Below are 144,179 nucleotides of genomic sequence, written 5' to 3'. Positions count from 1 at the left end.
CAAGTGTTTTCCTTTTGGCTTTCCTCGGAGCTAGGAGCTAGAAAGGACTCAGCCTCGCTCTCCTCTGTCTGTGTTGGAAGCCACAACTGCAGCTCAGGCCTTGCTGTGCCCTGGTGCACACAGCAGTGCACTGGCTTCCAGTATGCCAGGAGAGGCAGGAAGAATGAGAGGTCAGGAAGGTGACCAGGTGACCTCTCTGCCAACTCCTCCCCACTTCCCCCTCCATATCTCCTCCCTACTTCCCCTCCATATTGAAAGGGCCTGGAAGTCGTGTTCCTGTGGTAAGATGACTTTTGTCGAAGACACAGTCTTTGTCTTCATGAACAGGAGTGTTGTGGTTTAAACATAACTCCTCTCGTAAAGCATGTCAGAGTCGAATCCCTCCGCCCCTGCCCCGTGAGATGTCAAGGCAGAAACTTAATTGCTCTGTGGTGTTCAGAGGTTGCCTTTGGGAAGGATTAGGGTTAGAAAAGCTCATGGTGAAAAGGAACCATAACTGAGTACCCGGGGAATGGAGTGAGACCATGGGTGACACCTCCCTGCCTTCCACCATGAGGTACCATGAGATGTCCTTTGCTGCCTCAGAATCCCCCATCACCACCTCCAGCTCCTCAGGTTTGGACCTCCAGAAACCAAGCCCAAGAAAACCTCTTTTCTTTAAATATTTACCCAGACTGGGATGTTGTGTTATGTTGTGGTATAGCAACAGAAAACAGACTAAGAGGGGAGATTCTAGTTCTAGCCCCTCCCACTCCAAAGAACTGAATTTTCATACATGTATAATGTTGTGCTTCCTTCTGTCTGTCAATCAAGAAGTTTCACTGGGACTCGGGAGACGCACAGTGGTAGGAAACCCTTCTTAGTGTGCTCAAGGCGTTGGGGTCGATCCAGTACCACAAGCACAAAAATGAGGGGTAGGTGGGAGGAAAAGCAAGAGAGAGGGAAGGAACAAGAGAGAGGGGGAGAGAGAGAGCAAGAGAAAGAGAGAGCAAGAGAAAGCAAGAGGAGAGAACGAGAGAGAGAGAGAGAGAGAGAGAGAGAGAGAGAGAGAGAAATCTAAGGTCCGAGGACAATTTTCCAAAGTCTTTCTTCTGCCACCTTGGAACTAGAGCTCAAGTTGTTAGCCTCCCTGAGCCCTAATTTTTCTTCATTTTTAAATATACCTAGGAAGGCCGCTTTATTGCCACACATGTAATCATTACATGATAGGCAACAACAGAGAAAAACTCTAAAATCAGAGTCCACTGAGCACAGAGGGCCGGCAGGCTGCGGCGGAAACCCACTTCAAACCCTCAGCAGGCTTCCTGTTCTCTGGACCTGGGGCCAAGTGGAGCTATGGCAGAATCCTGAACATCATCTACAGAGGGTTCCTGATGTGGTGAGGCCCAGCATTAAACAATTTTGCCGGAAAGAAAAGGAGTCAGCAAGCAGCCTGCCCAGGCACCAGGAAGACGCCTGTCTTGCCTCAGTGCAGCTGCCATCAGACTCAGGGAAACAGTGCCTGCCTCACTTCCTCTGTGCCACTCTCTGGCTTATCCCTCCCTGGGCCATACCGTCTAGCCATCACACAGCAAGGCCTCCTTTCCAGAAAGCTTTTCCATGTCCTGCAAGCTGAGCTCACAAGCAGAAGAGAGGGGTCTCCACCTAACATAGGTTAGCCAAGCAGAAGCAAGGGGGTCTTTGAACATTTAAATTCAGGACTCCCAGGCACTTGGCCCTACAGGCTTCACAGGCAATCTGGAAGACACACAGAGTGTGTCAGGGGAGGGCAGGGGTTGGGACCTCCAAGAGGGCTCCTAGACTTGAAGTCTTCAGGGGATTAGGGAGGTGACAGGCATCTTCTGCAGGGATAGCTGCCAACCCTCTAGCCTTACCTCCCCCAAGTCCATTGCAGCCTTTGTCACTACCAAGCTGGGACCAGGCCCATAGCTCAGGTCACTGCTCCGGATATTTGGGAAGGGGGATATGGGTTTGGCAGGTCTGTTCCCCACCAACTGCCACCTTGCCGGGCATTAGCAGAGCAGCAGGTGCGTGCAGGAGAAAGGGCAGTTTGCCCACGCTGGCATCTGGCAGCATCACAGGGCAGCTTCCACGATATAAATACAGGGAGCTAATATAAATAGCTAATCCTACTTAACAGTGGTGTAATCGCCCAGAGCCTGCCCGGCATGGAATCCCAGGGAATTTGGAGGAAGCAGCTGCAGGGCTCCACCATCCATGGTTCACTGCCCCTGGGTGGCCTGGGCTGAGAATCTCAGCCAGAATAAAGCAGGAGAAAGAGCAACTGGAAGGAAGGGACCTGATGAAAAACACCTATAATCACCGCTCTGCCGGGAGAAAGATGGGTTTTCTAGAAGCCCCATAGAAACTCTGAGCTTCCATCGAGAACTGGGTCTTCCTACTACTCTTCGACATGACAAATGAGGATATAGCACAAATTGGTCCAAGTTTGGAGTTAGTTCTTTTTTTTTTTTTTTTTTAACTCTGTGTATAGAAACCAGAGGAAGTGTCTCCTTAGTCCCTTGAGATAGGTCTCTCACTGAACCCAGGGCTCATGGTTTTTGCCTAGCCAGCCACAACAATCCTCCTGTCTCTGAACTCCAATGCTAGGGTCACAGGCATCTGTGGCTTATCAGATAAATGCCGGAGATCCGACCACAGGTCCTCATGCTTGAGCAGCAAGCAGTCCTGCCCACTGAGTTTGCCTATGCCTCCTGCTTCTGGATATTAATAGTCACTTGGCATATTATTGACTTCTAGCTTTGGGACAACCAGGTCTCAGCGTGGCACTAAGGAAAGGGATACCCCATCTGTGGCTGCCAATACCAAGCGTTTGGAGTCAGTTTTAATGTCCTGTCCACTCAAAGTGCTAGCCCACGGCATTCCAAAGATGGCTTGTGGCCCTCTGGAAGAAGCCAATGGGCTTGGCTGTGCTCAGCCATCTTGTTCAAACTGACATCTAATGAGGGATCACAGGCTGACACAAATGGCTCAGAGCTTCTGCTCTGCATATGTGGCCTTCGTCTCTTTAGCTGTCAGGTGATGGGCAAACCATCCCCAGCTGAGGCTCATGTCTTTCCTCACACACTCTGAGCTTCATCCTAACTGCCCAGCTGTGCTCCCCAAAGCGCTCTGAGCACTCAAGTCCCTCCCGAGACACATGCTTCCAGACGAGAAGGGCAGACATCACGGCTGGCCGTGGATCAGCTTGGCCAGAGCTGCAAGTGTGAAGTTATCACGAGGCACACAACGGGAGCTGGGTCTCAGAATTATTTCCCCTGGGAACACCTTATGGGATCACCATTAGAAACCTCTGGGTGTCTGGGGAAAGTAAGAGAAACAGCCCAGTACAAACCAAAAGGAACACGATCAGGAAACGTTTGTTACCCTCATGCAGTCTAGGAGTGGCATAGAACAAGACTCCTGGTGTGTTTCTGACAAGCCACTTTCTATTTCTGAGGAGAGCATGGCTTGGGGTGCCCATGACATTTCGTATAATTTTACCAAACACGAGTTTCCTAATCACACACAGCGGAGAGCCACCGTGCCCTTCTCCCTCTAATGGGACTGTAAGTATTTGGTGCAAAGCAAACATCAGTTGCACAAAGCCCAGGGCCCCAAGCTGCAAATGGACAGACAGCTGGCCAGTCTCAGAGTCCCCATCAGCCCACTGAAGATAGAGGCTGTGTCCAAAGAGGGTCTGTGACATTTTGTGTCACCGTAGGTCACCAGAGCAAGCTCAACCCTCAATGTCAAGTTTGAAAAAAAACATTTAATGACATGGGACAAATGTTCATGACATTATATTTGAATTATTAAATTCTATTTTAAAACTCAGGACAAAAGTGCTTATATGACTCGATGATATAAAACAGACTTCAAGAAAGATTAGCGAAAGCAGTGGTCACCTCGCTCAGAGAAATACGACCTATGCTTTCTACTTATTGCTAAGATTATAGTCACTGGCACGAAGTCCCCATTACATGAGTTCCTGGGGGTGGGGGACTTGCCAGTCACTTCTGCCTCGACTATACCATCTCAGCTACAACCCTGTAGGTCAAGGCTGGAATAAAGTCTTCAGTAAAGGGCCAGGGAGATGGCTCAGCCACTACAACACACTATGCTACACTACATGCCCAAGGCTGACAACCCGAGTTCAGTTCCCGGATCCAACAGAAGATAGATGTGGTGGTGAGGAGCTATAATTCAATGATTTCGCCCCAACATGGAGGGAGTAAGAACCAGCCTCCAGAAGTTGTCCTCTGACCTCTGCACAAGCCATGGCAACACATCCACCCACACACCCACACACTCACACACTCACACACACACAGTGATACAGACAGACAAACAGACTTTTTTTTTTTTTTTGGTTGTTTTTCTTTTTAGGTGTTTTTATTTTGGTTTGTTTTTGTTTTTTTTTTTTTTTGTGTTTTGTCTTGTTGTTTTGTTGTGGTTGTTGTTGTTGTCTTTTTCAAGACAGGGTTTCTCTGTGTGGCCCTAGCTGTCCTAGAATTTGCTCTCGGAACTACCGTGGTCTCAAACTCAGAAATGTACCTGCCTCCGCCTTCTGAGTATAATATTTTTTTAAAAAATCAAATAAAAAAGGGAAGCCTGAACCTATTCAATTAACACACTAAAAAAAAAAAAAAAGTTAGATAAAAATAGACAGCCCAGGGTTAAGAAAAGCTACAGCAAGGTTTGGGGTTTTTCAACCAAATCTTCAGGGCTAAAGAGATGACTCCGTGTTGAAGAGCACTTGTGGCTCCTCCGGAGGACCCAGGTTCAAGTCTCAGAACCTACAGAGAGTCTTGGGACCATCTGGAAATCAAGTCTCGGGGGATCTGATGCCCTCTTCTGGTCCTGTGGGTGGGTGCTCAGACACATCTAAGCAAAGCACCATACACACACACACACACACACACACACACATATATATTTTAAATATCTTTTAAGGTGAATGTGGTGATACAGGCATGTAAACTCATCAGAAGATGAGGCTGAGTTTCTGGACAGCCTGGACTACATAGTGAAAACATTTTTAAAGTATAAAATGAATATAAAACTATAAAGCATAGAGTATATTTATATAAATAATATATATAATAACTACATATACAATTGCAGATAAAATATAATTTCATTATATAAAGTATATGTAGTTATATTTAATACATTTACATATTTATAAATGTATATTTAATATATTTATAAACAAATTTTATGCTATGTATTATAGATTTATATATGTGTTTATATATTTATAATTATTTTATGTATTATATAAATATATTTGTAAATAGAAATATGACGTTTATATAAAATATAAATAGAAAATAGAAAGTTAATTAAATATAAAAGGTTACATTAGGGTTGGAGAGATGGTTCAGCAGTTAAGAGCACTGACTGCTCTTCCAGAGGTTCAGCGTTTAATTCCTAACAACCACATGGTGGCTCACAACCATCTATAAAGAGATCAGATGCCCTCTTCTGGTGTTTCTGAAGACAGCTACAGTGTCTTAAATCTTTTTTTTAAGTTATGTTTAATATATATTCTGAGTTGGAAGAAGAAATGAAGTTCTATTCTTGAGATTGTTAGAGAGCCAAGTGTCTTACTGCACACTTTATCCCCAGCACTCAGGAGGCAGAGGCAAGCCCATTTCTGTGCGTTTGAGACCATAATTCTAGGACATCCAAGGTTATGTAGAGAGATCCTTCCTCAAACAAAAAAAAAAAAAAAAAAAAGCAAGCAAAAGAAAAGATTGTGAGAGCCATGTCTCAGAGGTTGAGCGTACCAGAAGACCCAAGTTCGGTTCCCGTCAGGCACCTGTAACTCCAGCTCCAGGAAAACCTATGCTTCTGTTCTCCAAGGGCACCTACACTCAAGTGCACATACATACACACACACACACACACACACACACACACACATGCACACGAACACGCTTAAGCGCACGCTCATACACACACACACAGTTTTTTTTAAAGGTGATTTTTATTTTTATTTTTATTTTTTTATTTATTTACTTTTTATTCCAAAGGGTCCTGAGCAGGAAATCTCAGAGCGCCAGCAGAGGAGAGCGGGCTTAGATGAAGCTTCTGCTTCCCCTGGTTAACTGGAGGGGGCTCCATCCAGATGCCCTTCCGGACCCTGCTTCCCTCCACCTCAGCAGCGAGCGCCCCGCTCACTCCAGCTCCTCAGCAACAGCCCCCAAAAGCCTGAGGTGAAAGGTTTAATTCCTTCTGCTGACTAGGCTTTCCCCAAACCAGTTACTGAGCAGAGCAATAGCTGAAGGGTCAGAAGAGACGAATAATACCCTGTGGATGTGCTCGAGGTACACCAACATTAGTCTAGAAATGTCAAGCATCCCCAAGTCTGAGGAGAAAAGCAGCCAAACACTAAATATGAGACTCAAGCTCTCCTAGCAAAACGTCAAGTGAAACCTGAGGTCCTTGCTCCAAACCCCACTGCCCTGGCTCAGAAGGACTGAGCTTCCCACAGAGGCCATAAGAAGGGAGCAGGAACCCGTGGGCCGGGTGACCAGCAGTCCTCACCAGACGGACTGGTATTCAGAAACACCCGAGTTCATCCAAAAAATAAAAATAAAAACAAACAAACAAAAACCAGGCTAGAGGAGCAAAAAAAGTCAAGCTTGTGGGGCCGCGGTGGCGCAGGACACTGTGGGTTCCACTGTAGATGGGGTGACAGAGCTGAGCTCCCACCTCATGGGCGCGCTTTGCTGTAATCTAATCACCTCTGGAAGTCCCAGCCAGCAATCTCTCCCTCACCCTGTCACGATGCCATCACATTGCAACACTGGCTCGCCTCACACGCAGCCCAGGCAGGGCGCTGCGACCTGTCTTGGCCACACATCCACAGATCAGTGGGGTCAGCCTTGGTCCTGCGCAGTTCACAAGAGGCCAAAATAAGCCTCTGTGAAGGGGCCCCAACTGCAGAGGCCAGGGTCGGGAAGTTTGCTCCGAGGCTAACCCAGTTTGCTTCAGATGCTAACCCGGTTTGCTCTAAGGCTAACCCGGTTTGCTCTAAGGCTAACCCGGTTTGCTTCCTGCTGTCCCCCCACCCCGCCCCCGAGAATATGCAGGGAAAGTCACAGACACAGAAGCTAAAGGAAAAGGAGTAACTAGAACCTTCCTGAAACAAGAGTGGGTGGAGACAAAGAAATAGGAAGAGTTCAGAGGCAACTGACTGAGGCTGGAGAGATGGTGAGAACGCTGATTTGCTCTTCCAGAGGATCTGGCTTCAATTCCCAGCACCCACAACTCCCCAGGGGATCCATCACTCTCTTCTGTCCTCCGTGGGCACCAGGCATGAATGTGTTTTGCAAAACACCTATACACATAAAATAAAATAAACAAGAGAACCCGGTATTGTTCATTGTGCCCTGGGTGCAGGAAACCTGGGTTTCATGCCAGCGCCGAAAAGCACACAAGTAGATAAAATAGTAGCACTAAACAATTAAGTCTGAGGATATAGATCAAGGGTCTAGTTTTGATCTCCAGAATTTGGGGGTGAGGTGGATCTGCCCAACACAATGAGCTCTGGACTCCTCAACAAGCTGTCGTGCAGACGGTGGAACAAGAAACCTCCAAGCCAGGAGTGGTGGCCAGCCTTTAATACCTGCACTCTGGCTCATCTATGTGAACTCTCAAGGCCAGCCTGGTCTATACAGTAAGCTCTGTATCAGCCAAGAATACATAGTGTGGACCTGTCTCAACCAATAAAAATAAAGTGGAGTCGGAGGGTGCGTGCTCGACGTTCTGAGCAGCTATTCTGGGCCCTGCACCCCCGGGGCTGTGTTTGGATGATGCTGAAAGTCCCGCAATGAGAATCAAGGGGAACCGGCTGCAGCACCTTGTGTTTCTGTTGGTCCCATGCTCCACACAGCCCCCACCTGTCTCTGTTATAATCCGGGGGGCAAGGAAGTCAGAATCTTATTCTCATTTGACAAATAAGAAAACGAAATCCATGGTCCTGCGTGTACTCTGCAGCAGTAGGCTTGGAAACCACAATTTGCAAGCTAGGTGGCTCAGAGCAACCTCACCCACCAGAGCGGAGGCCATGGGACCCACCAGAGCAAAAGCCATGGGTCATAAGAGCAGAGGCCACAGAGAAAATAGTTAAAGGAATTCCTTGGAGCATAAATAAAGAGATATCACGAAGAGGAGTTTTTGTTTGGTTTTTTTGTTTGTTTGTTTGTTTGTTTGATTTGGAGGGTTGGGGGATTTTTTTTTTTTTTTTTTTTTTTTTTTTTTTTTTTGCTTGCTTGCTTTCCTTTACATATCATGTAGGCTTCAAATTAATTCTATGCATTTTCAAATACAATGCTCAAACCACAGTGTAAAATAAAATGTCTCAAAAGACACAAATAAATCATTTAAGGAGAGAGACAAACAATCAGCAAGCAACAGAAACGGGCTCGGGGAGAATTTGATTATTGGAGAAAACAAATTCTTCAAAACTATTCTTGTGAAATCTAAGGAAATAACATAGAAGATGAGACAGGCAGCTTGGGAGATGGCTGGAAGCAAAGTTGCTAGCTCGGAAGAATAAGAACCTGGGTCCAGTCTCTTAACCCCAAGAAGGGAAAAGCCAATCTTGCTCCATAGTCCTGGGGGAAAGGCTAGCCAATTCAGTGAGCTCCAGTTTCAGCAAGAGAACCCATCTCAACAAATGAGGTAGATAGCAGAAGTCACTTAACATCAGTCTCTATCTGGGTGTGCATGTGTGTGTGAGTGTGACACACAGAGAGACAAAGAGACAGAAACAGAGAGACAGGAAGAAAAGGATGAGGAAGAAGAGGAAGTTGAAGAAAAAGAAGAAGAGGAAGAGGAGGATAAAGAAGGGATTTTGAAGGAGAATGGGTAACTATTTTTAAAAGAGCTGCTGCCAGACTTAGTGGCAAATGGCTAAGATCACACTGCCTTGGCTAGCAAAGGCAGGCTATGAGATGGCTGTGAGTTCAAGGCCCATCTGAAATATATATATATATATATATATATATATATATATATCCTGTTTCAAACAAAACTATAAGCCAAATGGAGGTGTTAGAATTGGAAAATACATGAACAAAAGTTAAGAACTCAAATGAGAATTTTTTGTGTTGTATGTGTGGAGAGCTAAGATTTTCTCTCTCTCTCTCTCTCTCTCTCTCTGTCTGTCTCTCTCTCTCTGTCTGTCTCTCTCTCTCTGTCTTTCTCTGTCTCTCTGTCTCTGTCTCTGTCTGTCTGTGTGTGTGTGTATGTGTGTTTGTGTGTGTGTGTATCCTAGTTTGCTTTCTATTTTTTGGTGAGGCTTTGGTAAAGACCATAATTGAGATCAACTTGTAGGGAAAGGGTTTATTTGGCTTAAACTTCCATAACTGAGGGAAAACAGGGCAGGAACCTGGAGGCAGGAGGATCTCTGTGAGTTCCAGAACAGCCTGGTCTATAGAGTGAGTTCCAGGACTGCAAGGACTAAAGAGAAAGACCCTGTCAAAAGATAGATAGATAGATAGATAGATAGATAGATAGATAGATAGATAGATAGATAGTAGATAGACAGATAGACAGTAGATAGATAGTGGATAAATAGATAGTAGATAGATAGGCAGACAGACAGACAGACAAATAAAAGACTAGGACTGAATGTTCAGCAGCAGCAATGAAAACAGAGGCAGGAGGATTAGGAGGATTGTGTGGCAATCTGTCTTTCTACTGCTCTAATTCCTCCCACCAAAAAAAAAAAAAAAAAAAAAGACTGATCCTGAGTGTGGCATCACTGTGAAGCTGCCGATGCCTCGATGTCTCTCCCCACACTTCTTCCTCCTCCTCTAGCACGAGAAGATCCACTTCTGTTTGAAGACTTACCACAACTATCACCTCCTCCATGGTTGTAGTGTTTAAAACACGGGCAAGGGGCTAGAGGCGGGGTTCAGTGGGTAACAGAAACCACACCAAGGAGGAAGGAGAGAACCGGCTCCATACAGCGGTCCTCTGACTTCCCCATACGCACCACAGTGTGTGCACACACACAGCAGCAGCAACGATAATTTTATAATTTTAAAGAATAAAAAAAAAGATAGGGCTGGAAAGATGGCTCAGTGGTTAAGAGCACTGGCTGTTTTCCCAAAGGACCCAGGTTCGATCCCCAGCACCTATAGGACAGCTCACAGCTGCCTGTAACTCAGCTTCCAGAGGATGTGGTATACTCACACAGACAGACATACAGGCAAAACACCAATGCACATAAAAGTAAATTTTAGAAATTTAGAAAATAAATAAATAAAAATTAAAACGGGGAAAAACTTAGAACAGATATAAAGGACCAGGTAGTTATTGATGCTGAATAAAACTGAATCCCTGATCCCTCTTTTTCTTTTTCCTTGCCGAGCCTCTGACTTCCCCTCAAATAACCATCACTGATGTGTTCACCCAGTTGCTTCTTCATGTCTTGAAAAAGCTCAAATTCTAAGGCTCAACCGACTGCCGTATTACACGTATTCAATTTTCTGTCAAAAGGTTCTGTTTGACTTGATCCCACTTTCTTAACTGGATCTCGAGTTGTAGGCTCACTAGTCCGGAATACAACACCCAAGAGCCAACAGCCCCATGGGGGCACCCAGTGGGCTGACAGCATGGACTCCATGATGACGATTCCTGACCTCCGGGCCGACAGCAGCTCCTCACTCAACTGTTTGATCCTGTGACACCAGCTACCACTTAGGACGCGGATCATAGCAACAGCCAACATTAGATGTGGATCTGCACCCAAGACACTCCCAGCCTTGCTGAGGAACATACCCTTTCAACAAGGGCAAAAAATAGAGCGTGGCAGAGTTAGGAGGGGAAAAATATAACTTGAGCCAAGATGGGACCATTTCTGGGCTGCCCCATTCCTCTCTACAACCTCCCTGCTTACTTTCCTAGGCACGCTTCTCCCCCCTACAGTCTTCCTGCCTAACTTCACCCACCCCTCTGGGCTTTAAACACATGCTGTACACTGGTTTTCAACTTCCTGTCTTCATTCCAGGCCCATCCACTAAGGTCCAGACTCAGGAGACAACTGCCCAGATGTTGGTGTCTGATTTGAGTCTGTCTGAGTGCAAAATCACAAATACAAGGTCCTGGATTTGGTCCCCAACACAAACAAAAGAGAAACTTAGATGTGTATAAAAACAACCTAACATTGAAACCCGCTGTAAGGCAGCCATTGCTTTCTTGCTTAGTGCCCACATAACGCCCACCCACCGGCTTTCTCTGTGTTCTCCCACCCCAGGAAGTCAGCCTACATGCCTGAGCCATATACTTAGATGCTGGGGATTTCCCCTCCTGCCTCTCTTTCCTTTGCCCCCTCAAAACAATCCATTAGCATAGCAGTAGACTCTCGAATTATCTTCTCTGTGTTTATTTTCTTCCATGGGAACGCCCTCTTTCCATGGGAACGCCCCCTTAAACTATTTTCTTCCATAGGAACGCCTCCTTTCCATGGGAACACCCACTTTCCATGGGAACGCCCCCTTTCCGTGGGAACGCAAGAACCCTGTTTTTCTTTCGGTCTTTTTGTTTGTTTTATTCTTCCTGGTGAGCCCTCAGACCCACGAAGCTGGACTTGTCAGTTGCGGTCCCTAGATAAATATTTGTTAAGTGGCTGAGAATGTCAAGGAAAGGTGGCATAGTGGAGGTGACAGTTGAGCTGGGGCCTGAAATAGAAAGGGGAGTTCCCTTCCCCTGCTGCCAAAGACCAAAGACGGCAGAGAACACACCGAACACGAACACACCGGGAGAAAATGATACAAAAGCAGTAGCCTCTGAAAAGCAGCGTGTCCGGGATGCTGGGACCTCAGGTTCAGTCACACTTACATTGAGTAACTGTAACTTGGACTCTAATTATAATCCATCTCAAAGACACACCTCCGTCTGCTTTCTAGAGCTGCAAGAGAATACGGGAGACTACTTTATAAAGAGTTATAATTTTATTCCTCTCACAGTTCCGATGGTGGGTGCCTAAAGCCTAGGAGCCACATCTGGTGAGGTCCTTCTTGCTGGCGGGAACTCTGCAGAGGTAGTACAGTCAGTCCCACACAGTAAGAGGTGACTAGGTAAGAAATAGAGCCAAATTGGCTTGCATGACAGACCTGCTCTCGAGATAACCCATTAGCCCAGTAATCCATTAATCCATAGTGGATTAACCCACTCATGGAGGCAGAGCTCTTGGGGCCTAGTTACTTCTCCAAGTCCCACCTCTTAGTATGGAAGAGTATTAAGCAGAGATTAAATTTCAAATTTCAGCATGAAATTTGGCGGGGATATGCAGACTCATCCCTGACCTGAACACAATGGACCTTCTTCAGAGAGTCCTTGAACTGATATGATATAAACTGCCCCACATCGCTTAGGGTTAGGGTGTCAACATGTGTCAGTCAGATGAAAGGTTGCTGAGCCAAACCTGGAAGGTTCGCTTCCAATATGGCCCACACAGTTGAAAAGACCAGGCTGGTTTATGACAGGAGGCCCTTCCCATGGGATTGCTTGGGTGTCCTCAAAGGGTGTTTCTCTCAGTGGGCCACCCAAAGAGGGCAAAGAGGAAGCCATTGCTCTGATGTCACTTTTCTATGGGTGTTCTACAGCAGCCATGGGTTAGCCCTGTGCATTGTTGAGAGCCCAGTTCCTCTCCAGTGGTTCTGAGCCTTCCGGAAAACCAGGAATGAAGCTAGTAGGGCACCATCTTGGAACTAGCTACCAATATAGGCCAAAGGCGGACCAAAATAACTATGAACGAAGTCAGGTAACTCTGCTGAAGAAAAGTACAAAACCCCAGGAGATGACTGAAGATGGAATAGGCAAACACACCTATGACAGGATGACTGACAGCTGTCATTCATCAAAGGCTTCCTTTGTCCAGGTTAGCTTATGTCAACTTTATATTTGCTAGAGTTATTTGGGATGAGGGACTTTCAGTTAAGAAAATGCCAGACCTGTAAGCAAGTCTGTAGTGCATTTTCTTAACTACTGATTAATGTGGGAGGGCCCAGCCCATTGTGGGCGGAGTCCACCCCTGGGCTGGTGGTTCCAGGTTCTATAAGAAATGAGGCTGAGCACCCCACAGGAAGCAATCCAGTAAGCAGCCCCCTGCCAAGGCCTCTGCATCTGCTCCTGCCTCCAGGTCCCTGCCCTGTTCGAGTTCCTGCCCTGACTTCCCTCAAAGGACTCTGATGTGGAACCATAATTTCTAATAATCCTTTTTTTCTCTCCAAGTTGCTTTAGGTCATGATGTTTTATCACAGTAATAGAAACTTTAGCAAAAACACTAGGCAATGGATTGGAGGGATGGCTCAGAGGTTAAGAGCACTGGTTGTTCTTAACAGAGGACCCGGGATCACTTCCCAGCACCACATGGCAGCTCACAGCAGTCTGTAACTCTAGTTCCAGAGGATCATAGTCTCATACAAACATGCAAGCAGAACGCCAATGCACATAAAAAAATATTTTTAAATCATCAAAGAAAAAAATTCTTCAAGTAGGAAATAGGCAAAACTTTCTCTTGCACCATATCTGGAATAGATCCTCTGCAGTCCCCCAATCAAGTCTTATTGAGTGACAGTCACTCTCCCTCAGATGGGAGTGGCTGCTCAGTGGTGGCATGAGGGTGCTGGAAGCCACACCCACTCCAGCGTTCTGTCTGTGGGTCCTTTTACTTTTGTCACATACAGAAGCCGTATGACCTGTGAAGCCTAAAATATCACCATCCACCCCTTCCCAGAAAGTAGATAAATGCCCAGCCACGCTCCGTGCCATTAAAGCCTTTTGTGAAGAAATCTCTTTGGGGCTGGAGAGATGGCTCACTGTAGGGAGCCGTTTGTGCCGCACCCAAACATGGTGCCGGCTTCCCGCCGAGAACTCAGCAAACAGAGCTGTTGCCCAGCCAAGAGACTTAATGCGCATGTGCCACATACGTCATAGCCCGCTCTCAGGGCATACTATTGAGTTACTGGAGGGCGCACCAATCAGGTAGCGACACGAGTCTCCTGGGCATATATAAGCAATGCTTTTCTCTCCCACGTGGAGAAGTCCCCTGCTCAAAGGAGGAGTCCCCTGCTCAGGGAGATCCCCTGCTCAAAGTATTGTACAATAAAGGTTGTTCGCAGAAGAATCTTGTTGTTGCACGCCTGTTTCTGCCGGCGGGAAGTGGGGCGCACGACAGCTCACCATTTAAGAACACTGGTCGTTTTTGCAGAGGACACAGGCTCAGCTCCCAGCACCTACTTTTATGGTTGTTCACACCCATCAGCAACTTCAGTTCTAGGGGACTGGATGCCCTCTTCTGGCCTTGGGGGGCACCAGGCACACGCATAAGGCACACACATACGTGTAGGCAAAACACTCCTACACATAAGTTTTTAAATGATGTAAACAAAATTCCCCTTTTAAAACATATTGCCTTCTGCTTCTCATAAATGAAGAAAATGAGGACCAGACAGGTTCTGATTTGCCGAGAAGCACATTGGTTGCAGGTAGCAGGACAAAAGTCTATCTGTAATAGACAAGAGCTGTAATAGACAAGAGATAAAGAAACTTGGTCTTTGTTTGGTCATTGTTGTTTGGGCTTTTGGTTGTGGTTGTTGTTGTTGTTGTTGTTGTTGTTGTTTTTATGCTGGATGAATAGATTTTAGAATAGCTTTCCAATGAGTGACTCAACGGTGAGGTCAAAGGGCAAAGGTGAACACAAAATAAAAGGCCACAAGCACCTCACACACGCAGCTAAGGTTAAATCCCCTTTGCTGGTAATTCTTGAGACCAGGTGTTTTTCAGATTTCAGGGGTAGGTGTGGGCTACTGTTGCTTTGTTTGTTATTGTTTGTTTGTTGTGGGATATCTGCACAGGTCTTATTTGATGAGCACTCCTAAGCCAGAAATCTGAGCATGGTACTCAAAACGGTTTTGGATTCCGGAACCTTTCAGAATTCAGCTTTTCAAAATCATCCTTTAGTACTCTTAACACATGAAAGGAAAGAAATCAGAGAAACTAATTAATGGCTCTCAGTTATCCCACACAGGGACTACCCCAAAACCTAGGGACCTAGAACAGTTTGAGGTTAGATGGCTCCATGGTTCCTCGGGTGGTTTCCAGGACCCACACACTCAGCTGCTGCGTTCGGCCGGAGCACTGGTTTTCAACCAGGGTGATCCCGGCCCAATGACCCAGGATGCTTGGAATGCCCAAAGACAGTGGTGACGGTTACTGCTGGTTTCTACTGGGGAGAAGCCATGGGTGGTACACAACGTGTAGCTCCCTTCCCTCATCACCACCACCCCTTGCAACAAAGAACCACCTGGTCAGTAGTACATCAGTTGGGAAACTTAAACTTGCTGATCAGTTGACTCAGGAAAGTTCAGGGTGTTGTCACTCAGTTCTCCACCTGGTCTCTTGTCCTCTAATAATTTTAAATGACTACAGCAAGGTCTCAGGTAAAAGGGGATAGGACTTGAAATCTAAGACCTCCGGAGAGCAGAATGCTGGGGTTTCCTCAGGGTTCCTAGAGTCACATTCTGTTTACTGAAGCAAGTGGTAAGGTACGCCTTTATTCCCAGCCCCTGAGAAACAGAAGCAGAAGATTTTCAAGTGCAAGGCCACCCTGGGCTACATAAGTTTCACGACAGCCTGGGATATAGAGCGCAAGACCCTCTTTCAGATTAAAAATGTTAACCATGGCTCAACAAAATCTCAGGTCCTACCAAAGCAACTGTCAAAGAAACATGGCAGGGAGCAGGCTTCCTGTGTTAGCATCCCTCCCGGTGGTTCTGATATGCACATAAGCTGGAGAACCACTGGCCTAGGGCAGGGAATTAGATCATACAAGCCCAGGTAGAAGGCAAATCATTCCTCCCCTCCCATTCTCTTCTTCTCCCTGGATCTCTGGCCATCACCTGAGGTCAGATATCCTTACATGCGGTAGAAATGGTTCAAGGGTTAACAAGTAGACCGGAGTTCAGCCACAGCTGCTGCATAGTGGGTGGGCAGGGGAGGAGAGTGGGAATCAGTACAAGCCAAGGAGGGCATCCAGGCCTCCCAGGAAGCTGGACAGGAGAAACCAGACAATAGTTTCAGCTTGTATTGTATTGCTATTATTGTATCGGCGTGTTAAAATAATATTAAGTTAAGATAAATGGGTTGGGGGACTGTGTATGTTTATGTGTGTTCAGATGTGTGTGTGTGTAAGTGTGTGTGTGTGTGTGTGTGTGTGTGTGCATGCAGAGACAAGGGGACAGCTTCAGCTGTCATTCCTCAGGTTCCAGCTACATTGCTTTAAAAAAAGAAAGATTTACTTAACACGTATGAGTGTTTTGCCTGCATGTATGTCTGCATATCTCATGCATGCTTGGTGCAGGCTAGAAGAGGGTGTCAGAGCCCCTAAAACTGGAGTTAAGTTGGTTGTGACCTGCCATGTAGATGCCAGGATTTGAACCTGGGTCCTTTGGAAGAGCCAAGCCATCTTTCCAGCCCTTATCTTGCTTTTTCTTATTTATCTATTTTTATTTTATGTGCACTGGTGTTTTGACTGCATGTGTGTCTGTGTGAGGGTGTCAGATCCCCTGGAATGGGAGTTACAGACAGTGAGACCTACCATGTGGGTGCTGGAAATTGAGCCCCAATCCTCTGGAAGAGCAGCCAGTGTTCCTACCTACTGAGCCATCTTTCCAGCCCCACCCTACCTTGCTTTTTGAGAAAGCTTTTCACTGGTGTGGAGCTTGCTAAGTAGACTAGGCTGTCTGGCCAGCAAGACCCAGGTCACCTGCCTCTGACTCACGATTGCCTGGATTCTGAGTATCTGCCACCATGCCCAACTTTTCTCCCTCCTCCCCAGAAGGGTGCTGAGGGGTTCAATTCAGATCCTTAGGCTTATATGAAAAATATGCTGCCAACTGAGCTGTCATAGTGTGTGTGTGTGTGTGTGTGTGTGTGTGTGCTCGAGCTCACATGTGTGGGTGTGTGTGCACACACACACATGTGAAAGATAGATAGATAGATAGAGAGAGAGAGAGAGAGAGAGAGAGAGAGAGAGAGACAGGGAGAGAATGTGCAGTTGTCTAAAGGAGGTTCTAGACACTCTTCCTTTTTATAAACCAAGTGATGTTCAGGCCCCTTCTATAAAACAGTGTAATGTTTGTACAACACCCATACACTGCCTTTCATATGGCCTAACTTGTCTCTGGGGGGTCTGCAATGCCTAGTATAGGTCAAATGTTATGTAAGTACTCGTAGTGTATTGTTTGGACAATTATAAAAAAAAGCCCTATACAAGTTCAGTCCAAATATTTTCAACCTGAGGTTGGTTGATTCTGTGGGTGCTGAGCTCTGGCTTGTAGAGAGACCAGCAGAGCCCGGCTGGGACATTTTCATCCTCATCCCAGAGCTTAAATTTACACCATAATCCAGAAGTATGATCCGGGTGACTGTCCTGTCTTCCGGACTGCCTTGCCCCAGGCTTCAGAGTATGAATGGGGTGGACGAACTCTTACTTCCTTGGTTGCCATGGTTTCCATGGTTAGGTTTTGTTGTTGATGTTGTTGTCATTGCTTTATGCAAATTACTGAGACAGCTTCCACCCTGGGCACGCTGCACAGTGGAGCCACCATCTTCCAGCTGGTGCTCCATAAAGGGGCCTGAAAGCCCCAGGCTGTCCCTGCGCATCATGGAGCCACCAGACTAAAGAATGTCACCTGGCCCTTAAGCCCCAAGGCAGAAGGAGCTCCAGCCCCCTCAGCGTGTATCATCCGTGCAAACAAAAGGATTTGATATTTGACAAGCTACACAGACCAACCAATGTGGCTCGGCACCTTTAAATATACGCCGTCCCCAGAGCAGCTACAGATCTGCCACACTGTTGGAATGTATGCTTCCCCAGGCAGGGTATGTGGACAGCAGCCAGTGTCAGGGATGCCCTGGCAGAGACACCAGACAGAGAGTTTAAACACAGGGTAGCAGAAGTCCAAGGGAGTCCAGAGACTTTCCTACCCTTGGTACTTCTTATTTAATGTATCGAGAGGCTGCATAAACATTTATGGTATGGGTTCTATTGTTTTAAGAACTGAATCTGAGTGTACTGGATGGTGGCTGGTAGTTCTTCTAACTTTGAGCTTCTTAGGCTCTGTCTATTAAATGCGGGAGAGTCCTGGGCCCTACTAGTGTGTAAATCGGTTACCATTGTCACACTTAAGCTGGTTTCCTCGCACACATAGTTTCTGCACAAACAGCCCAGCGCCTCCCGATGAAAACTTTCCATCTGTCTCCTCAGTCTTGGGCAGGGCTGAGGGAGTGACTGACCTTTTATTCCTTGTCGCCAGGAGAAAACGGTGATGACATCTTTTTGGCTGGATGGGACTGATGGAAGATTTATGGGGCAGCTGAGAGCTGTCAGAGCCAGACCCAGCAGATTCCCTAAGACGACGACCACGGCCTTTTCATCAGAGAGCTCACACAAGAGAGAAAGAGAGTCCTATCTACCCAGCCATCGGTGAGGTTATCCCTGCACCCCACAGCTGCTGCCATTCAGTCTGAAGGTTCCTGATTCTGCTCTTGAAGGATTGTATGTGACCACACAGAAGTCCTAGCTGTCACCCAGTCTGGGACCCGGAGCCCTCCAGGAGTGGGAAACTTCATCCTACACCTTCTCAGTCACAGGGATTTTAGAAATTAGTCACAGGAAGCGGCAAGGCCGAGAGTGGAGGTTTCCAAGAGGAACCAGTAACAGGATCTGGGGTCTTTCACCTCTGGTCACAGCAGCTTAGACTGTCCCCAAGGTAGGCATGAGTGGTCATGGGTGGGATCGGAATCCCCAAGGCCTCTGCCAGCAGCAAGAGCTTTTGGGAGGTGGAACCTATAGCCAGGGAGTTGTCCCTGTCACTGAGAGGTCTCTTCCTTATCTCAGAGGCCTATCCTGATGTTCCCAACTGTGAGACAGAGACAAAGGGTAGAATGGAGCCCAGAATCCAGCACGTGTCTGAAACGAAGTCCTGACCTGACTTCTGGCCCTCCCCTCACAAATGAACACTGAGACACACTAAAGCTCTGCTGCATCTCAGAGCACGGGACACTCCCAGATGTCCCAGAATTGTCACCAGCAGCCTGACTTTCACTCACAAACATCACATGGTAATCATTTTAGGGGGGTGGGAATGTTGTGGGGTGGTAGAGGTAGAAGACACTGGGTTCAATCCTCTATATGGAAAGATAGATTGTAGATAGATAGACAGACAGACAACAGACAGGCAGACAGACAGACAGACAGACAGACAGACAGACAGACAGATAGATAGATAGATAGATAGATAGATAGATAGATAGATAGATAGATAGACAGATATGGAATACTATGCATCTCTCTTTTAAAAATTGAGATATGCTCAAATCACCTTTACTGAATAAATGTAGCAACCATCCCTCATCAAAGAAGCTCTCTTTGTAGCAAATGGAAACCATCAGAAAACCACAACCGGACACTATGCAGAAATCAGCAGATCGTGGGAGCCAGGCCCCAGCAGATTCATCTACAGCACAGCTCCCAAGTCTGTGGCTTAGGGAGTATCATGGAAGAAGGGACGGAAAGGGTGTAAGAACCAGAACACTGAGAAACAGTCTGCCCTAGAAATGGCTGCATAAATAAGACCTGAGCAATGACAATGCCAGTGAAGCATGTTAACGTGGAAAGGGAAAATCCCACAGGGTCTTTTCCTTACACAAAGAACTATAGGCACCTACGGACTGCTAGGAGAAGCATTATCCCCTTCAAGAGATGAAACCCTCTATTGGCTGTCCAGTGTAAAGTGGCAGCCACTTGATTCAACGGAGGGTATCTGGGAGCAGATAGAGGTAGGAAATGGAGGGGAGAAAGTGATGTAATTCTATTTCAAGTAACAATAGGGGCTGGAGAGGTGGCTCGGTGGTTAAGAGCCCCGGCTGCTCTTCCAGAGGACCTGGGTTCAACTCCCACCAGCCACATAGCAGCTCACAACAATCCGCAAGCCCAGTTCCAAGGGATCCAACATCCTCACACAGACAAGCATGCAGTCAAAACACCAATGCACATAAAATAAAAATAAATACATCTTTAAAAGAATAAAAATGAACTTAAAATCAGAGAAAAGTATGAAATAATCATGGAAAATGGAACTGTAGAGATGGCTCAGTGGTTATGGACATTGGCTGCTCTTCCACAGAGTTTGACTCCCAGAAGCCACATGTCTGTAACTCCAGTTCCAGGAGATCTGATATCTATCCTCACTTAGACATACATGTCGGCAAAACACCAATGCACATAAAGTAAGTGAATAAATAAATAAATAAAAATGTTTAAATGAATTCATAGCTGGGCGTGGTGGCAGTGCCTTTTATGAGAACAGAGGCAGGTGGACAATGAGTTTGAGATCAGCCTGGTCTACTTAGTTCTAGGCCAGTCACACAATGGGGTGGGAAGAGTGAATATATTCAGGACATATGTAGTTTTAACATCATAGAAATCTTGGCTGTGTGGTGGTGCATGCCTTTAATCCTAGCACTTGGGAGGCAGAGGCAGGTGGATCTCTGAGGTCAAGGCCAGGTTGGTCTCCAGGATCGTCAGGGCTAGACAGAGAAACCCTGTCTCAAAAACAAAAACAAAAGAAAACCCCACAAACAAACAAAAAAGAAAAGAAAAGAATAGAAATCTTGAATGTTGAAAGTTAAGGAACACGAATAAGAGATAAGAAACTAAGTCTGTTTATTGTTTTCCTCATTCAAGAGGTTTTTACTTTTTATTTTTATTTATATAATGTATGTATTCATGTTCATGTGTATGTGTATATGCATATTTGTGTGTTTGTGTATATGCATGCTCATGTGTGTATGTGTATATGCATACTTGTGTGTATGTGTGTAGCTATGTGTTTGAGTGTAGCTGTGTGTTTTGTGAGTATGTATATGTGTGTGTGTTTGTGTGTATGTGTGTGGTTGTGTGTAGGTGTGTGTGTTTGTGAGTATGTATATGTGTATGTGTGTAGGTGTCTGTTTGTGAGTATGTATATGTGTGTGTGTGTGTTTGTGTGTGTGTGCAGGCCAAGAACTACCTCTGCTGTCATCCTTAGGAATCCTGATACTTCCACCAAGAAGACATTTCTCCTTGGCCTGGAGACCACCTATTAGGCTAGGCTGTCTACCCAGCTACACCAGGGATCCTCCTGACTGGACCTTCCCTGCCCTGTCCACCACAACCAAGGCATATTTCCAAGGGTCCTGAGCACAGGCCATCTCCCCAACCCTCAAGCATTTACTTTTCTTTCCCTTCCATTGATGTTCTTTGTGGGTGCTATAGATTGAATCCACAGCCCTGATGTGGTTTTTATACAATTTGAGCCCCACCAGTCTTGGGGACTGCAGGGGACTGCAGGGGACAGCAAGCTTTCTGAGGGCAGCCTCCTTGCCTGTCTAAAAACGAGGAGGCCTGGATGACCCCAGGAAGGGTCCCAGGAAGACTAAAGAGCAAGTGCTCAAGACTATACAGGCTGCAGCTTTATGGAAGCTTGGAACCCAGGAAGCACCTGCCCGCCCTGATTTTATTAACTACAGACTCACTTTCTGAGAGCAAGAATCTGCAGTGGCCTAGGATTCTAGGTGGTTCTTAAATGCAACAGGAACAGGAAGGGTCACGGTTCAGTTTCAGCCCACTTTCCAGTACCTGGCCAGTCAGAACCCAGCCCAAGCTGGCTGACTGAACAGGCTTTAAGGAGTAGGTAGGGCTGCATGCTGTGTGGTTTGGTGACAGGACACTCTCTTAGCTTAAGCAAGGTAGGACCCCCATCCCTGGCACCACCCCCTGGCACCACCGTGAAGTAAGGAAACAGTTAATTCAAAGGTGTGTTCTCAGCAGTGAGACATTTTTGTTTGGTTAGATGTTTTTTCTTTTGCATGCGTATATCATATTTCATGTGCACTGATTCCTCCAATGGTGGAAAGAAAAAGAAGATAAATTCACATTTACCCTGACCTGTGTGGTCATCCAGAGAGCATCACGGGTAATTTTTCCAGCCATTGACAGGGACATCTATACCTTTCTCATTTTCATTGTATTATCTTAATTGACATATCATAATTACTTATATGTATAAGGCAAACGGGTACCATGTGATGCTTTGATGTGTGCATCGTAGAATAATTAGATTAAGGTAATTAATATTTCCACTGGTTTGCCTAACTCTGATATCTTATATTGACACTTTTCAAATTGACTCTTACTTTGAAATGTCTAATACATTTTTCCTTAACTATAACATATTTGAGTTGCATAAAACACAAATTACTATGTAGCCCATAAAACACTACTGATTATTGTTATATAGTGTACCGCAGCAGATCTCAAAATGCACCCTTTTCTTCTCCCTTTCAAACACAGCCAACTAGACAGGCCCGGCTTTCTGTCTGCAACTGTACAGAGAAGCAGTTACTGCAGAGAGAAGTGGTTGGCTGTGTGTGCATAGGGCTCCTGGGACAGACTCCTTACCGGCTGCTCCAGGTGCTCCCTCCGCCCCCCCACCTGCAGACCTAAAGCATCAAGGACAGGGGCTGAGGTGGGGGCAGGGTCCTTACATCGCTTAGAAAAGTTTGGCTTCACTGAAGTTCCTCCTCCTGTCTCCACCTCTCCACTCTCTCTTCTGGCTCTCTCTCCTTTTTATGCTCTATTTTTCCTTTCCCCCTCCCTCCCTCCCTGGCTCCCCCTCACTCCTTGTGCTCTGGGACCTGCAATCCCAGGGAGTGGCTGAGCATGGGACCTTTGGTGGCCCTTCACCAGCCGGGCTAAGGCCAGGGTAAGAGCACTCAGGCTAGGACAAGGTCCTGCACTCAGGAGTCTGGAAGTCTGGGACCACCTAACAATCTGTCCATAAGTCACTTCGGCTGGGGAAATCTGTTGGTGCCGGGCTACCCTGCAGCAAGCCCTCCTGCTTTTCTCCTATTAAGGAGAATACACTGGAATGATCCTGCTATTGAGGTTGCTCTTATTGAGGTTAATGTCCACAGGTTGGTTTTGTTTGTTTATTTGTTTGTTGTTTTTTGGGTTTTGCCCACAGTCTTTTAAAGAAGCCTGACTATTGTCTCATTTTACCGATGAGAAGGTCAAGGTTCAAGATGGGCAAACATTGTCCAGAATTAGGATGTAGCCATAGTCCTAAGCCTGAGTCTGCCCAGAAGACTTTTCTGTATGTCATTCCCTGAGGTCTTCCCCATGTCTTCCCGGGCTCTTCCCCTCCCCAAGCCTGACATCCGGGGCTTTCCTCCCTCTGTTCTACTTGTTTTGCCAACTGGAAGTTTCTTTCTGACCTTGGAGAGTTCACAGACACTCCCTTATTCGTCCTCAGACTTGATGCCCAGGATGGAAATGCCAAGATTAGGCTAGTCTCTAAGGATAAGATCATGGGTTCCTGGTGCTCAAAGTGAAACAGCTTATGGCCTTTGTCCCGTGGACTTAACAGTGGGCTGCCCCCACCCTACCATGGGCCATGGTGAGTTCTAACTAGAAACCAAAGCCCTACCATGTATGAATATCCCTTTCATAAATTACCAAGCACCCTAAAACCTAAATAAAACTTTTAAGGAGACATCCAGGAAAATGATATAATAATAATAATAATAAATATCACATAAAGATGCATGACAAAGGGTCACTAGCTAATAGGAAAAGAGATTAGAAACATCAGTAAGAAAAGAAGTGAAAAGCCCAATAGTCAGAAGATGCAAAGAAAAATATCAGTGGCTTATAGACACTTTTAGATGATCAAACTAAGCCTCCTGTGGTGGTGGTGGATGTGTTAGTCCCAGAACTCAGGCATCTCTGTGAGTTCCAGGACAGCCCGATCCTCAGGGAGAGTTCTGGGATAGCCAAAGCTACACAGAGAAACGTTATCTCAATAAAAATCAATCAATCAACATAATTTTTAAAAAATCATATGCTATCTTCACCTAATATGTACAAATAAAAGTGCTTTAGAACTAGCAGACTGCAGAAGGGCTGTATTAAATGATGCTTTTTGTTTCCTCACATCCAGAGAGAAAGGTGTCGGGTTTCTGGGGATTTTTGCTTCTGACCTGCAATCACCTTGGTTTGCTCTTTTAGAAGCATGCGACAGTTGAGGGTTCACAGGGTAAAGGTCCTCACTACCAGCTGGTAACCTGTATTTCATTCCTGGTCCACACAAACTGAGAGAGAAAGGATTCCTGAAACTTGTCCTCTGAGGCCCTTGGGTGGGCTGTCATGGCACGTACACAGAAAATGAATTTTTAATTTTTTTAAATGTAAGAACATGTGGAATTTAGAATTGAGACATGGCTCAGGTGGACTGTTGCCAAGGGAACCTTAGATCCTGGTCTCACCACCAAGCACAAGACCCAAACAACAGCCGTGGGATGAACTGCTTGGTGGGAATCTAACCCATCACTGTGCACCGGAGAGAAGGACAAAAGTAACAAATGTAGCAGGTGGTTCTGTGGGTACCACTGGATCATTAGGACAGGTGATATCTGATGTTTTAGCAACTTAAGAAAAGCAAACAGAACTGGTCCAGGGTTCTGTCTTCAAGACTTTCCTTGGTTGAGGGTCATGTTGCTCAGAGACCAGATTACTCAGCTGCCAGACAGTACCACAACCTCAAGGCCAGAATAACCACAGTCACTGGTCCAGCGGGTTGCCCCCTCGAGGATCATCCAACATTCTTAGGGGAGTTAAAAAACAAGGCAGGAGCCAGGCCAGGGTGGGGGCACACACCTATAAGTTTGAGGCAAGCTTGGTCTGCACTGAGAGTTCCCTGGCAGTCAGGGCAGAGTGAGCCCTGTGTCAAATACAAATGATAAAAGGCAGCTAAGCGATAAAAGGCAGCTAAGCGGGTAGGAGGGCTGTAAAGGAAGGCTAAATCTCAGCAGGGACCAAGCAACTGTGTAGTAAGACGCTGGGTCAGAGTGGAAAAGTTTATGCACAATAGCAACCCAGGGTACAGAAAGCCAGGAAGAATAGTATTTGAGGAAATAATCTATGTTTAACTTGACTTAAGCACTCGACAAACTATATATTTATCAAAGCATTACTTAATATTCCCAACGGTTGTAAGTACTGCGCCAGAAAAATAAAATAAAAACAACCCCTTGAAGAATTAAATAAAAGTATATTAATGAGAATAAAAGACCAGAAAAGGTAGGCAGACAGACATTTCGGCAAATGTATTCAAAAGGCCAATAAGCCTTTGAAAATATCTCAGTTCTCTAGTCTGTCCAGATAATGCAGCCCTGCCAGACTGCTTAAACTTTAAAACGCAGCATAGCATTGACTGGCTGCTGAAAAGCCAGTGCCGTTCAGCGGTGGGGAAAACTGTTGAGAACCAACTAAAACTGAGTCTGGGACTATCCTGTGTCTGAGCACTGCTACTCAGGAGTGTTTACACACGAGAAAAGTGTGTGGGAAAGGCAGGCACTAGAGTGCTCAGAACAAACAAAAACAAAAACAAAACTAAACAAAACAAAAAACGAACAAACAGAAAACAGGAAATGTGACATGCAAGAGACGCAGGCAGAACAGACCTGGGAACAGCATACGGGGTACACTTTATTTGAAGCACTACCCACCAGAGTGATGTGGGGTTCGATCCCTTCAGATTTTGATTTTGGGAGAGTTGCCTACATATTTGTTTATGGTGAGAGGGAGGCATCTCAGGGACAGGACTCCATGGTGAACGCAGAATTCAGTTGCTTAATATACACACAGCCTGAGAGTCGTTTTTTTGCACAGTGTTACTGGCCTTTCCCTTTGAGGGGCACATGGAGCTCCAGTGTGGGTACAGGGGCTGTTTCAGACTGTGGGCATTTTGGGCTTTTAGTCGGGACTGTTCAACCTGGAATATATTGATACAATGAGAGAGCACAGAGTTGACAGCTCCAACCTGGCAGGACCTCTGAACCCACACTGCTTAAGTATTGTCAGGCACAAAGTCCCCTTCCCTCAAGCTTGGGTATACAGGGGAGCTCAAAAGTAGGTGAAGAGTCAGTGTCAGAGTGATGTGTGGTGACACACATCTGTAATTCAGCACATCCCTAAACCTTGGAGAGAGGGAGGGGGAGGGAGGGAGGGAAATGGGGGGGTGAGAGGAGAAGGGGGGAGAGAGAGAGAGAGAGAGAGAGAGAGAGAGAGAGAGAGAGAGAGAGAGAGAGTGAAAGAATGAATTGTGGTTACCTGAGGAAGCCCAGGCTCAAGGCAGCTGGGTGTTCTATTTCTTGTGTTCCGTTTGGGAAAATGCACAGGTCTCTTCACGTTTATTCTGCGCACCTCGGTGTTGGAATCAAAAGACACAAGAACAAGGAAGGCTCGGAGAGCAGAGGGAGGCAGAGCTGCTGCCCTGCGCCTGCCTGCGGGGTGGAAGGGTGGGTCACAGAAATAGAGCAGGACCAGCTCACCTCTCCTCCCACCACCTAGACCAACCAGGCAGTATAGCCTCCCTTCCAGAAAAGGTTTAACCACAGGGCAGGTGTTCCTGTCACTCTCTGGGTCTCCCACTTTTTGTTAGGAAAAACCCTTCAAGTGTCTCTTCACTGACTGAGCACTCTGCCTGACTAGGTCTGTCCAGAATAATGCAAGAGACCAGAGAGCCATGACTCGCAAACCATTGAGGTGTTCAGTTTGTAGTCTTTTGCTATTGCTAAGAATCAGCTTCAGTTAGGACTGGGATAATATGCACGGGGCCCACTGAGAGCAGGTGGACGGACCTAAGATTCAGAAATGCCTCTTCCTTGGCAGCAGGGAGAAGGGTGATGTTTGCCCCTACTTTGTTTCCATACAGAAACTGCTATCTTGGGTAAATAAACCCTGATAAATGACAAGGGAGATTTTCCCAAGGCCTAGCTTATCCTCGGGCTGTGTTTTGGTGGGTGGTCCTCTCTCCGCAGTTCCAGTAATCCTGAATGATCCTGGGCAATTGGAAAGGAGCAAGCCTGTACTGAAGCCAAGAAGTGATTTCCCCAGCCCTGTGTGTCAGTGTGACATAAAGGGTGTTGGATGTGCCTGAGACGGATGTGGCTAGTGGAAACCAGTACTGATGGGGACAGAGGGCATCTGAGTGGGTTTTATTTTCTTTGTTTAAAAAGGAAGATTCAGTTGGCCGGATATAGAAAAAGAAAAATGAAGGGTGGTCACATATCTGTGCCTAGACACACAAAGAGTATCTGTGCCTAGCTATCTGATCAGGGTGTCTTAGAACCACGAGGGTTTAGGCTGAAGAGGCCTGGCCCAAAGATTTTCCCAGGACTCACTCACTACTTTAAGAAAAAACTGCCCAAGTGGTCACCGCCGCTGCCTCAGCCTTCCTTTGTTGGCTAAGGTCTTAGAGCAGCCCCAAGGCAGATCTCTGCAGCCTTCTCTGCCTACAGGAAGTAAGCAGTTGAAGTAAAGGAGAATGGCCTGGATTCTGAGGTTGACCCTGTCCTCTCCGCCACCAAAGTCATCCTGGAGTTAGGGAAAGCTGGGACCAGGCTGGAGCTCTCTGAAATTTTCCTTCACAAAGCAATCAACGCGCTGTCGGGCTGTCCCCCGTGTTCGTGGTTAGAAAACAGTCCACACACACGTCCCGTTCTGAGTGACAGTGTGCCACAGTGACACCCCCCCCCATGTCCCAGAATCTTCACCCGGGCTGCAGCATCTCCTTCCCACCCTCCAGAATGCGGAGCCAAGGGGGCAGCGTGTGACCCCGAGCGGAAGGGCCCCAGTCTGGGTCCTAATGCGGGTGGCGTCTCTCTTGACAGGCAGCATTTGGGGACAACAGCGGGGAAGGGAGATAAGATGACATACCAGAGCAGATTTGGTGCGCGCGCTGATACTCCTGGCCCGACAGGAAACTCGGAGCTATTTAAAAAGACCCTATCGATTACTTTATCTTCCCCGAGGAAAGCTTCTTGCCGAGAGACAAAAGATGTCCCCTACCTAAAGATACAAGGCCACACAGCAGAGAGTTTGTACAGCAGACGTGCGAGTAGAGTCCTGGGAGCGCAAAGACGCCTGTACACCCGGCGGAGACTGAAGTTTGGACTGAGGCGGGGCGGAGCCAGCTCCCGTCCCTGTGCCCTACGGAATTGTGAGCTCTCCCGCCAAGTCCCCGAGCGTGTTGTTCACACTACCCGGTGTGCCTCCGAGTTCCATCCGTAACTCATCCCAAATTTAAATTCTCCCTTTAAGGGCTTGAATGTCTGCCGCCGTCACGTGCACCTTGAAAGGGTGGCGTGTGACACTGTGTTCCTTTAGCGTCTCCATCCCGCTTTTCGCCAATTCCTGCGCTGGCCGAATGCCGTAGGGGCTCCGGGGCTCCGAAGTCCCGAGCCACCCAGGGTGGCTCTGGGTAGACCCTGATTCCCAACAGTCCGTAGTCTGGGCGCTCCCCGTGCTACACTTGGCTGCCCACCGGTTCACAGTCCGCTCGGCCCGCGTGGGAGAACGCGGCATGTTCCACGGGACACCAGCTTATGTGCATAAAACATGAAGGGCTGCAAAGCTCGGCCTGAGAAGAAAAAGGTGGTGCGGAGGGAGAAAGGGCAGCGAGGATCCTAGGACGGTGCGGTAACCACTCCACAGCCTGATTCACGCCCACCGGAGACCCCAGCAGTCCTGGAGGGAGGCGGAGGCTCTCCGGCTGCCCGCTGGGTTTCAACCCCTCGGATCAGACAGTGACTCTTCGACTCTGACCACAGCCCGCGGCACACTCGGAGACCCGGTTCGTCGGTGAAGCTAGGAGCGAAACCCCACGCGTGGCCCGCCGCCGCGCGTCGCTCAGTTTGCGCTCTCACACCCAAAGCGTCAGAGCCACCTCCCAGAGCTCCACACCGCTTCGCTAGCGGAGCTCTCTGAAAGCACTATTTTCTCTTCGCTGCATCCTGAATCCTTGTCCCACTTCAATGTCACCTGATTTTTCAAATTATCACCTTCGGAGACGCGATCCGTAGGAACGGGCAGGACCCCCACCTTTGAGCGCTGTTTGTCCTGTATCAGTTTGCAGGGGACAGGGCAGGTGGAAGACCTTGTTACTGGCACGGCGGAACCCGGAGTTTGGGGGAAAGAAAACGAAGATAAGGAAACGGGCTGCAGAAGTCGGAATGCGGCTCCTGGTCGGATCCATCAAACCGACCACAGCCAGCAAGTAACCAAAGAGAAACGTCGCCTTTTGGAAACATCCCCTCATAACGCATTAGGAACCTGTGAGCAGCAAGAAACTAACGACAAATTTTAGGTGCAAAAACGTAAAGGAGCACGCAGAATTTCGGGAAAACGCCATCTGCTTTTTGAAGCTTTCTATAAACTTACAAATAAAATCCGCGGAAGATGTACTTCTCACCAAGTCTGTGACAGACCCTGGAAGGAGCTCATTTAAAATATCAGCGTTTCTTGTATTTCTTCGAACTTTGCATGAGCTTTTCCACGTGCCCAGGCTCACCGGACAGTATACTTATGAACCTGCTAATTGTAGTTCAGACTTACTATCTCTCAATAAAGTGAATTGTAGTCAGCATTTAACCAGCATATGAGGGACCCTGAGTCCAGTCCCCAGAAAGAAGTAGGATGTGAGTGTGTACATCATATGTTTATGTATATATGTGTGCGTATATATATGTATATATATACACACACACATGTATATATGTTTATATGTCTTGGGTAAGGTAAATTGAGGCTGAGGGGCTTGCTGTATAAATTCCCCCTTTCCATGTTTGTCCTTTGGTTTTGTGATTTGGTATCTATTTTTTTTTTTAATAAAAGTAGCCATTGCTCCAACTATTTTTATCTATTGCTAAGGAAACCGACCATTGCTGGACAGGGTACAGTCTTCCTAGGTAGGGACAGAAAGCAGTCCAGATTGATCAAACTCACAAAACTTTTTGGAAAGAGGGATATTGTTAACATTTGGCTCTGTTTTCTTTTTGTTTGTCTTGTTTTGCTTTTTTAATATATTTAACCCTGAGGGGAAAGAATGACCCAGGATGTTTGTGATGGTCACATGTGGTGAACACATCTCCAGTGCAATTGGACAGAAGGCTTGGGAATGCTGTTCAGCCCTGCTCTAGGCAAAGAGGGAACCGGTGGTCATTCTGGGGCAGGCTGCGGTGGCACACTTCTCCCTGGAAACTTGTCCTAGTAAGAGCGTAGAAGCTGAAAGTGGTGTCCCTATGAGGTCAAGAAGTCCTAAGTGGCCCCATGACAGGTGAAAAATTCTAGGTTCACGAAAGTTCCCACTAGATATTAGGGGGGCACCATGTAGGAAATATTTGTACCAATTCCTGTACCCCAAGATAGGAAAGCCACCTCAATTTGGTTAGTAAGACCCTAGATCTAGTTGTGATTCATCAGAGAGGTGCCCAGAGCTCCCCCATGCACCTGGGGAAGGATGGACAAACAGACCTAAGCTAGACTAGGCTGCCAACTCCTCCCCAAGCTGGGCCAGTATCCAGGCGTGGTGGTGCTGTGGTGGTGGTGGGGTGGTAGTGGTGGTGGTAGTGGTAGTGGTGGTGGTGGTGTGGTGATGATGGTGGTGGTAGTGGTGGTGGTGGTGGTGGTGGTGGTGGTAGTGGTGGTGGTGGTGTGGTGATGATGGTGGTGGTAGTGGTGATGGTGGTGGTGGTGGTGGTGGTGGTAGTGGTGGTGGTGGTAGTGGTGGTGGTGGTAGTGGTGGTGGTGGTGGTGGTGGTGTGGTGATGATGGTGGTGGTAGTGGTGGTGGTGGTGGTGGTGGTAGTGGTGGTGGTGGTGGTAGTGGTGGTGGTGGTAGTGGTGGTGGTGGTGGTGGTGGTGGTGGTGGTGTGGTGATGATGGTGGTGGTAGTGGTGATGGTGGTGGCAGCGGCAGTTGTAGTGTGGCAGTGGTGGTAGTAGTGGTAGAGTGTGCGACCTTTTGGCCGGCCTCCTTCCCACTCCCCCTTGGTACACTGAGAATGTGGGAGCTATCAGTGAGGTGCAGCGTGTGCCTTCAGGTGGGTGCTCTGAGACCAAAGCCCACTTCAAGGAAATGTTAGAGGGCAACTTTGCTCAATGGAGGCTAGGATCAGATCATTCTGGACAAAGTACACACACACACACACACACACACACATGCTGGGACCCTGGCCCGTCCTTTCTGACCCACTGTGGTGAGTTTACTACTGGACTGCCACTTGGGCTCTCTGTCACAAACTTCACCTTTGATTTTTTAAAATTTCAAAACTGAGAGGAAAGGCATATGAGTCTATCATTTTAACAGTTGCCCCAGAATTCCGGTCAGATACTTCCATAGCTCCAAAAGCCAAAGCAGAACAAAACAAGCAAAATCGTGCTCGCTCAGGATTACTACAATATACTATGATGTTTGATTCAGATCCCCCCACCCCCGTTCTTCCTTCAGAGCTTCCTTTAACATTTCTTAAATCCTTAATTAAAAAGAAAATGACATCCCTAGCTTCCCAATAAAGTAGAGACAAGCATAGTGGTTCATGCCTCTTATCTCAGCATTTAGGAGGCTGGGGCTGGAGAATTGCTGGAGGGTTGGAGTCTGAGGCCAGGCTTGGCTACGGAACACACCAAACAGCAACAAAAGTGGATACTGTTGACAAAGGACAATTCAGACTGTGGATAGACAGACAGACAGACAGATGCTGGTGATTGGTAAAGGGTGGTTGCTAACAAGCCTGAGGATCTGGATTCAGACAAGAAGAGAGCCAACTCCAGCAAGTTGTCCTCTGGCATATGAACTGTTAAACAAGTAAAACCCAAACTTTTTGTATAGCTCAGTGATAGTGAGCTTGCCTACAAAAGTACGCAGTGTGCCAGCAAGGAAGGAGCCTGTATCTTGGTTTTATATTAGTTAATATATTGTAAAAACATAGCCATAAATATAAGCAGAACTCTTTCCTAGATCTTCAGTTTCACTTGGTATAACGTGATTTTAACAAGTTCCCCCCCACACACACAAAATAAATACATTGGAGTGGTTTTTTTTTTTAATTTCATTCTTAAAAAATTATTTGCACATGCGTGTGTATCTGCAAAAAGTTACGGGATGGGAAAAATATCCTGTCAAATGGTTTGTGCATTTTACACGTTGGCAGAACCAGACTGCTCCAGAGAGGATTTTAAATTTATTCTTCTATTGAACCACATGGAAAGGTCACTTGGCAGAAACCGGCAGACCCAGTGTCAAGCCCAGGCCTCCGGAACGCTAGGCAAGCCCTTTTCCATTCGACTATGTCCACAGTATAAAATGGATGTGTGGGTTTTTTTCCTAAATTTGCTCAACTTTATTACTTATTAGGAAGCTAGGGTGTCATTTTTTTTTACATTTGTTAATCTAATATATACCATTGACCTCTATGATTTGGTTGACATTTTTAAACTTGTATTTCTTTTTTTGTTTACACTCTCCCCCAACCCCACCCTCACTTTTCCCCCTAGTGTGATTCTTCTAGTCTTGGCCAATATTATAACTGTTCTGTTGAGTAATTTCCTTATTGATCTACCAGAACATGTTCTAGGTATATTATTAAATTCATAACTTCATTATGTGCTCCCTCCGTTGTTCTCTCCAGGTTATTTTTCTTTAGTTTTATTTATGGTATCCTTGGCAACATTTTAAAGCACTCTCCTGTGGTTTCTCAATCTTTTCTTCTATTCACTCTCCCTCAAAAAAATAAGCAAACCTTCCAAATTAGTATCCTTACTGTGGCTAACACTTAAAGATCATCGTTTGTATGTTGCGTGTGAATCTGGGTGTGTGGATGCCCTGGTGCACTTGTGGAGATTCCTGAGAATCACACTCAGGTCTAGCTTGTTGGGCAAACATTTACCCACCTGTCAGTGCAGATGAAGGGGTGGAGAAAATTAGGCCAAATACCCTCAAATGAGTTGAGTCTGGAGTCCTCAAGAAACAGGCGAAAGTCCTGGATTCTCTAGACAGAAAGGCGCACACTCCTTTACCAGGTTGCTCTGAGTCTCTCCTTCGTGGTTTTCAGTTCTTTCTATGACCAGGATGGACTCTCTGTTTGCCTTGAAAACAGCACACTGGGGGCTGCCCTTGAAAACAGCACACTGCCCCGCCCCCCTCCCCTCTCCCTGGACTGATTCAGTCCTTGCACCTTGGGGCAGAGCCAGAAGCCCTAGGCTTGTAACCGTATTTCCAGGGCTCTGCCTGACAACCTAGAAGGCAGGACTGCTGCTAGGTACGGTGAGCTCAGCCCAAAATGAAAATCTGAAAACTTGTAAAAAAAAAAAAAAAAAAAAACCCAAAAAACAAAATTAAGAATTGGGATACAGCAAGAACAGAGTATCACAGAAAGTTCAGTCCCCACTGGGGAAGGGTAGGGTTGGTAATAACAGGGAGACCAGAGGAAGGTTTTCCCAATCTGTGAAAGTAGGTTTTTCAGAATAGCAAAAAAGCACAAACACCCAAATAGCAACCAACTAATGAACTGGTTAACAAAAATGCCTTATCCACACAACTGGATATTACGCATACTGATAAATGTCACAACGTGGATCTGTTACACGCTATGCTAATTGAGAGATGCCAGACACAAAAGGTCATAATATATTGTATGGGCTTGTTTGTAGGACCCACACAGGAGACGCAAATCCACAGAGGCCGAAGTAGATTAGTAGTGACTGGGGCTGAAAAGGATGCGTGGAGGTTGAAGGCTGAAAGTTTCTTGGGGGTGGGTGACCTCAAATTAATTGTGGAGTAGGGTGAGTGAATTCTATCTCAGTAAGGCCTTAGCAAAAAAAAAAAAAAAAAAAAAGTTGACCTCAAATACATATTCTGTGCGTCTGTCACTCTCTGCGTATCTCTCTGTGTGTCTCTGTCTCTCTCCATACCCCCCCCCCCTTGTGAAGAATTCTTTCGCATGACAGTGTAGGGACACTTCCAGGTTCTCTTCTCTGGAAGCGGGCATCTTGCTTTCTTTCCATTGACAAACAGGGAAGAAACAGCGATTGCCACTTCCAGTCTGGGTAGCCTTGAGGGAGCAAGTCACTCTCTCCTGCGACCTTCTTCTTAACCAGGTGAGAGGACCTAAGAAGCACCACCTCCACGTCCGAGGGCGCCGGCTAGGAGCGCTGAGTTCGGGGCTGAGTCCCGGCAGCCAGTGCCTCCTTTCAGAGCCGCCGGCCCTGCGCGACCCGCGGGAAGGAAGCACGGGCCAGGCCAGGAGGCGGCCGCACTGCTCATCCATCAGCCCGACGAAGAGCAGAGTCGCGCTCTCGGCCCTCTGTTTGCTTTCTCGCCAATTATTGCTGCGCCGCGGCCCCTTTGTTGATACAGTAGTCCGAAAAAGTGCTAATGTTCATTTATCAGGGGGCCCGCCGGGGACTCCCTAGAGTTGCGATTCTTCCCAAAATATAAACACGGGGCGAGCGTCCCAGACAGAAACCCCCATCTGTTTCCCTGGCGCGGGCCAAGAGAACGAGGCGTTGTTGAAGATAAAGCTACGGATAACGCTGCCTGTCTCCAATGGACGTCTCCCCGGCGCATTAATGACATTCCGGGTGATAGTTGCAGCTTATCTTTCAATTAATCATATATACCTTTCGCGGCCGGCGCTGCTGATTGCAGGAGGGGGGGGGTTGGCTCGGGCCGTGCCGATCGCTTTTCAATCAATAATAATTTATTTACGCAGGATGCGCTGGAGCTACCCTGGAATTTGACTAATCCTAAAGCACCAAGTCTTTAAAAGGCAAAGAAATAATTCCAGCAGATTTTCTCGGTCTCCTCCAGTCTTCTTTGTCTCTGCCCCTCTCAACTGAAGGTTGTGTTTGTCCAAGTGCTACTTAGAGAGAAAGCCAGGTTGAGTCATCTGCCTTTGGGGAGAAGACGCGCCCCTCCCCAGTCATATATGTATGTATGTATGTATGTATGTGTGTGTGTGTGTGTGTGTGTGTGTGTGTGTGTATGAAGCTTCACATATACGTATATGTGTATGTATGTATAGATCTTTGGTATTGGTTTAAGGACAACAGAAGCCAAGTTGGAAAGTGCTCTAGACAGCTCTCTGCAAACTCCCCCCTCCTCCGCCCCTGCGGGTCACCCCAATTCTGCTTTGCCTATTTATCTCACTCTGTCCCTGCTTCCTCTCCAAAGAGAAAGGCCAGGGCCTTTTCACCAAGGTTGTAAGGGTGGAAAAGTCACAGATTTTGATCAAATTAGAAGAGTTTTCTTCCTTTTTCTTGACACCTGACCCACAGATCCGTCAACTCTGGGAGCCTTATATCCGAAAAAGGTGATAAATGCTCACCACATTGATTTGCAAAGGAAATGTTCCCTCTCAGAACTATCTCTTTTTTAAAAAGGACGTAAACCAGGGATCCCGGATGCGACCTCGTTATACGCTCCCCCCAATTAAACGGTAATATTTCAGGCGTCGGCTCACACTAATCTTTCAAACTGTCATCACGATCTGCAGGGCCAGCCGATTCACTTAACAGGACTCCCAGGACCCTCGCCCGAAGCTGTTTTCAGCAAGACTTTTAATTGAATCGGATGTGGCTGGTTTGCCAGACGTCACCGCCTGGGTGATAGACATCCCCTCCAACCCAGAGAAACCGATCTTCAAAAGCTAGTAAGGGTCCCCAGCTAGGCTGGTTCAGAACAGTAACTGTAAGACCAGTAACAAAAAGTCGTGGCAAGGAAGGGAGGGGGAAAAAAAAACCGGCAAAGGCAAGGGAACACAGTGGAAGGTGAAAAGTGAAGGGAACGGAGACATTCGGCTTTCCCACCCCACGTCTGTGAAAAGGCTTCCTCTGAAGCTGGAGCTAGCAGCTTCCAACGCTCTGTGGTCCTTGGGTTGAGATCTCTCTACCACTTCCCAAGTCTGGCGCGGGAGCCTGGAATTGGGTTTTCTGCGGAGTTGTACTTGACCTGCTGCCTGGAGCTGGGTCTCCTTCTCCTTTAGTTGAAGACCCAAGGCCTTGGTAGTTTGGGTTTGAGGAGAGACAGGGAGGGACGAAAAATCAGGCCTATGCTAGATTCGTTATAGTCCAGATGGTTGCCAGCGCCCAGTGGCACACCGGGAGAGACAGGTCATACATACTCTCCACTCACAAAATTTTAGATCTCTGGGATTTGGGTTCACGACTTAAGAGTGGCTCCTTTAGCTAACCTTTGACCCTACCCCCACACCCCCTTTTCTATTCCAAAATCTCTGGTGGTCAACTAGTCCTTGATATCCTTGCCTTCCTGATCCACAGATCTGTGAACTCTGGGAATATATATATAACGTGATAAATCCTCACCACATTGATTTGTGAGGGGACATTTCCTTTGCAAGTCGGTGTGTGGTGAGGCTTTATCAGAATCCAGATGAGGAGCCCAAACTCTTCCAGTGGCTAGCCTTACCATTCTTTGATGGGGTAGGTTTTGCCCGGAGGCAATGTGCCTTCTCTTTTTGAGATTATAGCTGGAGAAAGCCCACTCTGCTGGGGTCCAGGAGGGCCTACGTGTTCCTAAGATCCAGTCAGCTCTCTTAGTACCGAAAGAACGAGGGATCCTTAAACCCTGACAGTTTTCAAACAGAACCAGACCATTACTGAAAATTCCCCCTCCACCTGCCCCTGCTCTGTGGAGTAGAAGCCTCAGTGGGCCCCTGGGGGGGGGGGTTGGGGCTAGAAAAGGTCTGGGGATTTTGTTGGTGACCTAGGAGGGGTGAAAAAATGAAGCAGCTTGGTCTTCAGGAGAATCTAGGCAGCCCCAGTGGGAAGGTAGCTCTCCTCGGGAAGCTGGGCTGACCTTGGGTTGGCTTCCTCACGGAAGAGAGAAGCACCTCCCAGGAGAGGTGCCGGTGGGGCTCAGTGTGAAGCAGGTGGCCACTCCCACCCCAGGATTACCCACTTCACCTTCCCATTCAGATCAGAACCCCTTGGGGCCTGTCTGGAATCCTGGGTTGAATTTGGTCCTGTAGGTTAAATTAAATGCCTCTCCGTCACCCAGGTCCTAAATTGACACTGATATGTTATCCGTCCAGAACAACTCCCGCTTGGCGCTTCTCTTCCCATTCAAGCTACTCTTGGGCAGACTTCAGTAAACAATGTTGTAGCGATAGTCTTGATCCCTGAAAATAACCCCTCTCCTGGCTTTCCACCCATCCTCACTAACCCATTTAGTGATAGGTGCAAAAGGATATTTATTCAAATCCTAGACCCACTCCAACCCTGCGTTTAGACCCATCACAACAGAATCGGGTATTTTCCTTGAATGCGTCTGGCTGGGATTTTCAGACTAACAAAGAGCAAATCTGCAGGAGTGGGAGGCTATTCCAAATGTGTCGCGGCCCCTTTAAAAAAAAAAGCTGAGCAGAGTTTTTTTCTCCTTATCCCTATGTCTATATTAGGTGACGCAGAACTGCCCGTCGCTCCTGTCATCGAGGCCCCTGGCCCAATGGCAGGCTGAATCCCCCCTACTCCGGCCTGCTCCCGCCTCTTCTGCCCCTGGTGCTCCGCGCTACCTGCTGCTGCGCGCCACATCCTGGACAGAGAGGCGGGTGCGCAGGCGGGCAGCGGGCACCATGCGGGGAGGCTGTCCCCGGGGGTGGGCAGCGCCACTCTCTGCCACCCACCTGGCGCTGTGAGACCGGGGTCGCCACCATGTTCCCCAGCCCTGCGCTCACACCCACGCCCTTCTCAGTCAAAGACATCCTGAACCTAGAGCAGCAGCAGCGCAGCCTGGCGGCTGGGGACCTGTCTGCGCGCCTCGAGGCTACCCTGGCGCCCGCCTCCTGCATGCTGGCCGCCTTCAAGCCCGAGGCCTACTCAGGGCCCGAGGCCGCAGCGTCCGGCCTGGCAGAGCTGCGCGCGGAGCTGGGCCCCGCGCCTTCGTCCCCCAAGTGCTCGCCTGCCTTCCCAGCCGCTCCCACATTTTATCCGCGAGCCTACGGTGACCCTGACCTGGCCAAGGACCCTCGGGCTGATAAGAAAGGTAAGGAGAACCCCAAGTCCTTCCCTTCTGGAGTCGCTTTCATGCCCAAATCCCTGAGCCAGGAAACCCGGGCCTGACAGTGCTTGTCTGGGGTGAAGGCTGGGTGCAGGGAATTTGGAGCGTGAGATTCCAGGTTGTCCAGGATCTTCTTGCCGCCCCCGCAGTCAATCAGAAGTTTAGAGGGAACGCAGAATTTAGAATATCAGAAAAGGGGTAGGGGGAGAGAGAGAGTTTAGAATTGTTTTAGGCCTACAAAATCCCAGTAGGTGGTTAGGGCCTTGCTCTTCGATCTGTTATCAAGTTAAGCTGTGTAACAATTTGCGGTAGAATAAATCTTCATATTGGGGAGTTAAAATCTCTTTCAAATTTGGGGGTAGTTCGAGAACTGCTAAACAGAAAGCTTAGCCCCGCTGATCCTGGGCCTTGTGTAGCCCACCCTGACTTTCTGGGCCTTGCTTCCTTTGTGCTAAAAGAGAGGAGTCTGGGGACAGGGTCGTGATTTTGAGATGCAACGCCGTGGTGTTGGGCTTGGCTTTGTTTTTCCAGTACGATCTCCAGGCAGGATCCGGCAGAAATTCCTTTCTGGGAAATGTTGAAAAATACCGAACGAATAAAGACGCTGAGAAGTAAGAGCAGGCTTCCGAACCAGATCTCTCCCTCTCTGGAGTAGAGAGGGAGATCCCTGGCCGGCTCCCACAAGGAGCAGGGAAGACCCAGGCCCAGCTCCGGATCTGGGCAAAGCCAGAAAGGCCGTGTGGCTTCTCTTAGCTGGGGAATCGAGTAGTGTAGTGGTAAATCTGCCCAATCTAGGCGCGCAGCTTGTATCCATAGTTACAGAGTTGTGTTTTCATTGAACGGGCTTATTCGGGTTGAAGAGGTTCCCATCTAGGTTTCTCTAGGAGCAGAGAGAAGGACCGGAGGAGGACTAGAACTGATAACTACCAACTGGAACCCTGCAGGGCCGGTGTAGAGGCCTCTGTCCTCCCACGGTTACTGGGAAGTGCAGAAACCACACAAACATCAGCTGGCAGCCCTGCCGGAGACGCCAAGCTTTGGGCCTTCTGGTTCTTTATTTGCTTGTTTAAAGACAAGCCGACCATCAGAGGGTCAAACCCGAGTACTCCTAATGTAATTCACTCCGAGCATCTTTGTGGTTTCATTTCCTTTACAACCAGAAAAGCTAAAATCATAGACTACCGCGAGAACGCCAACTATCCGGGGAAGGAGTTTGGGACCGGGCGCCTGACAATTCTCTGGTTTTGTTTTGTCCTGAAACGCATAAGGTGCCCACGCCACTTAGGCTCTTCCCAGCTGCGCAGTTGCACCAACATAGAACCGTGCGAGCCCCGTGCACTCGGCGGGCGATGAGCTTAAGAGGAGCTGGGCGTCCGGCACAGGACAAGAGTGACACCACTGTCACCATCCCCACGAGGGCCCTGAACTCCCGGGAGCCCGCCGCTCTAACCGACCATCTCTCTGCCTCTCCTCCCCTTCAGAGCTGTGCGCGCTGCAGAAGGCGGTGGAGCTGGACAAAGCCGAGACGGACGGCGCCGAGCGACCACGCGCGCGGCGGCGACGGAAGCCACGCGTGCTCTTCTCGCAGGCGCAGGTCTACGAGCTGGAGCGGCGCTTCAAGCAACAGAGGTACCTGTCGGCGCCCGAGCGCGACCAGCTGGCCAGCGTGCTGAAGCTCACGTCCACGCAGGTCAAGATCTGGTTCCAGAACCGCCGCTACAAGTGCAAGAGGCAGCGGCAGGACCAGACTCTGGAGCTGCTGGGGCCACCGCCGCCGCCCGCGCGCAGGATCGCGGTGCCCGTTCTGGTGCGCGACGGGAAGCCCTGCCTGGGGGACTCGGCGGCCTACGCTCCCGCCTACGGCGTGGGTCTCAACGCCTACGGCTACAATGCCTATCCCTACCCTGGCTACGGTGGCGCTGCCTGCAGTCCCGGCTACAGCTGCGCCGCGTACCCCGCCGCGCCCCCAGCCGCGCAGCCCCCCGCCGCCGCCGCCAATGGCAACTTCGTGAACTTCGGCGTCGGGGACTTGAACACCGTGCAGAGTCCCGGGATGCCGCAGGCCAATTCGGGCGTCTCCACGCTGCACGGCATCCGAGCCTGGTAGGGAAAGGGCTCGTCTGGGGCGCCCCGGACCGACTCCCACCTTTAGGAAAAGGGCAACGACCCCGGGGATGGAAAGGCACCCGTTACGTCCTGTCCCTCGGATTTCACACCCACCCTCGCGTTGGCTTGGGACCTTTCTCCGATGTGTCCCCCTTTGTTGGCATAGTCTGATGCCTCGGCCGTAGGAGAGCCCTTCCAGGGCCATGGCACCCTCGACGGATTCCATACTAGGACCCGGAGCCTGGGCCGGGCGCCCGGGCCCTGGTTGCCTCGCCGCCGCCCACCCACCCGTATTTATGTTTTTACCTGTTGCTGTAAGAAATGAGAACCCTCTTCCCATTAAAGTGAGTGCGCTAACGCACGCGTGCTTCTTTTAGGATTTCCGAAGGTGCGAGCCGAGCGCTGAGGCCTTCTCCAAGTCTCAGGCAAAGGCTCTCACTGGACAAGTTAATAGAACATGCACAGATGAAAGCTAAGCTACACCGCGCCCCTTGTTAGGTGTTTGCTGAGGTCGGCCGGCATTTTGGAGGGGCAGCCTTTTATTCAAGGTTAGATGCGGAGGGCGCAAGGGGTTTTATGATTTGCCTGTGAGCCAGTGGGTGTGACCCGAAGGGTCAGCGTCTTCTTGCATCAGAGACTAGACCCCAGAGCGCCCAACCTCTGCCCAATCTGCCTCACTGTTGCTTGGGCGTGGAGGAAGAGCAGCATCTTAAGTCTTAAGCCCTCTTACAGATGGAAGAGCCAAGGACCCCTGTTCATTCAGCTTCCCTCACTCTGCCCCTCGTTGGAGGCCCCTGGGGCCTTTGCCAGCCTCGGGAGCTGTTTTTGGCTGAGCACGGAGGCCGAACCTAAACCAGGCGGGAGATGGTGCTCACATCTATCTCGGGGTGGGGTTGGGGCTGTGAGAGGTCATGTGTGTGATCAGGGGAGATTCTCCAACCCGGCTGGCATCTTCTCCCCCCACCCCCCCCCCCCGCCGGCATAGCAGTAATTACACTGTACTGAACACGCCTTACCTTCCATTGACCGTTGTAACCAGTTTAACAGATGAGAGAACAGGCTTGGTAAAAATGGGGTAAAGACATAACTGTGGGGCTTGCCCACTGTGCGTCTCAACTTTTTCTACTTCAACTTCTCTATCCGCGGTACTCAGGGCCGGTAACTAACTTCTGATTCGAAATCAGGATGGACCCTGGCTTTGTTCTCTGGCTGCTCTGGAGTCAACAGTGGATAGGTCCAGCACCCCTATATACAGTCGTAACACTGCTGCCGTGGAGTTTAGAACCCAAACTCTGCAGTGAGCCCATGATGCGGGGGCTTAGCTGTGTCAGGAGTCACCCCTCTGCAGCAGTAGAAACCAAGCAGCTTGCCAATGTCACCTCCTTAGTCCCAGAGTGGAGGAGATAACCCGACCATAGGTGCCGCCATTTAGGGTCCTAGAGGATATTTAGAGGGTAAAGATGCAGTTGTGTGGAAATAGTTGCCCACACCGGGGTTCTGGGCTAGGCATGAAGAGAGAGAAACTGAGCCCCACCCCCACACACCCGAGGCAGCCAGCACCGCCTGCAGCTAGGTGGGTGTATTCAGCTCAGCCCCTAGCATTCTATTTCCTGCCACTGCTTGCATCCTGGGATAGCTGTAAATACACTGAACCTATGATTGTTTATTCTTTTTGCAACTCATAAGTGAGGTCATCAAGTTTCCTGCACTTTGTAGATGACAGCATCCTGTGACAACGTCAGAAGTCTGGACACACCCGCCAGTGTCCAGTGTGTTCTGTCGGGTTCTCTCTGTCGTTGCACGCAGAGCAGTTTGTCCCACCGCTCAGAGGGATGCTCTGAGGCTTCTGCCAGCTCAGGTAGGGCGGCACTCTACCACTGATCAGTCCAGGTATCCAACATACAGTCTAATGCACAGTCTGGAAAATCCTTTGAAAAATCACCCATATTCTTGATCACACTAAGGTTAAGGTTAGCCTCTCTGGGTCCTGCAGAAGCTTGGGGCTGCCTCTGTCTCTTTCGCCTTATATTTGTGTCTAATAGCATCAGAGTAAGATCTTTCTTCTCACTTAACATCATACATCACCCCTGCTCTCCTCACTCCTTCGGTGCCAGGGATGATACCCTGAGTCTTGGAGGGTTCTCTGAGATCTCTCCTTCGCAACTTCTCTCTTTCAGGGATCCAAAAAGACCGACACTTGTGTTCTCTTGCTTGTTTTTTGGAGATGGGTTTCTCTGTGTAACCCTGGCTCTTCTTGATCAGTAAACCAGGCTGGTCTTGAACTCGGAAATCCTCCTTGTCCTCTGCTGAGATTAAAGGCCTGTACCACCAGTTACTCTGGCCGGGACTATTTCTAATCAGAAAGCTCAAGAGGGCTGTGGCTGGCTGTCACCAATAAAAGGGTCATCTAAAACTAGGCTCGGGGAGGGGAATTCTTTCTAGAATTTCTGGAATCTAATCCGCTTGCATTTGCATTCAATGCAGTTTCTAAGTGAGAAACTGCACTCGGCTCTGGTCCTGGAGAATTATTATAAAGGAAGAGTTGGATGGTTCCTGAGGTTCATAAACTAGATGGCTCCTAAGCAGGCTTATTACTCTCCTTGGCCAGCAAATGATAGTTCTCTGAGGCCCGGAGCAGCATGAAAAGAGGTTCTAGTCCCAGAGTCAAGGCAACGTTGGGTCAGAACTGCCCTAAACTAACACACTGAGAGCCCTCCTCTGGTCTCCCCTCCCCCATTCAAGTCCGTGTTAGTTTTGTTTCACATAAAGGGTGTGTGCAGGATAAGATTTAACTAGGACATAAGCATGGGAAGGAGGGGCCGCCAAGAGGTTGAGAGGCAGGACTGAGCAGTGGGGAGGTGCAGGTCTGGCGTTGGTCTTGTGCTCCCGAGGCAATGGAGAGCAGAGGGAGCTAGTTTCACTTATTTCCAAAAAAGACTCGAACAGACCATGCACAGTTTAAAAATACTCTGAGAAAAATAGTGGTAGTAGAGCTCCTGGAATTGGGGTCCAGCAAGTAAAACCCCAGGTCACCCCTCCCTATCCAGACCCTGTTGCACCCAGCCCAAGGTTTGCCAGACTGGAACATTTCCTGTCTTAATTATGATAGTCCGGCCTTCTTTATTAACAGTATTATTGTTGCTTTGTTTATGCAGGAGAGGGCTGTGTTGAGGAGAGAGGAGAGGAGAGGAGAGGAGAGGGGAGGGGAGGAAAGAGGGGAGAGAGAGAAAGATGGGGAGGTGCTGGGTGTTGGTATGTGATGATGTTTGAGGACAGCCATGCAGTTTGAGATCAACATGTGCAAATGTCACCAAACATGTGTGGAACCCTGGTTTCCTGGGGTGCAACTCAGTTCCTGGGCCTTGCTCTACTGACCCTGGCGTCTTAATTTGCTTATATTGTCCCAGCAGCCAACACCAGTTTGTATATCTAAATACTAAAGAAGCTGTGACCCAGTATCATTTAGTCATCCACAGAGGCGAACAGCAAACTGGCCGCTTTGGGGCTTTTAGCCCTCTGAGTGGTGCTGGGAAAACAGGTGCAAAGGTCATATTGTCCCCCACCCCCAAAGGAGCAGGAGCTTGCCCAAGGGCACGCAGCCAGAGCCTGCCTCCAAATCCCAGCAACCCAGCTCCAGGGCCCGGGAGGGAATCTGGCATCTTTCTATGTGCTGTTCAGAGCTGGCAAAGAGCAGACACCAAAATGTCCTTGAGTCAGTGAAGCAACGCAGTGAAGAGATTAGCTCCCACTTGGTGGATGAGTTCCTCATCCCTTCTCCTCAAACCTGTGAAGCGGCTCCTTGGGAAGGCATGTTACTGCAGCTCTTGGGCTGCTGGAGTGCCTGTCTAACCCCCTGGTTCCATCTGCTACTTTCTAGAAAAGAATCTGTCTCCAGAACAGTGTGAGCAGTGAAGAGACCTCACAAGAGGGTAAGCTAGAACCAGCACAAGTTCCCCTCCCCCATTTAGATGGCCCTGAGGATGGCTCCCGTACACCCACATCCTCTGGTACAGGCTGGGGGTGCAGTGGGGTGAGCCTATATCACCATTATCATCTTCCCAGGAGAAAACCGACAGCCAGACAAGTTAAAGACATCACCTACCTAAGGCCACTCAGGTTTGTATCCAGAAGGTTCCAGGAGAACATAAGCATTCAGTGGCAGTCCTCAAACTTGCCTGAAGACACACACTACCCCTGGAGGCCCTGCCTGTCCAGCTTCACAATGGATCCCTAGGTCAGGCAGAGACTGTATCCATGACCAGGTACCCTGGAGGAGGACTCCAGCTCTTGGCCTGGGAGAAATCTGGAGTCAGGTTTCGTGGCCCTGCTCCTTGGTGCCTGTATTCATTGTGATCCAGGACAGAGACACAGCCTGGTAACACTTAGGGACCCAGGGAGTCAGCAGAGAGGGGGTGGGTGGTAGGGAGCTGCTTGCTTTGATCCGAAAGACAAAGGGTCTGAGCAATCTCCTGCTAGAGACATTTTCTTTGCCCAGATTCCAAACTGTTCCTTGGTGACACCCTACAGGAAAAGGAGGGAGACCCAGCCCACAGTGACTGAGCTTAGTGAGGGACACACTTGGCAAAGGTTGGCTCTGCCATTCCTACTGTTACAGTCTTCTACACTGACAGCTGGGTAAAGAGGATTCTCATTGCCAAGGAAGTTCACAGAAACCTTGTATGACCTCCCCTAGGAAGCATAACTCCCTGGTGTCTTTGGTGCAGATCCCTCCTTGCATTTGAAAGAGGAGTTTGGGGCTGGAGAGATGGTTCTGTCGTTAAAGACACTTGTTGCTCTTGCACACAACCCAGGCTTGGTTCCCAGCATCCACATGGTGGTTCAAAGTCATCTGTAACTTCAGCTCCCGTAGATGCTGTTCTCAGACACTGCATGCATATGGTGCACACACCCATAGACATAAAATAAAAATAAAATAGAAGTTTCCTCTTCTCCCCGCAAATCCACCAAACATTACAAATGTCACCTTATCTGTCCCTGTTGAACCCTTCTCACCATCCAGTTTCCTAACTAACTAGTACAGGTACCTACAAATGCTCTTGGGGGAAGACTTGAGGTTTATAACATATGAACGTTTGATGCTTTAAGAGGCCCCCTGAATACCACGTGTACCCATGTAATCCCAAAGTGCTCCGGATACCAGCATGCTCTCTGAAACTTCTGGAAATTTAGAAGTGAGAGAGGAAACTGGGCCGATTGTTCAGTGGTTAGAGCACTGGCTGCTCTTGCAGAAGACCTGGGTTTGGGTCCCAGCACCCACATGAAGTCTCAACCATTTAGAACTCCAATTTCAGTCCATCTGAAGCCTCCAAAGACACTGTCCTCACGTGGTACACAGACATACATGAAGGCAAAACACTCAAGACACGTAAAATAAGAGCAAAGAAGATATATTTTTTTAAGCATAGGAAAATTCAGAGAAAATATGAAGGTCGAAGAATAGCCAAGATATTCATAAGTGAAGCAGGGAGGTGTTTTCCTATGAGACAAGGAAGTAGGTAGTATCACAGTGCCAGACAGACTGTCTGTGAAGTAGAAGAGTGTCTAGAATCAGAACCACATAGAACTAGAGTGTTTCTGAAGATGAGTGAAGACAGCGTGGATTTTCTATAAATTTTCCTCACATCCTAGAGCTAGCCCAGCCCAGCCCCACCAAGCCCCGGAGACAGGCACTTGATGATTATTTGACTGTATGTCTCCATAAGACACAGACCAAATGAAATCAAGCCCCTACCTCACAAACCTGTGCAAAATAAGTCTCCCCAACATCTAGGGATAATGTTGGGAAGTGTTTCTAGGTCTTAGAGTAGAAAACACACCACACACACACACACACACACACACACACAGCCAGAGGGAAAGGTTTAAACCAGCGCTCCCTAAGACAGCACCACAGAGTGGGAAACAGGGCAAGTTGGAAGACGTGGTTGGCCATAAACCCATGTATACGTGCGTGTGTGTGCGTGTGTGTGTGTGTGTGTTTCTGTACGAATCCACACCCAGAATACATAGTAAGATTCTGTAACTCTCATTGCTACCACACCCTAGTCTCTGGCTTCTTTGATGTTAGCGGAGCCTCACACACTCCTGCCTCAGTTTGCACAAGCCGTTCCTTTACTAGGAATGCTTTTCCCTAGATGGCTGCCTAGTGAATGTCTCCTTTCAATCTTCACTTCAATGCTACCTTATTAGAAGGTCCATTCTGAGCATTCCTTTTCTTTTCTTTTCCTTTTTACTTGAATTGAGACAGGACCTATTATGAAGCTCTGACAGTCTTAAAACTTGCTAGGTAGACGGCTGGCATAGAACTCACAGAGATCCACCTGCGCCAGCCGCCCAAGTGCTGGGATTAAAGGTGTGTGCCACCATGCCCAGCCTTCTGGGTGTTCCATTTAAGGTAGCTATCTATACACAATCCTGGTGGCCTCTGTCAGCCATGTTTTATTTATTTATTGTTCTCCATTAGCTTTTATGACTTCGCTATCTGTGTATGCTGGGGATTGAGGCTTTACCACAGAGTTTAGCTCCAGTCCCTCTACTACTCTCTGAGAAACACTTTGCTCAGTGAAGTAATGTAGCATTGAGAAGGTCTGGATGTGATGGATGGATGTGATGGGTGGATGATGGATGGATTTGGTGGGTGGACAGATGGATGGGTGTATGTGATGGATGTGATGAATGGATGGATGGATGGATGGATGGATAGATGGGTGGATGGATGGATAGATGGATGGATGGATGGATGGATGGATGGATGATGGATGGATGGATGGATGAGTGGATGGATGGATGGATGGATAGATGGGTGGATGGATGGATGGGTGGATGGATGGATGGATAGATGGATGGATGGATGGATGGGTGGATGGATGGATGGATGGATGGATGGATGGGTGGATGGATAGATGGGTGGATGGATGGATGGATGGGTGGATGGATGGATAGATGGATGGATGGATGGATGGATGGATAGATGGGTGGATGGATGGATGGATGGGTGGATGGATGGATAGATGGGTGGTTGGATGGATGGATGATGGATGGATGGATGGATGGATGGATAGATGGGTGGATGGATGGATGGATGGATGGATAGATGGGTGGATGGGTGGATGGATGGATGATGGATGGATGGATGGATGATGGATAGATGGGTGGATGGATGGATGATGGATGGATGGATGGATAGATGGGTGGATGGATGGATGGATGGGTAGATACGAAACACACAGATACTAAGAGCCAATTTTATGTCATATGTCACATTTCTAACATGTGTCCATTCAAGGTTCACAGTACCTCTGCATAATAAGTCAAGCTGCTGTTTAACCAGAAAACGGAAGTGAAGTAGGTTCACTGAATCAAGAAGTTTGCAGCACCTGAGTGAGAACTCACTGTTTCTCTGACCCACATAAGTCCATCATCCCAAGTGATCCTGGGGAGAGGACTGCTGGGGGGAGTGTAAATGGTACTCAACAGAGGGTGACGACATACTTGCATAGCTAGCTGTACAATGCTTCCTTGGTCTTGTGTCTTCGCTCATCTTTGCTTTGTTGAGAGAGGAATGGCAGAGAACTTCACCATTGACTCTCTGTTGAGTCCCATTTACACTCTCGCCAAACATCAGGAGTCCTCCCAAGGGTCTTGCCTTAGCCAAATACCATGTGAGTCTGCGTCACACAACACATCCAGAAACGTCCACGTTAGCCATCATGCACAGCTGCTTTTCAATCTTCCCTATGGGTCTGGAATTGAACTTAGGACTTCATGCTTACCAACTGAGCTTTCTCCCCAGCCCCTGGCCTTCTTAGCTTCATGAATGTAGCCATCACTATGAGACAGCCAACAGGATCAGGATTCTCAGTGCCATCCTCAGGGTTCACTCATCTGCCTTCCAGGCTAAGAGTCTGGAAATGAGGTTAACGCACGGAATCTGGGCCACACTGTTAATGAACTGCAATCTAGGAGAATATTTGGGATACGGTTTCTGTGTCCAGAAACTCCAGGCTTAACCCTTCTAGACGCAGCAGATGCTCAGCCATTGGCTGGGGGTGTAGCTGAGTGGCAGAGCACACACTTAGCAAGTACGAAGTCATAGGTTCAATACCAAGGGAGTCAGAGCATGTGAGAAGCCAGGAGGGGAGGCTGAGTTTCAAGACAATCAACAGAAGGAACTAAACCAGAACACCTTCTTCCCCCTTATGCCAGGGATCAAACCTAGGTGCTTGCTAACACTAGACAGGCTTCCTGCTGAGCCACATCTCCACCCCGTACCTGGTGCTCATTATGTAGAATTCTTGGTCATGGTGTTGCAGGGGAGGAAAAACACCTTATAAAAATATTTACTACTTTGACCTTGGGCGGTGGCTTCTCTTGCTATGGGAGTGTGAAGACCAGACTTAGGATCCCAGCACCCATGAAAATGCCAGGCGGGTGTGCTGACCTGTGTGATTGATCCCAGTCCTTGGGAGACAGATGCAGGATCGCCAGAGCAAAACAGGCAGCTAGACTAGCTCTGGGTTCAAGTGAGACACTCTGCCTTGAAACTGAAGACAGAGAGCAACTGACAACCAAAGTCACACACACACACACACACACACACACACACTCACACACACATGTTGTGGTTTTGTTTTGTCACAGTAAGAAAAGTGAGTCCTCCTCCTCCTCCCAGTCTATTTGCTACAGGGCAGCTGGAGTAATCTGCTCAAAACTGGCATCAGCCAGGTGCAATCTGATGTTTGGGTAGCCAAGACAGGGGACTATATCACTATTGATAAACAAACCAATAGGGGCTGGAGAGATGGCTCAGTGGTTAAGAGCACCGACTGCTCTTCCAGAGGTCCTGAGTTCAATTCCCAGCAACCACATGGTGGCTCACAACCATGTGTATGTAGTGAGATCCTATGCTCTCTTCTGGTGTGTCTGAAGACAGTGACAGTGTACCCACATACATTAAATAAATAAATAAATATTTTAAAAAATAAAAAAAACCAAATGAACCAAAAAAAGAAAAGAAGAGGAAAGAGTGAGAACTCCCTATCACATGGATGTGAGTGCTTGAATCTGCCCATCCCCCACCCCACCCCCACCCCCACCTGCACTCTACCCTGTCTCCCCCTCTCTTCAGGTCACATTAACCATACCTCAGAGGTCCTTTTGCTCCTAACGTCAGCAGGAACGATGTCACCAGAGCTCATCCTGACTGCAGTTACAAAGGACCTGCCATGCTACAGTGAGCACTCACAGTCACCCTGTACATAGACACTGTTTTTTCTTCAGTTTTTCCTGACTTGGCTTGAGCCTTGGTCCACAGGACAGAGAGAGAGAGCAGATCCAGCAAGCATCCGAATGGGCTGTCCCTGGAGCCAGTGCCTTTGTGCGAATGGTCCCACAAGGCTCTGTCTGAGTATTCGCTGTTGCTGGGCACACAGTAGTTAAACACAAATGTGCAGTACATGCAGGGCTTTGACTAGTGGTTTCCTCTGTGTGTGTGTGTGTGTGTGTGTGTGTGTGTGTGTGTGTGTGTGATAGTCTGTGTGAACCCCAAGTGCCACAGTCTTGGTGTCAAAAAAGCAATAGTAAGAAACAGTGGTACCTTGAAGTAATGAAGCCTACAGAGAGGGAGGTTTGGGGTCATTGGACAGGAATGACACAATAGGACCTCAGTTACCTGCTGGCATCCAGTGTCACTGTTTGGTCAAGTTCCTGTCATCCACCATGACATGATGCGGCTGGAAGGAGCCTCACTCAAGACTGTGCCATGTAGTTTGGCCTTTTGGTCTCTAAAGGCATCCGGCAAATAAACCTGTATTCTTTATAACCTGACTGTGTTCTGTTTGTTTGTTTGCTTGTTTGTTTTATCATATTGTGTAGTCCAGCCTAGCCTGGAACTTTTTAATGTAGATCAGGCTGCCTTTGAATTCACAGACCTGTCCGCCTCTGCCTTTCAAGTATTGGGATTAAAGACTTGTGCCTAACCTGTGGTATTTTATTACATGAACAAGCAACTGAAAAATATAAGGCTCTGTCTTAAGGCTGAGAGTCTGACACATTCTTCAGGGACAGTAAGGCTAGACAGACAAAGCAGTAGCATCAATGGAAATGAAATTCCCAGTGAAGTTCCAAAGTATCAAACTATGTGGAGCCACCTGTGGTCCGAGTGCCTGCCACTCTGTCCCCATTAAGGGCAAAGCCTGAGGAATCTCATCTTGCCGCAGCTGAAACTGAGCTCCCGAGTGGCGATGTTCCCAGACAGGGCAGAGCCACCTGGAGAATAAGGGCTTTAAACCTGACAGTCACCCCCCAGAAAGTGAGCACGCTGGTCCTGCAGGAATCATCTTCAAAGCCGGAGAATCATTTAAGCACAAGTGGGGAAGGGTAGATGGAGCCCCAACCAGATGGCTGGACTGGCCATTCTCTCCTGAGACAGGGGCCAGTCCCACACAGCTGTCTGGGCTGTGGGCTGAAATCAAGACCTGGAATTCATTTTCTGCTCTTTCATCCACAGCCTCTGGGGCCTGCGGTCTGGGGTCAAGTGCAGGTTGCGCCTCGGGGGCTATGGCAGGTGAGGCAAGATTAGCCTCGAGCTCTGCCTGCTTCCCCGTGTGTTCCTGGAAGCATTTTCAAAGGCAAGGAAAGTCCCGGCTGACTGTGGCACCCACTCTGTATTAACAGGTTCCCCTGGACAACAAGGAGAACCTGTAAAGAAATAACCGGTGCAAGGCCACCACAGCACATAGGCCAACAGACTGGCTGTACCAAAATAAGGGCTTTGACACCGTGGCAGAACAAAACACCCATGGCGTGGGACCAGAAGAAGGAAGTGTCTGCAGACAGCACATCCACTGTGAGTCACCCCCCCCCCCGAAACTCCCCAGACCCCACCCATAGCCCTGCTCCTTTGGCTTTTTGAGAAAGGGTCTCACTGTCTTTCGAGTGGTTATGTAGACTAAACTGGCCTCAAACTCACAGAGATCCGCCTGCCTCTGCCTCCCGAGTGCTGGGATTAAAGGCATGTGCTACCATGTCTGGCTCTCTTCTATGTATCTTAATCCCAAACATTCAGCAACCTGTCACAGCTAGCCACAGGAAGCAAGCACCCCGACTTTAAAATGGGCAGGGGAATTGAACAGACATCTCCCCAAAGAAACCCCACGAGTGCGGACACGTACGTAGGAATCTGTCCAGCATCATCAGTCAGGGACCATAGGGCAGAGCCAGAACTACATGTCCCCTCCCTCCTGTAGGATGCAGGGAAATAATGCACCCCAGATGCAGGGACCATTAAACTGCAGCTTCTAGAACAGACAGCACAGCAAGCTTCAGACAGCGAGACAGAGGCTAATCATAAGTTACAGCAAATCTGCTCATGAGTGCGTGGCCAAAATAAATGGAAGCAGGAAACAGAATAGTTATGGGGAGACCTGGGTTGAAAGCAGTTATGGGGAGACCTGGGTTCACAGCAGCAACATGCACAGCAAACAGTAGAAAGCTGCAAAAATTCATCAGTGATGATGGAGAAAACCTATCCACTAGAACTCACAACAGACGCTCACCATACATGAAGAGGACACACGTGTGCTATCCACACACACTGGACACTCGCTGCATGCCTACCATGCACCATGGATGCTCACCTCATGCTTCACACCCATGCTAGATGCACCATGTGTGCTCTGCCAGAAATAAAAAGTGGACTCTGGCTACATTTTGAGCAAACCTTAAAGGCTCTTTGCTTGTTGAAATAAGGCCGACAACCTGGTATACTTGTAGCTCAGGAATGACCTCAGCAATTGAGAGGAGGATGAGGTTTTCAGTCTGCTCTGGTATTTGTGATTCCTAAGGGACCCTGTGGGCAGGCAGAGACACTTGGAAGCAGCAGCACAGATACCAAAACATTCTGCAGTGACCAGTGGAGAGTCTCTGAAGCTTACAAAGCAACTTGGGTACCAGAAAAACGGGAAGAGATTTGTTGTTATGGTCAAAAGGGAGATGGGGATGGGGGAGAAAGGGAGGAAAAGAGAGGGAAGAATAGAGACAGAAACACAGAGACAGACAAAGATACACAGAGAGACAGATACAGAGAGAGATATAGGGAGACAGACAGAGGGGCAGAGAGATAAAGACAGACACACACAGAGAGAGACAGGGACAGAGAGAGATACACAGAGAGACACACACACAGAGACAGAGAGGCAGAGAGACAGACAGACACATACACACAGAGACAAGGAGACAGACAGATACACGTAGAGAGACAGACACAGAGAGAGATGCAGAGAGGCATACACACAGACAGAGGCAGAAAGGCAGAGAGGCAGACACATACACACACACACACACACACACACACACACACACCCACACACACACACACACACTGTGGGCAGAAACAAGCCCTTGGTGAGCCCAGGTGTTAGTTACAATCACAAAAAGAGACTGACACAGCCCCCAACAGGCGGCTGCTGCAGGATCCTGTGGTTTCCACAAAGAATTTGTTCCTTCCTCTTACTGCTTTTATTGTGTGGTCTTGGAATCAAACCCCAGGCCATGAGCTTGTGTAGAAAGTGCTCTACCACGAAGCTACATCCTGAGCCCCAAAGTTTGTTCTGACTTTTGGCCTGATGGGAACAGGACTCTTCCTATCTTATTCTGAAAGCCTTGTCTGTGTGCAGCAGTGGATTCACAGTCTAAGATGGCTCCACACCATGGGGGAACGGAAAGGGGGTGCTATTGATCCTTTAAGAACTCAACCTAGAATTCTCATTTGTGTTTCATGATCTGAAAGTCATCACTACACCATAACTAGTAAGCTGCAAAAAAGACACACCCCCTACCCCCACCTTTCCACCCATACCCCCAACCCCCCACTTCCCCTTCCCTTCCCCCCAACTCCCCATTCCCACCTCCCCACTCCCCCAACCACTCCCAACCTCCCGGATAAGTCTAGCCACATCCTTGGCCTATATACTTCTGCTTTTTGTTACTATAACAAAAGACCTGAGGTTGGTTACTTTGTTTTTTCCCCAGGGTTGGTTACTGTTAAAAATGTATTTGCTCTAATTTTGGGAGGCTGAAAGTCTAAACAACGTAGTGCTGGTTCCGTGAGGGGCCTCTGCCCTGGGTGTGTCACTTCATGGTGGGAGATGCATGGGGTGCTGTAAACGGCTGTCCTCTAGATGTGACATGGCTCCTGCACATAAGAACTCATAGCATCTGTGGTCACCTGTACAGCATCATGTCTAGGTGGTAGCACCTCCACCCGCTGGGCCATCTTGCCACCTTCCTTCCTTCCTAGTGTCTATGGACATCAAACACATCACCGGCCATGGGAAAAGGGATGCCAATGGTGTGGCAGCAGAGGCTAGCACAGCAGCGCATGCCCAGGCTCAAGGGCATGCAGATCTCTGGATTCCACTGAGCTGGGCACTCAGGCTTGCATTTCCGCCTCTCCTGTGAAAGGGGGCCCAAGGTTGCCCAATCTCATCTGGTCCCCAGATGGCTCATGAAAGCCAAAGGACTCGTCTGCTTGCTACTGTGTGTTGCTGAGATTCCTTTATATACTTTGTTACATGGTGTGATCCGTGGCTGTTGCAAACTGATACAAAAAGAATTATAAACAAGCAAGTATAATATGACAGGGCCAATACTATAGTAACAATTAGAGAGGTGAGATTATGAACCAGGCCGGTGTCTCCTTAGAATTCACGCTTCTAAACTCTGCCTTCCCTCCTCCCTGCTCCCAGCCCCCACCCAACCCCGCTCCTCCTGGACTCAGTGCTAACATTTTGTGAGTGAGACAGTTTTCCCATTGGTGCCTCAGGATGCACTGTAAGGACACTCATCCTTGTCCCCTGTCCACTTCCACCGGTTACAGAATAGTCCCTCACTCAAATCCCAGGCGGACCATAAGAGCCATTTGTCAGCCCCAGCTCCATCCTTTCCATGGCTAGAGTAAGAACCCTTAGTGTGACCGGTGGGGACCTGATTTCTTAAAGAAATAGTCTGATGGGAAAGCAGGTCCTGAGCCCGATGCTATGTAAGAATCCTTCAGCTGGCCAGGTGGGGGTGGCGCACGCCTTTAGTCCCAGCACTCAGGAGGCAGAGGCAGGTGGATCTCTGTGAGTTTGAGGCCAGCCTGGTCTACAGAGTGAGTTCCAGGACAGCCAGGGCTACACAGAGAAAGAACAAAAAGTAACAGTAACCAAAGAAAAATCCTCCTGCATGCTTCTGAGCCCTTACTTCCCCGAGTATGAACCAAGGCTAGCCACCCCACCATGCCCTGTTTTGGGACGTATAGAAGGGGATCCTGAAGATTATCATATCTACAAATACAGATTCCCTTCCCTAAGCCCAGCTAGAGAAGGAAACTGAGCCCCAGGCAATTCCCACCAAGGCCACCAAAGCCAAGATTCCTCTGTGGACACTCCCAGTAAGCGGAAGCCAGTGTGGGATGGCAGAGTGGTCACACTGCCCAAGCCAGGCAGGCCTCAGTCCTGTTTCCTGGATGTGTGACCTTGATCAAGACTCCTTACCAGTGAACATCCCTTCCCCTTCCACAGGGCTGCTAGTGGACATGGGGGGCCCCAACCACAGTGGCTGTTCAAGCACCAGAAAAACCACAAAACAGTTCCGGGTCACAGAGTCTGAGGAGGAGGACGAGGTCACAGGTTCCGCAGCTGCTGCCCAACAATGGCCAGTGTGATCATTTCTTACAGTCCCATCTGCCCAGCATACTGTCCACGCCCCCATCTCTGTCCCTAGGTACCTCGGCCCATTTAACATATCAAAAATGAAAGGTGTAAAGGACCAGGGTGGACTGAAGGGCACGGGTGGCAGCCCCGGGTCTGTCATATGTGAGTGCCACATGCTGGAGGGGGGCTGGGACTGCAGTGTGGCTTTCGTGTTCTATATTTACCAGTACGGCTCCATCTGATCCCTGTCCAGCGCCTGCCTGGCTCCCGGGGCACTGTTATCATTGGGCTGGGTGCCTTATCTCCAAGCAAGGCTCAGACGGCTTTCTGCTCTCAGGTTGGAACCTCCACAAGTCAGACTTGAGATGCTTTCTACGTGACAGCCTATGTCCGGCAGTCATCTCCGAGGTCCCTCTCACATTGGCCTCTGCCCTTCCACTGTGGTCCCCTCCCCTTGGTCACTGCCCTTCCACAGTGTCTCAGAGGGGGCTTCTTGAAAAAACTCCCCAACCCAAGCCACTCCCAAACCATTCTTTGGCCCTCTGAACTTTCCCCCCAAAATGGCTACCACTGGTCCATGATGAGCCATCTTAGCACTATTCTGGAAGCTCAGACCTCTTCCGGGGACCCAAGCAGACCCTTCCCCAAGCTTAAAGATGACCTGTGGGATGCTTCCTGATTGTCTGCACAGCATTCTACCATCCGCTGCCCCCAACTCTGCTCCGACGGAAGCTGAGTTCTGCCCAATAGTAGTAACTCCCCACAGGTCCCAGCAGCAGAGCATCAGACATCCTTAAAGGGATTACTTAAAACCTGTAGGAGGACTGGGAAGACCTCAGGAGCACTGACCAGGAGAGCGCTTAGAAGGAGCCATTCAAAGGATCCATGCTCACCCCCAAGGAAAAGACAGAAGCAGTAAGAAAACCATGCTCCCACTAGCAAGGACCTTGGCTCCCAATGCATGGCTGTGGGTCCAGAGGAATGGGCCAGAGAACAAAGGCCTGGGAACAAAGCCCTTCTCCTTGCATCCAATGGGCTTCGGCTTTTCCCCTTCCACTCCTTTATTGTATTTTCAGTCGAAAACAAGCTTCACGCAGAGCTGTGGCTGTGGTTCAGTTGGTACTGTGCCTGGAGCCTTGGATTCCGTCCCAACTACCCAGAAAACTGGGGGGTCCCAACTACCCAGAAAACTGGGGGGTGGGGATCCGTACCTTTCATCTCAGCACTCAGAGGTAGAGGCAGGAGGATCAGAAAGTCAAGGTCATCCTCACCTACACTTAGAGGCTAGCCTGGGCTACATGAGACCCTACCTTAAAAGAGAGAGAGAAAAGAAAGCAATCAGTGGAGGGCCCACACTAGCTCTGCCAGGCTCAGCTCTGGGGTTCTTGGTAAACAATAACAATCCTCCCTCAATCCTCCCTCCACAGACCATCAGACCAGCCTGAGTTTCACATCCTGTCTTAGCCATGCCTAAAGGTGGGGGTGGGTAAATTGTGCCCCCAAATATCTGCCCATGTCAAATTCCTACAGCATGTGCATGTGGCCTTCTTCTGAAAGGGGTCTTTACATGTGTGATTCAGAACACAGAGATGAATTCCTCCTGTGCTACCCAGGGAACTCTAAAGCCAATGTCCAGTGTCCTTGCGATGGGTGCCCAGAGGGAGCAGTGAGGTAGGAGACACTGTGTGACGACAGAGCAGATGGTGAGGTAGCCTCATGCAACTGGAAGGAGCAGGAAGGACTCTCTCTCATGTCCTCTGGTGGTGGCGCAGCCTTCACGTCCCTTTCTAGTTCCTGCTTCCAGAATTGGAAAAAAAATATACTTGGGCACTTCATGTCCATTTGTTATAGGAACCTTCACACTAGACAAGACAGCCCACCTTCCTACAGGGTGAACTTGGGACATCACTGTCACAGTAAGGATGACCAGCATAAGACAGTTTGTGCCCTCCTCCTTTCCCAGGTGGCTGCCGAAGATGGTGGATGGGCAGGTTCTAATACTGAATGGCCGAGGCCATTTTCTGGGCTTCCAGGCAGGTACTGCTGGGCCAGAAGGTGGTGGCTGTACACTGTGAGGGCATCGACATTTCTGGAAATTTCTACAGAAACAAGTTAAAGTATCTGGCCTTTCTCTGAAAGCGGATGAACACCAACCCCTGTCCTCGAGGTCCCTACCACTTCCAAGCTCCGAGCATCATTTTTTGGCTCACTGTGCGAGGCAGGCTGCCCCACAAGACCAAGAGAGGCCAGGCTGCCCTGGAACGCCTCAAAGTGTTGGATGGGATCCCTCCACCCTATGACAAGAAAAAGCAGATGGTGGTCCCTGCCGTCCTCAAGGTTGTGCGGCTGAAGCCTACCAGAAAGTTTGCTTACCTGAGTCGCCTGGCTCACGAGGTCGGGTGGAAGTACCAGGCAGTGACCATCACTCTGGAGGAGAAACGGAAGGAAAAAGGCCAAGATCCACTATTGGAAGAAGCAGCAGCTCTTGAGGCTATGGAAACAGGCAGAAAAGAATGTGGAGAAGAAATTCTACAAGTTCACAGAGGTCCTCAAGACCAATGGACTACTGGTGTGAACCCAATAAAGACTGTTTATGCCTCGAAACAAACAAATAAACAAAACAGTTCATGCTATACCTAGCCTTTCACAGGACAGGGCCCTAGGAAGGCTGGCCCTTTTTGCTGAAAGCAAGGGCTGCTCTGTAATGGGTTTCTAAATGGGGTCCTAAAACATGAAGACACAAAGCTCTCTTCAACTACCCACACCTTTAAGGGCCGCCTATTGGGTACTGTTAAAGGCCTTTGGGCTCCTGGACAAGAATGTTGTCCCCCTTCCCAGTTTTCCCTCTGCAAACCTCCATCCCGTCCCCCACATCCCCTGCTTCTATGAGGGTGCACCCCACCCACCCACTCCTGCCCCACTGTCCTAGCATTCCCCTACACTGGAGCATTGAGCCTCCAAAGGACCAAGGGCCTCTCTTCCCACTGATACCAGATAAGGCCTTCCTCTGCTACATATGCAGCTGGAGCCATAGGTTCCTCCACTTGTACTCTTTGGTTGGTGGTTTAGACCCTGGGAGCTCTGGGGGGTCTGGTTGGTTGATATTGTTGTTCTTCCTATGGGGTTGCAAACTCCTTCAGCTCCTTCAGTCCTTTCTCTAACTCCTCCATTGGGGTCTCCATGCCCAGTCTGATGGTTGGCTGTGAGTATCTGCATCTGTCTTACTGACTTTTGCTCGTTTATTTTTAGTTTCATTTGTGTGTGTTTCTTTGTTGTTGTTTCATTTCTGTTTATTTGTTTTAAAGAGAGAAAAGACAGATTTGGATGGGTATGGGGGGGTGGGGAAGAATCTGGGAGGGGGAACATGATCAAACTATATTATATAAAATTTTTAATAAAAAAAATCTTAAAAGATTTAAATTTTTAATTGTGTGTGAGTGTGTGTGTGTGTGTGTGTGGTGTGCATGAGTGCAGGTACCCCCCAGATGACAGAGATATCAGATCCCCTTGAAGCTGGAGTTACAGTGGTTACAAGAGATGTGGGTTTGGAACCTAAAGTCAGGCCTTCTGCAAGAACAACATTCTGGTGTGTTTTCCAATAAACAGTATGGCTAAGACCAGTGGAGCAGACAAAAGAGCTTACTTGGCTTCCAACTCGAGGCAGGAACCTAGAGGCAGAAGCTAAAGCAGAGACCAGGAGGGATGGCTTACTGGCTTGTTCTCTGTAGCCCACTCAGCTTAGCTTTCTTACCTAACTCAGGAACACCTGCGCACCGCGGGCGGAGCCCTCCCCCAATCATCAATCTAGAAAATGTTTCGTAGTCGCGCCCACAAGACAGTCTGATGGGGGCAACTCCTCAGGTGAGGTTTTCTCTTCCCAGGTGACTCTAGTTTGTGCCAAGTTGACAAAAAAAAATAATAAATTAAAAAAAAGTAATCTGAGTAAGCTGTAAGTGGTCTAAACCATTCAGCGATCTCTCTAACCACTAAAAGTTTCTTTTACTGACTCTGCCCGCAGCCCTGTAGTGCAGGGTGGGCAAAAGACACCCGGAGGCCTGACCACTAATTGGCCACTGGGTGCCACTTCTGTGAACAAGTGTGTGGTGGACAGATGGAAGAGAGAGAGAGAAGCAGAGTGGTTTGTGAACTCTGAAGAGAGGCAGACCTGGAGAGTTGGGGGTGGAGGGGAACAGCCTGGTGTAAGCAGCCTACACTGTCACCTAAGGCCGTGGTGATGTCCTGGCACATCTGCCAGCTAGGGTCATGTCTGGGTCCATGGCTCTACTACTACAGGGGTCCACGTTGATGTCTATGACCCTTTTGTTACCACCAAAGGCCATGTGGATGTCCCCTGGTCTGGTCTGCTGCCTGGAGCCATATGGGTGTCCCAGGACTGTGCAGTGCTGGCCCTGCCCCTCCCCAGCTATGGCACTTGGGAGAGCTGGCCCAGGTGGCACAGGCATGGGAGAGCTGGTGGACTGACCAGCTCAGGGCCAGATCTAGGGCTTTGAGTTGGCCCCACCCTAACATCTACCTCATCTATGATCTGGTAGAGCACAGAAAGGGACAGATCCAAAACTGCAGGATCTCCATGATACAGGGAAACAGTAGGATATCTGAGTGGGATTGGGGTGCATGACATGAAATTCATGAAGAATCAATAAAAAGTTTTTTAAAAAAACCTTTTTTTCTTAAAAATGACTGTAACTCACAGCAAGTTGCAAAAGCAGCACGTAAGGGTTATTCCCTCAGTGGTATTATTTAATTATATTATAATAAATATAATATTATTTATTATTTAATTATAAATCAATAATTACTTAGTTACTATTCTATTGCTGTGAGGAGCCACCATGAGCAAGGCAACTCCTGTTAAAGCATTTAATTGGGGGGGGCTTGCTGATTATCACGGCAGGAAGCAGATAGGCATGGCACTGGAATAGTAGCTGAAATCTTTACATCTTCAGGGAACAACAGAGAGAGAGAGAGAGAGAGAGAGAGAGAGAGAGAGAGAGAGAGAGAGAGAGAGGGAGAGAGAGGGAGAGAGAGGGAGAGAGAGGGAGAGAGAGAGAGACTGGGCCTGGTGTGGGCTTTGAAACCAAACCTCAAGGCCTACCCCTGATGACACACCTCCTCTTATAAAGCCACACCTCCTAATCCTTCCCAAACAGTTCCACTCTCTAGTGTCTAAGCATTCAAATATATGAGCCCACTGGGGGCCATTCTCATCCAAACCACCACAGTTATGTTTTCCATAACATTTGGATCAGCAACAGACCACATGTATGATGGTGGTGATGTAGGATTGTATGACCTCGTGCAACTTAGCCATCTTCTTTTGTATACTCTGTGACATTTGCAAAAAGATGAATGTCAGACTGTGTCCTTGCAAAGTGACACACAACTACAGTTGTAATGTATCAGCAAAAGGCAAATGAAGCCAGGTGTGGTGGTTTAGACTTGCAGTCCCTGCTAAGGGGAAGCTGAGGGAGGAAGATTTCAAGTTCAACACCAACCTGAGGAACACAGTGAGTTCAGGGTCACCTTGGACACCTTAATGAGACCTTGTCTCACAAATAAGAAGTAACAAGATGCGGGGCTCCGGGCGGGGGGGGGGGGGCGCCATCTTGTGCCTGGGGCCGGTGGGGGAGGCCGGGGGAGGAGGACCCGGGGGGGGGCACAGGGGACTACAGAATGGCCTGGAGTCTGAGGGCTGAAGCCTGGGGAGCTGCTGCCGGAGCCCGAGCCCGAAGAGGAACTGCCCCGGCCCCGCGCCCCTCCAGGAGCTCCGGGTCCTGGGCCCGCCTCGGGAGCCCCCAGCAGTCAGGAGGAGGAGGAAGAGCCGAGACTGGTTGAGACTGACCCCGGAGACGGAGCCATTGAGGACCCGGAGCTAGAAGCGATCAAAGCTCGAGTCAGGGAGATGGAGGAAGAGGCTGAGAAGCTAAAGGGGCTACAAAACGAGGTAGAGAAGCAGATGAATATGAGTCCACCCCCAGGCAATGCTGGCCCAGTGATCATGTCTCTTGAGGAGAAGATGGAGGCTGACGCCCGTTCTATCTACGTTGGCAATGTGGACTACTACGGTGCAACAGCAGAAGAGCTGGTAGCCATTTTCATGGCTGTGGTTCAGTCAACCGTGTGACTATACTCTGTGACAAATTTAGTGGCCATCCCAAAGGGTTTGCATATACAGAGTTCTCAGACAGTCAGTGAGGACGTCCTTGGCCTTAGATGTGTCCCTGTTTAGAGGAAGACAAATCAAGGTGATTCCCAAACGAACCAACAGACCAGGCATCAGCACAACAGACCGGGGTTTCCCACGTGCCCGATACTGCGCCCGGACAACAGCTCGATTCTACAGTGGTTTAGATCAACAACTGTAGATCTCAATTCTACAGTGGTTTTAACAGAAGGCCCCGGGGTCGAATCTACAGGGGCCAGGCTAGAGCGACATCATGGTATTCCCCTTACTTAAGGAAGTGTGTATTAGGAGGAGAGAGAGGAAAAAAAGAGGAAAGAAGGAAAAAAAAGAATTAAAAAAAAAAGAAGTAACAAGAAGGCTGGGGTTGTAGTAATAGTGTTTGCATGGCAAGTGCAAATCCACGGGTTCGAGTCCCAGCACTGGACAAACAAGAACGCACAAAAAGTGTCCCATTCTATCATCTCATGGGAGCTCCCCTCGTCGCTGCACTGCACCCACCCTCACCACTGTCTCCTTCCCACGTCAGTGGCTGCATCTCTGGAGAACGGGCCGCTGTGGACTCGATCGCATCTCACCCACACCGACTGACTTTGCACTCAGCACCATTCCTATGTGATCCACCCACGCTGTTGCCAGGAATGTCCTGAGCAGCGTTCATAGGTATCTGAAAGGGTGTGCACTTGCTGGAGGTAGGCCAGCACAGCAACTGTACATTCGTGTACAGGAGTTTGTGTGAAAACACCTTTCCAGGTCTCTAGAGAAACCTTTTTTTAAAAAAGATTTATTTATTTCATGTATGTGAGTACACTGTAGCTGTCTTCAGACACATCAGATCCCATTACAGATGGCTGTGAGCCACCATGTGGTTGCTGGGAGTTGAACTCAGGACCTCTGGAAGAGCAGCCAGTGCTCTTAACCACTGAGCCATCCCTCCAGCCCCAAGAAACTTTATTATTAAGCAGTGCCATTCAGCTCTTTACATTGGGCCTCGTCCCCACAAGAGATAACTGAAGACTGGATCATGACAATAACAAAAAGGTTTCTGAACACTAAGTGACCAAAAGTCGGCTCAAAGTCAAATGAGTTGACACATCCGGGCTGCTTCTGTCAGCCCTGGGGACTCTATCATGGCTCTGAGCACGCAACACATACAATCTGCACTGTGAGTACTGTATGATCGGACAACAGAATGCCCATACATGCTGCATGAACCACCTCAGCTCAGGTTCAGACTCAGACTCATGTGTGAACACACAAAATAATTTTCTGCCATTAAAGAAACAATATGATTTAATTAGGGGGGGGGGAACGAAGATCTTCAGTATCTTTCCTAACCACCCATTAACACAAAAGCATTTAATTAGCATATCTTTGGTTGGATCGTATTAGAAAGCTCAATCATATTTGGGGGTGAGGAGAGGAAAAGGTTTGAAAGCTCAATCTTAAAAGAAGCTCTTTGCATTAAGGAAGAATTAGATTTAAAAAAAATCCACATGTTGAGTGGATAACTGAGTCTAGTTCACAGCGCCCATATCTGTCAGATCACAATGGTCAGTAACTCCAACTCCAGGAAACCCAACAACCCTTTTCTGGCTCCTGCAGGCACCTGCACGCAAGCGAAGCACATAAACTCACACGTGAAAACACAAACATAAGTTTAAAAAGAAGAGTAAATCTTAAAAGTCATTTACTGAGTTTTTGCCTTGGCATAAGGATAGAATTTCTAGTAAGTTCTGAAATGGTCCTAAACATACCTTGGCCATTTGTAACTGTGTACTTGTGCAAAATAGCACTCTCAGAAGTGGCCATTATAAAATAAAAATATTGATTGATTCTGAAAAACAGGTAAGATGTTCTACACCCCGCAGCATCAGATGATTAATTTTTGTGAAGAAGTAAGAAAGTACATCCACTGCCTCAGCTGACCTCTCCTCCTCAACCCCAGCCTTGGAATATACGAGCTCTCCCCTTAAATAAACCCATTCCTCTCATTTGGGGGATACTCTGGAGATGTTTGCAACCAGACAGTCAAGGTAGATTGTAACAGGAAAAAGAACGTCAGAAAAAAAGGTGATATGGGAGCTGGTTCCCGATGTACGAGGTGACCGCCGAAGGACTGTGGAGTGTGACCCAGAGGCACCACTCCTGCTGTTCGGGGTCTTTCATTGCCCAATTGGAAGAGAGTTCTACTCTCCCCCTTAAATCCCAGAAAAACGGATAGAGCAGAGATGGAGTTGGGTGGACAAGAGAGAGTCCTGGGGTCAGGACCCTGAGCTCAGCCTGGTCCCAGTGCAGCCCAGGTTCCCACAGCTTTCTCTCCAACCTGGGATCCCCCCAAAAGCTTCTAGTCCACTTAAAAGATTTATTGCTATTTTAAAAAAGCAACGTTGTATATCATGTATTCACTGTGCACAAAATGGACTCTTCAGCTATCTTACATACGTGGAATTATTTGTCCTCTGGTTCACATCCATATTTTTGGGGGTTTGTATCTGGAGTCAACCAAATATAGATCAAAAACTCTTCAGGACGTGGGGCTGCAGAGATGGAGCAGCAGTTAGGAGGAGTGTTCTGGCAGAAGAGACAGGCTGGGTTCCAAGCACGCAAACAGTGCCTAACAACCATCTAGAACTTCAGTTCCAAAGGATCTTCTGGCCTCCCTGGGCAATTCATGCATGTTGTGACCAACATACATGTAGGCAGAATACACCTATGCACAAACATTTTAAATGTAAAAATTCAGGAAAAACAATACTATTCCACCAGAAGCTATCACACCCACCCAGAGATGATTCACCGGCTGTGCACAGCAGGCCCTAAGGAAATGCTACACTCTTCTGTATAAGGGCTTTGCACTGTGGATTTGTGCTGTGTAAACAGGGACTGTGCCCAGCACAATGGCTTCCACCTGTAATCCCAGCATTTAGGAGATAGAGGCAGAGATTCTGAGTTAAAGGTATCCTGGGTTACACAAGTCCAGCCGAACCCAGGAAAGACACTGACACTGTTTCATAGAGAAAAATAATAATAAACGAAAACCGGGCTGGCAATGTAGCTGAGTGGACAGGGGTGCCTGCTTGGCATGTACAGAGCCCTGGTTCCATCCCCAGCGACATGCACTAGCATGTGTGCACGCACGCTCGCGCGCGCGCACACACACACACACACACAGGAGTATAGTTATTTGCTCCTATCATCCAAGTAACCGGAAATGGAGGAAGGGGGGGTCTAGAGTTCACGGCCATCCTTAGGTACGGTTGACTTTGAGACAAGACTTGGAAAGAAATCAATAAAGAAAATGTCAACCAGACCCACAGATACTGTGACTGTACAAAAACACTCCGCTAACTATGCCCCCACCTACTTTCCCAGATAGAGATAATTTAGTCCCAGGCTGTAGGCTAAACAGATATAGGAGAATAAAAAGGCAAAAGAAAAGTGGATATAAGGACAACACAGACAGGAGCTAAAGGACAGCCCCATTCCATAGCCTTGCCCCATAGTCTCGCCCCACAGCCCCGCCCCACAGCCCACCAAAATTGGGAAGGGGGAGGGGCAAAGACTCATCTAGAGAGGGGTGTTTAGCTGCTTCCAGTGTGTCTGTGGATATTGTCAGAAGCAGGCTCCAGGAATGTGCGGACAAACCACAAGCCAGACCAACTACAGCTGTAAAATGTATCATCTCAACCACACACACACACACACACACACACACACACACACACACAAAAGATTCATACTATGTGTGTTTGCTGGTGTGTCTCTTTCCAGCCCAGCTCTAGCAATAATGCCCACGTGTGGCAAGCTGCTCTCTGCCCTTCCCGTGAGCTGCTCTGTGCAGAGAGCCACGAGATGATGCAGGTCTCTTCATATTTCACCTCCGCCTCTCCACTTACTGTTGGCCACAGTGCCCTGCCCTGCTGTAATCCTGTGGCTCCGCCCTGCTGTAATCCTGTGGCCCCGCCCTGCTGTAATCCTGTGGCCCCGCCCTGCTGTAATCCTGTGGCTCCGCCCAGCTGTAATCCTGTGGCTCCGCCCTGCTGTAATCCTGTGGCCCCGCCCTGCTGTAATCCTGTGGCCCCGCCCTGCTGTCACCCTCAGGCTCCGCCCTGCTGTAATCCTGTGGCCCCGCCCTGCTGTCACCCTCAGGCTCCGCCCTGCTGTAAACCTGTGGCTCCGCCCTGCTGTAATCCTGTGGCCCTGCCCTGCTGTAATTCTGTGGCTCCGCCCTGCTGTAATCCTGTGGCCCCGCCCTGCTGTCACCCTCAGGCTCCGCCCTGCTGTAATCCTGTGGCCCAGCCCTGCTGTCACCCTCAGGCTCCGCCCTGCTGTAAACCTGTGGCTCCGCCCTGCTGTAATCCTGTGGCCCTGCCCTGCTGTAATCCTGTGGCCCCGCCCTGCTGTCACCCTCAGGCTCCGCCCTGCTGTCACCCTCAGGCTCCGCCCTGCTGTAATCCTATGGCCCCACCCTGCTGTCACCCTCAGGCTCCGCCCTGCTGTAATCCTGTGGCCCCGCCCTAATGTAATCCTGTGGCCCCACCCTGCTGTAATTCTGTGGCTCCACCCTGCTGTCACCCTCGGACTCCGCCCTTCTGTAATCTTCCACTTCTGTGAGTCCATTCCTTCACCCTAGTTACAGCACCTGGACTTCTTCATGGGGACCACCACCCCACTTTCTTGACACCTCTCCCTAGCTGCATGACCACCCCATTCACCCAGTCACACATATAAAAGTTAAAATCTGGGACCTGCATATGAAAGAAAGCCCACAATATCTGAGTCTGGTTTATTTTACTTACCACAAGGACTTTTGGCTCTGTGCCTTTTCTTTCTAAGCATTTTTTTCTGCATGGTTAAATACAGTTTCGTTGAATACATTACCCCATTTTCCTTATCGTTCATCTGCAGATGAGCATCTTGGTTGGTTCCATTGACTGGCTATTGTGAACAGTGTAATAGTAAACATGGATGTGTGTATTTAATTCTGTGGCAGGATTTAACATCCTTAGGAGGTGTATAGCTGGATCATACGGTCTTTTTACTTTTATGCTTATGTATATGTCTGTGTGAATGTATGTCACATGTCAGGTGCCACAGAAGGCCAAAAGAGGGGCCAGATCCATTGGAGCTGGAGCTACAGGCTGTTGTGAGCCACTTAATATGGATGCTAAGGAATCAGCTTGGGGCTTCTGCAAGAGCAACAAATTCTTTTAATCACTGAGCCGTCTCTCCAGTCCCGGGTCATTCTGGTTTGGGTTTATTTATTTTATTTATTTATATTGGTTTTCCAAGACAGGGTTTCTCCACAGTCCACATTCTCCCAACACTGAGTAAGAAATCTTTGCCAGGATTTGTTTGTTTGCTTGTTCTTCTCCCTCTTTTTAAATGTATTTGGCTGTATGTGTCTGTATACAATGTGCCTGGTGCCCAGGGAGGCAGGAGATGGTACTGGATCCCCTGGTACTAGAGTCACAGATGCTTGCAAGCTGCCGCATGGTGCTGGGAATTGCACCGAAGTCTGGAGAAGCAGCCGGGAGTCACCGGTCCCCACCTCTCATTTGCTTTCCTGATGTCATCCTTCAGATAATTCTGACTGGGGTGAGCTAAAATATCAGACTACTATTTTTATTTATATTTCCAAAATGGCGAAGGATGAGGAGTGTCTTAACCTCTATTGGCTGCCTATAATTCTTTCTTCTTTTAGAACTGTTCATTCGGGTCATTGGCTCACATTCTGACAGGATGATCTGGGGGGTTCCTGCTGTTTGATTTCCACAGTGCTTTGCTTTATTCTAGATATGCTCTCCTGGGGTAACGTAAGATTGACAAGGGCGTCCTGAGGTTCTGCAGTCTGAGCTCATGTGCTCTTCCTGCCAATTCTAGGAGCCAGTGCCTATGCTCTGGACTCTTCTGGAAAGTTCTCGTCTGTGTCTTGAAATGCTTTCTCCCGGCAGTTTTGGCATTTGAAGTTTTTTTGTTAAAGGTGTTGGTCCATTTTTAATTGTGTGTGGGGGGGGGGGAGATGAGAAATATGCACTTGGTTTCCCTTGCTTTGGGTATTTGGGGGTGTCTTTTGTGTTTCCATATACATTTTAGGTTTTTTTTTTTTTTTTTTGGTCTCTAGCTCTGTGAAAAACCGTCCCTGGAATTCTGATGGGGTTTTTGCTGCATCTGGAGACCATTTTCTGTAAGAAAGAGATTTTCAGAATTTTCTGCCAGCCCATGTTGTGAATTCATTTTGACTACCACTTACTTAGTGTCTCTAAGGGGCACAAAGATATCTGTTTGGAGTCACATGGGACTTCCTGCCCTTTAATGTATTTGTCCTGATTAAGGTCAGCCAGGCTGTTGGATCTGAGAAGGGAGTGTGAATGTCCCCTTCAGTCTTCAGGACTCATTGGTGTCCCCAGCTGCACATCTGCCAAGAGTGGGCTCAGGAGCCTGGCACGTCTACACCCACACTTGGTCCTCTAACCAACCACCTCCCAGAGGCAGATGGCCAGATGTGGTTGGTACTCTTGTCAACTTGACTACATCTGGAATTAAAACCCAAAATTGGGGCACACCTGTTAGGGCCTTTTGTTTAATTAGAAGTGGGAAGATCCAATTTGAATCCGGATCTTTAAGGTGGAAGACCCGCCACTAATCTGGGCCATGTCTTCTGCTGAACATGGAGGGCTTTGCTTGCTTTTGCCTCATTAGTGAGTTCATCCTAAAAACCAGTTGAGACTTCCAGCTTCACAGACTAACAACTTCTGCATTCTTGGACTTCCAATTCATAGGCAGTGTTGTTGGATTAGTAGGTCTATAAAGACCCTCATATATATATGTATATATATATATATATATATATATATATATAGAGAGAGAGAGAGAGAGAGAGAGAGAGAGGTGTTTAGATATAAAGTAAACCCACAGAATAGCAAATTAATGTGACTGAAGTAGTAATAGCCTGTCAGCTGTCATTAAATGATTGATATACATATATATGGATCACATATTTAAATATAGAATATATATGTGTGTGTGGTTTCTATAAGTAGTTTCTCTAGAGAATCCTAATTAATACACCAGGAAGCACCTCTTATGGGTGCCAGGATCCCTTGTTTGAGACCATGACATTGTGGTTGGGAGGACTCTTGTGGGTTTATTTTGGGGGAGTCGTCCCAATCGAGCCTTAGGTGAAAACTGACTGGCTATTTGCTCAGACATCAACCCCTGTTCATTTGCTACCCTGTGGATTCACTTTATCTAGGGACACCCTGCCAGCACTGTCTGTGCGTACACTGGAGAGGCCGAGAGGCCACAAGGCTGGGTGCTGCAGGAGTACCAATCTGGTTCTGAAGGCCAGGAGGAGTCCTAGAGAGCCACTGGGGTGGTGGAGGCAGATGCACTCACCAGCAAGGAGGAAGTTTCCCTCCAGTTTCTTCACATATGAGTGACTCCCAAAAGGCTCTGCCACACTGTATCCCCAGTTCAGTTACTCCTTCTCCAGGAAGTCCCCTCACAGACTCACCCGGCGGTGGCATCTTAGTTGATCCCAGATCCAGGCTTGTTGACAGCCAAAGCTCACCCATCACACCTGGGTAGGTCCTGATTCCTCTCCAACCCTCTCCAATAAAGAAGCATCTTCTTCATTCAAGCACGTTTTACTCAAAATGAGAAAGAGGAATGAAGCCATTTGCTTTTGCTTGGTGGTGACCAGAAGAGTTTCTACACAAGTGACTTAGGAACAGCTGGCATATGATCCTTCTGGGACTTCTGAGGCACTGTTACCATCTAGAGGAGCCCTGGTCACAGACAATGACTATAGCACAGCCCTGGAACACTGAGCACAGTTAGGACTCAAGTCTCCCTGACCAGGCTACCAGGGCCCATTTAAAGAGCCAAGTACACAAACACCACACCCAATGCTGTGGGTCCCTGGGTGACGTGTGTAGCCTGAGCCGTTGGAGGCTGTTAAGATGGTGGTGTGTTAACACCCCCACCCGCCCCAAGCTGTAGCCCTTCATCCCTGACAGCACCACTAAACCCTCTATCTCTTAGATAGCTACAGCTATTTTTATTCTGCCCTTGCTCAAAGCGCAGCTTGGGCAAAGCTGTGAGTAGAAGCCTAGGGAAGACCACCATTGGCTCTGGGGAGAGCACTGTTAACCCAGGAAGGAAAATCATTTATATTGCTATTTTTTAAAAAAAAAATCCTTCAAGCTGGGCATGGCGGCATACATCTTTGATCCCGGCACTCAGGAAAGAGGCAGGAGGATCACTAGCCTGGTCTACAGAGTGAGCATTGGGGCAGCCAGGGCTACACAGAGACACCCTGTCTTGAAAAACTCCCCTACCAATCCTTCTAAAATACCTTTGTTCCTTAAAGCACCTCCAAGTTGAATTCTCTTGCAGAGTCCCCCACTGGGCATTAGAGGTCATCTGCAGCCGGCAATGCAATGGCTCCAGAAAGATTGGTTCAGTAAGCAATGATGCAGTCTTACTTCCTGGCTTGCTACAGCAAGGCTTCAAGAAGATGGGGGGGCAATGATGAAGGAGAACAGGACTGGCCTGCTTCCAGGTTCTCGGGCCACGCTATAAACTAAAATAAAATAGATTGACAGGAGGAAACCACACTTGGTTTTGTATGTGTGCATGAAAATCCTGCAAATTGAGACAGTGAGGGACCTTCCTCCAGCATCTGAGACAGAGGGTGACCTTCCTCCAGCATGAGACAGTGGGTGACCTTCCTCCAGCATCTGAGACAGTGAGGGACCTTCCTCCAGCATCTGAGACAAAGGGTGACCTTCCTCCAGCATCTGAGACAGTGGGTGACCTTCCTCCAGCATCTGAGACAGAGGGTGACCTTCCTCCAGCATCTGAGACAGAGGGTGACCTTCCTCCAGCATCTGAGACAGAGGGTGACCTTCCTCCAGCATCTGAGACAGTGGGTGACCTTCCTCCAGCATCTGAGGGGCACAGGAGCAAAGGGAGGGGACCTGGAATGGATGGTGACTTCTGGTTGTTTGTAGGTAATGCCACTCGGGGAGTCAGGTGTCTGGAGCAGCCCTCTGCCACACGGATATGACCAGTTGTTGTTTTCAATTTAAAAGAAAAAAAAGATTTATTTATTTATTTTATGCGAGCACACTGTTTCTCTTCAGACACACCAGAAGAGGGCCTCGGATCCCATTACAGATGGTTGTGAGCCACTGTGTGGTTGCTGGGAATTGAACTCAGGACCTCTGGAAGAGCAGTCAGTGCTCTTAACTGCGGAGCCATCTCCTCCAGCACATTTAAAAAAAAAAAAGAGTGCCAGCCATAGTAGTACTTGGGAAGCAGAGGCAGGCAAACCTCCAAGTTCAAGACCAGCTTAGAACAAGTTCCGCTAGGACAACACAGACCGTTCTCAAAACAAGCAAGCAAACTTTTAAAAAGATTTATGTGTATAGATGTCTGGCCTGTATTATACATGTGCCTGATGCCCACAGAGGTCAGAAAAGGACTTCAGGTAACTGTGAGGTGCCATGTGGGTTCTAGGAAGTGAAGCCAGGCCTTCTGGAAAAACAACCGAGTCATGTCTCCAGCCCTGAGAAAAGTCTTTCTTGATTATCCTGTTCTGTTCACACAGTCACATTTTGGGATGGCATATCCTTAGCCCTAACAGCCTCAGGAGGAAGTGTGTTGAGGAAGATGGAGCCTGGGGAAGGGTTAGGTGTTTAGCAGGGAGAGGACACAGGGACAGAGACGCCTGTCATCTGAGCTCCTGCTCTGTCCTAAAACTCTGGGACTGTTGATGCTCTTCGTACAGATGACTAAAGCTGTGGGTACATGGACCTCAGCTCTGAGAGACTGTGCAGGGTACAAGGAAACACCCTGGGGGGGGGGGGGAAGGCTGACAGCGGTGAGGGAAATAAACCAAGATGATGTGCCACCTGAGAGCTGGTTAGGCTCCCCAGATCTGCTGGGTGGCCGACCCCTCTTCTATCAGCGGACTCCCCCCCCCATCCATATGCAGCTCTGCCTGGCAGGAAACTTAGCATGTAGACCAGGCTGGCCGTCCTCTGCTTCCTGAGTGCTAGGATTAAAGGTGTGTGCTACCACACCCGGCCCTGACCATACTTAATACTGCAAAGCTGCCCTTTCTCCTCCACACAGACGCTCCACAGGGATCCACTTTCCCCTGTGCTCGGGGGCCTCAAAGCTCTGTGTGCTCAGGGTTCTTGCTTGGCATCCTAAGTACTGTGGGTGCTAGAGAAGTTCTCTCACACTATCCAGTCTATACGATATACATTTTCCTTCTTTAAATGTAAAGTCGGTTGACTCTGCACATGGGGAACCCAAGGGTACAGGAAGCCCGCTGCATTTTCTGACAGAAGGTGGACATATTCAGCATGTATATCATTTATCATGTTTACCTTTGCCCACATGCTGCAGTTCCATGACACATGATGGCACACAGTAGGAGCTCAGCAAAATGCCTCTGGAGTGAAAAGTCCTTTGAAGGATGCTCCGGATTTGTAACTCCGTTATCATCGGCCAATCAGGATGTAGTGTATGAGTTTGCCTCGTTGTTTAATCAAATGCTAAAGGAACTTATGGATCTTACCCCACCCGAAACACAGAGTTTAGCTCTCTGTAGTTAGTTGTCCTTTTTTTTACACACACACACACACTCACACACACACACACACACACAGACACACACACACAGACACACTCACACACACACAGACACACACAGACACACTCACACACACACACACACACAGACACACACACACACACACACACAGACACACACACACACACCCTTTTAAGGTAACCTTTAGAGCATTTCAGCCACTGGAGATGGCTCTACTCCTTCAAGAATGCATCAGTGTGGACACTGCCCCCTCATGGCCGCTTTCTGCACAGCTCACCCGGTGAGGAAGTCAAATCAGACTCTAGTTTCAGGAGGCAAGTAGAGAGAGGGCCAAAGGGACACTTTTAGGGAGCACAGAGCCCACGCATTTCCATAGCATGAGAATGTTGACATTTAGTGGGGAGAGTAGAGAGAAATGTCAAGACAAGAACAATCCCTGCTGGGGAACCCGACCTGCCACACTTGCAGCTGGAACCTGAGCGTGTGGGAGCGTCCCGTCGCTGCTGCACACTCAGACTAACTGCAATTTGCGTGTAAAATTTGTACCTCCAAGTGCCTCTGGAGATCAAGAATTGTTTAAGAAGTGTGTGTGTGTGTGTGTGTGCACGCACAAGCGCGCGTGTGTTAAGTCCCCCTTTATATACCTTATCTGTGGCTTTGCTCTTCATGGATTTAGCTATCTATGGTCAACCACAGAGAAAAATATAAAATGTTTGAAAATTCCCAAACTGAACAGCTCATGGGTTTTTAGTCACACACCATCTTTACAGAAATCTCACGTTGTTCTGCTCCACACAGCACGTGATGGGACCGTCGACTTGGGCGTGCCCAGGGCACGCTCTCTGTATGTGCAACCCACCATTACGTCATTGGGAGCTTCCCCAGTCTGCAGACTGACTGCTCAGTGTGAGTGTGTGGGTTTCTGTACAACTGGGCCAGGAGTTTCCACCACCCACCGTGACACACACACACTTACAATGTACTCAGTAAATTAGTCTGATATATGCAGCCAAACAGCACATACTTGGTCCCAGGATGACCTGTCCCTTCATAACAAAGGCTCTGACTCTTGACATCCCCTACCCCTGCCACTTCCCGTTCCCCCTTCGTTCACACCAGCCGTTCGGACTCCGACTCCCACTGTGTGGCCCACTGTGTGGATGGGGAAAATGTCTGCAACGCTAGGTAAATTGCTGAGGTCCGTGAGTCTGAACAGTTCCAGTTCCAGGCCTGTCACCTTCCAGTCTACCCCCCAGGCCCTCCAGTGGTGTGAACAGGCGATGTACTTCAGGAGCAGTGCCAGCCAGACTGACAGCACGGGGGACACTGGCACCTCTGGGGCTGACCTAGCTGGGGCCTGCACCTGGGGTATGGACAGAACTGGCTTCTCGCTCTGTTTTGCTTAGTCTGGACCAGAGAGAAGGGAGTCAGAGTTCCTCAGACATGTCAATGTCCCAGGCCCTGCCAGGCTGCTGGGAGAAAGGCCCATCTTGGCACCTAGATGCTGGTGTGGGCTGTTCCAGTGGTGGCTCTGTGTGGTCCCTTCCACTAACGCCTCTCTTCTGTTGCTGCTGGAGAGAGTGTCAGCTTTACATGCTTGTGTGATGTCTGGTGAGGTCTGGGAATCAGCCTGTGGCCGCGGCTCCATTCTTTACCTTTCTCCGTGTGTATGCAGGGACCCAGCACACGCCACAGCCACACAACTCCCTGGAGCTGGTTTTCTCCTTCCACTGGTGGGTCAGAGGGACTCAGGGTGTCACACTTATTGGCAGGTACTGTGACAACTAAACCATCCCACGCACCCTTAATAAATAAAAGCCAGTATGGGCATGAGAGCTTGCCTTACATATAGAAGAGCACTGTGTGTCTGCCTGGGGCCAGCAGGGCACCAGGTCCCTGGAGCTGGAGTTAGAGGTGGGTGTGAACCACCATGTGGGTGCTGAGAATAGAACCCTGGTCTTTTTAAAAGAGCAGCAAATGTTCTTAACATCTGAGCCCACCCTTTGCCCCAGTACCTCCTTGTCGAGTGAGTAATCTAACTTCATGTCCTAGGAATCAGAACGTGAGGAGGCATACACAACCCCAGAGATCTCTTCTAATACTAAGCAGTTACCATTCTATTAAATAAATCGGGTTTATTCGGGGAACAACCACGAGCTGCCGTCATCTTCCCTCCCATGGGCCTCTCCTCTCCCCTCCACCAGACCCAGAACTCATGCCTCTGGACGCAGCGAGAGGTGCGTTGAGTCCTGGAGTTGAAGTGTTCTGTGCAGCAGCTGCAGTGCTTGGGAGCTGGGTGGGTGTGGAGCGCCCCATCCTGAAGGGCCTGCTCTCCTCCATTCCACACACCCTTTCCAAGCCCTCTGAGGAAACCGGGCTGCTGTGTTTCCTCTGTTGGATTCTCTGAGCACCCAAGAGAGCGGGGAAGCCCAGTTTGGCAGTCCGGCCAGTCCTCGGGAGCCCCGGGACCTGAAGCAGGAGTGCACAGGCCAAAGCCGGCAGCTCTCGCTTACAAAAATGGAAAGAGGCGCTTCTTCACAATATAGAGGACTGTGGCAAGGAACAGGGCCAGGGCGAGGAAGATGAGAAGCTTGTCAGTCAGTTCTCGGCGGTTGTACTTTGTGATGAGCTTCCGGCCCAACTGGATGGTTCCTGACATGGACTTGAACTCTTCGTTTGCATCCAGGAGAGTCCGTGAGGAGCTGACTGCAACAGGAGAGGAAGGAGCCTGAGCCAGACACTTCCTGGGTAATAAAGACCAGTGTGCATGTGCGTGTGTGTGCGTGTGTGTGTGTGTGTGTGTGTGTGTGTGTGGGTATGTGTGGCCAGAGAGGCCAGCCGGTTCTGCCTGCAGAGGAGCCTAGCAATGCGTCCTCTGGGAGGCACTGCTGGTGCACAGAGTGTCTGGCACAGCTGCACAGCTGGAAGAGGAGGAGCAGAACAGCTCCCTGACAGGAGCATGCTGTCTCGCCACCTCCTAAGAAACTTGGGAAGCTTCGGGTGGGGAGAGCTAGGAAACTGCAGAGGTGCCAGGGCATGTCTCTAGAACAGCTTCCTCCTTACCTAGAGTCTGCACTGCCTCCTCGCTCTGTTGCACCTGCTGTGACATCATCCTGCTGATCCCCATGAGACTCTCTGTGATGGTGCTGGACGTCTGGGCCAAACTCTCTTTGGTAGTTTTCCTGCAAGTGCAGAGGAAGGAGCGATAGCAACAGAAGCCTGGCTTGTGAAATGTCCCACTTTTAACCTGTCACACCAGTGCTTTTCTCCATGTGCTCTGAGAGGGGACCTCAGAGTGTCGCTCAGGCTGGCCTAGAAGGCAGAATGTCCCCACCTCAGCCAACCCCAAGTGCTAGGATGACAGATGTGTGCTAACACAGCCAGCAAGCACACATTTATTTCCTTCTTTCCTTCCTTGTTTTTTTGTTTGTGTAGACTTGATTTCTCTGTGTAGAGACCAGGCTGGCCTCAAACTCATAGAGATCCATCTGTCTCTGCCTCCCAAGTGCTGGGCTTAAATGTTTGCATGATCACTGGCCTGCTTGCGTGTTTCTAAAACATGTGATCAAAGATGCATGCTGAGCCCATATTCTTGAGGCCTCATAGGGAGAACAGAAACCACGTTGCTGTCTGTAAAGCAACTTGCACAGAGACTCGGAAATGTCCGATCACTCCCTGAGAACTTCTTCAAATGAACCAGACAAAGACCTGCCTTGATGCATCTCATATAATACTGAAAAGGCAGACACACCAACGGGACTGGTTAGAAACACAAACACTGCTCATTCGTGATTAAAATAAGTCTTTTAAAACCTATCAGGGAGGAATGGGATGGGCGAACTGAGAAGGGTCGGTGGTAGAGCATCTGGGCCTCATGCATTACTACAAAAGCCAAAACCAAAACCAAAACCAACCAACCAAGCAAACAAAAAACCCAAACCAAATTTAGTCTGGGCTGGGAACGTAACTTGGCAGGTAGATGCTTGCCTCCTATGCACGAAGCCCTTGGTTAGATCTCCAGAAGTGCACAAACTCGGTGTGGTGGTACACACCTGTAAGACCACAATAAGTGTGAGACCAGACTGGGGTGTGTGAAACCCAGTATCAAACCAGAAAGAAAAAAAAAAAAAAACTTATACAATAACAAAGTACAAACGTTAGGAAAACAAAAGGCTGCCTCTGGTGGCACTGAGATGTCAGAGCCCAGAAGGGCAGATGGGTGATACCTTTGCCTTAAGGAGTCTCCTCCTTGCAGAAGTTCAGCTTTCTCCAGGTTGTCGATGGCAAGCTTGCAGGTAAGATTGGCTTTCCGCCATGAGGTCTGGTTGCTGGAAGAGAAAGGGTCACGTGTGAGGTCCTGGTGGCTCCACCAGGCTGCTCTGTCTAACCAGTTCATCCTCCCTGGTGCAACCCAGAGTTCAACCTCACCTCCTACCACTTCCTCTCCTTGGTAACTGCTTTTGCACAGGTCCTAACATCTTTTGGTCTCTGGAAAATATCTCTAAAACGTTCTGTTGATATCCCTCTCCTGCTTGGCTCTAAGGAGACCAGAGTCATGGCACTCTGCTGGACACGAGCCCACAGTGGCTTTACTGCCTGAGAGTGTCTGGGTGTCGTCCTTGAAAACCGTGGCTTAGCATCCCCTCTACCCCTAGTACCCAGGCCACCATTTCTCCTGTAGGGCCTGCTAGAGTGGTCAAAGCCACAAGCACCAATATCCTTCAACATTCCTCCAGCTTTGCTACTTTTTGCCTATTTGACATCAAGCACAGGTACAACAAACGTTACAGGGTGCCCTGACTGGAGGGATGTATTCACGCCCTTCCCATGCTCCTTTGCAAGCGACTGGAACGTAAGCAGCACTGGAGACAAGCAGGCTTCAGTGACAAATGAAAAAAGGCAACTGTGTCCCTCTGAGATTCAAACCCATGCTCTGGAACTCTCACACAGCCAGCTCAAGCCTGCTAAGCCCTGGACACACACACTACTAGAACAGAGCACTTAATAGGGTGACTTTTTTTAAAAAAAAAAGACGTTTTAAAAAATTCTATGCTTGGGGTGGGTGATGTAAGCCACAGTGCACCCAGTGCATTTGTGGAAGTCAGAGGACAGTCCTGTGGAGTCAACTTGCCCCTTCAGCCCTGGCTGTCCTGGAACTCACAGAGATCCTCCTGCCTCTGCCTTCCGAGTGCTGGGCAGATCACTCAGATGGAAAATTTCAGAGGGCTCTCGGAAGCCTGCACAGCCAGGACCATGGGGATGGCTCAGAGGGTGGAGGTGCTGTACGGGTCTCATGAGCCGAGTCCCACCTCACAGCTCATCAAGTGGCAGGAGAGAACACCACACGCACCTCCTGCAAACTGTAAAACTCCTTAAACAAACACAGTGCCATTCAAGGGTAACTGTGCAAACGTGAGCACTGTAAACACGCACAGCTCCGACCGTCCGTGCAGACTCTACTTAACCCCTCTCCTACGTCTGAGACTTCAGCTCTAGAGAACTTGTGGCCTGTGTGTTCACCACGTCACCGTATCACCATGAAGCCAGGCTTAGCAGACAAATGCATGTGCAAGTCCCGCAGTCAGCAGGCGACGCAGCAGGGTGGCTGTGGGAGGCCCTGCGTACCTGAGCATCTGCTTTTTGTGGTTCTCCACTTCCTGAAGTAGAAGCTGCTTCTCTGACTCCTTGTCTTGCTCCCTCGCTGACTGCTCAAGTTCCTTGGAGGGGAAACAGCTGTTAGCCAGGACGAGAACCCAAGAGCACGCCTGTTTCTAGCAGAGGCACACAGCAGCCGAAGCACCCTTTACGGCAGACACTTGGGAGTAGGAGGGAGCATGCCCCCAAAAAATCAAATATCCTTTTAAACATACAGGCGAGTCTGTAAGAAAGAAAAAGGAATCTGGCGGCCCAAAGGTGAGCAGGAAACTGGGTGCTGGGGTGGTCAGCTCTAGCATGGCTACCCTGGCTAGAGCAGGGGTTGCCACTCCTACAACCTTGAGCCAGCAGAAATAAAGGAAGAAGAAAAGATCAAACAAGAACCCACTATCCCAATGCAATGCCAGGAGGACAGCACACTATTCCGAACGCTGTCCACTTCTGTACTTTACTCCAACAGAGCTTTGGGGGTTTGAGCTCATATGTGAATATAACATGGAAGCCTAAGGCTGGGCTGACGCTGTACCAGAAGCATCACAACCCCAGGACCCACAGACAGTCTTAGGATGCCCAGCAGAGCAAAAACACAGACACATTTCTGGTTTACTATTTGGTTGGCGGGATGGAAGCGGGTGCCCTACAGACTTTGGACAGAGAGATTTCTCTTTCCTGCGTGGTTTGAGAACTGAGTGGAAGCAAAAATAACACAAGCAGTGTCCCCAGACTGGGAGATGTGCCCTGGTCTGGCCAGGATGCAGGGACTCCAGAGAGGTGTGCAGAAGACGAATGCCCATGATCCCCAAATAACTAAGCACCAAGGGAAGGGGCTACCATTAGCAAAGGACAGCAGACATGACCAGCAGCACTGGTTCTAAGAACTCCAAAATAATGGAGCAATTGCCACTGTAAAGATGCCACAGAGCTAAAACATCCACATATTAGCTTATTCAGATAACAACCTACTTATCCCTGTACAAATCTGCATATGCTGGTTTGGGACAAGCATGCGTACCTATGTCATCTGAACAGCTCAGAACTTACATTCAGGTTCATGCCCTACAAATATTGTTAAGAGCAGAAAAAAGAAAACCTGACTGTGAAGTGGGGGGGAAAAAACTGTGTGACTGGGTGTTCACACCTTTAATCCCACTGTTCGAGGCAGAGGCAGTTGGATCTCTTTGAGTTTGAGGCCAGCCTGGTCTACAGAGTGAGTTTCAGGACAACCAGAGATACATGATGAGACCCTGTCTCAGAAAAAGAAAAAAAAAGCACAAATTTCACCAGTTATTTGCCGTAATCTTTGTTTTGACTCCGCCCCATCTCCTACAATGCCAGCACTGCACAGAGAGTGTGTGTTCTAGTCTTTCCTACGCTGCTCTCTTCTGCCTGGCAGTGGGTCACCGAGAGAAAGAAGGGAGACAGAAGGAAGGAGAAAGGTGCGGTCTCCTTAGAAAAGGCTGCTTGGCAGTTGTCAGAGAATCCAGTGTCTCTGGAGAAATGGAAAGTGTACTACTGCTGAATTCCAGCTGAAGAAACACAAACGCAAAGATGGATGTTTACACAGCCCTGCTATATAGGGAACAGCTCAATTCTGTGAGGGGCCAGTTCTCTATCAGCATGCAGCCTTGCTGACATACAAAAGGCATTTACCTCAGTGGTTTTTTGTTTTTTTGTTTTTTGTTTTTTTGTCTTCAGGTCTAGACAGCATGCAAATGCTGAGGAAACGCAGATGAGAGCTGGGATCCCATTCACTGGCCTGTCACCCTGCTAGATGCCAGCAATACATTTATGCTGAAGGAGAGGCTGGAGCCAGGGGCAAAACCATGACAAACATGTAAATCTATGGCAAGGATATTTCCTTAGACCCAGGGAAGGAAATAAACACCAGGTAGGCACGCAGGAACGTAGGCAGCAGTAGTGGATAGAGTTGCAGGGTTTGAAGAAAGGCATTTTAAGAAAACAAATTAGCTATGAGAATCAAAACAGGCAAACAGTCCAAATGAATACCCATTAGTAGAAAACACTACAGCTGTAGAAACAGGCTGGTAGGTTCAGGTGGAGGTCCCCCAACATGGTTAGGCTACAGCATGTCCACTACCACAGGGGGATGATATCAGCAAAATAAACAGATCAGAGTAGTTACCTATTGGGAGGAGGGGTGTTGAGGAAAAATAAAAAACATCACCAAGACACATAATGGAGGCCAATGGCTGTGAACCCACACGTCCGCTCATATAAACATAACGCACAGGAAGCAAGATGCTTTTAAAAGTCTGATGAAGGAAGTAATAACAGAGATGGAAACCTAGATACAGTGACAGTGCTGAAATTCTGAAGTCACCGGAGATAGAAACCTAGATACAGTGCTGAAATTCTGAAGTCACCAAAGGCAGAAGCACTGTCTAAGCTCTCCAGCTCTGGAAGAGGCTGCCTTTATCTGCTAAGGGAACAGTATTTGTTGAAGGAGAGTTTGGGGATAATGTCACTTAACACATGCAGCAAAGCCGGGTGGTTCTAGACCCACCCTGTGATGGGCAGACACGTAGCATTCATCCCTGGGTACAGCAGTGGGAAGGCTCTGCTAGTCACACGGTTCCTTCTAACTCTCGTGTTTTGAGACAGCACACGCAGCATAGTGAAAGGCAGGTATGGAAAAGAGCACAAGATGAAGGAGGTGGCTCCAGAGACTGGGAGGAGGCTACTGTACAGATCGGCACCGGAAACACCAAGGAAACTCTGCTGGCAATGGCCTCAAGCAGGGAACGAGGGTGTAGGCTCCAAACTGTTAGCCCAGTCCCCCCACTGTCACAATGTTCCCTACTCTCTGCAGGTGGCATGTGTAGGACCTGGTCAACTCTCAAGCAAACGTTCTTCTAGGCCAGAGCTCCCACCCCTGCCACCCACCCTTAGCTAACAGTGGTTCTTCAGCCTCACGTACCTGGATCCTGTGTTTTAACTGTTGAAACTTTTCTTTCACCTTAGTATTCAGTTCAGTAAGCTCGCTTAAGGGTCCGGAACAATCTCGAATATCCTGGAAGACAATGGAGAGATGAGGGGCCTTTCTCCCGTCAATGAAGTGAAGAGCCCTCACTGGCGCAGTGAGAAAGCTGATTCAGCCCGCTGCTAAGGTTGCCCAAGCTCCCTTGCTACCTCATCCCAATCAGCGCTCTTCTCCTCCACACAAAAGCAAAACCATCACATTCAGTTCCCTCGTCCCTCTTAAGATTAACATGAGCCTAGTATGAAAAAGCAGACTGAATGTATAGGTCAGTGGTACAGCACTTGCAGAGCATGCTCCGGGCCCTGGCTTTCAGCTGCAGCAAAACATGCATGTATATACACACACACACAAATACACGCACACATGCACAGATACATACACACAAATACATGCACACAACACAGATACATACACATAAATACACACACACAGACAGATACATACACAAATGCACTCACACACTCACACATGTGAAGGCATATACTCCATATGTATTGTATGTGTGTAGATAAATAAATATGTAAACCTCAACCTTGACTTAGAAGTTTAACAAAGTGCTAGTCACTAGGAAAAGCTTAATCAGCTTCCATGTTCAACAAAAAATGGACACCTATAAACTACTATAACTTCAGATCCTTCCAACTCTAACATCCTGATGCCTGAATCCCTGATAACATGTAACAAAATTAACTTAGTCTGATTCTACAAAGCATCTGTTGCAAGTCAGAATGTCTAAAGATGGACTGAGAATTTGCTTCTGAAAAGAAAGTCAGAATTATGAGCGCCAAGTTTTAGAGCATGCTCTTGACTTAGGTTACATATATGCAAACCCTGGTTATAGCAATGTATTAGTGCCATCTTGGAAAAGTTAAGTTCCCTGTGCCTCCATTTCTTCACCTTACCCTCCTCAAGATCATATTTCTCTGCGTAGAACACTCAACAGAATAGCTGGAACGCCATAAGATTAAAATGTATGGGGCTATGCTTACTCAATAATAACCGTAAGAACCTAAAACACATAGGTCACAAGAGACCTAGATAACAAAAAATTTTATGCTAATATAAAGTATTACAATATTATTATATAATTTCATATTATGAGCTATAGTATGAAAACACAACTCTTCAAATTTTTGGATGTAATTTTTTTTTTTTTGAAGACAGATACTCTATGTAGAACAGGTTGGCCTCAAATGCATGATGATCCTGTCTATGCCTCTCAAGTGCTAGAGCCACCACACTAGCAACTTTGTTTTATGTATGTCTACGTATTTATAGATGCATGCTGAGGACTGAAACCAGAGCCTTGCACATGGCTAAACTGTAACTCTACACTGAGCTAAATTTACCCCCAGCCTCTGGTAATCACACTGGTATAAACCCAATCATGTTTGTTTTTCTAGAAGTGGCCTTTATATACATACATATATATATGTATATATGTATATATATATATATACATATATATATATACACACACACACACATCTTTGGAGTGAAGTGTGGGAGATGTAAAGTTTGCAGCGTTTTTTTCTCTTGTTCTCTAGCTTACTCACGAAATCACACTTCCTCACAGCACAGGAGAAACTGTTAATGTGATACAGTGTACATCTGGCTTAGCAGGGAACACTACTCCTCACCCTCCTTTTTACAGGGGCTTGAAAAGCAAAGCGCACCCCAGCAGCCAGGCACAACCCATTTATGCAGCACCGGGGATGGAACCCAGCGATACCCAAGTCTTGACCAGCAGAGCTGCATCCACATTTGCTGTCACAGCTTGTATTCTGAGCCGGTTGGGTTCTTTTTTCCAAACTCTGGAGCCATTTCTACATTCCCTGTTTTTGCCTGTGTTCGATATCTTGCGCTACTGTCTCCTACTTGCACCTGCTTCCAGATAAGCGCCTCACTTTACGGTTTCTTCAATCGGATAGGGAAGCTCTAAAATGCCTTTCCTAGGCTGGCTTTCCCCATCCAGGTCCTAGTACTGGCACTACCTGCCTTCTGACCCAGAACTTAGCACAATATTTGATTTCTTCATTCAGAAAACTACAACCCTGTCCCGGGTTAAGTTAGCTTTGGCCAGAACTCCCGGGCCAAGTGGCCTTGGGTGCCCTCTGGCCCCCAACTCAGGGAAGTGGGCGTGGGAGATGGGGGCGGGCGGAGCTACATCCCAGACTGCGGGTGGGCGGGCTAGTCCAGGACCACTGCAGTCCAAGGGACGGGAGCGGCGTGTTTTGGTACGCCAGTCTCCACAGAGGTGGGCAAACCAACAGTTTGCAAAAGAAAAACGCTGAAGGTCAGTGATCTCGGGGAACCGACCGAATGGTGCTGGAGGAGCCGTCATGGGAAGCTGGACCGGGCGTGAATGTTCTAGAGAATGCTAAGGCAGCCATCGAGAGCCGAACAGAAGCCTAATAATATGTACCTGGATAAGCGCCTTCACCTCCAGGTCGAATTTGACAATTTCTTGGTTGCAGATCCGGACGTGGACATCCTGGGGAACCGCCATGTTGGAAACGCGGCTACGGCGAGCGGCGGCAGCCAAGCTTGAGCGCGTTCGCATGGCGCCGCGGGAGACTCGGCGTGGAGCAAACCAGGTCGCCAGCCCAGACCTGGAACTTTGCTTGACATGTAGAACACGCACAACTTCTCTGGTCTGCTCCTACTAAACGGAAAAATGAAGTGTGATTATAAAGAACCATTAGGGTTGGGGTGGAGGGAGGGGGAAGGTTACAACTCAGAATGATGAGCTGGCATACCACATGGCCTTCAGTTTTGTTCATAGTACTAGAGAAACAACACCCCACCCCCACTCCTTCCCCCGCTAAACAGTGTGCACTTTCACTGTTCAGAGACCAGCTATACTAGTGATCTTTTTGGATAGGAAAAAGAGGGCCAATTAGGATGTCACCAAAGTTGCTTTTTTTTTTTAATTTAAATTTTAAAACGATATTTCTACAGTAAGTATGAATTATGGAGTAAGACAAAATTTGTAAAGATGCAGAATTAAATACAGGTCACTGGGGCACCTCCATTAGTACAACCATGATATACAGAACCCACATTGCCTTCCTCACACATTTCTATGGCTCTGGTTCTGCCCTTTGTGTAGAATTGAATTCCAAGTATCTCGGAGTAATTCCGATTGTGTGATGTAGTTTTGGTAGAAACAATGTCAGTGCTTTTTAAAAATATTATTTCTTAGTAAGTCCTCAACACATTGGCCACTTTCCTTTTCCCTACCCTCCTGGATTCTCCAGGCTCTGTAGTCTTGGATGTGGGGTTCCCTCTTTTTAAAGTGTGTGCGTGTGTGTGTTTTTTTTTAACTGCACACACAGCCAGTCTCCACAGTCGCCTTTTTGTTCCAAAGGACCTGTACCACCCACTTCCTGAAAGATGCTCAATAGCTCACAGCAAGTAACTGGGAGGCTTGCAGTCAGTGACCCCCTGCTCTGGTTTCTAGGAGGGATCTCATCATCAGCATCACTCCTAAGTCTGGAGGGTGGAATGAGGGAAGACATGAACCTCTGACAACAGCAGTACTGACCTCAACGCTTGCTAGTTGCTATTGGTGAACTTCGAAGCCACACTCTGGGAGCACTTCTCTACGTGCAGCCATTTTCTATGAATTGCTTCTGCCGTGTACCTGCACTTGATTTATCCGGCTATAGAAGTAGGAGGAGGAGGGCAGGGCCCATGGCACAGATGAAAGGCTTTAAGTATTTTATCTTTGCTCTTCTGAGGCAGGCTGTCATGTAGCCCAAGGTGGTTTCCAAGTCCCTACGTGGCCAAAGGATGACCAAGAACTGTTGATCTCCTTGCCTCAGTCTCCCAACTGCTGGAATTACAGGTACTGATTAATACTGCAGCTGCCAGACATGTATTTTAGCTTTACACAAGCTTTCCTATATCCTTTCTATCTCAGTGTGGTGTCACATGACTTTATCCTAGCCCTCAAGAAAGAGAGGCAGGGAGATCATCAAGCCAGCCTAGTCTATGTACCGAGTTCCAGACCAGCCAGGACTCGGCAAGAAGGCCTGTCTCGTCATACTGGTTTAGTTTCCATTGCACCAGCAGAGTTGTGAAAATGCCTTGAGCCCCACCAGCTCCAACACTGGGGTTCTGATCATAGTCAAGCCTTTCTTTTACATGTCTTGTAATGAATGAGACTGAGAAATGTTTCATTTACTTTGCTCACTTTACTGGGTCACCAAGCCACTCCACACCAGTTTCCAGGTGCCCTTTTTGTATTAGTGTTCACGCGAGTTGCAAAATGTGTAGACTTTTGACCTTGCCGATGATGCTTTCTACCTTAAAAAGGATTTACATTTATGACTCTTGGACTTGGGCCTATGTTAAAAAGTCCTTCGCACTCTACAAGGATTTAGGATTTTCCACACCCCCTCCTAGTGCTTACACTTTTGTACAACACTTGCATTCTTAGCCATTTTAAATGTATACAGTTCATAGTGTGAGATGCAGAACCAAGTTCACATTTTGTAGGTTGTATCTCCGTGGCTCCAACACTAAACGAGCGCCCCATTTGTTTCACCTTGGTTCTGGATGTCACATTAACCATGCTGTTTTTCTGTATATTTCAGACTACTTAAAAACTATAATCTGCTTGCCTGTCCACTCATGCACTAATTGTTTCTATACAGAGACTTCTGTATGATAAAGGGATAAATACTTGATTTATCCTCTCCCAGTGACTACAGGTTTCAACCATTTTTCCCTCACTTTAACACACTCTTGGTTGGTTTTGTTAAGATGGTGTCACATTCTTAATGTGACTCAGTAGCAGTAACTAAGTCGTTGGCAGGTCCTGGACTGGAATCCGGTGTGGATTTTCATTCGAGTTCCTTTTGTACTCCCCATATTACACTTTTCCATTCTGTACATTTCCTACTCTATAATCCAACCACTATTTTAAGATGAAAAACTTTTAAAGAACTAGGTTGCCATTCAAATCACTGTAATGTTCTGAGCAAAGCTCCCAATTTAAGATGCTGGAGAAAACCCAAAGTCAGCACTAGGTAGATTTTTCATGCCTTTGGACCGTCGCCTAAGCATCCTTCTTGAGGAAATTTCTATGCCATCGGTGTCTGCAGGACCCAAAACAAGGAGCTCCCCATACCTCTGCTTTCCAGGACATTTTGTTCTAATAAGACAACCCTAAGCTTGAGGCTGGAGACAACCCTAAGCTTGAGGCTGGGGAACAGTCGCACGTCCTCCACACCCAATCCTTCCGACTCCATTTTCCTCCTTTCGTTCACTGTCTTTGACTACTATAGCTTTAGATCTTTTTGACCTTTACACTCTAAACAGACTGCTTTCCTCTGCATGGGCATCTTTCCAAATACTGGTCATGGTTTGGCCTGGTCAACCTGAGATACGTATGAGTTGCCCTCAGAATGCCTCAGGCAGACTGGGTGTGAGCCGATCTCTTGCGTTATCCTTGGGTAGATACGGGGCTTGTCCTATCATCTGAGTGCTGTCAGACTCTTCTGTAGAAAGGACAAGTCCATCACCCTAACTGGGCCTGGTAGAGCGGAGGGCTATTAAAACTAGCATGGCTTAAGGAGTGCCATGGATATCTACTACCTTCTAATTCTGAATCGTTTAGTTGAATTAGGACAGAACGTCTCAACACTTTTCTTTCAAATTCTTCATTGCACCAGAACTTAAGAATTCATGAGTTAAACATGTATGGTGGTGCACGCCATTAATCCCAGCACCCAGATGGCAGAGGCAGGCAGATCTCTGTGAGTCTGAGGCCAGCAAAGAAACTGAAGGATGGACAGCCAGGACTGTTATACAGAGAACCAGATCCTTCACACCGCAAAGAGGAACAAAGGAATTCAGGAACTCATTAGTTGATGTATCTCATTGATGTTATCAGGGAAGACTTAGTTCCCTAAAGACTGCATTGACCCAGCTCACCTAGCTCCTAAGAGTAACGGATACTTTCAGAAGGGCCCTTGTAAAGAATGGTCTTCAAACTTAAGTCCCGAAGGAGAATCCACCCACAGGAAAGTACATTTACTTTGCTTTTTTACGGCCTCAGTATCAGTCAAAGGGGTTAGGTATCAAAAATGTCAAGTCTTATGTGTCTGTGTATAGGCCAGAGGTCAGCTTCAGGTGTCAATCCCTCAGGTGCTGTCCCTGTTTTGGGGATAGGTCACTGGCTTCCAAGTTTCCAAGAAGGTTCTGCTGACCTGTGGGCCCCCAGGATCCAAGTGTCCACATCAGACCTTGCTGTTCATTTGAGTGTAGGGGATGGAACTAAGGCCCTCATGTTTGCCTGGCACTCTAGAAACTGTGCTCTCTCCCCAGCCCCCATTGTCTTCTTTAACATCCCCACAGGATGTTATCTCGTCGTGTTTTATGGCCACAGGGAAACCCCTTTGGTAGACTGATTTGGTGGAGATCTCTTCAGTCCGTCTGTAACCCAGCATCTACACACCCATCCTGGCAGAGGAGGTTCTCAACAGATGCTTGTTGCTGAAGAACATCTACTTCTATGCCACCTTCATCCAGGCAGGTTCCACTGGCTTAGGTTCACAGCTCCCCTAGCCTAAAGACAATTTTGATACTTATTTTTCTTGAAGAAATCTCTTGTTCAACTTATTAACAAACAAATTAAGTATAAACTATTGTTTATAAAATGTTTATATCAAATAATTTCTGTATGGCTAAAATCTCACTGAAATTGAAAAGCCAGCTTGGGGTGTCAATAAACCTTAGCCCTCAGTATATGCCCCAGGGAGAGGCGGCACAGTCGGCTCCCTCCGCTCTGTGAGGCTAGCATAGTCTTGGAACAGGCTGTCTTGAGGAATGGATGGCGGCTGTGTCACAGGCAATGGAAAAGAGAAAAGACAAAATATGAGGCAAATGATTCAAAACCTTTTCTTTTCATATTTTTTTTTATTTTAAATTACAAAGGGTGCTGCATACACTGATGATTCTGTGTCTGACTACAGTGCTGACAGGTTAAAGGGTGACAGAAAACAAAGTAACCTGTGCATGGCCTTCTCCTAAAAGGAAAACTGCACGGCTATTAACCAATGTTGAGTCATTTTTAAACAGCTCATGCGTGAACAAGATAACAATTCTTTCTAGACAAGACAATACTGAACCCAATAAGTGTCACAGCTCCAGCTGGGGACAGGGAATAAACAAAACTACTGAGTATTTATGATCATATCACATACAGGATCCTAAGCGCAACTATTCGAAGAGGCTGCCAAACCATGGGAGCAAACACTTTGAATCCTTGCCCTTCCACGTTGGCAGCTCCGGAGTCATTGTTAACCACAAATGCTATGCCATAGGACATACTCTAGGGCAAGAAGACAATAGCAGGCAGTGGGAGTACAGTGTCGTAAACCATGTGGAGAAGCAGATACAGTACACATACAATTTTGTTACTTAGTTCTGAAAACAAACAAACAAAAAACCCCAAAGGACAAAGGGCAAGACACAGAATCAGCCCCACTCCTGGCACCCGGAACTGAGTAACTACACTGGGTGTTTACACTGCTACTAAAGAGGCAAGCCCAGTTTACACTTGGCACACTGAGACATAAACCTGGGTGCTCTTTACTAGCCACAAAGTCTTCAACTCCAAAATACTATTTGGAAGTAGCTGTGAGGTTCCATTACCTTATCACCACCTCCAAACGTCTCTTCAAAACAAAATGGCAATTTGGCATAGTGCAGTTCCTAGGTGTAATTTCTATTTCAGTCAGTTTGCTAAGCATGGGGACTATGCTTAAACACATAATCCCACTTGCCTGTGGAAGTGTGTAACTCTCAGTAGTACATTTTCATCACATTCCTCTAACATGCTTATTCCTTAAAACGAAACCACCATCCCTACTCCTGACGTTGTTACATCCCACTGTGTTTGAAATATTAAAAAAAAAAGACATGGAGTCATTTTCTCATAATGCCCTTATTTAAGATGACAAAGATCACGGTAGAATCCACAAGTATTACGGCACTGTGTGAGACTCATTTGTCACGATCCAGGGAAGAACAAGACTGCAGTTCTGTGCAAAGTTGTGCAAGTGGTCGCAGTTCCATGGGAAATGGTATTTCACAAAAGACTCCACTAGAAGCATAGTTGAGACCTTTTCCATTAACACTGAAATTCAATGCATTCTCAAAATTCAAGTTTCAAGATTTAGAGAGATGCTAACATTCTGTCACATAATTAACTAGAAAGTAGGTGAACAAAATTTAAGGAAGACTATATAAAGAAAGGGGACATGAGCTATGTTAATTCTTGCTGAAGGCAACTTGAATTATTTCTTAGGAAGTTAACTAAATCTTAGCAGCTAAAATATAGTTTAAATGTATGGAATAAAGAAAAGCACATCCATTCTTGACATTTTGGTGAATAAACTAACAGCTTTATTAATGAAGGCAAACATCAGGTAATTGTATGAATATTATATATAAAAGAGAAATTCATACCAATAGCATTGTATTTCAAAAGTACTGTACTTCAGTTTCTTTTAAAGAGACTTGTCATCTGTTGTAAAAAACAAAATGGGTACTCTTCTAAAAAGTTCTGGAAAACAAAATAATCACTTTCAAGCAGATGAAGTGACTACACCTGTCTGTAAATGCAGACTCTTGATAAGGAGTGAATGAAGCCAAGCATCAGAGAGAGAAGGACAACCTCACAAAAGCCAAAGAGAAGGGATGTAACAAGATTACTTGAAGGGCATTCAAAACTGGTCTCTCATACAAGTATAAAACAACTACAAAGAGAGGGAACTATGAAACCATGCCCATCTGAAATCCTTCATGATGCTTCTGGAATAGTTCTGATTCTCTTACAAAAAGGACAAAGTTAAGGTTTGGGAATTGGGAAGGAATGAAGATGTCTCATTTAAGTGTACAAGTAAGGCACAAGATCAAACCACACCCGAATCTCTCATGAAGGACGTGGAAAGGACAAGAACCATACATGTTACAGCACAGCAAGCAACCACACTGACTGAAAAACTCACACGCGACCTTAATAGGAGTAGTCTGGCATCATGCTCTTATGTGGGCACAGACTAAAGAATCCAGTGTATCTGAAACCAGGAAGCAGAAGGTTCACTGTTATTTTACTGTAGTAGTACTATAGTCAGTTTATGGTTGCTTCTGGAGCAGTGGGTTTATCTGAGGAGAATTCACAATGCCTTCACACTTGAGGGAAGGTTCTGGATGTCACGAGTGATCTGTATACCATGTATGAACACAGACAACCTTTAGACAGCTCTCACTCTAACAATTTCCACCCAAAGATACATGCCACAATTTAAAAACCACATCATGTACAACTGCTGGGTCTTCCATACTCGTGAGAACCATCGGTGATACACTAGGTACAGGTATTTTAAAGACAGTAGAGGAAGCAGTATGTTACTGGCATCAGAAGTACAACCATTTCTAGACGGTTTTAAATGCCACAGAGTCCCCTGGTTAAAATGTAAAGCTGCACAGCTTGCCTATGTCATCTTAAACAGCAAGAGGATTTAACTTGCACTCTACATTTTACTGCCAGGTTTTTATTTAGATCAAGTATCGCTGCAGCGTTCTGACCAGCCCAGGTTTAGCAGCAAATGGCAGGAATCATATAAAATGCAATTTTATAACAAAGTGCTTTTCTAAGATATACATACATATATAAATAGGTACAAAATAAAGTGTCAACATTAAAAAGATCAACTATTTAAAGGCTTTCCACTATTTAACTTAAAGAGTACATATAAAACACTGAAATGCACAGGTATAGAATCTACTAAACAAATTCAAAGGGTTTTGAAATGCAAGACCAAAAAATCAAATTCTTGTTTGCAGACAAGAAAAGGATATCAAAAAACCAGAATTCCTAACAGGGTAGCTAGAAAGGGGTGATTTTATAAACTTTACCAACTGAATCGTGATCATGAAGCGATATTCACTTGACTGCAAAACTGCTGTATTCTGGAACCCTTTCAAGACTTCATATTCTTCCATTTGTGAACCTATGGTTTGCTTTTTTCCACCTCTACTAAACCATGCCATGTGCGCTTATTATCTGTTAGGATGAATGAACTAACAGGTACATTTCCACCAAACACACAGGAACCTTGTCACAGTTTCAGCTAAAGTGTCAAGACAAGTCTTGGTTTCTTATGATTCATGATGTCAAAGAGGCAAGTAAGACACATTTTTGGATTGTAACTGTGTTCTCTAATTGAACCTTCATGTGCTATAGCTTACAAAAGGGGACAAGAAAAAGGAAAGAAACTCCTGTGCAGACCAAGGACAACTATTTTAGTTCTATCAAAAGGTGGTGGAGAAACAGCGACTGTGTCTGACATTTCAGGCTTTTCTTCTAGATATGTTTGTTTTTAACTTTTGAAGTCACCAGTTTTCATAGTTCCAAACACAAGATTTGAGAAAAAACAGTCAAGAAATGAAGGATGGAAGGGCCTGTGGGGAAGTTTATAATGCTGCCTTGACATAGGAAATTCTCATCAAGAGGTAAAGCTTGAGCACAGTTAAAAACTGACTAATAAAGCCGTTTACTCGAGCAAAGAAGAGCACCTAAAAACTAAATGTGATCATGTTTCTCAAGTCTAGAAACTACAGAAGATAAGTCACATGTAAGTTTGAAGAAAATACCTGTACAAAAATATAAAAATTTATAAATTTGTTTTAAGCTTGTGTTGATCTTTGAAAATATTACATGCACAATAATACATCAATTGGAAAAGTGGCAACTAAAGTATTAGATATTTTTAGCTCTTTTCTTTCTTTACATATATATATATACATAATACAATAAAAATAATCTGTATTTTGGTTGTTTGGTGGAAGTATACTACAATAAGCTAAATAAACTTTATAATTTTCAAAGTCAAAAACTATTTCATCAATAGCTTACTAATATGAAATATATTAAAATTTCCTACAATAACTGCAGAAATAAAAGACACCTAAGTGGCCACCAACTTATCTACTATGGAAGCAAACTAGAGGACAGCAAAATAATATTTGTATGTATGGATGCTCCTTCTGTAGATAATTGGACCCAAACAGAAATAAAATTCACAGTTGAGTAAGATCCCTAACCCTGACCTTTTAATTTTTCTTTTTTTTTCATACATTCATACAGTATCATGTAAGCTGTGCAAAACTTTACTTAGACTGGCAGTCTGCCATACCAGTTGCATTTGTCTTTGGTAGAAAAAATAAAACAATCGCAATAATGTGCAAGTATTTTCTTCCGGTCAAGTACCGAAATAGGAGTTTTCTAGAGCCATCTTTTTTTGTTTGTTTTTGTTTTGTTTTTTTATACAATACACAGACTCTGTGGCATATATCTACATTTCAACATAGTCCTATGTACATTCAAAAAATCTGAAAAAGAGTTGGAACAAAAAGACATTTAAACCCCATAATTTTCTCATCTATATATCTTGGTTTTCCTCATTAGGGTTTTCCTCATACAAAATATTACCAGTTTTAGAGTTTCCCCAAAATACAAGGCACAAAGAATATGCTTTTTTCTTACTTGCACAGACAATTATATATATATATATATGTGTGTGTGTGTGTGTGTGTGTGTGTATATATATATATATATATATATATATATATCATATTGAGCTCTGAAAATAAACATCTAAACATGGTACACACAGGAGTGCTGGGTGCGCCATGTACAAGTGAGATTAATGGCTATAAAAAATTAGAACAAAAAGCAGTCATTCTAAAAACAAACTAAATGGACTTTGAAAAAAAATGCTTCATCGGTATTTTTGTGTGGTTCAGAGCATAAATCCACCTTAACACTTAGCATTATACTAATATATTCACTCATCAAAAATATTCTGCTTCAACAAATGTTTACAGTCTGTATCTCACATTTACTTAATGTGTGAACTTCTTTCTAATGCCAGCAGCAGGGTCACTGGTTTATGCTCTGAAAATGCAATAATCAAGTAGTTTGGATCATGCTTCACTTATGTTACAAGTTCTTAAAACAATGTAACCTAATTATAAATGTTTACATAATGCTAATTGACATGCAAAACAGAATGAAAATTTACAATGGATAACGTGACAAAAACAGACATTTCTGACCAGTGGTCCAATGAGGCTGATTACACTTTTGATGCTGGTATCCTTAGTCCTACAAGGCCTCCAGTGGGGTTGCCTTCAGCAGTCTTCCCTAACACTTGGTTAACAAATTCTGAGGTTTGCCCAGCGACTGGGAGACCTGAAGAGAATAAAAGGCACACTTTAAGACACAAATATGGCGAAGGCATAAAGGAAAGGGAAGAAGTCTGAAGTATGATACTGGCCCCAAAACAGGGATTCCACTACTTGTTACTGCAGCACAGAAAATCATCCTATGGCAGACTTTACTCCCAAGAAGACCCACAATAAGAGTCATGAGGCACTTTAATGTGGTAGATGACAAGTAGCAATCCCCAAAGAAGCCTGAGCCCACTGACAGGCTGTTTGCTAAGCCTGTGAGTTTGCTACCTGTGTCCTTCACCTGTTTGGAATTCACGGTGTTCTGCAGTATATACACATACACAACTATAACTGTAAGCACAAAAGATACACCTGTCAATTTTTAAAATTACTGTATGCAATTTAAGTTCCCCTTTTTATTTTAAATAAAAATGAATAAGAAAAGGTAGGATAGAAGAGGGAGAAAAATTAGGAACAGTACAAGTATGCTGACGTCCCCATCCTCTTCATTTTGGATGGCCAGGTAAACATTTAATGTTAGACCTTAAATTGCACAGGTATAAGAATGTTACAGGTTTAAGAATTTTTTTAAGTATTAAGGAAATGAAACTAGGCAGGATAGCACAAGTAATCTCAGCACTCAAGTGGTTAAGGCAGGAAGATCATGGATTCAAAGCTAGCCTGAGCTAAATGAGACCTTGTCTGAGGGTGAAATGGGGAAATGGTAGCACATAAGAAAAAGAAGAAAGTGGAAATAGAAAACATTAATCACTAACTAATATAAAACAAATCATAAAGATACCAATGCTACCTTAACCATTCAGTCAAGCTCAGGATGACCACTAATACAGCAAACTCACACCACACTCTTGGCTAATCAAACAGGAAAGATCTATTCTTGTCAATAAACTTAACTCTATCTTGGGCTCAATCAGAGAATCACTTGCTCCTCAAGCAGGAGGACCTGAGTTAGTAGATGACAAGCGTGTAAAGAGTTGGGTTTGGTGGTATTTGTCTGCATATCCCAGAGCTGCAGAGTTGGAGACAGGAGGCTCCTGGGGCTTGCTGGCCATCCAGCTTAGCTAAAAGCTTTACTTAAAAAACAAGGTGGCTGACTTAAGGAAAGTCTGATGTTGGTATCTGGCCTCCACATAGGTTCCCACAATATATGCATGTATACACCGACAGAAAAAAATCACCCACTTTACGTGAAGAAACAGGTAAATCCAAATGTTGGGGTACTGAAAATATCAATTACTTAGAATTTTCATTAGAAAGGAGAGGGGGCTGAGAAATAGCAGGGACAAAAGAGATGTAATTAAATCCAATGAATCATTCTCAAATAGAACAGACACACAAAAACACACACAGGAGGTGGGGAGGCATAGCTGAGCAGGTGTCAGGGGTTTGTAAGCTTGGGCTTCATGTTAGAATCACATCAGTACTCATAGGTCTAGATATAACTCTGGTACTGTGGCTAAGACAACATACTTGCTGGATGTAGTAGTGCACACATTTAATCCCACACCTGTGAGTTTGAGACCAGCCTGATCTCCAAAGCAAATTCAAGGATAGCCAGGGATACATAGAGTGACTCTTTTAAAAACAAAACAACATGATTTTTTTTTTTGTTTTACGAGATGCATGCTGAAATAGGAATAAAGAATCATAGTACTTATAAATTAGCTCCAAATAGTCCCCACAAATACACACGTACCACATGAACAGAAATGATTAGGAGTAAGATATCAGCCATTGGTGAAATGAGGGCAACGAAACACAGACATGCACTGTGCTATTTTTTTCTCCTCTTCCACTGTAGGATCACATCTCAGTGCATAATGAAGATCTAGTAGTACTAACTCCTATTCAAACAGTAAGCATTTCAAAACAAAACAGGAGGTAAAACTCAAATCCCACTTGTTAGAGCCTTTCTCAGTTCTATTAAGAACACAGGGACCTACAGGCAAAGAGGAAGCCAACATAAAAAATAAGAATACCAGTCAACAAAACATGTATGAGAACTGTGACAAAGAACAGAAAACACATCTTTTCAGATGCCCACAAAATACCTAAAATTGCAATAATACATTTGGTAGTTAAAAAAAAAAAAACTCAACAAATAACACTACTAGTAATAAGCCAAAAAATCTAGTAAAAGCAAAAAACTTCCTTTCTTTTGGGTAATTTTATTCCACTTCTTTTTTTTTTGAGACAGGGTCTTGTGAAGCATAGGTTGCCTTGGATTATCAATGCATCTCAGGATGACCTTGAATGACCATCTTGCCTCTACCTTTGCTTCTATGATACAGATGTTAGGAGGTCAACACCACAATAGGCTGGGATTCTGTGATGCTTTAACAGCTGTCTAGAGGTAACCCATGTTCCTACAAGCAACTCCTTACTCATGCTTTCTAAGCCAAATAAATATACTGGTTCACCAAGGTAGACTGGTGAGAGACCATTGCTTTGCTCTGTTGTTGATGTTCATCTAGCATCAACACGTTAGTTCATGTCTCTACACACACAGACACACACACAGACACACACACAGACACACACCTCTCATAGAGCACCTACCATAGGCAGAGAGGAAACTAAAAACCAAATACTACTTTTGCACAATTTTAGTAAATTTAAAAATCTGGAAATGATCAGCTGACCTAACAAAGATGCAATGTTCAGCTTTCCATAAGAGAGATACAAGATTTCCAGAAGAAAATTTCTCTCTCTCTCTCTCTCTCTCTCTCTCTCTCTCTCTCTCTCTCTCTCTCTCTCTCTCTCTCACCAAACAGCTGCTTCAAATGTTCCAGCAAACCAGCAATACAAAGAAACCCCAATACTTTCAACTTGACAGAGATTGTGGTTAACAGCAGTTGGGCATTCATTCATTCATTCATTCAAATTTTTTAGGACAAGTGTTTCTTTGTATTGGCCAGGATGGCCATGAATAGACTGAAGTAATTTCGATGTCTAAGAATATGTCACCACATTTATTTTTATTTCTCCACATAAAACAACAAGTAGACAAACAAGATGCACACCTCAAATCCAAGCCCTCCTTGGGTACATAGCAAGATCCTGTCCCAAAAGCAATAAAATAAAATGAACTCCACAGAAAGTCTACCCCTGGAAAGCTGAGCTCAGTGGTGCTTGAATCTACAGTCCCAACAACCCAGAAGGCTAAGTAACAAAGATCACTTTGGCTCAGGAGTTGGAAGCCCCAACTACCTCCAGGGAACATGCTTCCATCTACTCTTTCTTTTTTTCTCTTTGAGAAGAGGTTTCCTTATGAAGCTTTAGTTGGCTTAAAATTGGGCTTTTCCTGCCTTAGCCTCCCAAGTGCTAGAATTATGGGCATGAAGCATCACACTTGGTAGAAGCCATTTCTAAAAATAGCCAGCCCATGGCTATTTTTCACATGAACAAGTGAAAAGGAATCTCCATGAGATCTAGACTCTTTTGCATCCCTAACTTTCAAGGTGTGAACAAGGTACCCAGATCTGCAAGACCCACATGATGTCAACATTAACAGTCTATAAGAGGCAAACAAAAGGAACCAATGAACTTGAGAACAAAAAGTCTAAAGCAGTTAAACAGGGAATTCTCTAGAGATTAGAGAATTCAAGTCAACAAGGTGTGTGTGAAACCACAGTGATTTTGTTCAATTGAGGAGTAAGAATAAGGTGAGTATGGAGAACTTCAGAAACATGCAAAGAAATTAAAAATAAAAATTGCCCTGTTAGAACTCTGCCAGGAGAAGAACTGGTGGTATCCACAATCACTGGTAGTAGAAGGACTGTAAATGAAACTGACAAGAAAGGTAGGAGATGTATGAAAGAATGAGATGGACCAGATAAAGCAGAACTAAAGACTGTAGAAAGTGAGCTGCTATTAACTGAAAGGAGAGGACTCCATGAAGCTAGAAAAGCTAATCAGAGCCAAGCCAAATGAAAAATGAAAAGATGTTGTATGTACACAATGAAATTTTGTAAATTCTGCTTGTAAAGAAAACTGCAATCAGACAGCCTCAGGAAAATGAGTGGATTTACTAAGCATTATGTTAACAAAGGTGACTCCTAAGGACACCTCGTGGTCTTGTGTCAGTCAATCCTAGCTTATGTCTATGAGTATGAATGTGAGTGGGGCATGTGGGGGTATGCTATAGAACTAAAGTAGGGTTCAGAGTGTGGTGGAGGACACCAGGACATAAATGACCTAGAAATGGAAAAGTGACCATAAGCAGTGAATAGAAGGAGATGGGAAAGAATAGAGGAGGAAGAGAATCAACAAGAATACATTTGTTTAAAAATGTCCTAACAAAACCTAATGTATTATTTTTGCTAATTAATTTTTAAATAAAAAAATTTCAAGAAAAAAAATGGAGCCACCAGAACACTATGAGGACAGCAGGGACCAACACTAGCATACAAGCTGTTGGAGAGAGCTCAGCAGTTAAAGCACTGTCTGATCTCTTGTGGAGGACCTAACAAGCGCCACAAGGCAGTTCACAGTCACTACAATTCCAGGGGCCCCAAGGTCTTCTTCTGACCCGAGGGCACAGGTACCTATGTGGTACACACACATATATGCAAGCGAAACACTCATACGCATAAATTTGAACTACAGGTAATAAGGTAGACCCAGGAAAAGCAGAGCAAAGTCAAGTAACAGAGACCTGCAAGCGCACACTGAGAGAAGCAGAGGCGAGCGTGACCTGAGGAGTCTGTACATAGACAAAAGTAACACACAACCCACCAAGCAATACCAATGCAGTATCAGTTCTTTAATAGAAAATATTTCATGCCAGAAGAGGAGGAGAAACAATCTCAAGATAAGCAAGGAAAGAAAATGTGTGCCAAGCCCTTTGTGACATGCCAAGTTATCTGTCTAGTATAAGAGAACATACACTAATGGATATACAAAAGCTTTTCAGTTAAAAACCAAAAAGGTAAATAGTAATTTTATCGTATAAAACTAAGTTCGCCCTCAAACTACTACATAAAAATTGAGATGCTTTTCAAAAAAAAAAAAATAACGAAAGTACTTTAAAAGAATACATAAGATCATCCATCTACTCAGGTCAAGCAAACTGCCTTACTGCTTCCTATATGCAATTTCACAGGCACCAGGTGATTTTCTAGGACAACACTGGAATTAAGACCTGCTCTTCATCTGAGGTTGGTTTTGATCGTACTCAAGATGGATGCCTGTCCTCTTAATGTGGCATGTCTGGGGTTTTCTGGGACAGCAAGAAGCTGCGCAGTCCTCAGAAGTGTGATCTGACAGGTGACTTGCTCTTACTGCAGCTGAGCCAGATCTGACCTTGAAGCATCTCAAATTTATGTACTAGATATTCCTCCACAGGCCACCAACCAGCCTCACATCTCCGTGCCTGCCTCCCTGATTCGCTCCACAGTGTACAATCTGGTCAGGGATGAGAAGCCAGATATGTAAATTTGTTAGAATCCTGTGAAAATACTGAGAAAGATAAATCCCTATCAAGAGGTAGGGGCAGATGGGGCAGGAATGGAGGGAAAGAATTCTTTGACTCTGGCATTGTACACCATATGCTGTTGTTATCTAACAATGTTCTCCTTACCGAGTGTGTCTTTAATGAGGATTTCAAGCTTCTGCCCCATGCTGGGTCCTCTGTCCTCTCTTGGATTCTGAACTCGGTTTACAATGTCTTGCTTGATGGAGTTGATTACAAACAATAAATTGTCTATAAGACAGAACAAAACCACTTAGAATTTCACTAACATGAGATAATTTACTTTTAATTTTATAATAAAACCATATTTGGTTAAAAATAGAAGGGCTGCACACACAGCTCACTGGACACTCACTCACCTTACTAGCATGCACAAAGCCTTGGGATGGATTTCAAACCATGTAAGAAAACAACAAAATAACCCAGAATCTGGGGAATGTCACAAATATGTATTATATTGGATATGATGGTGAATCTCTTTAACCCAGTCCTCAGGAAACCGAAGCAGGAGGGTCTCTGTAAGTTTGTGACCAGCCTGATCTACATTAAGTTCTAGGCTAGCCACAGCTATAGACTTGAGATATTCAACGACAACAACAACAAAAAAAAAAAAAAGAAAAAAAGAAAAAAAGAAAAAAAGAAAAAGAAGGAAGGAAGGAAGGAAGAAAAGAAGGATTCCTGGGTTTTATTACAATTCAGAAAAATCTAAGAAGGTCCAGGACATGAATTTATTTCAATGGGCAACTAACCTGAAAATCACAGATCTACACAATTCAAGAGAAGGGAAACATTCAAGTCAGCTGTCCACATTGGCTAGAAAGACAATGACAAGAAAGACCTAACCACGGATTAGCCCATGAGAACAGTAGTGGCATTAGCCTAAGGGACCAGAGATCCAGACAGTCACACTTACAGACAAGAATGAACTGATGCTAGGCATGTAGTATTCTGAATGGATAAATGCAAAATAGGAGAGAGAGCCTGTGGTGCACCCCATTGAGCCCAGCACTCAGGAGGCAACAGAAGGTAGATCTCTGTAAGTTCAAAGCCAGCCTGGTTTATATAGTAAGTTCCAGGACAGCTGGGGCTATGCTGTCTCAAACCCTGTCCCTCTACAATAGCAACAACAGAGGAAAGCCAAACAGTATACAGAGCTCAGGGAAGAATATGCAAACCAAAGAGAAAGTAAAGCTGAAGACTGAAGTTTACCATATTCAGTGTTGAGGCCCCACAACTTCACTTTATTAGCTTCATACTGGGCTTTCTTCTTTAACCTACAAGCTCTGTGAAAGAAAGAGCTACTATTAGTTCATTTTCCTTTTTAAGAGACTTCAGAATGCATTTCCTTAAAAAAAAATTTAAAATGAGTATGCTTCTTTTTATCACCGTCAGGAAATTTTCTTCCTCTTGCATCCATGTTAGAGAGTGAGAGTGTACATGAGTGTGTGATATGTGAGTAAGAGAGTGAAGAGAGAGAATGTAGGTAAATGAGTGTGTGGGGGGTGGTGAATGTATCTATGTGGTCAAAGGACAGATTTTAGAAGTTGGTTCTCTCCTTCTACTGTGGATCTGGAAACCGAACCTGTTCACAAGGCTCTACTGACAAGTACTCTGATCTGCTGAAGCCATCTCACTGTCACTTTTCCTTCTCTTTTTAAGATTTATTTTTATTTACTGTGTGTTGGTGTGAGAATAATGCTGCATGTTTGCAGGTGCCTGCATAGCCCATAAGAGGTCGTTGGATCCTCATGGAGCTGGAGTTACAGGTAGTTGTGAGCAACCCTGTGGGTGCTGGGAACAAAACTTGGGTGCCCCGAAAGAGCAAGTGTTCCTAACCTGAGCCATTTCTCAAGCCCCCAAATGCTTATAATAGTAAAAGTCGCTTGTTTATTTAATGCTTATCAAAGAACCTAATTATAAACCACACATCACCATTTAGTCAAATCGACATTAAAAAAAAAACTATGTTTTAAAAAAACTAAAGCTGCTATGTAGACACTTATTAAAGTGACTTTAAAAAAAAAGGAAACAGCACCAGACAAAGTCCAGCTGTTGTAGAGGATGTGAAGCATCTGGAAGACAGTTTGGTTGACAGGTTTTTTGTTTTGTTTTTTGATATTTTGACACAAGGTTTCTCTGTTGCAGCTCTAACTGTCCTGGAACTCACTCTGTAGACCAGGCTGGCCTCAAACTCAGACAGATCCACTTGCCTATGCCTCTTGAGTGCTGGGATTAAATATGTGCACCATCACTAGCCAAATGACTGTTTTTTGTTTTGTTTTGTTTTGCAAAGAGAATCCATATAGATTTGGGTATTTATAAAAAAAATATAAACTCATACCCACACAAACATCTTAAAGTCAAAATTTATAATAGCTTTATTCAAACATGCTAAAAAGTAGGAAGATCTCAAAGGCATTCATCTGGTAAGCAGACAAACTGTAGACTATTCTTATAAAGACTGTCTATACTGTAATCAAAGGAACCAGCTGTCCATGTGATGACATGAACAGATCTCAAAGGCATCCATTAAGTAAAGACAGACAGATTTAGGCTATTACAGTACTTTTCATCCACGTGACATTCTGGAAAAGGACAGATTACCATGAGACATTGTGAATTTATAAAAAGATCTTGGGGTATTAAAAAATGGCCTGGCAGTTTAGAGCAATGGCTACTCTTTCAGAGGTCCTTGAGTTCAATTCCCAGCACCCACACAGTGTTTCACAATCATCTGTGGCTCTAACACCTTTTCTGGCTTAGGTGAGTACTAGGACTGCAAAGGCTATATGGATGGACATACATGCAGGTAAAACACCTATACACAAGAAATAAAATAAATGAATGGTCGTGAAAGGATAATAGTGAAAGGTTTGTTATATAATCTTCCTTTTTGTTTTGTTTTCCAGAAAGAGTTTTAGTCTTGGAACTAGCTCTGTGGACCAGGTTGACTTTGTCCTCAAAAGATGCACCTACCTCTGCCTCTCTAGTGCTAAGATTAAAGGCATGTGCCATTACCACCAGGCTTTGTAAGTTTTTAAGGTGATAAGAGTGTTAATATATCTTGACCATGTTAGTGATTATTTAAATGAGTACATGTCTCAAATTCATAACTGCATACTTAATTTTATTATTAACTATATAGTCAACTTGACTTTCCAAAAAGCAAACCTAAGTTTTAAACTTTTCACTTATACCATAATGCAGTGAACTTACTTTGTCTGCCTCACCACAAAACTTTTTCTTAAAATCATAAATGCCATCTTTCACTTAAAAACAATAACAAAAAACAACTCACTATAGTAGTTATTTATTAAGTAATCTCTGAAGGTCACCTCTTCTATAAAATCTCAAGGTCTAATCTTACCTCCTAGAGACTACTCACATGGGTGAACATCATTAGAATTTACCTGGAAGCCAGCTTATTTTTTTCCTTCCTTGACCTTGGCCTCGCTGTTAAGGGAAGCTCACTAACTGGAGTCAGGTCACTGATCACCTTATTCAGCTTCCGTAGTTCATTACCAATCTGGAGTAGTTTTTTAGGGTTTGGAGTCAGGTCTTCCACATCAGTTCTCCGTGACTTCTTAACTGCATATTTCCCTACAAGTCATTTGAAAGGAGTGTAAGTTACATTATTTTAGTGAACAAGACATGGCAATTTCTATAGCCACCAGCAGCTGTTGCTTTTCATTTAGAGCTCCTGGTACACTTCGGGAGGCACAGAATGTCCTACCTTAGCAGGACTAGCCCTCTCCTCTCTCCATCTAGCCCTGTGGCTAGAGACATGACAATAACCTAGAGCTACAGCTCAGTAAGTAACACAATCATTGGCTACCATACACAAGGCCCCAGCTAGGAACAAAACAGGCTGACCCTGTCTCAGCACTGCCTCATTGCTGTTCTCCTCTAAGTCTGATTCCCAGTGTAACGAGTCCTAACTCTACATAGTAGGTCTAAGTACCTCACCACTCATCCTGGAACACAAGTTCAACTGCACAAAAATCCAGGAGAGTTTACCTAAACCAAGTCTCGAGTCTAGGAAGTGTTGCAATATCCTCTTTAACCCAAATAAACCCATTCAATGAAAACACAACTCAGTAATTAGGAAAACAAGCTGCACGTCTATATTGGGCAGATTCACCACTACACTCTCTATTCCCCTCCTAGGAAGTCCCTTATAACTTGCTGTGTTGCTTGTTTTTGACAGGTCAAGAACCAATCATCTCCTGGTTGTTTCTTGAAGGAAGTGGAGGAAGAAGGGACCAGAAATGATGGTTCTCCACGTTGATGGAGACTGTGTGCAAGAGGAAGCAGTTGTGACAGAAAAGGCTCTCTTGGATGCTCTCTCAAACTGCCTGTGAACAGCTGAAAACCCAAGCATACTAAGCATTTTGCTTCCTTCTATTTACAGTGACACAAGACAGGTATGGTGGCACTTTATATATACATTATAGTCCCAGAATCTAGAAGAATGAGGCAGAGGATTCAAAGTTCATGGCCAAACTGGGATACACAGAGACTTAGAGGCCAGTCTAGGCTATATACTCAAAATAAAAGTATCTCCACCCCCTAAAAAAGAGAAAAGGACACTAAGTATGTTTTTTTTTCAAATGCTCTTACCATGATGTAAGCCATTTTTCTGGTACATATTACTTGGCAAGGTGTCTCGATTCCACTCAGAGGGCCTCAGAATCCTCTCTTGCTGTGATGGTGTCAGCTGCTCACTATATTCCCAGAAGTACCTTCTCTTCCCTCTCTTCCGAGAAGATATGGAAGTCATCTCCTTCAAGTCCTCTACAGAGTCATTTTCATAGCCTTAAAAAAACATGGTTCCACAACTGTCAAGCCCGAGACATTCAATAAGTCGCTCAGAATAAACAAACAAAAATCCTATTTGTAACTTAAGTTATTTCTTTCATTTGAAGTATCAATGTCATGTCATGAACAGTGAATCAAGTTTATAATGTCCAGTATGTAGATCTCAAACTCATAATATCCAGAAATTAATAAACATTTATTACATAGTTATTTGGCATGGGCTTCTTTTTTGGGGTTTGGGAATTAGTACAGGATATTGTAGTATCTTCACATGATTAAGAACACAACTAAATACTACACAGGAATCAACATGCCATTACAGTAAGTAACTAAGAAGAAATGGTGCCAGGCACCGTGTAGAAACTTAATTTCACTGATGTCTAGCTTTTTACACATCAAGTGTTCTGGATGTTTATAAATGTGTTCAGATGATGCAAAGCCTGGAAGAGATGCCATTGCTGGTGATACATTGAGAAGTACTCACACATATGTGTAATGCTGTCATTATGAACAAAAATACCTCAGTTTACCATGCTGGTATATGGTTAAACAGAATTAGTCTAGAAGTCTAATTTAAGTTACATTTATTCCATGTGTACAAGAGTATTGTACTATATTAAGTATGTAAGGCCTTATTTACATGGAGCTGATTACAGAAACTAATAATCTGCAAATAAAAAGGTGCCACTACAGAATGGTACTTAGATACTATACTGTGGTTTCTAATGTCTTCCTTTTAATATTTGTGTCTACAACACTGCTCATGGAAAGCTGTGTCTACAGTGGCATCCTAGTTTCATAGCGGCAGTGATTTTTCTTTTATTCTACTTCTGAAAAAGTAAAAAAAAAAAAAAAAAAGACAGTTTCCAAGCAAATAAATGCACAGGTCTATTCCAGGTCATTCTTTAGTGGTCTTGTTACTTTACTCTGTACCACTGAAGGATATATCTCCCTTACTAATGAAAAGTTTCAGAAAACACTAATTCTGAGCTGCTGGAATTGTTGAACAAAGCTTGGTAACCTAAACTGCCTTCAGAGAATGATCCTCATAGATGAACTCCACAGGGCAGTGTGTGTGTGTGGGTGGGGGTACATGCCAAGTAAAATGACCACATTTTCCTTCTGAAACATGACTCTGGAACTATACCTACACAGTGATGATACCTGGTCACTGGGGAGAAAGCTCTTTGAGTGTTAGAATTTTACCAGCTTTTCTTCAGAGTCACAATTAGGAGGGTATGATTCTATTTCTGTAAGAGAAGGAAGAAGAGGTACTGTGGCTCTCAGGGTTCAGGTAGAACCAGGGTGTCTTGGTTGTGACTGATGTTACATGAGTGACTACATTCACTTGCCAGAACTCACACACCCAAAGTACTCATACAAGTATGACAGAGTCAAGTTTTGCTGTTTAAAAATTGTGTACCTCAATAAAACAGGATTTAAAAAAAGAAGTCTGGATTGTAACTCGGTGGTTGGGACCACTTAGCTGGCATGTGTGAGGTTTGTACTCAAAGGGGGAAAAAGATAAATTCAAAGAATGATGTCTGAGCAATGGTGCAGACACACTTTGTGCTTCAGTCCTAACATTTACAGTACATTCTGTGTAGCTTAACAATGTAGAGAAATGTGAAGTTAAGTTTCTTCCTTTTCTGCCTTCAAAGACTGTAAACAAAAAGACAGTGAGGTGCATGCTGTTGTATATGTTGAGTGTGTTTGGTGATTATGTCACCACTATCGTAGACTACCTCTCATCAAAAACAATGTAGAACACAGTGGGACAACAAACCCTAGGCTTTCTTTTTTAAAAAGGGGGGCATGGAGCAAGTGAGATGGTTCCGCAGGTGAAGACACGTACTGCCAGATTCAATAACCTGAGTTTGATCCCCAGGACCCAGATAGTGGACAGAGAGAACTGACTCCTATAAGTCCTCTGGCCTCATATATGTACTGTGGCACCTACACATACACAATAAACAAACAAATAGAGATAGATAAATGAAATAAAAATAAAAAATCTTTTAAAAATGGTGTAGTGTATATATTTTATTTTAGATAAGGATATCTTTGGAAAAGAAGAAAGGGTCACATTATGCCACCAGCTGAGGCATTTTTAATTGGTACTTGCTCCACAGTAGCTAAGCAAAAAATTACTGGCTTACAGAGATTACACAAGCCCAAACAGACAGACGAATAACCAAAAGAATCTTGTCTCCATACCAGCATCCATAACCAGTGTTTTCCACGGTCCAAAGCATAGGGACAGACTTTATTCCACTTTCTTAAGCAAGCCCCTTTTCCTCTATATTTCAATATGCGCCCTAAGTCAGCATCTACCTTTGTTAGTCTGCAGGTGGCAAGACATGTTCATTCACTCAATACTCATGCAACTCATTTGATGTTTCTAAGAAGTGACTGCTCAGCTGTACAGACTGACATGGTGAGAAGAGCCTGGCATGAATAGCAGAACTGAGCTGGGTCAGCTCTTACGATTCAAGGAGCCCAGCTCTGAGTCCACAACTTGCTCCACACCTAAATGGTTAAGTGTTCTAAAAGTCTTGCTCACTTTATGCTGAATTCAGAGTCACAGCAATGTTTATTTCTTCATTCCACTCAAATCAGGTATTAGATTTACTTATGTGTTCAATCTTTTCCCAAGAAGCATTTAAGAGCTGCCAGCTTTCTGACCCAACCTTTTCTATGAACATGTCCCATAAGTTTATTACCACCCCACTCCCAATTCACAGAGTATCTCCAGCCATCCACTTTTTAATATAAAAGCCATGGTGACCAAGTAAAATATAGAAAAATGGCGTGCTTACTCACTGATCCAAGGCTATTCATTCTTCTTTTTTCTGTAACAGAAGTCTAACCACCACCACCCAAAATGAATCTGTGGCCAAGTTAAGTTTTACAAAACCATGATACTGCATCCCTGGCTGGTAAAGCCACAGAGCACATAAACATATTAATAGACTCTGAAAGAGCCTGGTACACACATTTAATCCCAGTACTCAGGAGGCAGGAACTGGCAGATCTGTGAGTTTGAGGCTAGCCTGGTCTACACAGTGAGTTCCAGGACCCAGGGCTACAGAGTGACCCTGTCTCAAAAAATAAAAATAAAAACAAAAGCAAGACTTTGAGAGTATCTGGGGAGGCTGCTTCATGGTAGAGCTAGCTATGGCATGCCATGTGGAAGACCAAAGGTTCAATCCCCACCACTGCAATGGTCAGGAAGAATGACTAAAAAAAAAATCCTAACAACAAATAAATCTGTTCAACTCTAAATTCTATTAAGGCAAGGATTCCATTCATCTCCATATAATTAATACCTAATATATACACTGCCTAACATAAAAGATACTAAAACAAGTTTTGGTAAATGATTTGATTCTCTTCTCTACCCTGTGTCTTTCTTTTATTTGATATACTGCCATAATTACTAACTCATCTCTCGCTGATATGATCAAATTTAAATAGGAATGTGGTGTCCACTTTATCCTGGTACTTGGGAAGTGGAGATGAGAAGATCGGGAGTTCAACATCAGCTGTAGGCATATACTAAGTCTTGGCCAGCCTAGGATACAGTAGGTCTCCCAAATGACAACAAAAAGGAAGTAAGAACGTTGTGTTTACCAAACCTCAAACCACATACCTAAGGTCTGAACAGACTACAGTAAGGTCAACTGTGAAAAACACACAATGAGAATTACAAAATAAGCTCTCACTTTTAAGGAAGTGAGTTCTTGTTCTTGAACCATGCAATTTTACAACCCAAACAGTTGTAGCCAGTCTACAGAATGGGCTCATTTAGCACTTGGCAGTCAGTTCAGAAGAGAGACTGAAACTCTATTTTGCACCTCTCCTGGAACTTTGCAAGCTCATCAACTGCATAGCCATTTGCCAAGAACAAAATCTCAGGAGCTGGTCATCACAAAAGGGCCTTTGTAAACCAATCATCCACCCCCAGACTAGTGCTCTGACAGGAGTATAACCACCCTTACTTTACTGATTCAAAAATGCCTTCTGATTTCTCACCCACAATTTCCTTTTGCACCCCTTACAATGGTTTAAATCCTTCTTTCAATAAAAGAAATAATTTACACCAGAATTTTTTTAAAGCTAAGTAAGTACTACAAAATTGTGTTAATTTTATGGTTCAAGTATGTCATTCACTAATATAGAGTACTGTGCAAGCAATCCTAACCAAAAGATTCCCCTCAAGCCAACTGAAGGTGAATGAGTTTAGATGACATACTCATCCAGACATTAAGCAGCATTATCACTTAGATCCAGGAAGAGCACCAGATTCCACTAAACACCTACTAATACCTAAAGCCACTGCCTAGCTGCTCAAAAAGAGCAGTCTCCAACCAAGGCCTATGCTATGGAAGCAAAGGAAAGAGAATGTGTCCAGAGAGACTAAAAACTTGTAGTCTCTGTATAAATCAAAATCCTGAGAAAATGAAAATGGTGTCAGGAGGACTGAGAGTTCTTGAGTTCTCCTATATGATCTCAAAAAACTAAAAATGTAAATCCAATATGGTGGGCATACCAACATGATTTGTTAGTAGACTCTGCAGGGAATAAACTGGGAAAAGCTAGATGCCAGCCATTTGAAGATGTGGATAGTAGCTGCATCTGTAGTCTAATAGTAAAAATACCAGAAATGTATAAAGCAAAGGAGGATCTTTCTAATCTGCCAGCTACAGTGAAAGTGGTATCAAGACACAGTCTTCCATAAAGTCCCTAATGGGGCTGGCCATCACACTCCTGCTAAACCCTCAGACATTATGGAAACCATAAGGCCACAATCCAAGATAAGAAAGAAATTTTCCTGTTGGCTGGTAACTAACTGTAAGAGTGATGTGCTTTGTCTGACACAACATTCAAAGGAGTCCACCTTCATCTTCTGTTGAGACCTTGTGGTGGTGCTAAGGGAAGGAAGAAGCATATACTACTAAAAAGGTTAAGCAAACTCTACTGAAATAAAAAGAAAACACAAGACAAAAACAGTAACAAAAAGATTGCCAATCCATACTCTTAGAAAAACACAGGAAAAGCATTACTGGGCCGTGTACTGAAACCTGGCAAGCAGACTGACTAAAACTGACTAAAGAAGTCTGCATCAGAATCACAAAGTATTCAACAATATGGCTGGAGACAGAGTTGGCACAAAGAAACAAAAAAAGATTAAGTTCCAAGCAATCTTGAATACTGGAAGAACCATCCAAAAGACAGACTCCAGTGACCCTAAATATGAAGAACAACAACTCAGCATTTAACAGACATCTGAGTGAACAAGAAAGACCACTGAGAGTTGAGGTTGCAAGCAGCAATCAGGGGAGATTGCATTCAAACACTCCACTCCACCAAGCTCTTCCCTTTATATTTAATACCCAGTGCCAATTTAACCAAGTCAGTCTGTCCTGTTCTCCTTTCACCTTTACTCATCTGGTCCCCCCCTTTTTTTCCTTCTCTCCTAAGCTTATACTCTGTCTTTTCACCTTCCATTTAATAGGTTTTCCCTACATTACAGGCTAGCCTGATTTGCAGAGTTTTCTTATCTCACCCTGCTGAGTCCCGGGAATCTTTTAGATTATCTTGTTGCATTTCTTTCCATTTTTCTTTTCATTCACTTTTAGGTAGACTGCCTCACTGTGTCCCCATTTCACCTTCTCTATTTACTTTTCCTTCCTCTGTTTTTTTTTTTTTTTTCTGTATCAACCCAATACTAATCACTATTTTGTTTCCATTTCTACTCAGCTGACAGTAACTGATACCTTAGTCTATCATGCAATCCATGTTCCTTTATTGCCTAAAGTAATTAGAGCTTAGGGGGTGGTTGTTACTTAGCTATGACAGTAAATTCATAGTAGGCCTATATTTTGCTAGTGATTTTTTTCTGTAGACAATATTTTAGAGTCCTGGGGACTTAACTTGTGCTTCAAGCACCAATATAGCAGAACAAAATGGCATCTCAATTATATTACATCCTAGTTTTTCTCAAAAGTTTTAAACATTTCTACTAGAAGAGTGATTTAAAAAGGAAAAAAAAAATCAATCAACAACCTAATCCCAGATGCATAGATATCTATGCAAAAATATAAAAACAACAAACAAAAAGGTAACATGATCCCTCCAAAATTTACCAATCTGACAGTAATATCCTCCAATGACAATGACTTAGATGAAATTCCAGACAATAATTATACTTAAAGAAACAGAAAGAACATAATGAATAAAGATAAACTGTTAAACAAAAGCAAACAAAAAGAAGTCAGCACAGTACACAAGTGCTGGCCAGTTTTTAAATGATTAAAACAGACTAAACAGATTTGTGATCACCTAACCAGCTCTACAGAAGATACTTGAAGGAATGCTCTGAGTTAAGAGGAAGACATGTCCCATGAGGGATCTGTCTATCTTATAAGGACACATATGTCTTCTCTCATTTTGATTTCCTAGATGTTACACAAATGATAAAAACATCTATAACATGGAAGTACACGTGACATGAGGGAAAAAGAGGACCTCCACAGAAAGGGGAAGCGCAGAGGTAAGGGAGAGCAGGAGCAGTGTAGTGCTTTTCACCCTGCCTAAGTTCTGACCCTTTAGTACAGCTCCTCTTGTTGTGGTGACCTCCAACCACAAAATTATTTTGTTGCTTCTTCATAACTGTAATTTTGCTACTGTTATGAATCATAATGTGAATATCTGCTATGCAGGATATCTGATATGGGACCCTTAAAGGGGTCATGACCCACCAGTTGAGAAAGAGTATGCTAGGGTATGAAGGGAATGTACTCTGTGTGTGTCGGGAGAATAAATATGAATATCAAAGAAGTAAAGACAAAGACTGGAAGTGTATCAACAATGGTAGAATATTTTTCTAGCATATGCAAGTCCCAAGATTTGTTACCAGCACTTCAAATTTACATGCTGACAGCCAGAAACCAACAAATTGAATAAAACCTTACCTATTGACACTTAATGAATTACAAAGTAAATCTAAGTGTGGTAGGAAATGCCTATCTAGTACTTGGGTGGGTAAGGCAGGAGGACACAAGTTCAATGCCAACCTAACATACATAGCATATTTCAGGCAAAAGAGACAATGAAGTGGACGTGAGATGGGAAGGCATCCATGACACTGTGGGTGCTAGACCTGGAACAGACTGTAAGCAACAACCTATCACTAAAGATAAAGGCTATGTGTGCTGATAAAAGGGGTTAATTCATCAAGAAGATATAACTTGTAAATATACCCACACCAAAACACCTAACAAACTAAAGCAAATAATAGCATTACAGACAAGAAAAAAATGCCTAATTCAGTGGTGAGAAACTTAAATACTACCCATCTTCGAAAATGAATAGATCAAAAAGAATGAATAAAACACAGCAGACTTGAACAACATTGAAGACAAGATGAACATACATAGAAGTCTCCATCCCATAGCAGTGAACTTCAGATTCAGTTAGAGAATAAATACCATTCTCCAGGACAGATTGTTAAAACTACAAAACTAAACTAGTTTATCATTTTTTAAAACTTCCAATAATACAAATAACACACACACACACACACACACACACACACACACACCCGATACAATGAAAAACAAAAATGGTTTAATAATTTTATTGTCAGACATGGTGGTTCTTGTCTGTAATTCAATTGGCTGTGGGAAGAGTGCCACGAATTTAAGAAAAGCCTGTGCTACACAGCAGGTACCAGGTCAGCCAAGACAATGCAGTAAGACCTTTCAGAAAGAGGGAATGCAAGAGAGAGAGGGAGGGAGGGATAGAAACTACAGAACAAAGAGCAGCATACTACAGAATGACAGTCAACTAAAGCTTTCCCCTCTAATTCCTGTCTTAGTTATGGTTTCTATTCCTGCACAAACATCATGACCAAGAAAAGGTTTATTCAACATACATGTCCACATTGCTGTTCATCACCAAAGGAAGTCAGAACAGGAACTCAAACAGGTCAGGAAGCAGAAGCTGATGGAGGGATGTTACTGGCTTGCTTCCCTGGGTTTGCTCAGCTTGCTTTCTTATCGAACCCAGGATCACCATCCCAGAGAGCACCACCCAAGATGGGCCCTCCCACCATTGATCACTAATTGAGAAAATGCCTTACAGCTGGATCTCATGGAGGCATTTCCTCAAGGGAGGCTCTCTTCTCTGTGATAACTCCAGCTTGTGTCAAGTTGACAAACAAAAGCAGCAAGTACAATTCCTTTTACACAAGTGTAGAAACTGTACATTTAACACACACAAGTTGTCTTGTTTAGGAAGAGTTTAAATAAAAAGTAACCTTAAGTCTAATGTGAAGGAAAACATCAGAGAGGAGGAGAAAAGCAGGTGGAACAGAGAAGGAAAGAGTAAGAAAGAAGGAAGGAGTGAAGAGTAGGAAGGAGATGAGACAGAATGGAGAAGGCCATAGATCTAACCCAAATAACAAAGTTGATAGAAAAATCATGGGAGAAGCTTCTTGATATTGATCTGGTAGATGAAAAAGCTTAGGGTAGACTCCATAACATAGGCGATACAAGCAGAAACAGAGGAATGGGGTCTTGTCAAACTAAAAAGCTTGTGAGCAACAAAACCAATCAAAACAGTGAGGAGACAGCCTATAAAACAGAAGAAATATATACTAACAGTATATACAACATTAAGTTAATATTTAAAACACACAAAAAAAAAAAACCCCAAAAAATAATGTATCTTACAGACATGGTAAAGATCCTAAATAGGCATTCCTCAAAAGATATTTAAATGACCAACAAGTATATGAAAACATTCTCAATACAACTAATTGTTAATAAAGCAAATAAAAATCAGAGACACTATAACACATGGGTCATAATGACCCATCAGAAGTTGCACAGACACTGTTGTCAAAGGAATGGGGAAGAGAGAATTCTTGTCATTGCCTGTGAAATTGTAAACTGGTATGGTTTTTATGGAAAGCAGTATGGAAGTTCCTCAAAAACCTGAAAATAGCTGGCATGGCAGCATGAACCTACAATCCCAGTACTCGGGAGCCTGTGTTGCAAGAGAACTCCATTCCAGGTTACATAATCAGTGCCAGCATAAAGGAGAGAGCTAGACGCTAGCTCCAAAAAGGCAGGCCAGACACTGGGGATGTATCTCAGTCATAAAGGACTTGTCTAGCACATGGAAACAACAGGTTTTGCCCAATACAAAAAAACAACACAGAAAACAATGGCTACAGCTTCAGTTCAGTGGAAGCTCAGCACAAAATACACAAAGCCCTGAGTTTGAGCACCAGCATCTAAACTAACTAAATAAAAATAAAAATAACAAATGATCCAGCAATCCCACTTTCCTGGAAAGAGGCCTGAGGAAATAGCTCTGCTCTTTGAGAAGACCTGAGTCTGATATGCTGTATCCATGTCAGGCTACACAACTACCTGCAACTCCAACTTGAGGGAGTCTGACACCTCTAGCCTCTGAGAGCACCTACACTCAAGTGAGCATGCACACACACACACACACACACACACACACACACATTTTTTAAATATTTATTTTATGTATAAGAGTATTTTGCCTGCATATGTACATACACACCACATGTGTGCCTGCTGCTCAAGGTAATGAGAAGAGGGCACTGGACCCCATGAACTGAAATCACAAATGATTTTAAGCCACTGCTTGGTTGCTGGGAATTAAATTTGGGTCCTCTGTAAGAGCAACAAAAGTGCTCCTAGTCACCTAGCCATCTCTCCAGCCTCTCACAAACATAATTTAAAATAAAAAAAAACAAATCTTTTCTTTGGTTTGTTTTAAAAGGCCAGATTTATACCTTTAACCAAAAGATATTCAGAAGATAGAAACACACAAATCTCTTGTGAGGTAGAAGCCAGGCTGATCTGCACAGTAAGTTCAGAATAGAGCAATATAATAAGACTACGTCTTCAAAAGTATTAATAAAAAATAGAAAGCATTCTCTTGAAAGCTACCTGTACTACTACATTTACCACAATACTTCTAACATCCAAGCAAATGTACAGATACAAAAGTGTAAGTACATACAATATAGCTTATCCTTTAAGGTTTACATTTATGAAAAGGTGAATTTACTTGTTATGCCAACTGAAACAGAACAGAACAGAAAGACGGAATGCAAAGTCTCCACATGTGGGACTAAAGTCAAACATATAGAAGTAGAGAACATGTTTGTCAGGAACTGAAGACATGTGGGCATGTGAGGTGTTCATCAAAAAGCAAGTTGTTGTTCTGCACAGTAAGTTTGCCTTGGTGGCACTGAGCTTTACTGATCCTGGGATCCACCTGCTTGTAAGCATGTCCTTCCTCACATGCCATCCCCTTAGTTCTCCATCCTCTCTGTGCTAACACACCCCTTAGCACTGCTCCCCAATTCTGTAAGACTCTCATGCTTAGACCTAATATGCCAGTCTTCAAGAGCCACACCTGAACAACAGATGGAACTACAGAAACTACCCATATTATACACAGCCAATTTCCCCTTATACATCTCAAGGTAGATTTTATCAATGTACTGTAAGAAAAGTAGGCATGGCAAAGAGAAGACAATTCTATCTAGATTATCCAGGATTCTAAAATAAACAACAACAACAAAAGGTATAAGCCGTTTTCCTCCAAGTTAAATTTGAAGTCCTTTTTACTTACTTAAAAAATACCCAAACCAAACCATTTGTGGTATCAAATGTATAAATCTAAGTATTTGAATTAAAAAAATATCAAAAAGGAGAAAATCTTTGATGGGTAATAATGCTTTGGAAGAGTGTGGCTCAGAGGTAGGCTTACCTAGCATATGTGAGGCTGGGGGTTTAACCCAATACTGCATCAGCCACAGCAACAACCACCCACATGCTCTTGCACACACATATACATGCACATGCAGACACATACACATCCACATGCATATACACATACAAGCACACAGACATACTGCTGCACTCTAACAAAGTCATTGTCCACAGTTTCAGAAAAATGTCAATATTTAGAGTGCCTAAAATGCCAGAAATAACCATTTTAAAACAAAAAGACTGCCAACTCCAAGAAGTTTAATTTTTAATTAGCTTTATGCAGAATTATTAGTATCAAGACTAATAATGAAGCAAGTAACTTTTGCTTAGAATTTAAAATCTTCACTTGTTTATTTTTAACTGTGTGCCACTTTGCCACAACATTTTTATGATGTTTATAAGCCAACAGTAGCTCTAGCCCAAACATGTAAATGCTGAAGTGAACCAAGCTCCCCACATATCTGTTTCTTTTCCTGTTTAGTTTGTATGCACTGTACACTAAATGAAACATCATCCTTCATGCTCTTCAAACTGTAGCATGAACTTTCTTATCTTACAGTTTTTTTGTTTTATGTTTTTTCCTATTTGCTGCTTTTTAGAGACAAGGTCTCACTATATAGCCCTGACTGCCTTGGCACCAACTATGTAAATCAGGCTGACCTCAAACTTTTTGTGATCCTCCTACCTCTGCTGTCAAGTGTTGGGATTATAAGCATGTAACACATCTAGCATAATATATATTTTCTTAGCACAGCAGACACAAAGAAAACGCTTGTCTTCAAACTGTTCCCTGAGTAGGCTTTTATTAACCATGAGCGTGAGTGACATGAGCTGACACCACTTGACCATATTCTACATACACTATCTTAGCCACAGGAGGGGCACATGCAAAACAGGGCAACCTATTTTAAACCAACATACTCTAGGAGTCCTTACTTAAGTGTTCAAGAGGGTGGCAAAGTAGATCACTTAACAAAAAAAAAAAAAAAGAAAGAAAGAAAGAAAGAAAAGAGAGAGAGAGAGAGAGAGAGAGAAAGAGAGAGAAAGAAATAAGCCCTCAAAGAATCAAGATACAAACTATCACAAAAAGCTACATTTGATCCAAATTAAGACATTAAGTTATTTATTTATTTAATCCCCAAACTAAAATATAGCAACCATCCAAACAAAAGTTTCCTATTTCAAACAGTGACTAGAAAGGTCAATGTAGTAGGCTCCAAGAGTTATACCTGGTTCAGAGAACGTGTCGCTGATATCATCATCTCTGTCATCCTCATAATCCTCTTCCTCTTCTTCCTCTTCTTCATTTTCAGAAAGCTCATGCTCACTGCCAAACCCTTCATCATGGTCCTCATCATCAATATCATCTTCATCATCTTCATCATCTTCAGGACTGTATTTGGTTGGCTGTTCTCTCATGTCAGAGACAAAAAGAGAATAATTGTGCTCTTCTTTTTTCTGGGATGAATCTGAAACAGAAGTGCTGGCAGAAAGGCTGCCACTCTCTGCTGTGGCAACCAACCCAGGACCATCCTGGGACAGAGGACTAAGTAATAGTTCTTGGGTTTCTCTGAAAGGCAAAGCAGGAGTGCCGTGACCCTGATGAGGCTCCACCCCTCTTTTCTCCTGTCTCTTTGCAACAGTTCCACAGTAGCAAGTGTTCTCCTTTGCTCCATCTATGTGTACCTGGCTCAAGAAGGGCCGGCCCTGTTGCACAGGGTTGATCTTGACTTTTGCTTTTTTTACATAGTCTTTACATTCAACATGAAAATTCACCTTTTCATTATGATACACGCTGGTCTTCACCATGATCTGTGTGCTTGAAGTAGGTTTGCTTGCTTTTTGGACACAGTCTGACGATGGGACCTCAGCCTGAAGTGTCTTTGAAGAACACACAGGGGCAGCTGCTCTACTTGTGATCTTTTTACTAGGAAAAGAAGAAGGGGGCAAGGGATTTTGTTTGACACTGAAGAGTGAATCAGGATAATAAAGGGAATCAGAAACAGACTGAGAATCCTCACTATTGAGCTGGGCCAAGGTTGGAGTTTTACTGATGACTTCTTCATCTTGATAAGGGCTAGAAAAGTCATCAAGACCCAGGTAATCCACTTCTTTTGTCCCCCAGATGTCACAGCTGGTTAGTTTGGTGTACTTAGTTAAGTCTTCACAGTATGTATCCCACTGTTCCCACTTTGAAGTCAAAGCATCCTCATTGTCCAGGACATCTGTGAAAGTCTCCAGATTTTCAATGTCTTTGCAGTCTTCCAAAGAAAGGAAGTTGTCTCTAGGATTCTGTTGATAATTCATCTCTCTATCCTAAGGAAGGTTTAAAACGGGAAGTCACATACCATACTTTAGGAAGAAATTATTCACCTCTACCTATACCTGCAAATGCCAAAATAAACACTCTACCTCTTGTCTGTTTTAGGATAAAGGACACTGACACGATACCTTGCCCTATCTATATGCCTTTATTTCACTGGGCAAAAAAAAAGTGGGAAAATATGTTCTTTGAGAGGCTTAAAGTATGGGCCCAAACATCAAGACCTCTTCTGATCTTACAGGCATTCTTTAGAAATGAACTTCAAGTAAGAATCAAAAATTGAAGACTTTACCTCATCACAGAACTCCTGCACTTGAGGCAATTAAATATGGAGACAAAGAGCCCAGATAGTGCTTAAAGTTAATTGAAAAATTGTTAGAACTTGGATAAGACCTAGGTAACAATTCTTGGCATGGTAAGTCAAATAGTCTTCACACACTGCAAAAATAGGATTTTTATAATGTAGTAAAAGGCCTGGAGTGGTGGCACACACCTTTAATCCACTCAGAAGGCAGAAGCAGGATGATTTCTATAAGTTTGAGGCCGGCCTGGTCTACATAGCAAGTTCCAGGCCATCCAGAGTTTCATGGTAAAACCCTGTCTCAAAAAAATAAATAAATAAAATGTAGTTATTCTATAGCCATGGAAAATGAAATTGAGCCCTGATGCACTATCACAAAAAGTTTTCCATCACAATTGTTTTTTTTTTTTTTTGTTTCGTTTTGTTTTGTATAGAAAAAGTAAACTCCAGCTGAAGAGAAGGATCAGTGGGTAACGGCTTAATGACAAGCCTGACCACCAGTCCAACTCCCGCGACCCATATGATTCGAGGAAAGAACCAGTCTCAGTTACCCTGTGACCTAAACATATACATTGTGACATGTGTGTAGACATACACACAGACTAAATAAATAAATGTGGGGGGAGGCAGCTATGTATCATCCATCCAAAGTAAAAGACATATTCCAATGTTTACATATTTATCTGTATCAGCTAGCAGTAGTTACCTTTGGGGAAAATCTGAAGACTGAAGGCTTAGAAAAGGAATGGGTTTTCAGTTTTCCAGTTTATTTTGTTCCAATGAATCTTTAGTTTGTATATTTGTCTGTGTATTTGTGTGTGAGTAGGCTTCACTTTAGTAGTTTATACGCCATGCCCTACTTTAATTAGGTATAGAATTCAATGATTCTTAATAAACTCACAGACTTATATACTCAACTTTACAAATTTTCAGCAGTTCTTGTTGCTTAAATAACATGTAATTAAAATTATACTGGGGGCTACAAATGTGGCTCAGCAGATCAGAGCACTTACTGACTTTCTAAGAACCCAAGTTAGGTTCCTAGCACTGTGGTCTGGAAGCTCAAACCACCTTTAACTCCCAGCTCCAGGGATATCTGTTACCTCTGGCCTCCTTGGGAACCTTCACTCATATGCATAGTTAAAATGTAAGTCCTCCAACCCTGACCCTTGGGCTAGTCATGGTGGGACAAACCTTTAATTCAAGTACTCCCAAGGCAGAAATAGGAAGGTACCTGTGAGGTTTCAGGCCAGTGTAGTCTATATAGCAAGTTCCAGGGCAGCTAAAGCTACAAGTGAGATCCTGCCTTTAAAAAAGCAAAACAAAACAAAACAAGACAGAGTGGGGATTCAGAGATGGCCAAAGTTAAGAGCACTTGCCGCTCTTGCAGAGGCCCTTGGTTCTATTCCTAGCACCCACTTGGTGGCTCACAACTATCTAGTTCCACAGGATCATATACACCCTTTTGGCCTCTGTAGGTACTACATACACGTGCACAGACACATGCAGGTAAACTACCCCAGCACACAAAATAAACTGTTAATTTTTTACCTTGGGAACTTTGTGTCTTAGGAAAAAGTCAATACCCTATGATACTGCTTATAGTTGCTAATTTGTCTTACCATCTCTACCATACATCTTGTGCACTTATTCCTTAATTTGTGAGCTAAAAGCCCTTTAGCAGTTTACTTTATCACACACACAGCTCACTTTCCTCAGGAACAACTAGACATATAATCTCTTCATTTACTACTTTCATCAATTTGTGCCTTTCTAAAATTACAAGACTTAGTCACAAGAATGAAACCTGGCTCCCAGTCACTTCTCTTTTCTTAAAACCAGATCTGTGTGGTCCCCACAATCTTCCTTCCTCAGCCTCTTGGATAATGGTTTTACCTGTGTGAGGTTCCACATCATGGACATTCTTTTCTCTTTTCAGACATTTCTAAATAAAAACTCTACAACATCATTTTGATTCAAATCTATTAAAACTAAAACCAAAAGCAAAATGTTGCTTACCAGCTCATACATGAAATCTGGATCAGAACTGTTGGCTAAGAGATCTGTGCTCATCAGAGTCTGTTCTGAAAAGGTGTGGCTTCGAAAGGCATCCCCAAAAGGCGGGTCCATTCCGCTTACGCTGGGCTACAACAAAACCATTTTCACATTTCATTTACAGACAGCTTCAAGCCCAACTTACTACACATCAGCCCATCCTACCCCAGTATATAACTTATTTCAGGAAATAACCCTGCCTCTTCTGTGTAGCACACCAACAGCTTTCCTAGCACTGAACACAGACCTCTATGAGGAAAAGAGCTAAGATGTATGTGTGTGTGTGTGTGTGTGTGTGTGTGTGTGTGTGTGTGTGTGTATTATCAGAACAGATAAAAATATCAGAACAGTAGATCTTAACAACAACTTCTAAAAATTGGACTTTGGTCACTAGAGTCAGCATACAACATTGGGCTTTTTATTTTTTAAGCTATATAAACATTACTTAAATTCCTTCTCTAACAAGACTCTGTTCTAATTCCTCTAAAGAAAAGAATGTCCTGTTTTCTGAGGGCTGCAGCAATAGTAAGTCAGACCTAAACTATATTCCTGAGTCCAGTGTCTTACTTCCCCAAAGAAAGAACATCTGAGTATCTGTTTATAAGGTATTGGGGCAGGGGGTGGAAGTCACAGGACAACTTGCTGAAGTCAGTTTTCTCTTTCTATCATGAGGATCTGGGAGACTAAACTCAAGCCATTTATGCTCCATGGCAAGAGCTTTTCTTTACCCACTGAGCCACCTTGTCAGACCAATTTAGATATTTTCAGTCCAACCAACAGGAACAACACAATAGCCTCCTAAGTCTCTAAGATACGGCTAGAAATAAGGCTCTTCTCTTCCTCTCTCTCTCCCTTCTACATTTCATCACCTATCCAAACCATTTCAGCTGCACACCCTGGCTCAAATAAAAGAGAAGTCACACTCTGAAACCTAACTGCAAAATATAAAAACATTCTTCTTACTTTCCCACAAGTTACAAGAGTTTTATAAGCATTAGTCACCTACCCACGTACTTTCTCACACACCTCCTTATTTCCTACCCTTCCCTGTCTTCTCTGTTCTCCCAGGTACTCCCACAGCAGGTGTGTTCTGCTTTGATTTTCCACAGACCCTCCAAAACTTTGAGGTCTTTCTTTTTACAAAAATGTAGCTTAAGCAAGTGAGTTTTAGAGTCCTAATTCAAGCAGTCAATAGACAGCCGACCACACAATGTGTGGCTCTTTGGGCACAGAGGCTGGGATGGAATTGACTTCTGGTCCTTTAAGTGTCAATTACCAAGTCTTCCTTATTAGCCTCTGCTGCAATGTCACCAAGCCATCCTGACTGTTGAACCCTGTGCCCAAGGGATTGACTGTTGTGTACAGTCCCACTAAAGAGTCTCTATCTGCTCATTATTTCTAGATTTCTTCCCAGTACTCAAACTTGGGGGGTGAGGGTGGGGGTTCAGCATGAAAACCAACCATGAAAAGAAATATGGGAAAGTATGGATAAGAAAATTGGGACAAATAAACTTCTAGTTTTTATTTCAGTGATTGCCTCAAACTCAAAGAGACCAATTAAAAGGAGTTTTCTCTGCCGGATGTGGTACTGTATGCCTATGATTCCAGCATTTTCAAGGTCAGGGTAAAAATTGAAGCCAGCGTCACCTACACAGCCAGACAAGAGAAAGAAAGAGCTAAACACACACACACACACACACACACACACACACACACCAGGGGGGGAGGGAGTTAGGGGATAAGAAAATGAATGTTGTAATTATAGAACATACAGGTGTGTGTGCTTCTATGTATGAGACAAAATCGCCACTTAACTGTTGCAAATAAGAAAGTTGGGAAGCAACATATCAGAATACCGAAAATGGGATTTGGGTGGCAGATTAAATTTTCGGATAGTTCATTCTGTCCTCATAAGGCCAGTAAGTTTAGCAACTAACCTACTTACTTACCATGCTGCTTGTGTCAAGCTCACTGAAATCTTCAAGGCTACAGCAAATAAGGAAACCAAAGAGCACATACTCACATCTATGTGAGGGCAGAAATAAGCTGTCTTTGAAGCTAGTGTGCCACGCTGTGTTAAGATGCATAAGGCTTGCAGCAGCACTATGCCCTTCCTATCACTGGAGAATTACACTGTACACTATTCCACGTGTGATTTACCTGAGGCATTTCCAGGCCCAGATCCTGTGAGTCCAATTCCAAACTTCTTCTTTCTCTTGTTTGTAAATTCCTTTCCAGCTTTACTTTTAATTCCAAGATCAAAGATGATTTTCACAATAAACAGCAGATTTTCCCAGAATACCTTCAGTTCAACTGCTTGGGTCACCACTTTTTTAAAAAAATAAATCTGCAGGTCTGTCAAATAACAGAGAGTAACTTCACTGAACTCCATTGAAAACAAGTTGACCTTTCAAATGAACATTAATAAAGAACGCTACACTTTAAATAAGACTTATAGTTGAACTTTCAAAAATTTCATCATGTTGTAACATCTACTATTCTGAAATACACCCTTTAACATTGTTTATTTCTGAAATAAGTTCTGTCAATAACCAACTAGCAACCAAAAACAACAGCAAGCACCTGTAATGGGTGTGGGGAAGCACTCTGGATATGAGACAGGGAGATCACAAGGCTGGGATACCCTGAGTTACAAAGGAAGTTTTAGGCTAGCCCAGGCTATTCAGAAAGACCCTCTATCAAATAAGTAAGTAAACAAATAAATCATCAACAGTCTTTAAAAAAAACTTTAATATATCCTCATCTTTTCTGTGATTTGAAAAATATATTAATTCTAAAGTCAAGTTTTCATTTCCTTTATCATTGTGAAGAAATGAATTTTAACATTTTACTGTTTAATCAATAACTGTAAAAATGACCTAGTTTATTTTATAACTATACAACTGTCATGAATAAACAGAAAGAGAATTTAACATATATAGTGTAGATATAATCATCTACATGAAATATAACATCTGTAAATTCATAAACATTATCCTTTGATTTATATGTATGTAAAAGCTGTCCCTTAATTTTTACTGTTTTAGGCTGAAAGGAGCTTTCTACCTACTGCCAAGTCCAGTTCCCTCATGAAGTATACTCTAAACTATTGCTCCCAAAGAAAGAAAAGTTACTCTGTTTTTAATGGTATGCATATGCTAAACAGAACAAGGACTTGACCTTGCGCAGTATTTCCAAGGATTGGGTTAAGCTGACTGTAACTTCCTGGCATGGGGTCTTAAAGAGGTGGAGGCTTTCTTTCCTTGATGGAAAGAAACTGAAAGACTACACCCACCTTCATCCTCTCCAAAAAGTGATTCTTGGTGTATGATCTTAGAACCAACGACATCAACCTGGATGCATTAGAATTACAAAAAATTGCAGGCCCTCATCTCTCCACCAGAACATACACTGGAGGGGTAGAGCTCAGGAATGCACTTTAATATGCTCTCCTGGACCCCATGGGGCTAAGAACCAGTATCCTGGTCTTGCACCCATTCAGTCTGGACACAATGTCACTTCTTTAAAAAGAACACAAGGCATCACTCCTTAAGTTGAACTACCTTCGCAGTTCTCACATTCAGCAGATTAGAGGATAAGAGTGGTGCACTGCTCTGATTTCAAAGACTGATTGTTTGAACAAATGAGTGGAGAAGGAACTCTAATTGTTCACTTAATTAGGCTAATGAGTTGACAGCCATTTGTATTTCCTAGATGTCTGCTGTCCCTTCCATAGCTGGCTTGCTCACTTCTACTTTTACACTGGTCCAGCTGAGGAAACACTGGCAGTGTAGGTCAGAAACAGAGTCAACAATGGCTTTCAGTCTAGTGCAAAAGTCTAAAGCAGTGGTTCTCAAACCTGTGGGTTTTGATTCCTTTGGCCTTTGGCAAAGGTCCACCTCCAAGAATATTTATATTACAGTCTGTAACAGTAGCAAAATTATAGTTTTAAAGCAGCATCAAAAATAATTTTATGGCTAGGAGTCACCACAACAGGAAAAACTGTATTAAAGGGTTGCATGCAGAATTAGGAAGGTTGAGAACCACTGGTCCAAAGAGAGAAAATATTATGCACACACCTGACAAACAAGTTTTTGCTCAGGTAACCTCCTGATGAGGCCCTACAGGTTTGCAGCCTAGTCCTACTCTGATCTTCCCACCTAATTTCTGTGGGAAGAAAGTCAAGTCATCTTTTCAGACTGATTATTTAGCTCCAAGAAGACAACTCCTTCATGCCATGTAACTCAACCAAATGGACTAGTAAAATCCCGGTACTCTACATCATCTGAATGTTACTTTCTAAAATCTGAAATTTACCATTACAAGCACCGGGGTTTGAAAATGTGAGAAGAAATAGAATCCCAGTCAATACAGACTGGTATCTACAAATGATGCTACCCTAGCAACCTGGCCTAACAGAACAACCAGAAAAGAGCAGCTCAGTCACAATTTTCACTTGCACATTACACAGCATTGAGTAATCCCTAAAAGGAAAAAGGAAACACCTAATCATGTCTGTAATGCCAGATACCCAGAAAACCTACAGCAGAAAGTGGTAAGTTCAAAGCCAGCCTGGAAGATATACACAACAGAACTCTTAGCTCAGAGGGCAGTAGGAAGAAAGGCAATAGAAAACATGACATGAAAGCAGAAGGGGGACTATTTACAGGCAGAAATGGGGTAGAGCAATGGGAAAAATGAACATGGTATAGTTACTCATATGTACAAAGGTGGTGTGTAATGAGACCCATCACTTTGTAAGCTAACTATTTGAAGGGCTAATTAAAGAGCTGACCAAACAGTTTAGAGGGCAAAGGCACTTGCTCCTCAAGTCTAAGTTCCATTCCCAGAACCCACATAAACGTGGAAAGAAAGAAGTGACTACACAAAGTTGTCTTCCAACAGCCACATGTACACTCTGGCATGCACGTGCACACACACAGCACAGCAATACATTTTTTTAAATTGAAAGGGCTTAGTGCATACAGCTTTAATATCAACTCTTAGAAGACAGGTATGCAAATTTCTTTGAGTTCAAAGCCACTATGTCTACATAGTGAATTCCAGGCCTGTCAAGACTACATAGCAGGACACTTTATCTTAAAATAAAATGTCTTATCACTTAGATCTGTGATGTGGGTTATTTTTCTTTGATTGTGTGAACAGAGTGGAAGAAAAGATAATGGTATCTATCCTATAGCATTTACCATCCACAGTATCTCCCATAATGAGACACTGCTCCAAAAGTGTTCCCTCTAATGACCAGCATTTACAAATGGGACATTAGTATCTGATGAGTCTTGAAAAAGCCCAGGTACTTAAAAGATGGCAGAATAACACTCAGGGAAGGAAGGTCAAAGAACTTGCACTCAAGGGAACTTGCACTCTTTATACTTCATAGGCCTCAAAAATATTCAAATTTTTGATACTGAAATACACCAGGTGCTACGCTCCTCTTTCCGCTCTCCAGCACCGGCCCGATCACCGGCTGTAAAAAAATGGTGAAAGAAACCACTTACTATAATGTTCTGGGGGTCAAACCCAATGCCACTGAGGAAGAATTGAAAAAGGCATATAGAAAATTGGTCTTGAAGTACCACCCTGATAAGAATTCAAATGAAGGAGAAAAGTTTAAACAGATTTCTCAAGCTTATGAAGTTCTTGATGATTCCAAAAAAAGGGAATTATATGATAAAGGAGGCAAGCAGGCCATTAAAGAGGGCGGAGCAGGTGGTGGTTTTGGCTCGCCCATGGATCATGGATATCTTTGACATGTTCTTTGGAGGAGGAGGAGGAAGAATGCAAAGAGAAAGGAGAAGTAATGTTGTGCATCAGCTCTCAGTGACCTTAGAAGACATATATAATGGCGCAACAAGGAAACTGACTCTGCAAAAGAATGTAATTTGTGACAAATGTGAAGGCCGAGGTGGTAAGAAAGGAGCAGAAGAGTGCTGTCCCAACTGCCCGGGTATTGGACCAGGAATGGTTCAGTAAATTCAGTCAGTGTGCATGGAGTTCCAGGGTCATGGCGAACGCATCAGTCCTAAAGACAGATGTAAAAGCTGCAATGGAAGAAAGATGGTTCGAGAGAAGAAAATTTTAGAAGTTCACATTGTTTTTGTTTTAATATTCAACTATAGTAGTGTCTTAAACGTTAAATGAAGAATAAACACAAATATAAAAAGCTCTGACTTTGACCTGTATGTATGGTGACTTTAATGTTCAAGATGAAAATGAATGCTTGTAAAACCTAGTTTAGGAAGTTCCTAGCATCTGTTAGGCCATAACTTGTGTAACTGATAATAGTTGTGTACATTAGACCAACATGCTAAGTACGTGTTGTATGACCCTTCATTGTTAAGCTATGGAATTAAAATTCTGTATTTAACTGGTAATCAAAAGAAAAGTTACATGTTGGTCTGTTTAGTTGTATGAAGTGAACTAATTTGTGATTGATGCCTTTGTATTGCCTCAGCTAGAAGGTGGCATACTACATTTCGCCTGTGTTATTAGTTGACAGAAATGATACATTCCTAAAGAAGTATATCATAAGCTACTGCTTAAGGGCTTGCTCTTGTAGATTGCATTCCCTTTTGCTGTGACATTTTAAATATATATCTATAAACAAAATATGATAACCCTTCTCCCCTTTTCAAACTGTAAGTCCTTGCTTGGGTGTAGTGACTTCCAAAGCCCAAATAACTTATAAATTAATAAGTGATGAGATATGTATGTGGAGAGGTGATTTGCATGTATAATCCAGGAAAGGTGTTCCTTAGGTCTGTCACAGCCTTTCTATTCAACTTGGGCTCCAACATAACTGCAGCTTAATGTTGGTAGTGTAGCAAGTTATGAATAGATTGTTGTATGTGTTCAAGGCACATGCTTATATCTGGATATCAGAATTTAAGTAGTTACTGAAATGTATGACTGTCTAATACACTGATTACAAAGTGTTTCCAGTGTGTCACTGCAGCAGGCCTTTTTTTCCTCATTTTCAAAGCATTATGGGCTTTAGTAATGTTCCTGAAATGTGCAAATGCTTAATATATATGGCTAAAGAATAAAGGAGCTCAAGTCAGTAAAGAAAAAAAAAAAAGAAATACACCAAAAGCAAGGGTTATAATTTCCCAAAATGTGACTAAAAGTACTTGTTATAAGGTATAGTTACTCAACCAAAGGACTGTTATGGTTTGAACAACACTGAACAAAAACCTACTGCCATCACTGCAGGACTCCTCAGACCTTTAAGGAGCTGCTGCGCACTCTTAATCTCAAGGGCTGAAAACAGCACATGCCAGAGCCAGCTCTCTGAGGCAGGGAGATGGGGTCAGTAAATGTTGAGCAACAACAGTACACCAACCAAGAAGATCGTTCCAATCTCGTTCACAGCCCTGTTTCCGCTCTCATATTTTTTTCATTCTCTGAATATATGCTAAGATATAACACACACACACACACACACACACACACACACACACACTATGTGTGTGTGTGTGTGTGTGTTAGACAAAGCAGCAGCTAAAGCGAGACAGTACACACAATCAAAGGTCAGCTTACAAAAAGTTTATTCCTAGTGCTCTGCAAACTATTCACCATAAATGACTTCAAAATCAAATCCAAGAGTTGACTGGTGAGCCCCAAGACCTCTCTGCTCCTGAGTTTTGGCATATTCCATACTCACAACAAAAAATACTGAAGACTCTTTATAGACTACTGGAACCATGGTGGCTTGTGCCAATAATCCCAGCACTTGGGAATTGAGGCAGAGGGATCACTACTCAAATTCCAGGCTAATCTGGACTACATAATTTTTGTCTCTCTAAGATAAAAAGAAACACACACATATACACACAAAAACCTCTTTATTAATGAAATATCTTATGAATGAGTAAGCAGATATTATACATGACATTCAGAATTACTTTTTATTGCCTTAACTTAGGCCACTGTCTCCTTTTAGTAACTTGAAAATAGCTCCTCACAGTAAGTAGTAAACTGCTTTCTGAGTCATTCAACACCAAAACAGTGTTTAAAAATTTTGACACACCCAATATTATAGCTACTATCTAAAAAAAGAGAAATAACAAGTGTTGAAGAGGACAGGAATAATCAGAACCCTTATGAACTACTTGCTGGTAGAGATGTAGAATGATACAGATGATTAAGGAGAATCTGGCAGTTCCTCAAAAAGGTTAAAGGATTATCACATGATCCAACAACTCTATTCCTGACTTAAATAGCAAAATCCAAACAGATGTGTGCCCCCACACTTAGAGCACCGTTAAACACAAAAGCCAAGAGGTAAAAACAACTGAAATAGCTACACATGGACACACAACAGAATACTGTTCAACCATAAGGATGAATGCAGTTTTAACAAATGCTACAACAAATCATGAAAACAGTATATGAAGTGAAGTAAGTCTAATACAAAAGAATAATTGTATAACTCCACTTGTATCGTGGTCCTAGAACAAAGAAAATTCATAAAGACAGGAAGTAGAACTGGGGTTACCAGGTGCTATAAGTGGTAGTATAATGGACAATTTCTGTTTGAGATGGGAACTCTAAAGTGTTCTGGAAACAGTGGCAATGGCTATACAACATTGTCAATTACACACTTGAAAATGGTAAAATGGTACCAAGAATGCTGGCTCATGCTTGTAGTCCCAACACTCAGGCATGAGGATGAGGCAGAAGAACTGGCACAAGTTCGAGGTGAACCTTAATAACCTAGCAAGTTAACCGACCAGCCAGGATCACACAGTGAGAACCCATAACAAACAAATGTGAAATAATTTTCTGTATACGTTGCATTTCTAACCTATTATTAGTAACATTTTATTATAAAAAACTTGTAAATAAAAGATATCACACAGAAAGATTAGACAGAAAGACTTAAAATCTATGCATCTCATTGAGCAGTCAGAGCAGCCACACTGAAGCTATGAGAGTCACTTTGGATTTACACTTTAACAATCTATTTTATTTTTATGTACTTATCCATCACACACACACACACACACACAAAATCCATGACAGTTAAAACTAGAAAAACAATTAGCTTTCTAGCTTTTTATCTTTTCTCATAACTCATGTGTCCATTACTTGAGTTCCATCCTTTCTCATCACCTCATCACATGCTTGACTTTTCTTGATCGTCTACATGTTATACCCATATGTGCATTATGAGTATATGCATATACACATTCTAGGCTAGGAACTATATAAGGGACATGTGGATTTCTTCTTTCTGAGATTATGTGGCCTTAATTAATATACACTAATCCACTTTATATATGTACCAGATTTTCATTATCCATTTACCGGTTGATAGACAACTAGATTGATTCCAATTCCTTGCTATAGTGAATAAAGCAATAGATGCTGGAAGGTGTGTGTACAATTTCTAAGTATTTTAGGCAAGAAATACCAATGCATTATATACTATTATATAATCACAGACCACTGTTTGTTTTGATCTGTCCTAATCTTTACTAGTCTGTATCCAAGACTTTTCCCCACATCATTAGAGGTCTTGGAATCTACTATCTTTAAATTATACAAACCAACCATTCTAAAATAAGAAAACCGAGATTGGAACATAGCTCACATTTACTATGCCAGCATTCAGTAAGCAGAGGTAGAAAGATCTTTGTAAGTCTGAGGCCAGCGTGGTTTACATGCACGTTCCAGAACAACCAGGGTATGTATAGAGAGATCCCAGCTCATAAAAACAAACAATGGGTGGGACTTTCCCAATAACTAATTTAAATAATAGGTTTTTCCAGAAGCTTAAAGGAAGAAAGGAAGGATTACAATCCAACTTTCACGTTTCCTAAAGCTCTCCAACAATGAGACTTATGAGACTTTGACTTGTGTATTTTTGCTCACGTTCTTCTTCTTCCTTGCTTTCACTGACAGAGATGTCTTTAAGACTAATCATCATATTCCTTTGTCTGTTTTACCATAGTGCCAAAACCAATGCCAGAAATTGGAGAGCTTGGCTGACAATGAATGAAAAATCTCGGAAGACCACAGATCCTTGGGGACAATGAGTCAGAGGTAAAGCACTCTGACTTTCATACTCAATGAGGTCACTAGAGAGAACTCTGACATTCAATACTTACTTATTGAGCACTCTGTATATGTGCCAAAAATATCTTACAACAGCTTCCTAATTTGTCTTAAAAACACTAATATCAGATAGAAAAAATATTAAAAGTTGAAATCTCGAGTATTTTTTAATTCTTAGAAATCTTTTATGAACTTGAGTTGATTTTAGAGACCTGCAATAATTCTTGTCTAGGAAGGAAAGGGTGAAGGAGTAAGATTTTAAAAGTAAAACACAAACTCAACCCATGCTTTGAACTGACATAGATGTCATCTGTTTAGACCGTTTAAAATAATCCATCTCCCTTCCAGTTTTCTCAATTGTTCTACAGAAAGCTACAGAATACAGGAAGAGAAACTGTGATTGGGAGCAGCAGCTTGAAACCCAGCACGGGTGTACGCTGCAATGTGCACACATTTGCACCATGACAAGGAGGCACCTGAAGGCACCCTCACAACTCTAGTTATTACTCCTGTCCTTGGTGACTTGGGCTGCTCTTCAAAATTCACTGTTTCCACCCTTTTTTAGATTTCGCACATTCCAATGATAACACAAGCTGTAACATGAGCATGGCACTACAGCACCAGGGTCTGTGACAGGTTAGACTCGGAGCTAGAGGAGCCATGGAGTCAAGTTTGCAGTCGCCTCTTCTCAACTCAAAGACAAAAGCCGAGTGTTGTTTTAGCTTAGTGCCCAGAAAGACGTTTATGATAAGGAGATTCTAGATTAAATATTCTGCCTAAGACCGATATAGAGACCTACACCTGAAATTCTTGTACTAGGGAGGGAGAGGCAGAGATTGGCAGAAATGGCAGCAACATGATGATCTCAAGCCATCTTACTTGAGCACAGAGTTGCAATCTGGGCTAAATTAAGACCCTGTCTCAAATACTAACTCTAAGGGCTCACATAACAGTTTGAGGGATCTACCAGAGGCCTGGAGCTTGGGCCCTGGTACCCACTTTAAGTTGCTCATAACTGCCTCCATCTAAACCCACAGACATATTTACACACACAAAGCAGGGGGGAAATGTTGAGGCTGGTGAGATGGCTCACTGGTCAAGAGTACTCGCAGCTCTTAGAGAGGTCTTAAGTGGGGTTCCTAGAACCCATATCAAAAACCTTACAATGACTTCTAACTCCAGCTCCAGGAACCCATGCTATCTTCTGGACTCAGTAGGCATATTACATACAAGATACACACCCACCCACAACCCCCCCACACACAATTTTTTTGAAATCCCACAACAATGAAATCCAGACATAGTGACTTAAGGCTATGCCCCAAAGCTCAAGAGGTTATAGTACAACTGCTCAAGGCTGAAGGTTAGCCTTATACCACCTCCTGAACCCAAAAGTTCTGGGCCAACTTGGCCTATAGAGTGAACCTTGTCTCAAAAAAACAAAACAAAGAAAAGCTCAAACAAAAACAACTACCACCTAAAAAATGTTTCTTACAAAAATTTTTTTTTCTTGAGTCAGGGTCTCACTATGTAGTGTATGACCTGCTATGTAGAACAGGCTACTGGCTACTCTGTTTTTTTCCCTTTTTTGCTGTTACTGTTCTTTTTTTTTCTTTTTTCTTTTTTTTTTTTTTTTGAGACATAGCCTCACTATTACATAACCCAATCTGGTTTCAAACTAATGACCCTTCTGCTTCAGCCTCCAAAATGTTGTTATTATCCACCATGCGAGGAAAGGGTTCTATCTCCTAAGTAAAGCTTAGGTACATCATTCCAGACATTTAATTGCCTTTTTATGTAAAAACCTTTCCATCTTACTTTGCAGGGATATTGTAATTCTGTATTAAACTGTATAGTCAGAACACACACAAAAAAGACTATCAATAAATAAAGGCAATTTTCTCAGACTCCTTCTTTAGTATTTAATTGAGTTTTGGGATTCTGCTGTTATAAAGGCATAACTCAAACCAAGTTCAGAATCTAATCCTTAAACTCATTACAAAAACTCAGTTACCTAGAATTAAAAGTGAGGGCTACTCAGAGCTGAGACTGGCACAATCCTACAATCCCACCTTCCTATGGCAGTGGCTATCAACCTGTGGGTCAAGACCCCCTTGGAGGCTGAATGACCCTTTCACAGGAGTCACATATCAGACATTAAGATTATAATTCATAATAGTAACAAAATTACAGTTGTTAAATAATAACAAAAATGATTTTATGGCTGGGAGTCACCACAACATGAGGAACTATATTAAAGGGTTGTAGCATTAGAAAGGTTGTTAGAGAATAAAAGAGAACTATAATTTTAATAAATACATTTACTCAGGTCATTCTAGGTTATTAAACAATCTTGTTTTCTGTTTTCTGAGTGTGATTTTCAATCATGCTGGCTTAATCAACAAAATGATCTTGGAATTCACAAAATAGTTCACAAACATAGCTAATCCCTAGAACCCACATGTCCTTCGCCTCCAGATATGTGTCATGATAAGCTCTTGCACATAAAATAAAGTGTAAACTTGGGGACTGAACATAACTAATGCATCCTACCAGTAGAGAGTGTGTTCTACATCGCTTTGTTCTCTTTGTCTGTTCTCTTCCTACCAGAGGACTGAACTCATAGTATCAGTCTTGTGGTAAGCACCTAAAGTCACCAAGCTATCTTTCTCCTCAGTTCTCCTCCATCTGACTTTACACTACACTAAGCCTTGTCATTCTGAGGTATTCTGAGTCTTTGTTTAAAGGATGTATTAATTGTATTGATGTGTAAAAGTGTTTTGCCTGTATGTATGTCTGTGCTCCAAATGTAGGAAGTGCCTGGAGCAGCCAGAAGAGATGTAGAATCTCCTGGTATAGGAGTTACAGATAGCTGTGAAGTGCCATGGGGGTGCTGGAAATTACATGGAGGTCCTCTGCAAGCACAGTCAGTGCTCTTAGCCACTAAGTTCTCTCCAGCCCTTCTACACTGAAAATTATGAACTAAGCTATCCCTAACTCCTCCCCCATAACCATAAGGACTTCTTTTTAAATTTTATTCTTGTAGTGTTTCAACTTCCTCAGTGAACAAGGCTTTACAGAGAAGATGGCAGGTCCATCAGGAAGAGCAAGCAGCAGCAAACCCTCAGACACAGTATTATACTCAAGAAGGTACATGGAGAAACCCAAGAAACTGCTTGCTTGTAGTGGTGGCACACACCCAATATTCAGGTAGTTATATCTCTTGAGTTCCAGGCCACCCTAATCAACAGAATAAGTTTCAGGACATCCATGGAGAGCTATACAGAGAAACAGAAACTCTGTCTGAAAAAAAAAAACTAAAAGATCAGCAAGCTTAGCAAAGTACTAAAACCCTGCCTGACCTTTAATCCCAGCACCTAGGAGAGAGGCAAGTGGACCTTTGTGAGTTCAAGGGCAAACACTGTTATACAGTTAGAGTCTATCTCAAGAAAGAAAAGATATTTAATTGAAAACACAGTCTCTAACACAAGATCTCTCATCCGTGCTGGTGTTGAAATGACAAAATAGTTTCATGCCTGATGCTTTTAATCACAGCACCTGAGAGATAAAGGTAAGACTACAGGAGCTCAAGGCCAAATTCAACTACATAGAGCACAAGCCTAGCCTGAGATAGTCTCAAAAAAGACAGATGAAAAGAGCAAATGGAAAACTGGAACTAGGAGGTCAACAGCAGATTAGAGAACTGCTTACAGAGTAACTTCAGATAGAGACAAGATATGGCTAGTGATGGAACAGAACAGTACTACAGATATGAAGTAACACTGAAGTCCTCTGCAAATCTCCTAGCCTACTTTGTCCCAAAAATATGAATTAGACTAACCAGCAAAAGTTTTACAGCCTGGCAAGATGGTTCAGTGAATAAAGGCACTTGCTACCAAGCCTGACAACCTTGGAGTTTAAACCACAGGACCCTCACAATGAAAAAAGGAGGATCAACTCCTACAAGTTGGTGCCTAATCTTCTTGTGCATGCTGACCTATACATGTGACCTATACACACAAATTCAATACTTTTTTTTTTTTGAAAAAGAATTTGTGTCCCCCTACCACCACAAGGAACCTTGCTATATAAAAGAATTATCATAAACCAGATATGACATGGTGGCACTCATATTTAAACCAAGTAGTTGGGAGGCAGAGGCAGACAGATCTCTGAGTCTACATAGTGTTCCAGGACAACTAGGGCTATGTAGAGAGACCATGTCTCAACAACAACAAAAATTCCAATTAACACAAACCAGTAAAATACAAGGCTCTTTCCAGCATGGTAGTGAACACCTATAATCCCCTACTGGAATGGGAGATGTAGGAGGGTCAGGAATTCAAGATCAGACTCCTGGATACACAGTTTGAGGTCAGCCTGGGCAACAGGAGACACTATCTCAAAAAAATCATACAACAACAACAACAACAACAAAACAAGTTGTAGACCAGTTCAAAGCCAGCCTGGAATATATACCAAAAATAAAGTCTCAGAAATGGGACGGGGTGGGGGTGGGGGATAGGGAGGTATCTCTAAAACAAACAGGTCTATAGCCCAAATACGTTTTCAGTGATCACCATACAAACTGCAGAGCTTTACAGTCATTATAGAGATTATTAAATATTTACTATTTAATCCTATGCAGTAAAAAGTTCAACTACACCTGTCCTGGTATGAGAGCCAACAACTGTGGTGTATCGCAATGACACCAGTAATGCAAGGAGCTAAAGCAGGAAAATCATAAAATTCAAAACAACCTGGGGGGCTGGAGAGGTGGCTCAGTGGTTAAGAGCACTGCCTGCTCTTCCATAGGCCCTGAGTTCAATTCCTAGCAACCACACGGTGGGTTCACCACCATCTGTAATGGGATCTGATGCCCTCTTCTGGTGTGTCTGAAGACAGCTACAGTGTAATCACAATAAATAAATCTTTTTTAAAAATTAGAATCTTTAGAGCCCCAACTCACAGAACCAAACAAAATGATGTGACAGATTAATGACCAGCCAATATGTTTATTTTAAAATGAAACACTACTAAATGTAGTAAAAGTCAGTGAGATCTTTGCCAAAACAGCCAGGTACAAACCTAACTGGAAATAAGCCTATGCTAGTGACTCTCAAAATCCTATCATCAGGCTTGACTAAAAACGAAGCTTTAAAAGCTAACAAAGAATTCAGTTTACTATTTTAAGAAGCACTACACTGTCAAGTGTGATAGTTCACACCTTTGATCCCAGCACTCAGGAGAACACAGCAGGCAAATATCTGTGGGTTCAAGGCTAGCCTAGTCTTCACAATGAGTTCCAGGACAGCCAGAGATATACAGGGGGAAAAATAACACAAAAATAAAAACTATACTACACTAATACTGTTAAGATACAATTACTACATTACACTACTACAGTTAGGATACAATGTCTCTGGACTCCCACCACCACCTTTATCAGCTATCCTTTTCTCCAGACTTACAACAGTCAATGGGGTTGTTTTCTTCATCAAAGTTTGGTTTCAGTTTGTTATGCAACATACAGAATGACAAGGTAAATGGAGAGCTCAATATTGCTTCTGCAAGTATCTCTTTTTCTATTCCTACTATACTAAAACTTCCAGAGCTGGCCAGTGTTACTTGTAGTCCAAGTAGGAAAAAAATGCTTGAGGCACAGGAATTCAAAACCAACTGGACTACAAAGTAAAACCCTGTCTCAATAACATCTTGGAAACCCCAATATATATATATATATATATATATATATACATATATATATATATATTAAGCATATGAAAGAATTTTAGCTAAAAATAAACTCTAGTGTGTGTGTATACATACACATATGTGTGTGTATGTATGAAACTAACTTTTCAAACAAAACGACACCCCTTGATTAATTATCCCCAGGTCACATTAAAACAACTCTTGCTTGGTTTTAACTTTAGTTATACCCTTTTATAATTGATTGTGGCATTATGATGGATTGGGACTTAGCGATACAACACTAAATGATTAAAAAAATAGGGCTAATATTTTATTTACTATAAAAACTATAGGGCTGGAGAGATGGCTCAGTGGTTAAGAGCACTGACTACTCTTCTAGAGGTCCTGAGTTCAAATCCCAGCTCACAACCATATGTAATGAGATCTGATGCCTTCTTCTGGTGTGCCTACATAAAATGAATATTTTATTAAAAAAAAAAGAGTGAGCTGGGAAGACAGCTACAGTGTACTTATTCATAATAAATAAATAAATCTTTAAAAAGTCATATATAGTCAGATGGTGGTGGCCTGCACCTTTGACCCTAGCACTTAAGAAGGCAGTGGGAAATGGATCTTTTCGAGTTCAGGTCAGCTAGGACTATGTAGAGAAACAAAATAAACAAAAAATAAAATAAAATAAAAATTTTATCTAATTTTAAAAATATATCAAATAACCTGGGGTTATATTTTTGCCGAGTTTTTACAAAACTGTGAATCAGTCACATAAATACAATACTAGAATTGATGAATGAATTATTTACTATTTGTTAATAATCTTCAGCTCAACTCTTGAATAGCCCCCTAGAGTTGATATCTATGATGCATTCCTACTCCTAAGTACTTAACCAAAGATTAATCAATAGCCTAGTACCTTGGACAATATGAATGGGATCACAGGTTATAAGCTCATCTTAAAAGGAGTTTGAAAAAGCATTTAACAATGCTAACATGGTGCCAAAACAATTCCAATTTTGTATCCATAACACTTCCCCCTTTGGTGTATGTCTCAGCTATTTTAAACTAGGTAACACTGAAAAATATTTTAAAGTACAACCAAGTGACAATCATTTTACCATGAGCCACAAAATTTACAAAGAATTCCCATTTCTACCTTTTAAAAGAATAAGTCAGATCTTCATTCTTTTTTTTTCCACCTGCTGATGCTGGAAAGACAAAAGTCCCAAAGACTCATCAGACCTAAATACTTTTCTCAAGGCTCAGTTTTCTCATGAAGTTGATCTATGTTAGCTTTCAATTTATGTGAGCAAGGGAGATAAATTAAGACTTGAAGTACATGGACCTGATCTTAGGAAGGTATCCACGTGGGGAAAAAAACCAAAAATGCCGCTCATTCGTCAATTGTGCCTGCTTTTCTAGTCCCAATTTTCTCTTTGCAATGGCCAGAAAAAGCAGAAGTTCCTCTGAATGGCTGCCTCTACACGGTAGGCCTGGTACAGAAACACACCCCGAACTACCGAAATACCTCCTTACGACAGTCTTAAGACTCAAGCCTGCTCAGAAACAGAACTGTTTGCTTTCTTGAGTTAAAGGAGAGAGATTACAGGGTTTGGAGGCAGGATTTATCAAGCAGCAGAGTGCGGACCCAGAAGGAGAAGCCAGAGACTGACTCCATCTAGTCCCAGGAACCGCCCCCTGGGAGGCTAGACTGCCCTCGGTACTTCCCTGGCCGCCTCCACTCGGGAGCGGCCCGGACCGGGTCAGGCTCGTCCGGGCGGCTTCCGGGTCCTCTAGCCCACACCCGGCCCGCCTCCCCGGCCCGGCTCCGCTCCTCGCCCTTTGCCCCATCTCCGCCCCTCTCAGTGACCACCCCCCACTCCCCCGGCCCGTCCCCTCCCATCTAATATGGCCGCCCCACCGGCCCAACCCCCAGCACAGCCTAACTTACTGGGGGCCCGCGGCACAGCCTCCCTGCGCCCATTGGCGGCACCGCCCCCGTTCACCTCTGCCATTGGACAGCACGGGCTGCCACTCGACACCGAGGGCTCTGCCTCCGAGCATTTCAAGCTGCTTAGAGAGGACATATAAACAAATCCCGAGAGGGAGGCCCCCGTCGCCCGCCGCCTCCGGGGAGGGGCCGGGGGGAGCAGCCACCCCGCGACGCCCCTGCCCAGCGTTCTCCCGGCCCACTCCTCCGTCCCTGGCCTTCCGAACGCTAGCTGAGCCGGTCTCCCTCACACGCCCCTCTCCTCCCCTCCCTCCCGGCCCCTCCCACCCGCTCGCCGCTCTGACAGGCCGGTTGCCGGCAGTCGCGGTCTCCGGTTCCCGGGAGCGCAAAAGGCACGGCCCTAACGGGGCCGCCCGCCCGCGGGCGCCCGCCTTTTATATAACCGTCGGCCGCGGGGGCAGCCCGGTCCGGCTCTCCTCGGCGACCCCGTTCCGCGCGCCCTCGGCCCAGCGGCCCCCGCCCCGCTCGCCCGGAGCCGGGCACCCGCGCCTCACAGCCGCGGTTCTCTGCCGCCGCATCCCGCCCGCCCGTGCGGCCGCTCAGCACTCACCTGAGGCGGGAGGCGGTTCAGGCACTGGGTCCGGCCGCGCTCAAGCGGCCGCGGCCCCTCTCCATGCTGCCTCGGTTTGTTTTGTTTATGTCCTTCCTGACGGGTTCCCGGAAATCGCGTGACTCGTCCCCCTCACGTGGGCCGCGGCGAGGAGGAGGAGGGAGGCGGGGGCCCGCCGCCCCAGGCCAATCGCGAGGCGCTCTGAAGTCTGGCCAATCAATGGCTCGGCCTGGCTGGCGCCCAGTCACGTGACACCAGAGGGGCGGGTTGCTGGGGCAAACCAGGAAGAGAGGGCGGAGCGGGGGCTCTGAGACTTGCTGCTGAGCGTGGGCGTGGGCCGCTGGGGATGGCGAGCAAGAAGCTTGCGTTTGTGCGTGATGTTCTTTTCAGAGGCTTCCATATTCAGTTTGTAGGCTCAGAACTAAGATGAGGACCGAAGAGTCCGAATGCCCACTTTACAGCTTAACTGAACCACGGGGGATTAAAGGAATATTAATTGGTAGGGAGCTGCATCGACATTGTTTAGTAAATGACGTTCCTGTTCCCCGATAGAATTGGCCTTCAGTTGTTTAGTCATTCATCAACTCATATTTATTGAGTCTGGATCCCCAGACCCTGAGTCAGCTTCATGCATCTCTGGGATAGGACCTGTATTCAGCTGTGCAAACAAACTGCTACTAGATGCTCTGTGGCCAAGGCTATGCGTGACAATGTGATTGACTTATTGCCTGATCCTGTTGACAGTTTCTATCGGATGTGTAGTTTGTGGTAGGTTTATGATCCCAAATAGTTCTCTCAACAGACACAATAAGAGAACCATTTTTTAAAGGGGGGGGGGAACAACCTCAGAATTATTGTTCAAGGAAATAACCTAATTATCACAGCCTGTTTCCAGGATTCTCTTGATACTCTGGATCCTCCTGTCTTAGTCTTTTGGGTGTGGGGTTACAGGTCTGCATGCGCACACACATAAGAACACAGGAAACATTTTCTTAAGCACAGGAAAAGAAAATTAAAGAACAGAGAAAGTTCATCAGACTCTCTTCGAATACCAGTTTTTCCTTGGGAGTACCTGTGGCTTCAAAATAGGCGGAGATGGAGGAAGGTGTCGTGGTTGACCCCCGTGATCTCAGCACTGGAGAGGTGGAAGCAGGAGGATTGAAGTTTATTCTTAGCTACACTGAACTGCATACCGGGTCTTCATAAGACAGGTCTCAAAACACCCTTACGCTCCCGGCCAAAATAATCCCCTTCCCCATGCACACAGATCCAGGCAAGTGGTAGATCAGTGGTTCTCAACCTTCCTGATGCTGTGACCTTTTAATGTCCCTCATGTTGTGGTGACCCCAACCACAAAATTATTTTCATTGCTACCTCGTAACAGTAATTCTGCTACTGTTATAAATAGTAATATAAATAATTGTTTTCTGATGGTCTTAGGCAACCCCTGTGAAAGGGTCATTTGACCTCCAAAGGGCTCACAGTCCACAGGTTGAGAACTGCTGTGGTAGCGAGCGGCTCCCTATCACAGTCATGGACTTGGATGAGATGCAATGGCACACACCTGTGACTCTAGCACTGGGGAGCCTGAGGCAGGTGGGTCAAGTGGGGGCTACATTGGAATTTTCTCCCTTATTCAAAAGCGAGCAACCATGGATTTGGGATAAAACGTTTGCCTAGATCATAATCCTGACAAAGTTCAGTGGGTCCAGCAGTGTCTCTTGTCCGGTCACTATGTCATTGGCCTAATAAATAATCTGGATTGGCATCCTTGCTTCACCACATGTGAACCATGAAGGTAAACTTTTATCTCTGTAAAAATGGGATTGGTGTAAGATGGCTTAGTGGGTACGGCACTGAACACACAAATGTGAGGACATGAATTCGAATCTCCAGAACCTATGTTGAAGCTGGCCCATCTGTATCAGGAACATCTGTAATCCCAGCATTCCTTCAGGGAGACAGGAGAACCCCAGAAACTTACAGGCCAGCCAGCCTGACAAACAGTGACAATGGGGCCCTATTTCAAAGAGTGTGGACACGGGAACACTTGTATATGCCAACATTCACACACATGAATTTAAGCAAACACATACACATAAACGGTACACACACATGCATATATACTATAAACATTAAGAGATTGACTAAGAACTAAGTCATATAGAGCACTTACCAGAGTGCCTGCCGTATAGTCAGCACATAATGAACAGTAGTAGCATTAGACAATTCCAAGGACATCATTTGGAAGACCAGCTAGCTGTAGACTGAATGGCAAGTAAGGATGATAATTCTAGGCAACTCAACAATTTAACAGCCACTACTAGACCAAGCTAACTTCAAACTCGTGACCATCTTCCTGCCTTTGCTTCCCGAGCACTTGCTTTACAGGCGTGAACCATGTTGGGCTGAAACAAATATTTTGGACTTCAGATGAATAGGTAACTGTAGATCCATGGGAAGAAAATAAAAGAGTAACTCTCTCCCCCAGTGTGCCAGCCACAAGTCAGACCCTGATACCCAACGATGCAGTGAGTAGTTACCACGTGGGAACGAGAAGGATAATAATTACCTCTTTAAGTCTGGTCATAGCGCCTTCTAATTTTCCCCATTAGGTGGAATTAAAAATTGAAAAAGAAAATCCAATAGAAAAATTGGCTTGAGAAGTTGGAGCCAGGATCCCTGGACTTGTTTCTGTGGGGCTCATGCTTTCAAATGCCAGTTTGACCCTCGCTAATTTATGTTCTCAGAGTTCCATATTTGGAAGCTCTCCTGCAGAAGGCTAGCCCTTCTGCTATCACACTACCTTTAAGACATAGGCATTTGTATATCTACCTAGCAACAGGTTCTCATCCTATCACAGGGCTCTGCCTTTAGTTGCATCTGCCAGTCAGTTACAATGTTGTCCATTCTTTATGTTTTCTCTTATCTAGGAAGAGATGGGGTTTGGGCAATGGAGACTTTCCATCAAGGTTTGTTACTGACATATCCTGCTCTGAACGGAGTCAAACCACAGGCTCCTAATTGATCCATGGTTTTCTGTGCTGGGAGGGGGGAACTTTATGCAGCCAGATTCTACCACAAAGTTGGCAGAAAGACTCTGGGATAGTGTTGGCTTGAGGGTTTGAAGGTTTTTATCCTAGCCACAACGTGGTGACCAGCTGACATGCCATTTCCAGAAGTGTGTGACAATGCTCCTCGGGAAAACGTATGTCATAGAACAGGCTAGATCAGAAAATTGAGATTTTACCACAAAGGTGAGACAACGGCACAAGCACGGTAAGAAATACATTAGGTGCCACTAAATTCTTCCAAATAATTTACTTTTCAATAGGCAGCATCATATATAACATAATATTTAAAAGCTCTAAAAGAACCAGGCAAGGTGGCTCAGGCCTCTATTCCAGTAGGTCAGTGTGGACTATATGATGAGCATGGGCCTTGCCTCAAAAAGCAAAAGATACAAAACTGTACTTGGTAAGTGTTAAGTTGCATGGGCTCTGTGGAGGCTTCACAGGCATTCTCTGTGTACGTGGACGTCTCCCTCACTTTAAACCTTAGAGTTCAGGAGGCCAAAGCAAGGGAGCAGCTTGATGCCAGGGCTTTCGTGCCAGCCTGGGCAACACAGGGTATTCCTCTCTCAAAAACAGAAAGATTCAGGGAATGGTGACACACACCTTTAATCCCAGGATTCAGGAGGGAGAAACAGCTGGATCTATGTGAGTTCCAGACCAGCCTGGTCTACACAGTGAGTATCAGGCCAGCCAGAGATACACAGTAAGATACTGTCTCAAAAACCAAACGGACAAACAAACGAAAACAGACTTTGGCCTAATTTGAGCTAAGAGATCCAAGGCAACCAAGCTTCAAATTTTCTCCATCATTCTTTATGATCCTCTGTGCTCTAACGGAGAATTAAAGTAGTGCCCAGCCGTGCAAAGTAGGGCTGGCAAGTGTGACCAAACATTCAGATGACATGAGAAACAGAGAAATCATTTCTTTAAAAACCATCCTTCAAAAGTCTAGCTTTTTTTTTTTTTTTTTTTTTTTTTTTACTATTTCTGTCTGTCTGGAAGGCAGGGCCTTATGTGGCTGAGGCTGTCCCTGAACTCCTGATCCTCCTGCCTCTGAATCCCAAGCACTGACATTACAGGTGGGCACCAGCACACCCAGCCCCATATTGCCTTATGACCTAAAGATTGTACTGTGTGTGAATCCTCATTAGCAGACTGGGTTCTGCTTGCTGGCTCCCGACGCATCTTTTTTTAAGTGTCAACCTTTTGGGACTAAGCGTTTCTCCCTGGACAATCTGGATTGTGGGATATGGTCAGACGGACGTCACAGCTTCAAAAGTGGGACTAATTGACTCAAACCTGGAAGATCTCCAGGAAGAGCTGTGTCACTCTGAAATTTGGCACTGACTTTTCCTGAGAAGATGGCAGTATTGCTGAGTAGCCTAAAAGACTCATTGATGCAGGTAACTGGATCCCGTCCCTCACTCCTCTCATCTAAGAAGCATTCTTCCAGGGAGAACTTGTCCCCTCAGTGATCTCTCAATGTGACAGTTTCCTTATTTGATAGCTCTGAGTGTCAGTTTCTCATTTCTCCCCTGAAAGTACAAAGCTCGGCCTGAAATACCCCATCATTTATCTATCTTGATTCCACAGCCTACCCCATGCTCAGCAGCAGGTCTGACTTGTGGATGTGATGAACCAGTAGATCCAAACCCTAGCCCATCTTCCAAGGTGCAAGGCCCCCTTCTCCTCCATACACTTCTGCTTGAACCCTCATTCCTCTCCCCCCTCCCCCTTACCCATCTAAGCACGGGGTGTGATACTTATATTATCCATGCTGTGCATGCTGGCGTCATTTCCTCTGTGCGCCAGGTGGGCGTGCACTCCAGTTACTGAGTTAAACATCCAAGCCCATCTTTACTGACAACTCAGGGAAAGGAGAGAAATGGCCATTTGTTTGTGAAATACTGAATACACGAAACACTGTCCTCCCCCGAACGATCTCAGACACTATCAAGGGAAGATGACAAAGCTCATAAGAAGGGACCCTCATGCTGCTGGAAGTGTGGCTCACAGGTTTCAGTGCCCCTTTCTGTTTAGCTTACTTGGGCAAATTCCTAGCCCACCTGATACTACATCCCTCTCCTCAATTGCCTCCCAAGGTTGGTCTGAAAGATTATCGGTACTTAAGAGGCTCTCCCATCTCTGCCTCTCAGGGAGGAATGTGACCAGAAACTTCTTAGGAGAGAGGCAGTTAGAAAAGAAAAATGTTTTTTGGCAGAGCGGCAGCGGCGGGCATCCGAGCTTGTTCTCTTAGCTTCCGAGGCAGCATTCTTGTCAAAATTGTCTCATCTCTTCCGCTGACCGAACACTCCTGGGACAATGAATCGGGTTTTTAATTTTGTTTTATCAGTGCTGAGCTGAACGTGCACTGCTCAGCGGCTGTAAGTGATAGCAAAGCAGGAGGCCCGGGAGTGAGAACAATCTAGCGTTTGTTGTAGAAAGACTCCCTACACTCAGGTATAAGACATTCTGCTGGCGAGGCCAGAGTGGGAAGATGAAAGCCAGAAGCCGAGGGACGCAAGATAAGAGGCGGAACCCGGACCCACAGCCATAATAGGTTGACCTAGGATAGGAGGCTTGTTCCAAAAACAAAACAAAACAAAACAAACAAAATAAAACAAAACCAAAAAAGAACCAAGCCTGGTTCTCAAGGGCAGGAAGTAAACAATTCAGAAAGATTTCTAAGGGAAAGAAGTAATGCAAAGCTAAGAGAGAAGAGGGTAGAGAGGGGGGTATTCTGCAACCAAAGGTTTGATTTAATGCAAATTTACAAGGTTACAAGTTTCCCTGCAATGTGGAAAAACCCAGGACACGCCCGCCCGTTAGCTATGAGAGGTGGTGGCCCATCAGCTTGCTTTTTAGGGGTTAGTTTTCCTTTTGTTTTCACTAAGCCTAGGCTCACTAAGTAACTAATGGGTTCGACATACAACTACATCACTGAGTCACAAACATGACTAACAAGACCCAGTAGCGGTTGCAGAGTTTGTCAAGAGAGGTAATTCTAGGAGGAAGGGCCAAGTCCTCATCTCAGCCCTTAGCTTGGCCTGCAAGATATATCTCTCCCGAGGTCCCCACAGGGTGGTTGCCTGCCTTTCCAAACAGTTCCTGGCTACACCCGCTACTCCTGCAGGAAATGTTGCTCCTCTTAGATCGGAGAGCTAGAAGATTCTGCCCAGAGCTGGCTGGAACTCACTAGCTCCTAGCAACTAACACCTGTCTGCCAGGAGTCCCCTCTCCCCAGCCTGGCGGAGGAGGCAGCCACCTCTGAGAGAGTAGAGTCGTGATGGAATTGATGTGGGAGTCAGCAAAGTACACAGCGGTCACCCCTCCTCTTCACAAGGGAGGCAAGGGCACTGGGTTTAGGCTCCCTACAAACACTGTGGGAGAAGGGGGGGATCCAGCTTGGATTTCTTCTGTTGGGAGGGTCAGTGACAGGAGTTGAGATTAGGAAGGAGGCAAATGCCACGCTGTTCTTACCCTGACCCAAGCCCGTCACAGTCCGGCAACATATGCAACCAGCCTCACGCATGGCAAGCAATGCCTACACGTTAGCTATTAACACTGTAATTATTCTGAGGTACAAAGGCTTGAACCCCACCCCAGGGCTCCGCTATGCTAGAGAACTCCCCCTGCCCCAGCTTCTTTTATTTTTAGTGTGGAACAGAGTCTCACTAAATTGCACAAGCAGGCCTTCAACTTGTGTTCTCTCAGCCCGAGGCTTCTGAGAAGCCGGGAGTAAGGGGTGCGCCACGACAACTGGCTGTTATCACTAATAAAAATGGTCCTCAACATTTCTGGGGCGCTAAAAAACACCATAGGTACAGGAATTTATGGATCCCAGCTAGGAACCATGGAGCTCAGAGAGAGGCATCCTCATATGCAAGGACCAGCTATATAATTTTCAGAGCCAAATAAGAAACAAAAATGATGGACAGACCGAGACTGTCCTGGTGGTGCATGCCTGCAATCCCAAGACACTAAGGATGCTGGGGCAGAGGCGTACAAGTTCAAGAACAGGCAGAGGTGGAGGAATGGGGATTACAGCTCAGTGGCTATGCAGTTGCCTTATATAAAAACATTCACAAAGCTTTGGGTTTTGTACTAAGCACCATAAATACGGAAAAGAAGAGAAAACGTATCATCACATACGCCCCTACCCCTCTTCAGTTTTTCTAGACAAGGTTTCTCATATAGTCTTGGCTGGCCTGGAACTCACTCTGCAGACCAGGCTGGGCTTGAACTCAGAGATCCCCCTGCCTCTGCTTCCTGAGTGCTGGGATTAAAAGTATGCGCCACCACTGCCTGCTTCTTCACAACGTCTTCCACAGGAAAGAGCATCGAAAAGTCTTTGTAACTTTAGAGCACTTGAGACATTGCTTGATGGTA

General features: G+C 45.1%; 3 protein-coding genes and 3 pseudogenes across 7 annotated transcripts; 4 read left to right on the top strand and 2 right to left on the bottom strand.

Moving 5' to 3' along the window:
• Positions 1-37,640: 37,640 nt before the first annotated feature.
• NKX2-5 (NK2 homeobox 5) lies at positions 37,641-40,093 on the top strand (the record flags this gene model as incomplete). Its single annotated transcript, XM_080942506.1, has 2 exons — positions 37,641-37,971; positions 39,468-40,093. 2 exons carry the CDS (start codon positions 37,641-37,643, stop codon positions 40,091-40,093), a joined length of 957 nt encoding a protein of 318 aa, XP_080798632.1.
• A 16,689-nt stretch (positions 40,094-56,782) lies between these two features.
• On the top strand, positions 56,783-57,381 carry LOC308413236 (large ribosomal subunit protein uL13-like; annotated as a pseudogene). Its single transcript has one exon. The product of its transcript is annotated as a large ribosomal subunit protein uL13-like (transcript).
• Positions 57,382-60,240: 2,859 nt separating this feature from the next.
• Positions 60,241-61,658, top strand: LOC308440263 (polyadenylate-binding protein 2-like; annotated as a pseudogene). The gene is made up of 3 exons: positions 60,241-60,250; positions 60,398-61,288; positions 61,538-61,658. The product of its transcript is annotated as a polyadenylate-binding protein 2-like (transcript).
• Positions 61,659-73,750: 12,092 nt separating this feature from the next.
• On the bottom strand, positions 73,751-82,860 carry BNIP1 (BCL2 interacting protein 1; the record flags this gene model as incomplete). The annotated part of the gene is made up of 6 exons (XM_080942478.1): positions 73,751-74,347; positions 74,705-74,823; positions 75,868-75,969; positions 77,267-77,358; positions 80,235-80,327; positions 82,723-82,860. The coding sequence occupies 6 exons, from the start codon at positions 82,858-82,860 to the stop codon at positions 74,151-74,153; spliced, it is 741 nt and encodes a 246-aa protein (XP_080798604.1). The 3' UTR covers positions 73,751-74,150.
• CREBRF (CREB3 regulatory factor) lies at positions 82,820-136,805 on the bottom strand (the record flags this gene model as incomplete). 2 transcript variants are annotated; one of them, XM_080942476.1, is made up of 9 exons in its annotated part: positions 136,717-136,805; positions 120,527-120,721; positions 118,331-118,456; positions 114,917-116,003; positions 102,664-102,858; positions 101,454-101,643; positions 99,253-99,326; positions 98,152-98,274; positions 82,820-82,962 (listed from the first exon to the last, which is right to left on the bottom strand). In XM_080942476.1, the coding sequence occupies exons 2-9, from the start codon at positions 120,533-120,535 to the stop codon at positions 82,820-82,822; spliced, it is 1,947 nt and encodes a 648-aa protein (XP_080798602.1). In that variant the 5' UTR covers positions 120,536-120,721; positions 136,717-136,805. The 2 variants fall into 2 exon arrangements, with proteins under 2 accessions (XP_080798602.1, XP_080798603.1); XM_080942477.1 differs by lacking the exon at positions 82,820-82,962 and adding an exon at positions 87,248-92,568.
• On the top strand, positions 123,865-124,528 carry LOC308440262 (dnaJ homolog subfamily A member 1-like; annotated as a pseudogene). The gene has a single exon. The product of its transcript is annotated as a dnaJ homolog subfamily A member 1-like (transcript).
• Positions 136,806-144,179: the final 7,374 nt, after the last annotated feature.

This window comes from Micromys minutus (genome assembly GCF_963924665.1).
Source record: "Micromys minutus genome assembly, chromosome: 31".
Classification (NCBI taxonomy): domain Eukaryota; kingdom Metazoa; phylum Chordata; class Mammalia; order Rodentia; family Muridae; genus Micromys; species Micromys minutus.
The sequence above is the reverse complement of the archived record's forward strand: the minus strand, read 5'-3'. Positions and strand labels throughout refer to the sequence as shown.